This window comes from Hetaerina americana, unplaced genomic scaffold, assembly GCF_022747635.1.
Source record: "Hetaerina americana unplaced genomic scaffold, ioHetAmer1.1.p SCAF_5, whole genome shotgun sequence".
Taxonomy (NCBI): domain Eukaryota; kingdom Metazoa; phylum Arthropoda; class Insecta; order Odonata; family Calopterygidae; genus Hetaerina; species Hetaerina americana.
The window spans coordinates 69,882,182-69,993,827 of NW_027287095.1; the positions used below are offsets into that span (position 1 = coordinate 69,882,182).

A 111,646-nucleotide genomic window follows, 5' to 3' on the forward strand; every position below is an offset into this window, starting at 1 on the left:
ATGAACTCTTTAAGCCCTTACCCAAAAGCATTAAATCATTTAGGCGTGAATGCAAAAGGTATACATGATGGGATTGTTAAATGACACTATTTAATGGCGACTATTTAATGACACTGTGATATGTTTTAAGAATGACTACTGTTTGTTATATCATGTCATTGCCACCCGGCTTATCGCCTAACAACAATGTATCCCAAATAAATAAATAAATAAATAAATTCGTCGTTCATATCTTCTCGGCCCTCTGAGAACATATTGTACCAACGATAAACGGTGCTTCGGTCCAAGATAGCTTCTCCATATGCCACATTCAACAATCGGAATGCATCCGCGCACTTAATATCGTTTTTCACACAAAATTTGCTACAGATTCTTTGATCCATTTTTTGGAACAGGCGAAAAACGAAGACGAGCCAAAACAAGTCCAAGCATACAGCTGTCAACAATGAACTGAACATTCAAAATGGCCGAACTTTTCGGCATAAGCGAGAAATATAAGTACCAACATAACGCCACAAAAAATCGCAAATCAAGTTTACGCTGCCCGCGGAACTTCAAAATTCAGAATACTTTATAACAGACCTCGTATCATCTGATCAATTAAATGAAATCATTGCAAGCCTACCTGAAAAAACACTCGATAGCACTGGGAGATTTTAATGCTATGGCAGTGGTAAAGGGAGGGAGAGATGAGAGTGAGTGAGGAATGGAGAGACGCAGGTGAGAGAGGAAAGCACGAATCAGGAGAACGGAATGACCGCGAGGAGGAAGTGATGAAGATTTGCAAGTGAAATAGCTTAATCTTCACTAACCCCGTGATGAAACACCAAGAATGCTTTGAAAGCAAGCTAGAGGATGGAAAATAATTAGCATACTACCTTGAACAAAAAGTTCCCGGAATAACCACCGTGTGGCGCTCCCATCGTTCCGATTTGAGTTCTGTTTTTTTTGTTAAATTGGTACATCTGTTGTTGATATTCCCTTTAAATCTTAGTGTCATAACTTGACATTTGCAAAAGTTACGTAGCCAAGAGTACATCTATCTCTGTGTGTGTTGGCGATTTTTTACAATTGCAGAAATGGATTTAAATTTGCAACAACGAACTTGTATTAAATTTTGCGTAAAAAACGGATTTAGTGGCGCACGGACGTTGGAAATGTTGGAAAAGTGTTTCGGCAACGATTCTCTATAAAAAAACGGTCGTTTACCAGTGGCACGAGCGGTTCAGAAGTGGTCGTGAGTCAATCGAAGATGATGAACGCAGTGGCAGACCATCGACATCGAAAGTCGGTGAAAAAATTGATAAAGTAAAAGAAATGTTGGTCAATAACCGCAAATTAACCATCAGAGAAATAGCGGAGGACTTGAACATTGCCTATGGATCCGCCCAAGACATTGTGGTTAATGATTTGGGTTTCCGTCGTGTAGCAGCAAAGTTGGTGCCAAAAGACCTCAATTTCATGCAAAAAAGAGACCGTGTTGACGTCGCAAAAGACATGATTTGCGAGGCTGAATCCGATCCCACATTCATCAAAAGGATCATTACTGGAGACGAGACGTGGGTTTATGAGTACGACACGCAATCCAGACATCAGGCAAGTGAATGGCGTTCACCAAATGAGCCGAGAACAAAAAAACCACGTCGTTTTCAGTCAAAAAAGAAGGCAATGCTGACGGTTTTCATGGATTACAACGGTGTAGTGCATCATGAATTTTTGCCAGAAGGCCAGACAGTAAACAAAGAGTATTATTTGGGCGTTATGAGACGTTTGCGTGAAGCAATTCGCCGAAAGAGACCAGAAATGTGGGCAGAAAACTCGTGGATTTTGCACCATGATAACGCACCGTCGCACAGTGCTATCATTATTCGTAATTTTTTGACGAAAAATGCAACAAATACCATCCAACAGCCACCGAATTCACCTGATTTGGCTCCCTGTGACTTCTTTCTGTTCAATCGAGTTAAAAAACCATTACGGGGAACGCGTTTTAGCAGCCGAGAGGAAGTAATGGAAAAATCGCAGGAAGCACTGATGGACATACCGAAAACCGACCGTAACTTTTGCAAATGTCAAGTTATGACACTAAGATTTAAAGGGAATATCAACAACAGATGTACCAATTTAACAAAAAAAACAGAACTCAAATCGGAACGATGGGAGCGCCACACGGTGGTTATTCCGGGAACTTTTTGTTCAAGGTAGTATTAGATTGAAATAAGGGAGGTGTAACGTATGCAAAGCTAAGAAATGAGTAATTGTAATATATAGCATAGGATTTAAGAATATTTTGTTACATGTTTGCGGAGGATTAGGAGTACGGTAGCGCAATGGGCCATCGAAAATCTGCCCTTACACGGTAAGGTAATTTTAGCAATAAATTAATTTCTTAGTTTTACAGTTTTCTTTTACAATTTTTTGGCATCTTCCTTTGCATTCCACTTCTCCCCGAGTAATTGCAATGTGCTGCTTGTTGAATCTCGAGAGTAATTTTTCTAAATGGTTTTTTTTTAATTGTGCATCTATTATTTTATCACGTGGTCCATTAGGCAACTCATCAATGCTAGCGGAAGAATGCCCTGAATCACAGTGTACCCCTGCCTCCGTTCACTTCCAGGATGAAGAATACAAATTCCAAGATGCGGGAATGGCAGCTGGGTGAAACGGGAGTCGTCAAGGAGGCCCGCTCCGGGGGCGGCAACGGAGCCGGCAACCGGCGCTCCCCCTCCGGCTCGTCCTCCATCTCAGGGACCCACAGGGGTCGGTCCTCGTCCCGCAGGGAGGACTACTACCACTACCTGCCTACGTCGTTCACGGCGGACGGCGGGCCTCATGGCATCCCGGCAATCATCCTACCCAACAGCACGACCGCCCCCAAGGAGAGGCGGGGGGGCAAGGGGTCCCGTGGCCGGGGGCCAGGACCCTCCCCGTGGGTACTCTGCAGGAGCTTCCCCGGGCTGACGCGGGAGCAATTGGCACTGTGCAGGAGGGCGCCCGAGGCCACGGCCGCTGCCATACAGGTGAACGCATCATCGCTCTAGAACGATCGCACCCAGACTTCATATCTGACAAATGTTTCTCGAATCACGCCCACCATATAACCAAACACTTCCTGGACAGAATTAAAAGAAACACTATTCATTTACGAATACGAAATTTGACAAAAACCACACACGGAGTAGGCAGATGTGTGCTGCGCCAACTTAATGAACCCACCATTCGTGAAACGCATAGTTAGTGTCTATAGCATTGTAAAAGCGCAGAAAACAGAGCGATCGAAGAGACTTCCATCCCGTCTATATAATACGTAGAAATTTCTCCGAGAAAGCGAAAAGTGCCCTCAAAACCAGGGTGAACCAGTTTTAAAGAAGAGGGTAAAATTGACTCTGCTCCACGAATATTTAGAAAACGGTATACACGTATTCCACACAGGTAGTCGGGCGCTCTGCCGTGAAATCCTAACGTTTTTGGATACACAGGGGTTACGTCCCTAAATGCTTTTTTGACAGCAGTGTTAGAATCCATGTTGTAATTATTTAGCAAAAGAATGGAGCATAAAAGGTGAAAAGCTGCATTGCACCTGCCGTGAATGTACAATAAAGGTGATACGGTCACTACACAATTTGGGAATCGGAGCCTCTGCAGAATGGAAGACTTAACAGGACGAAATTCTTTTACAAAGGTATCAATTGTACGATTTCAATAGCGGCTTCAAGAAAATCATCTATTTCTTGCATTATATTTATTTGTGTGCCAGGCGACTGCGACGTAATTAGAGAGATAACCGTTCGCACAAATAGATTTAAGAATTCGTTTCCTTCGCATAATTTACGGTTACGAAAGAAAGAGAGGTGAAATACTAGTGCATCTTTACATACTTGACCATAGTATATTTTGCCACACACTCTTGGTACAGAGTATCGGGATGCTTTTTGGAGATAGGTGCAAGCATAAGTGTGCTTATCTCCATTGCTTCACAGAGGAAACGAAATCGATGATAAGCTATTAAGAAAAATTAATAATTTTAAAACATATTTCCATTATTCCAAAGAGGTCACGCCTGATGCTATTCAGTTTATTCGTCAGTAAATATTTTAAAGATAAATAGGATAGGAGCAATTATTTTTCCAGAATGATTAGCGGTGACAAATTGAAGATTTATCAGGATCAATATCAGCACAGAGCAACGGCATTTTGCATGCATTGTAAAATCTGCGTAACCAGGACTGATCAATTACCATATATTTCTATAATCCTATTTATGACATAGTCACAATTTCCGGGATTACTTCAATGAAAATAAAAAGTCGTATACAGAGGTATAAATTGGTTACGGAATTTTCTAGCTCCATAGAAAGCCAATTTTGAAAATTACCAAAGGCTGTGCAATTTCAATTCATGGAATGAGGAGGACCCGAATGTCCGTGCGTGGAAAGGCGCAGCGAACCGTCTGGACACAAATACCAATTTTAGTGCCAAGAGATTTTTAAAACGGATGGCATGAAAATAATACCGCTCACTCATATCAAGCTATCTGAAATTGCGAATATCCAATAGACAAAATAAATTATATAATTATTACTACCCTTTTGAAGAATAACGAGAGCCAATGAAAGAACCATCCTTCCAGTAAAAAAAAACCCTATCTTCCCCTGTATAACATGCCATTATTCGGAGATAGCCACAATACGTGATATGCACAACAAATGTAATACTTTACATGGATCTGTTTCTTAATTTTCAAAAGAAAAATTTTGATTAAGCGTGATCATTTTTCCATGTCATGCAAACGCACTATTAAGTGAAAAAAACAAGGATAATACATTGGCTAGAGAATAAATAGGGAAGATTACTTTTCTCTCGCTAATTTGTCACAAAGTTGGTACACTTAAGGGACAAATGATCCAAGGAGAGCATATTTCATTCTGCTCAGATATTTGTAATCCAACAAGACCAAATATTTGATGATGCTAATGACACTCTTGGCTACGTATGGAGTATGCTGTGGCTCAACGCTTCTCTCGTCGTCGTCTTCCAGAGCGACGGGTTCTTCCCTTCGCTCAGGAAAATAATAACCCCGAGATATTTCATTGGTAACCTGATCGTAGCAGAGCGAGAGAAACGTCAAGTTATAATACGTTCCGTACACAGAACATAAACAAAACAACATTGGTATTATATATTCATTGCAAAACCCGGCTTACATATTTCGGGATTTTTCACCCACTTTCGTTTCCCCCTCCATCCGGTTGTTGGAGCTCGACTGCCTGGTTTTTTTCCCCTTCTTTGCCCAACCTCAGCATCTTTCATCCTAAAGACCATCACGTTTGGGCTCATCCCGCCCCTAGTTCTTGATCTCAATTCTTGTTTAGTCCTCAACGCCCTTCATACCAAAAACCTATTCCTTGCTTTGTTAATTGCTCCACGCATTCGCATCTCATGACGGTACCGCCTCTTATCCTCCCCTATCTCTCATTTTTCAAATAACCAAATTTTAGCGGGAATTATCTCAGTAGTCACGCGCCATTTAATGGGTCCAAGCTACTAGCATTCTTTTAACCAAACGAGCATACATATTCTCAGAGTATTCTTTTAACCAAACGAGCATACATATTCTCAGAGTATTCTGACCTTATATCCTAACGTCTGGCAACTCTGGGTAAGAGTAAATACATCTGTCACTAGTACCGAAACACTTGATAGAAACAGTGCATAGAAGATATCATTTCTCAGCGTGCCTGTAATTTAAAAGTTCCCTCAGTTAATCCTGACAGCTGGTAACCATCGTACATTTTTACATAATATTTAAGTTAAGCTTTGTACATCTATTGATGGGTCATCTGACATAAATTTTCTTTTATTTATATTCATTCCAATTTCTAAATGTAAGAAAAATTCATCTTCGTCTGCTTTATGGGTATTTAATATTCCTAACTACTTTAAAAATCGTTTTTGCCATTAATTTCTTTAACTATGTCCTTTATTCCCCCAAAAGGGTCTACAGTTAGCTGTGTCCGAGTGCCAGTATCAGTTTAGGAAACACCGTTGGAACTGTTCCAGTCTAGCCACAAAAAACAAAAACCCAGCCACCAGTCCTATTCTTCAAAGAGGTAATATGAATTTCTATGCCAATGATTTTTGAGGTCTTATTTTCAGAAAGAAGCTATCCATATATAATCTTTTAAACAGATATTTATCATTACGTAGTAATAACACATATCTTTGGGTTCATTACTACGTAGACATAATAAATACTAAGTACTTGCAAATTTTTAGGAAAAACCTAATTTCATAATTTTAGTGCAGTAACTCGGTGAATGAAATTTAGTGACTGTTGTGGCTAAAGGTCCAATTGAAAAATTTTCTTTGACTCGCCATTTGAGTCGCCATTTATGTCAGTGGTTATTAAATTATAATAAATATAATTACATATGTCATTTATCTCCTCGCCCCACGCACATACTGATAGAAGGATAATTTTAACAAAAATGAGCTGACAAAGTTTAATAGACATGTTTCTCCCGTTTAAATAGATGAAGGTTTGCCTGATGACTAACACTTTTGCGTGACTAAATGTGATCCTATCAGGTATTTATAAAATATTCGAAAACTCAAATTCATTAATTGCAACTAGTAGAATTCTAAAATAACTAAATCTAACACAAATATCAACAAATGAGTATCAAACTAAAATATTAAAAATTTAAATCCCTTGCAAACGAAAGTCTGAAATTTGATATCTCAGTTAATAAGTTATTTTTCTCAATCAAACATAAGCATAATGAAGTTACAGAGAACGTGGAAATAAACTGAACAAATCCTCTTTCTTCACACTACATTTACATCGTCCCGGCAGTTTAAGACATATGAACCCGAATGATCATGGATGATAAACGGATAAGGGTTTTAGGCGATAGATGAGAGCTAATGAATTTAGTGGTTGCGATCACGATCATCTATTGTTCACAGGAAAACAAATTCTATTTGCCTTAAAGTAGCTCTTATGTAAGGCAACCGAGAGCTGGTGTCATTTGCGTAAACCTTAATCGTTGAAATTTGGCATACAATGCCAGAATTTAATATCACAGACCCGATTCTTTAATCTAAGATGATTTAAGGATACATAATTCCACTTAAGCAGTGATCCAACCTGGTTTAAGTCGTGGTACAAGCGCATAAAATTAGAAAAATTGTTGAAAGCAGATTAGGTAACCGAAATTCGGTAGCTTCACCGGTTCTAATTCCTTGCTATTAGCATTCTAATTTCAAAATACAACAATATTTCATTCATTGGGAAAACTTCTTCCGTTTTGAATTAAAATACGCAGTAAATTGATAACGCAACCTATACTATATAAAGTATATTGTATGTAGTATCGCTCATAATTATTGAAGAAATCCATTTTCAAAATTAAATAAATTATATTTTTTGCATGATTTCAGCGACTTTGGCTTTACGGGAGTGGCATCCTTGAAGTTCAAAAATCTAATTATTCCTATTTTCAAGTTAAACTTTATTCTTTCTGGAGTTGATACTAGGTCCCTCATCAGGCAAAAGATCATTTAAAATCTTGTCATTCTTTCTTCAACAGGTTTCAGGGAGTCTGCCTTCGCTCACGCGGCCTCTGCAGCCGGGGTCACGTCAGCCGTGAGTCGAGCTTGCAGCAACGGGAGACTGCTCTCCTGTAGCTGTGACCCTGGCGGGGGAAGAGGTCACAGACACGGGGGAGGACAAGAAGTGGCGGAGGGACCGCTGGGAAGGAAAGGGGGGCGAAGTCAAGGAATGCCGCATTACGAGGGCGTAAGTAGTGTGTGGTCCAGATATCAGTGGCGTACCATCGAGCAGGATATAACGTAGACTGCAGTGAGATAGAAGCCGTAGACAGGAGTATTTACCATATCATTGGCTAATTTCACAATCAAAATTACTAAGACCACAAATTTCAGCTGTTACAAACTGATTTTGAGTAAAAAGGCATAATTCAGGTAAGATTCTTCAATGATGAAAATAGTTTCAAGTCATCATGCTTTCTTACCCTAACAAAATACAGTCAAGTCTTCAGTTATGATGGAGCATATGGATTACGTCGACAAAAGTGATATATTTTTATCATTACCCTTTAATCCTAATTAGTTGAATGAAGAAATGCAAAATGATATCAGGAAGAATGCTTGAAGTTCCCAGAACTGGTCCTTGAGGAGGCGAGGAGACATGTTCACTTAGGGAGAATTCAACGCCAGAAGTGACATATCGTATGTATACTCGTAATATACAACCTCAAGCTGGGTTTAAATACTGGGCGGATTTCAGGGCTGCAAAGTCAACGAGGTGCTGGAAACGCATCACTCGAGAGATATGTTAGGAGTTCGACCAAGGGATAATAAGTCAAGTAAGGTCAAGCCACGAATGAGTCGAGCCGTGTTGGCTCCCGGTGAATCACGTGGCGGAAAATCATTTTGAAAGAAGTATTCCTTAAATATTCATTTAACAATCAATTTGCACCACATGAATAATTATTAGTATATTAGGTCATATATCCCCTGCAGAGAAATGGATTAACTTAACTGATATAACGCGAGCGCAAATTTTACTTCACAAAAATTCTAGTGCACACCAATTCACGTTTTTCCATATTCAGAAACCCACAATAGCTCCTTAACTACAGTAAGACTCTAAAAATGACGCTGCCGTTCTATTTTTGCACTATTTATTTTTAAAAATAATAGAAATGTATGCATTTTTATTTTGCTACTGGTACATGAGGAGTATAAGGTTTGTACTTTTAAAATAAAAGAGAATGTAAATGATAATATATATTGGTAAATTATAGATTTGAACGGCCATCTTGTAGGCTAATGAGTAGCAACATGAAAGGTCTACCATACTTGATCCTAGAACACATGGCACCGTTGAATGTTCATGATTTAAATGAAATTATAAAAGAGTTACTTTTATCCACACGAGTAGTAGGTGATAGGTTAGAAAAAGGAAGTACTTTCATTTGACAACACGTTTTATCTGACTAAAAATGGAAAACGAGATTTCACTGTAGGTAAATATATATTTTACTTGATATTCATTTTTCCGAAAGGAAAAAATGAATGGATATTAAAGAAAAATAGAAATAAATTTAAAGACATACGTAATTGATAAATGGCTATAAGAATAAATCTGAAGAAGGCGGGATAATTGGATACAAAAGATACGAGCGAGGTGTGAGCAAATGGATGCTAAAGACGGTAATAAAGGGGAATGCTGGGAAAGCTAGGCAGAGGGAGAAAAATCACAGGATTTTAGATAAAATTGAGAATGTCAAAATTACATGCATGCAGTATTGAAATGAGGCATTTTAATATGGTGTATGAAGTGTAAGGCAATTTTGTGTCACGTTATTGAGGCTTAAGAGTATAGTAGTATGTAGTAATAGGATCCAATGCAAACCTACCATACGCCGATTGACAACTATTCTCTTCCCGTTACTTTTTCTTCCCATTTGTCAAACATTTTATAATTGAATCCGCAAAGATTTCGGTACTCCTATTAATGGTTTTAAATATTTGAAAAATTGCAGCTATGCAGGAATAGTTAACGAATGTTGGTCCATATAATTAAATCGGTATCAAATTAACTGGTCAAGAAACGGGGACTCTTTCGTTTCCCAAACATTTTAGAACTTCATCACAAGAGTGAAGTTGAGGCAATAAAATAATTTCTCCAGTGATAGCTAATTCCAAATTATCAGGAGTGTTTCTTGTTAACTTATAACATTTACACACGGTGTAAGAGGTTAAAAAATTTGAAAATTTTAATAAGAGAAAAAAAGCTTTCCTAGTACATTTAAGTGTAATATAGAAAAGAGTTTTTAGTTGATTGAATCAAGTAGCCTTTCTAATCCTAAAGGAATCGAGATGATGGCTATCGTACTGGCTTCCCACCCAGAGGGCCCGGGTTTGAATACCGGCGGTGTCGAATATTTTTCAGTTGTATCTCGATCCCTACTTGAGGTGCTTTGTGGAGAGCACTTTGAGTGAGAGCGCCGTCCATCGGATGGGATGTTAAGCTGCGGACCCCTTGGCGCCTTTCGTTAAGAGTAGGCTAATGCCGACGCCAGGTGTCTCTCCACCCTTCATCCTTTCCTGTCCATCCCCTATGGCGCAAATGACCTCAGCTGTCGGTCGCCTCACTAAATACCACTACTCTAATCCTAAATTATCTCCAACTCTGAAGAATTAACAGAGTTTTTAAGTTATATTTATTCGAAAATCCAAATCTCGCTCCAATCCTGAATTATGGATAAATAGATCTTTAACTGATCCTCCTCCTCCAAACAGACATAAAGTTACTCCAGATCAATATCGTCAAACGATTTCTTCTAACAAAAGTCAACCATTAATTACGTATTTATGTAGAGCAGAATTCGCAGCGGTCTACAATTATCATTTCCTTCGACGACGCCAGATATCATCGGCACCTAAAGCTAACATTGCATCCCATCACTTAAAATTCGCTTGTATATCGATGAAATTCACCATATCACATTCATTTAATATTAAATTTTGAATGAATCTTATCCTGGACCTCTAGCTAAAAAAGTACTAAAAATACATGGGCTGCATCATTTATTCAAGTCTTCCGCCTAATAAAATTGGGAAACATAAATAGTACAAATTGCGTTTCAAATTCCTTTTCTACCCAAGTTTAGTAGACTGCAATAATTATTTTTATAAAATTCCTTTAGGCTATGGAAATATAATTGATACAGTACAGGGAAACTGACTGGGAAGTAAGTATCCAAGATACAATGTAAATTGGATGAGTTTTTCTAACCTCATCCTCACCTTTCTCCGAAAGGTATACACTACCAAATTTCCCATGGATTTCAAGTACCTAAATTAGTAATGGATACAATTTTATTTGGTTACGTAATGAACACACTTTCGTTCATCCAGTACCCCTCTCCCAAACACTATAACATATCACACAATTAGATTTCCATCCGCGTGGAATGATTTAGGAGAGCAATTGGCAGATTTTCCTGTAATTATAGAATACACCTAAGTCAATGTATATAAATAGGATTCAATTATCAATATTTCAGGCAATTGTTAGCAGAATAACCCAAGCAAAAAGGCAATCTCCTAAGCTAAAAGTCTACAGATAGACTGAAACACAAACCAACCTGGTGTTCCACTAAGCATAAAAAATTAACAGTAGTATATAGGAATACGATAATAAGATATAGACTATAACAGCAGCAGAAAAGAGAATATTGGAAATAGGATGCTAATAAACAACAAATGGACGATAAAACAATAAAAACCAATAGATGGCTCGAATGCATAACGGAAAAGGTCAACAAGGAGCAGAAGAGAAAACAATAGAATAAATATTGCCCAATAAAAACTGAAAAAAGGAGGGAGAACCTCATTGAAAACAATAATCATATTTTTCATGAAATGAAGATTGTCATCGAGGTAAAAGTAAAGGGAGACATCTCGGATGAGATACACGGAACGAATAATGACAAGCGTCAAAGGGAAAAATACGCCGACAATAGAACTGAATAGATCTGCGGGGAGCAGCAACAAAACATTCTCGGAATGGATAAGTAGCAATGAAAAATCGCATATTGGTAGCAATATTACAATAATCTGTGAAGAAACTATGTTTATGAAACATAATTTATCTCAGGTAAGAGATCAGTGCCTAAGCAAGCTTCAAAATTAACGGAGATACATTATCACAGTCTAAGTATTAAGTTAAAGATATATCGATTATGGAATATCTCTTAAAACCCTCTGTCCAAATGTTACGTTTTTTAAAATAAATTTCAAGCTCTCCTAGATATATAAAATATTTTTGGAGAGTCCTAAGTATTACACACGGAAAAAAATTCAAAGTAGAAGCTGACGATAGATCAATCATCTAGGCATGTATTGAATTCAGGGTGGGCACTTTTCAACGGCATTATGCGTAGTTTTTTGAAGTTGTTTCTCCATTTCTACGAAACATGCTAAAATTAATCACCTGATACTACAGAGGATCGATTTCCACCTCGAATTTTCTTCACCTAGGGCTTGGGTGCTTGTGAATGTCCTTGTTTGTTATTTCATGTTTCTAATCCAGTTTATTAAGTCAAACTTGAAGCTATTTTTGGATTATTATTTAATAGAATGAATAATTCCACAAAATCCAGAGAGATACAAACTTAGGGGACTAGACGTTGGATACACTATGCCTGCTTGCACCTATTGTAAATCTATCTGTCCGGAATGCTTTGTTAAACGAGCTGCAAAAAACAAGACATGATTTCACCTATCGTTTACCATTGAAAAATGGTTACATTCTTTCCATTAAATTATAATATAAATAGATAATTCTCTCCAGATACGATGTTCCAAACATTGCTTTTACAATTTTCATTGAAACAATGGGAATTTCGGGCCTTTAGAATCGGTTATTGGCAACGCGCGTTGAAATTTTAAAAATTGCTTGATCCAAATAAAATTTCAAAGAGAATCAATAAAACCCTCTGCGTCCTAAATGGAAATAAACGCTTTTAAACTGGGGTACATTTTTATCAATGCATAATGAACTTCCACAGAAACTGAACACAGTGTTTATTTAGTGCGGAGAGAGATTTTTCCCAAAGTATTTTGCATTTCATTTTCAATAACTTTTATTAGCACGGTTTCGAGGAAATAAAATATCTCGATTGATGCTGAATAGAAATAAAATGACAGATTATTCTCCACCAGTCATTGACTCTTCCTCAAGAAATAAAAGTAATGCTAGAACACATAAGAAATAAGATTTTTATGATAAATGTCTTTCCTCTGATAAAGATCGGAATTTTTGCCGTTGAAATATATAAATACACGTCTAGGTTACCTCCCCACCATTAATTGGTGCGGCAATTTGGCCATTTTGAGCGAGGAGGTGTACTCCTTAAAAACTTGTGGTGATTACTGTATTTACAGAATTTCAATTTCTCAACAAAAAGTGATATTTAAATGTTTTCCCTCGTTCTGTTTCTCCCGCCAAACATATTGAACAGAGTCACGGAAGAAGAGGAGGTGAGGATTACAGTACCCTTGATGCTTCGTTCTCCCACCACCAGCGGCGCCACTGGGAATGGGGCGGCTGCGGACATAACCTCGAATACGGTCTCACGTTCTCGAGGCTCTTGCTTGATGCGAGGGAGAGGCGAGGAGGAGACATCCGCTCCAAGACGAATCTACACAATAACCGAGCCGGGAGATTGGTAAGAAGCACGCCAAAACCATATTTTACTCTGCCGCTTACCTAAAGAACCGAAAAATGATATGACCTCCAAAATACTTGCAATCACTTTTCAAATCTGATCAATACCTATCATGACGATAAATAGAATTTTGCCGGAGTAAAATAATCCTGACAAGAAACCCATCTATTTTATTCCATCAATGCCTTTCAGAATAAATTTGAAATCATAAATTTAAAAAGTAATGTTAGTACTGTAACACAATTAACTAATCTTTGATAAATGGAATAATTATCGACATGTCGAAGTTGACGGATAATGCCATTGAATCACAGCCCGTTACAAACGCTCACGTAACCGTGAACATAGGCTATTTATTACACTAAGTACGAAAATATTCCAAATCATTCGTCGAATATTGCTTACTTCGACAGAGTGCCAACTGATTAATTAGACCTTGATTTCCCGTTAATTAGCAGTCAAATTTCTTTATTCTCGAAACAAAGTTAACTTTTGAGAAAAAAGATCGTTACATACAAGTTTGGGCGGTTTTCGATAATAAATTATGATTCCCCATTTCTATTTCATTGAGGGCTCCATTAGTAATCTATTTGTAAACAACACTCTGAAATAAATGCTACTACTTTTCAATAATTGAACATTGAGAACGAGTCAATCATTGAAAATGGCTAAAATGAATATGCCGGAATGGAATCGAATACGCTATCCGGGTTATCCAAGTGGGTAACGCGCCCGCCTATTAACACAATAGTGTGGGTTCGAGGCCCGTCTCGGGCATGCGTGATGTGCCGACTCTCATGTTTCAGGCCCTTGAACTAATGACGACAAGGATTATCGGAATTCCACGGGCACAAGGACTATCAATAAGTCTGAGGAGCAAAAAAATTACAATTTTCCCAAAGAGCACGAACGATGATGAGATTGAAACGACCAGTGATGAAACGCACATGACGACCAGATTGTCCTGACAGAACACTTTTATTTGTTTTTGACCGGTTAACATAAGATAAACATTGGGATAATATCATATTATTTTTTTGAGTTCCACCCACCTGATGTTTTTATCTATCACCTGGTAAAGAGGCTTTTGTATCCCTACTTACAAAAAGTAGATAACTTTAGCACCGACAGTTTCTAATGCATTTCGCCAAAAGAATCGAGTTATGAATAGATACTTAGCTATCAAGAGTTACGTATTTATAGGAAGATGGATAAGACCTCGGGCTAAATAAAAGTTTTTCCAAAATTCCATTGAAAATTACCAATTAAATATTCCCAAAAGTCCTGATGTTAAAGATAAAATAATACATGTTTATCTTTACATAGTTACGTGGAGTTTACATAGTTAAAGGAGGGACGTGGTACTTCATCAGGTAGAGCGGTGGACTATTGCCGGAGGGCCCGAGTCCGACTGCGAGTGACACCTCTGGGCAGCCCCATAGGCAGCACAGGGAAAGGAACTAACCCCTCTAACCTGATGTGCAAAGTTCCAACACCTAGGCTAGATACTATGTGAGATTTACCCTCACCTATCAAACCGACTGATGGGTTAAAACTGTGGGGTTCTTTGGCATCTTATCCACCGCCATATTTTACAAATTATGCACATATATTCAACAACATTCATGGTCAGTGGATTGCGCAGAGCTCAAGGGATACCTATTGAATAAAAATCAAATAAATATGCACGATACCATGGTATCCTAGTGGATAGAGCATTTATCTATTTAAATAATAATAATATGTGAGACAAAACTGAAATAGTTTTCCGGTCAACAGTTGACCAAATACAGTGAGAGAGGTGCTTAAGGTAAAGAGATGCGAGCTCTAAAAAGAGGCTTTTACCGAAGCAAGAATTGAACTCAGCTACATGAAATTGAGTATTCCTTCACTTACATCCGCTTAGGAATCTTCAATTAACACAAACGGAATTTCGCTGTGAGAATTATGAGGCATGGAAATGAAACAAAATATGACCATTTCTTTGATTCATATACTCTTTGAGAAAAAAATTGAGGCAGTCAATAACCTGTTCTAAGTGCTTGTAGGAAAGAAACAGCAGATAATTTCCGCCACGATTTGCTTGATACAGTCGACTTGAGTTATTTCAATCTCCAAGGATAAAGAGCGCAAAATGCTCAGCCAAACCACTGCTGCAAAAACCTCTACCCATCATCGGTGCATAGGTGTGTGAGATAATTCCATTGCTGACATGAAAAACCGCTACGCCATTAAAATTACGGGTGACACGAAAGTGTTCGTCTTTCGTAGAGATAGATCGAGCACTCCATGAGTTCATAATTCTCGGAAGGATCGATACAGGTCGAAGGAGGGGTGGGGCTGCTCCGCCTCAAGGGCTGTTTTTCTGTCCACCCCTTTCTCCCAACCCCTCATTATTAGAAGGAAGCGATGTGCGAGAGGGGATGGTTGCAAATTGAAAACTTACGACTGCCTCCACACACAGAAAAGTGTAGAACGAGATGGGTTCGCCCTGATGGAGGGAGGAGGCGGCATTAGGAGAATTTTAGCTAATTCTGTGAGTCCACAAAAATTACCCGGAAAATTTTATTATCACCCACTGCAAAGATAATGTAGACCTTTCCCCTCCATTTTGTCTCATTAATGTTCGGCAATGTAAATGTAAATTTATGAGAACCAGGTATTGAAAAGATATGAAGCCGTTTAGCTTTTGGATAGAACGTGGCCTAATGTAATCATCAGGTTACTATGGAAAAAATACAACCCCCTACGGTTCCGATAACATCATAATTTATGCGTTTCTAGGAAATAAACGACAAGCATTTACCTCTGGCTCACAACGATTTCGTCGGAGTTTTCGTCTCAAATGAAGTAAAGCAAATGTTGCAACGATGCTTCCATGGTGATTTTTAACCGACGTTCATTAACAAAAAAACCTACAAAGACTGTCAACACCAAAAGTTCCATAGTTTTCATGAGATTAACCACTAGTGATACTTGCGGTGAACAGTTGACATCGTTTACTTTAATTTGATAGTTTAATTGGAAATTGAGCTTTATTTCTTATCGTCCTGAGCTCATCCTTTCTTGAGCTTACTTTTGGTCTCTATAAGAAAAACCCAGGACTTAGGCGTTGATACCTAAATCTATTAGATTCAGACTACTGGATGAATTAATAATAATTTATGCCTACATTGTGCTTTTAAACCTAATGAGAAACTCCTGGGAAATGGTTAACTCCTGAAATGTTTTAACGTCTTAATATTTTGACCATTCAATCGCTTCGATTTCATGTAAAGCAGAGAAATTCGTGAGAATTCGAATTTCGCTGAGAAAGTAATTAATTGATTCCCCATTCCGGTCCACCCAGACAGTGTGTGCGTACTTTGATATGCAAAGTAACAATGCATGCATTGTTTTAAAATTAAAATTATCAAATTAAATTAACCAGTTAAATTAATTAATCGTTAAAATTAGATTAATATTAATTAATTCAAAATTACGTTATTGATAACCAGTATTTATTATGTAAGATTAATTCGATCACAAAAATAACAGTAACCACGGTACACAATGTTGCAACACATTCACATCTTCCTAAATGTCAAATAACTCTGGATTCAGTGCTTCACATTGCTTTCGGTGTGCACAGTAACTCGTCGAGTACTACATATTAAATAGACTGCGTAAAACGTTGTACTGTGGTTGAACTACGAGAAACGCACCTCAATGAAGGGCTACCAGGGATTTCATTTCATCTCTTCGCATGTCCTTCCTTTGTCGAACCAGGTTACCTTTCTTTTAAGAAGCAGTGAGTAGGCCCGATAGTCCTGTTGCGTATCCCTACATTTTACATATGAGTGAGTCTCGCTGAATGCGGTTAGAAGGACGAGAAAATTTTAGATGTGATTTAATTTTAACAGCAATCCATCGTGTGATGAACAGCCTAAGGTACATGACCAAACTAGCGTTGAACAATTCTTTTACATATGTCTATTAATTACGCATCAAAAGCGAAATCAGTCATTTGCCAACTCATTATGTTCTATTTATACTAAAAATACTCCTCACGCCTTTAATACTCATTGCATTAAGCCGCAATGAAAGCTTGCTCAAGAATACTCAAGTTTAACAGCCATTCAATAAACGTGGGGAGTATTATTTTATGCACTGATATTTTTTCTACCTTATAAACAAACATTATTTTCTGTAGTTTTTCACGCAATACCAAAACGTTTTCTTTCGGAATTCACCAGCGTATTTACAAGTACATATAATCTACTAGCTTTGTGAAACATTCTACCAGAATATACTCAACTCAATACACTTGTTTGGTTCTTTTTCCTTTTACACTAACTCTTCAGACATCACTCTAGTTATTTCTAATTCATTTTCTATTTTCAGAAATCCTTACATAACTTCCCTCTATTTACTCTGAAGCATGCTTTCTCCAAAATAGTATTGCACAGTAAACAATATTTTGCTGGTCTACGCGTTTCTGAGGTTCTTGTTGAAGGATAAACAGATGACCATACCACCCAAATGAGTACCAAAACCACATTTCACTATCTAGCTTCAGCCCAAAATTTCCTTCCGTACTCTTTCAATTGAAATTTCATCAAACACATTTTTTAACAATTCTTACGTCATATCCCTTGCCCTTACGTCGTTTCCCTTGCCCTTTACACGAACATGCAAAAATTTATCATACCGTAAGTCTATATAGCTTTTCATTATATGCTGTTTACTTCGCCAAACATTTCCTGATTCGCCTTTTTTCATTTCACTGATTACAAATTATGTAAGGTCATTCTTCATATTTTCATTTTAAGATTCCAAATTCTTACAGAGATAAAAAATGCTAGTTATAATCTGAAAAATGTGATAGATAGAGTTAAACATTTACTCTAACGAATAGTATCCGCTCCGAGATATGAACTGGACACTGATTTGTTGTTTTCTGGTTTCATGAGCAGGACCAGGAAAATAGCTACTTCTCAGCACAGCAATGCGTTTGTTTCTTTCCACACAAACGTACGGCCAAAAAAGCAATAGTTTTAACTTCTGTACTTAGATATGTGTTTTAGTACCTACCTCTATGATGTCTATTCTTTATTAAGAACATACAGCTCCTGTCCTCTCCTTAAAACTATGGGAAACATTCGTACTTGTAGGAGGCATTCAATCTCCAAGTCTCGTCGCTTTCTCAATGCTCCAGATCATTTGGTAGTTTTAACTTCAACAAGGATATTCTGGGTTCAACTCTTGGGTTATGCCTTTGGATTTTGATTGAAGGATTGCTGCGCTAACTATTTTTAATCTCCTTCTTCAAGTTATTTTATCATTACCTGTATTTCTATTTCAATCGCATTACAACAATCAAAAGTTTCTTGATTAATAGTTTTATCAATAGTTACAGTGTTGCTAAGTAAACAAAATGTACATGCAAACAAAACTTACTTATAGTGCATTCTATACCTGTATACCTTTGCTACTAGACAATAACCCATCTAAAAGCCAACTCAATCGAAAGTTTCTCGTCAATAGTTCTCCACGGGAAACGAAAAGGTAGCGTATGGTGAGTAACTGACCCCAAACCCTAACCGAGTGAATTTCAGCCGCCTTATGGGCCTGTTCGGTATGAGCTCTACCCTCTTATATTACATCAATCTTGGGATTGCTTACTGTGATGATGATTACGCATTCTCGTGTCACCGTTTAAGATTATTAATTCATTCAGAAGGTTCTCTAATTGTGTTCCCTTTTTTCAATTTACTTGCTTAATTAATCAGAGGTAGGAATACCATTCGAAACCCGGCGGACGCATTCAGACTTTGAAAATAGCCTCTGGAATACACAATTCGGAGGAATCGAAATGATATATAATAGAGGGAAGAACAAATCGGTAGCCTGAGAGGTTGTTGGTGTCCTGAGAAGAAAAGGGGCGCACGTCATATTCTAGGAATAAATGGCACCCAAGAGCATATAACAGCGGTCCCTTTCGGAACCGACGTCATCACCGCTGGACGCAAGAACGGGACGGGTACACGTCGATACGTCCATCGCCACGTGACACGTTGGTAAAAGGATTCTGATGGTCAGGGGATTTGGAAATCCCATAAGGTCCGCGAGGCACGGGGAAAGAGGAGAGCAGGGACGGGCAGATGTGCGGGAGCGGGGGGGGGGAAGGTTGTGAGAAGGGAGCGGGAGTCGGGGGAGGGCGCTAAAACCACAGCAAGACCCCTTCCGGACACACTTCGCCAATCTCCCCTGCCTCTCTCCCCGCCGAGCACAAGGCGAGAGGACAAGTCTCCGATCTATGGGGCGTCGATAGGCACTCGCCTTCCGACGGCCCACCCTACTCTACCACGGCGGCGGGGCGTATGACTGGTTCCACCGCGGCCGCCTTTCCGCGCGCTCTAATCACGACTAATTGGTGTCTCCTTTCAAAAGCCAATGGGCAATGCCTCCGCTGAACGAAGCATACGCCTAATGACATACATGTACGCTGATGAATTTAGGTCGGTGCGCCTCGTGGATGTTAGTTTCCGAATACGACGAGTTGTGATTAATAGTACAAATTCAAATTGCCTAATACCCGCTACATTTTTTTGTGAGTTTGCGCATGTTATCTAGATAAATGCGATTATTATTTCTCAGCAAAGAGTATTTATAGTGCCACACATTTGCATTGCGACTCCCTTCATGATGGTTTTCATCAAAACATGCTTCATTCCGAAAAGTAAAATCAATTTTTTTACTAAAACATAACTTCAAGTATCCTCTGTAAGAAGTCTCTTTAGCAATGTAGTTGAAAATGTATTGATACTGCCATCGTACTACAGTCGGCGGGATCGTTACAATACAATTAGAGAGATTAAGTGTAGAACAGATAGAGTTAAGATGTCATTTTTTCCACGAACGATAATCGATGAGAATTAAGTTGTCCGACCGCGGTAAAAGTAAAAATGTTCTCGTCATAATTATTCTGGTGTGTATTCACCCCCTGCCACACACCCTAGTGGTGGTTTTCAGGGTAATAAAACTTGTTTTATCCTCATTTAATTCTTTCAAGTGGTCGAAAATGCTTATTTTTCTCTCAGTATCATGTCTTTTCCGTTAAGGTACTTGTTCTATTTTTTTATTTTGGATACCATTTAATGGCAGGATTAGTGGAGGAAGAAGAGAGAAACTATTTTAGCACATCCTGAAGTATGGTATATTTATGAAAAACGTAGCGGAACGAACAATTAAGAAAGAATTACTACACATATAGAGGAAAAACATGGGTGAATTAAGGGAAGCGGGTGATGGAAGAAGTCAGCGCAAGGAACTATGAGGGAACGTAGACATTGGTAGATAAAAGGATAGCTCGGAGATCATCTACTAATGAATTCTTAGACAGAGTACTTATAATGATAACGAAAAATAAAAGCACTCCATTTCACTACTTTCGGAGCTGCAATGTGAGAAGGGCTTTCATGTGAAGAATACTTGCTTAATATTCATTCTGTTTTGATGAAACCTGAATTATATTCCATAAGATAGATAGCTAGCTTTCATTAGATAGATAGTAGATAACTTCCTTGTGCCAGAGAATTCCTAAACTAAATGGCTCTACCAGTGAAACTGTGCCATTTCTAGAAAAATATCTACAATAAATACGAATAACATTGGACGTATATAATTTAGCTTCAGATTTTTAATAGCAAAAATGGATGTTAAATAATTAAGTCAGAGCGAAATCTGAATTCGCATAAAAGTAGCTATGCATAACGCATTTTACTGCAACTTAATGGGCTCACTTTGTTTCTGTTTCATAGGGATATTGTCCTTCGACATACGTTAGTTTCAAAAATTCATAAATACTAATTAATAATTATGCTTTAAATTTTTATCAAAAATTGAGTCAACGTAAAATGGGATTGAATTCAATTTAAAATATAAGTTCAATTTGATCATATGCAATTTCTTTTTCAAAGGATTCTATGTCGGCCCAGTTTTTGAAGATATACTAAAAACCGTGAGCATATTTTATCTCAAAATCAACTCATAAAAGTCTATCACACAATAACATTTCCCTCATTCCAAAATTCTAATTTGAGCTCACGGCCCAAAGTTTATCTGTCAAATGCGTTATTTACTGGACAAATGATAGTTTCGGCCAATTACGTAAATAAAAAATGGTATCATGAAAGAAGGCCTCCACGATAGAAAATAATAGAGAACCAAATGAAATGTACAAGGAATCACACTAATAGTCGTTAACTGTAACGCCATTTGCCTTCATTAAATAACTCGTAGAGCATGAGCTCCCAAATAAATTACCAAAACATGATTTACTTTCTTAATACAAAAGGGTTCAAAGAAACCCTATGATCATGGAATTTTCATCCTCACCGAATGAATGGAGAAACGATTCGATGAGCTTTAACGTAGAAGGTGATTTTTTTCCTGTAGTCCTCAATTCTATCTTAGTTTCCCATCCCAAAAAAGCTAAATCCTCCCATCCGAACAAGGTCAAAACCACTTACGATACCCGTCAACTAATAGCATTGCATTCTTTTCCGCAATACTAAAACACTATTGCCTATCTCTGGCCTTGTCCGACTTAAGACCGTAGAATATTCCTAACCTGGATATTCGTTTCCGGCTGGCTGCCGAGAATACTGGCCACAGAATATACTGGCTATAGCTACACAAATAACATTCTTTTGTTTAAGTTTTTTAAAAATCTATATTCAATAATATTAATAGTTCCATTCAATAGTTGAGTTAATATTTCACCTTCCATATGGATACATATGAGAGGAAGAAATATATTTTTTTCGAAAAAGAGAAATACCGACATTATTTATTATTGACAAAAAGCAACTTCAATATTGTGGTGGGTATTTTGCCCACTTATGCGGAAAGCTCATGTCCAGTTATAGAGGAAAATGGTGAAAGAATTGTAATTGGCGCTTTGCGTTTCTCATATGTGCCGTAAGGGGGAGTGAAATCCATCATCTTTGAGGCCACAAGACCTTAAGAAGCCTTTTCATTAGCGACTCCTAAACCCTTCTGGTGTTTCGCCACCAATTTTCTATCTCACCGTAATGGCCCTTTGGTTTTAATTTTTAAAAGTGTTTTTTTAATGCAAGCATGACTGCGCGGCTCGAGTCCTCTTCTTTCTGCTGCAGTCATAATTGGCGAACAACTAAAAATAGCAGCCACAGTCTATGAAACTTCTTTCCGAAATACTATGAACGTACTATGGCGCATCAGGGTCTATTTAATTAACTAAAAGACGTGGCTTCTTTCCTCCACTCATTCATAATGAATAATGCCTTATATCTTTCATAATTTTGGTTTTTGATATGCCTGCACTACGTTGTGAATACTCCTTGGAAACTGAAGTACGACACATTGATATGATGTAGGCATTGTATTATACCTGCTAAGACAAATATTACGAGGAGATGTTACATTTTAGTCTAATTCAACCCAGCAGAAGAGACAAATGATAGAGTTTTATTCTTTTATACTTCTCATTGAGTGAAAATTCCATTTTATTAATATTTACAATTAATTTTTATTACAAATTGCTCCTGCAATATTTTTCGACGACTCTTGAAGTCCACATTTCCCATTATTTTATCATTTATGAAATATCGGCAAATTTAAATGTTTAAAAATTTTCCTCAAACTGGCTAATGATTGTGGAAGGCAGTTCTATGAAAAATGAATTTTCTACAACTTCTGCTTAGACTTTTTGTTGTCTTAGGCATAATTTTATGGAATTTGCATAACATATTGAAATGAAATGAAATAATTGACTTTGTAATTCCTCACACTTTAAAGTGTGTGGAATTACAAAATGACTATACAAAGCTATTGACTATAATCGTTGATTCAAACCTCAAGTTTGTCAATTTGCCCATTTAAGAATTTAAATAAATAAATAAATAACTTAAGCTTGAAATCTTTTGAAGGTGATCAAGTACTGGACCCACAAATATATGGATATTCTTGCAAATAATAGTAAACACTTTCCCGCAGTCAGGTCTCACGAGATTTTCCACTTGGAGAAAAATGCTTATCTTTACCCCTCCAAGTGTGAGAAATCTTACCCATTACACTTCGCCTCCGTACTAGGATTAAAAAACAAAAGCGGCCAAACATTGTCCAAAACCCCTCAGTTAGTGAGGTAATAATAAGCCATCCAAATTCCAAAAGCAATCATGGTTAGCGCCCTCTGAACCTCGCAAAGTACTACCATGGGAGAGTGTAATGTCGTCCTCGGTTTCCCAAGATTCGCCAACCGAAATTTAAACCTCTTATGGGGGTGATTTAACTGCGGACAAGTGGATAACGCACCCCGTCCCCACCGGACCTGAGAATCTTAAACGAAACCCCCGGAGTGGGCGGCAACTTCAAAAAAGTAGGGCAGGCCCCTGCGGTTAAGCGGTGTGGGAGTTCGGAGATCCGGCACTCCAAAACTATTGGGTCGTCGCGTAGAGAATCGACTGCGGTATACTATATCTCCGGAGATCAGCGACGCCTGCTTGCGGGGTAAGGGTCTGGGAAGATGAACGATGGAATGGCATTCCTATAGGGAACAAAGGAATTGGGGGGGCAGGGGCAGTAAGGGCACGCGAAGCGGTTGGCGTTAGGGGGGGGGAGTCGGAAGGTGTGAGGGGGCTCGGTCGCTCGGGCGGCGGGAGAAGGAAAGTGGAAGACATTACGTAGCAAGCAATAAGAGGGGAGGAGAGTTGGAAGAAATCGGGTAATGGAGAAGGCGAAGTTGAGGACGAGCGAGAAGGGACGAGTCGAGGGGATGAGAAGGAAATGTGTTTACCGCCGCTGAGGTTTCACGTGCCGTCATCCCCTCCTATTCACACGGTGGTCTTTGAAAATGAATTATGATGCGAGAGATATAATTTTTTTCTTTAATTTCATCTCATTTTGGTCCTCGTAATGCTCAGGTCCGAAGAAGCATTTCCCTGTAGTAGAAATACGTCTATGTTAGGCAAAATATTGACTCAGTTATATCATATTCAGCGGCAGAATAACGTTCAATAAAATGTGGTTTCTTTCTTTGATCCCTTATTCCCGAAAAGTCGTTCACAGAAACCTTATTTGGCAATATACCTCATTACTCGTAATTCGCACCCCACCGCGAAGATGGCAGAGTGAATGTTGATCGTTCTCGCCCTCTTAACTCATCAGACAAAGTATTTTACAATACTCTTTTACCCCTGTTTAGCATTGGCACAAACAAGTGTACGTATCATAAAAGCATATTTATCTTAAGTTAGAATAATCATCATAGGAAACTACCATTTGAAACTGTCGGAGGTTAACCAATCTGATTTTTTCATCATTGAATATCAATTTTCATTGAATACTCGTTCCCAGTACTTAATTCGGGGCCTTATACACTTAACTTGCTTCCTTGAAGACTCTCACTGTGCTTAAACAATTCTAGGATAAACATGGCATATGCACAATGGTATTAATAGGTGGGTCGTGGGTTAAGCATGGCATAGAGTATAAATTTATATGAGACGTCACTAAAATCCGAAGTGGACATCGCTCGGTACAACCGACGTTAAAAGCACTCATCGGAATAACTAAGCAATTATTGTCATTCGAATAATGCCGAACGGAAAGCACTTGGAAATAAAATGCAAGAAATTAAAGTTTATTTGCGCTCTGATGTGAATAACCCGAATATGTTACTTACAAAATCTCAAATAACGATAATTTACCTATCTGATGCAGAAAAACACGGTTTTAGCGTCCATGATCGGCATTCCTGGTTTCCTAGCCACATCCCCTAATAATGAATGTCTCGTAATTCCGGGCTAACATATGTGTTCTCGTCCACATGTTTTGCGCTCGTGAATAGCAGGAGGGACAACAATTCGGCACTCTTCGAATGCCTGATCAACAGCGACTTTTTCGTTCCAATATGCAATATACCTCCCGCAAGCCTCTAGCTGAGAACTAGATAACTATGAATTAAGCTTTCGTCGTGCAAAATTTTGGACGTCATGCATTTTTTTTCTCTCGGTGAAACGCCAATTAAATATTCTAATAACATGACTGAACGATCTCATTCAGCATTAGCTGATTAGTACTTGTGTCAAGAAGTGTGAACTAAAATAATTTAGAGTAGCACGGTGCGTATGTTTGGAACTGTACCAGAGCCAACAAAAATCTACAATCGACATTCTGGGAGACGGAAGTACAATCCAGGAAGACTTCTCTAGGACAATCGTGCTACAGAGTCGACAAATAATCACGCAACAATCGAAAACAAGCAGAAATCATGGTAATATGATACTAGATGGCACGCTGGTTGTTGTATTAAATAAATACCATGATTTTCAATATAGTCTTTCGGTTAATAATATCTTTTCTTAACTTTTCAAATTGATAATATGCAGCTTTATAGTTGCGTTATTTTATTGACCAAGAGAACTCATAACATGATAGCAGGTTACTGTTGAGTTGCAGTTAATTTAACCATGGCAACAAGTCGCTTACTAGCCGGTTGAAGTAGCGGACATCAGCGTGCCAAAAATGCTCTCAATATGCTTGCTTGGAATTGTATCTCTATGGTTAGCCCGCTTATCATAGTGAAGACCTTTGATCATAGCCTCAATTTCGATAGCTAACTCGTGCGATTTCAAAATACATATATTTTAGGACTTTTTCCCCGCGAATGCAGAGGTTCCCGATCCAAGATCGATAATTGAATACTTCCAAATGGAAGTTAATCCCTAGATTTAGAAAAAGAGACGTGAATAAGTTAGAATCATCAACCTTCAGTGTTGGGGCTCTAAATGATGTTCAAACATTATATTATAAACCAAGCAGTCAATTTAGCTAGAATCCCTGACGACTGTAGCCAAATTTAATGCCGAATGAACAATCAAAACTTGCAAATGTCGCCTCAAAGCCAACTTCACTTTCATTTTATCCGCTCTCAGGTTTATCCCGCCACCTGGATTTCCACCAACCACCTCTACGCTCTCCCCCATACCTTGATTGCTTCCTCGGCTCTTATTACATCGATGAATGGGCCTTTCTCTTCATCCCCCTGACATCGAGCTCTATTTAATATATGACAGGTTATTTGATTATTATCCTATTTTAAGCAGAAGAAAAAATTACATGAACGAGAGCTAATCGGAAATAGTCTTGTTGACGAAATGAAATATTTCACTTTTTCTTGCAACATTTCCTTTATAATGTTTATTGTTGTGGCTACAGAAAATATTGACAGTAATGGGAGCTGTAACTGTAATAATTGCGACAGAAGGGTTACTGAGTGTTGATCAGTTTGTAAGGGATGGGATATTATGGATTACTGGTATTCTATAGAGTGGAGGGATAATGAGAAGGTTTGGTTTTGGACAAACATCGAAAAGGTATCGGTAGCATTAAGTGAAACGCCTTCAAATGCAACCTAGAAGTGAATCAACATATAATGACTCCCCAGCCAACAAGTAGGTTTACGTACAAATAAATGGCGTAGCTTCAGAGTGATTTGATGGAACTGAATCATAGTAATGACCAAATAATTGCTATTTTCCGTGAATTGGTGAAAAATTACAGTCATCTGCTCATTTATAAGCATAGGAATAATGCGAGACAGTGAAAAAAATTGACTATCTATGTTTTGTACGCCAAAATTATTAAAGAATAATAATCTCCTGTGCTAATGCCATTTATTTCGATTATATCACACTCCCAGTTGTTTGTGTGCCAACAAGCAATTAAAATATCATTTTTTCTCTTTATTTTAAGAGCCTAAACATTATTTCTCCGTGTTTATAAAGAATTATCATAATAAAATGCAATGATCTGTATGACAATATCTTACAAATACATCTAGGTACTTTAAAAAAACATTATTGTTAGGATTCCGAAATATTGGAGTATTAAGGTTGTAATCAAACCATAGGATGCATTACTGGCAACAAAATTTGCTTGGACGTGTTTTGGCTTGCCCTCAAATTTTGCCCGTTCCAAAAAATGGATCAAAGAATCTATATCAAATTTTGTGTGAAAAACGAAATTAAGTGCGCGGACGCATTCCGAATGTTGACTGTGGCATATGGAGAAGCTACCTTGGACCGAAGCAAGGGCCGAGAAGATGTGAACGATGAAGAGCGTGCCGGACGCCCGAGTACGTCAACAACAGACGAAAACATTGATGAAGTGAAGAAAATAGTATCGGCCAATCGTCGAATCACCCTTGGAGAAGTTGCTGAGGACCTAAATTTATCGATTGGCTCGCGCCATTACCAATAATTTGGGCATGACACGGGTCGTCGCGAAATTTGTACCAATATTGCTCAATTTCGACCAAAAACAGCAACGCATTAACATTGCTAATGAGGTGTTAGACTCCGTCCGCGACGACCCAAATTTGCTCCAGGGGTCATACATCAACAAATCATGGGTTTATGGTTATGACGTGGAAACTAGGACTCAATCATCCCAATGGAAGCTGCAGCAGGAGCCAAGACCGAAAAAAGCGCACCAAGTTCGATCGAATGTGAAAGTTTTGATTACAGTTTTCTTCGATTGCAGGGATCATGAGTTCTTGCCACAGGGTAGAACGGTAAATAAGCAATATTACCTGCAAGTTATGCGCGATTTGCACCAAGCAATCCGCCAGAAACGCCTGGATATGTGGAAGAACAAAAATTGGCTTTTGCACCCTGACAACGCCCCTGCTCACACATCGTTACTTGTGCCCAAATTCTGGCCAAATCAACACACTAATGATGCCGCAGCCACCGTATTCCCCAGATCTGGCCCCAAGTGACTTTTTCCTGTTCCTGAAATTGAAGAGGCCCATGAAAGGACGATGCTACGCTATGATTGACGAGATAAAGACTGAATCAAAGGAGGAGTTTAACAAGGTCACAAAAAATGATTTTTTGAAGTGCTTCGAGGATTGGGAAAAACGTTGGCACAAGTGTGTAATATCTAATGGGGATTACTTTGAAGGGGAAAATTTAGATATTCATGAATAAATAAATAATATAAAAAAAAGTCGTGATGCTTTTTGAACATACCTCGTAAGCTATCTCTAAATCTAATTATGAAGAGTCCTCTTAAACTAAAGAATGTATTCATTATATGAATGAACACTCATTTACATATACTGCATAAGATAATATTTAATATCAATATTAATCTGAAAGTTATCCAACAAAAAAACCTGCTAATGAATGAAGAAATATATATTTAATATTTTTAGAAATGCAAATAAAAAATATATAAAATTTGCCTTTCTTATTTTTTTCTCTTCTCCTGCCGATCTATTCAAAAATTAAAGGTCGAGAATCGATCACATTTCCCTGTAGTTTTCATCTAAATATCTTCCTGAGACTGAAAAAATTTATTTTCGTAGTGCTTTTCTTGAACGAAAACCCGATACAGATCTATTTAGTAATTATAGCAGAGGACAATGCAGAGGAATCAAATAAGCTGAATAAAGATTACACCAGCATGACCATCTTTGCTGAAGCATTTTCTCACGAATTCCGAGCTTCGTCCAAACGAGATGTATTCATTCAGATGTTTATCGAGATGAAGTCCGTGGAAACTGATTGGATCGTATCCCAAAATCTGGGTCGAGGAGCAAAGGCTAATGAAAACAGCACCTACCAAATCGATTAATCGGAATAACTTCGCCACTCTTCAATCGGCCAAAGGAGGGAAGAGTATTTCTTCCACACCCTGCTCTGGTTTAATCAACCCGGATCCCTTTTTTCATCACTCGGGCGGCATCTGAGAGTGAGCCAGTAGTGATGAGGGTTCGTCCCTCTTTGTCGCGGCGGCACACGCTTGGCTGGGTCACGGAAAGAGGGTCGGCTATTCACAGATTTTGTCCACGCTCAATCAAGTGTCCTATCGCATTCTCCCCAGCCCCATCCACCACAAAGGGTCCCCAGATAATTAGTGAGGGAGAGCTTGCGATTGGAATACTACCTTGATCAAAAAGTTCCCGGAATAACCACCGTGTGGCGCTCCCATCGTTCCGATTTGAGTTCTGTTTTTTTTGTTAAATTGGTACATCTGTTGTTGATATTCCCTTTAAATCTTAGTGTCATAACTTGACATTTGCAAAAGTTACGTAGCCAAGAGTACATCTATCTCTGTGTGTGTTGGCGATTTTTTACAATTGCAGAAATGGATTTAAATTTGCAACAACGAACTTGTATTAAATTTTGCGTAAAAAACGGATTTAGTGGCGCACGGACGTTGGAAATGTTGGAAAAGTGTTTCGGCAACGATTCTCTATAAAAAAACGGTCGTTTACCAGTGGCACGAGCGGTTCAGAAGTGGTCGTGAGTCAATCGAAGATGATGAACGCAGTGGCAGACCATCGACATCGAAAGTCGGTGAAAAAATTGATAAAGTAAAAGAAATGTTGGTCAATAACCGCAAATTAACCATCAGAGAAATAGCGGAGGACTTGAACATTGCCTATGGATCCGCCCAAGACATTGTGGTTAATGATTTGGGTTTCCGTCGTGTAGCAGCAAAGTTGGTGCCAAAAGACCTCAATTTCATGCAAAAAAGAGACCGTGTTGACGTCGCAAAAGACATGATTTGCGAGGCTGAATCCGATCCCACATTCATCAAAAGGATCATTACTGGAGACGAGACGTGGGTTTATGAGTACGACACGCAATCAAGACATCAGGCAAGTGAATGGCGTTCACCAAATGAGCCGAGACCAAAAAAACCACGTCGTTTTCAGTCAAAAAAGAAGGCAATGCTGACGGTTTTCATGGATTACAACGGTGTAGTGCATCATGAATTTTTGCCAGAAGGCCAGACAGTAAACAAAGAGTATTATTTGGGCGTTATGAGACGTTTGCGTGAAGCAATTCGCCGAAAGAGACCAGAAATGTGGGCAGAAAACTCGTGGATTTTGCACCATGATAACGCACCGTCGCACAGTGCTATCATTATTCGTAATTTTTTGACGAAAAATGCAACAAATACCATCCAACAGCCACCGAATTCACCTGATTTGGCTCCCTGTGACTTCTTTCTGTTCAATCGAGTTAAAAAACCATTACGGGGAACGCGTTTTAGCAGCCGAGAGGAAGTAATGGAAAAATCGCAGGAAGCACTGATGGACATACCGAAAACCGAATATAAAAAATGTTTCGAGGATTGGATCAAGCGCTGGCATAAGTGTGTTGCAGTCGATGGGGATTACTTTGAAGGGGACAATATAGATTTAGATGAATAAACTTGTATTTTTAATTTTCTGAATAAATTCCGGGAAATTTTTGATCAAGGTAGTATTATATCCAAAAGGGATATACAACTCGTGAGAGAAATAAAAACGGTCGGGCTAAATCTTTCCTGGATGATGAATGAAATTTAATGATGTCCGTCATATAATGTTAGATAAGTACGGTTTGGTTATCAACATAATTTACCCCATAGTCTCTGAGAATGGGTATTTCTAAAAAGAGCTTGAATGTTTTAGCTCCTGTCGGCTTCCTGCCTCATGCCGCCTGAAACAGGAAACTCTCAGTGTATCCATAGCATCATGGCAGCAGCCACCGATCTCCTTTTAACCTGTGCGCGCGTCTCAAAACAGTCAAGCTAAGCCATAACGCATTCACATCCCATAAGCCCGTCTCAGACCTTCCGATCGGTGGTAATCGTTAGGTACGAATGGCGTGAGCTCTTCTTAAAATTCGAATTGTAAGGCCAATATTTGGAAATGAGGACCTCTAAAATTTTTAAGGTTATTAATCTGTCGGTATAAATAGCGTATCTTTTACGCGTTATTCAGTTTTGTCATCCTTCTTTAGTGATTGTGAATTCCTGAATTTATTACATTCATTTCTATTATCAGCGTTTGAAGTTCATATCTCCCGAAACACTGTAAGTTTGAGAATTTTCATGATGTATCAAGAATGACATTGTAAGTCAAGATTATTATATATTATATTATTATATGTATATCTTCTGCGTCATAATTGATAATAAATATTTTTTTCTAGAAAAGTGGTACCCTAGCTCAAGGATGGCTCAGTATTTAAAAAAAATAAAAGTTAAGCTTCTCGAGTGGAATTTAACTCTATTTTATCTTAAAAATAGGCTGAACATAAAAGAAACGATAAAAAGATTTTCGCGACTTTACTGATGAAGAATTGAACTTTAACTGAATTCCAAGAAAATTATGCTTAAAAAATCGAGCCATCGGCTAGCTAAGAATTTTTTTATAAATTTCTCCTGTAATTCAATCGTTGGGCATTCTAAAACATTGATTGTGTAAAAAAATGCCTCTGAAAAATGAAAAAGGGAAGGCGCAAAGCACAGGAACAAAAATAACGTATGCCTTAGCTGGAGGCCGATCTACTATTAGACTCTATCTACGTGTCCTGACAGACCAATCGCCCCTGAGCAGACTGCAGTTGTTGCTCGTTAATTTGAAACTCCCCAAATGAAATGCATTTTCTCTGATTAAAATGACTGCTCGTAATGAATTCTTTTAGGTGTTAGAGAGTTAATACGATTGAAATATTTTTATCCTCGGCTTCTGCATAAGTCCCTCCATAATCTCTCAATTAATACTTCTCGGAACTAAATTTTCAAAGTTTAGAAAAACAGAAAATATGTATTGATAACGTTGACTGTATACGCCTTAACTATGTGGAATTACATTTTTATATGAAAAGAAATAAAATAGTATGTATTTCAAAATTTAAATTATGTAGTTTTTACGAAGTATGTTCTTTTGACATTTATGTCTACTAAAATAAATCGAAACGAAATAAATTTCAGGAGAATTATCGATAGCAGAATTATGGTAAAATATCTTTGGGCGAGTTTCTCATAGGATATCGCTCAGCTATTGTCTGAAGGACCCAGTGCGCTACCTGGTAGCTTTGAAAAAACTCCCCTCAAAGCTTCGCTCAACCTACCCGATTTTGCTGACATAAAATTATCCTGGGAAACCATATGTGGCACAGGGAAAGGAACCCTCTCCAGCCCTGAAACGTTTATTTTATACATTGCATAGTTCTTAATGCCCAGTGAATTCTACCCTCATCTATCAAACCAAACTTCCAGTTGATTACGGTGGTTTTTTACAATTCCTATGCATATTTTGTCATACCCATACGGCATACTCATTTCCATTTCCCTTGTCCATCCGCAGTATTACGCATCTCATTATTCTATCTTTCCCTTCTCGACCCCTCCCAGGCAATCTCCAACAACTCCCAAGTGAGATGCAAATGCCACGGCATGTCGGGGAGCTGCGAAATGAAGACCTGCTGGCGGGCCGCACCGGAGTTCCGCCGTGTAGGAGATGCCCTCTCCCGCCGATACCGCAGCGCAGTGCTCGTCGCCGACGCCAACCAAGGTCGGGGGTCCCCGCTCCTCATGGCAGCGGCGACCGAGGCTCCAAAGGATGACGAAGACGACGAGGGAGGGCCCGAGAAGGACGACGACGACGACGACGAGGACGAGGACGATGACGAAGAGGAGGAGGAGGAGCGGCTGCGGCGGTCGCACCCCCACCCGGAGGACCTGCTCTACTTCGAGAGATCGCCCAACTTCTGCGAGGCGTCCTCCGTGTCCCCTGGGACATCGGGGAGGCGGTGCGTGGCGGGCCGGCGGAGGCCAAAGCGGGAGCAGAAGGGTTTGAAGGGCGGTGGGGTGAATAACAGCCACGACGGCGGAGGCAGGAGACCGGGAGGCGCGGCGGGAAGAAGCGAAGGGGGCGGGGAGGAGGACGCGGATGGCCCGGACTCCTGCTCCTCCTTGTGCTGTGGCCGGGGCTACAATGTGGTGCGGCAGAAGAGGACGGAGAGGTGCGGGTGTCGGTTCCAGTGGTGCTGCAACGTGGTGTGCTCGAACTGCACCAGGGAGGAGTGGGTGACCGTGTGCAAGTGAGGTTACGGGGGAGAGGAGTGCATCAAGACTTTGGTCCGAGGGGAAAGTGCCCAGACCACATACATACTTGCACTCTGAGCGTACTAGGGAGGCTGATAAGATCCTTCTTTTGCTGCACGCTATCGCCACTGCTATTTATCTCGCTGTTCCTCTGAAGTAAGTTCAGTTTGCGATCACGGACCTCGCGACCTTGCCCCAATGATTCGCGGTGGTTATACTGGGTTCTGTTCTTAGAAAAAGGTCGAATGGCGTCACTATTACCCATCACGTCAATAACGATAATACGCCTGCAACCCTGGTCAAGAATACGATATGGTGAGTGTGTTTGTTCGAGCAGATGGGATTATGCAACCCTGGCACCAACAACGGCAATCAGCTTTTCATCACCAATTATTCCATTTTAATATCGTCCCGACATCGAAAATCAGCAATGATTCCAGTTCAGAAGTAATTAGAGGTAGGAAGAAGACGTGTGTGTGATCAGAGTTTAACGAAAGGTTTCTGAAAACGAGCCCAAATGTGGTGTAATAACAATTAATGTTTCCTCGATTCCGAGAGGGTACAACGATGAATAAGATATTGATCGAGGCACTAGTGATCTTAGAGCCAAGAGTTCTAAAGTTCCGGAAACACTTACTGAGCAGCCAAAATTGGAGGCGACATTCCATTTATGATACCTTCCAAAGACCTCTCTGCAACACCTATTCGGAGTTTTACGAATGGTTGTATTCTAACATCAAGGTCTCTCTGAAACGCAAAAATAAATATGTGCCCTATTTAAACTGACGCCTATCCCAACGAAAGGTCATTCGAAGTTCATATTGATACCAAAATCTGCCAAGAGAAAAGCACGACAACTCTGAAACTGCTTTTTCTCTGGAATTTTGTAGAGTTCAGTGTGTTATCGACAATTACCTAATTTCGTGAGGAATCAAGTGTTTGATTTAAGGAGAAAGCATACACTTCCATCCGAGTTTTAAACTCTCCGTTATCATTAATTCGTACGTCAAGTTGATCATCACTATAGGCCTTTGAAAAGTTAATGTGGCTATATGAAAACTCAGGCGTCACAACAGAGACTAGGTGCGCACAGACTATCTGTCTACAGCGCCCATAAAAAATCATTTTGAAACAATTCCAAGGAAAAAGAGGGGTTCTGTTCGTTAATGCTGTTAATGAGGTCGAGCGTTGATGAGAAAACTTTCAAAATAAGATGAATTACCATCCGACATCGACCATGTAAATGCATTCCATTTCCATTGGAAGATATGTCATTATTTCGAAAGTTGTGATGTGTTCCCATTATTTTGTGGTTGTTCAAAGTATGTTGTTATACTTGAAAGCATAGAAGATAACTTCTGGATTGAATGTCAATAAAATATTGATTACCATAAAAACTTGTTGATGGCAGCATTTTGAATTCCGCCATACTTGCAAGAGATTTTATTTCTTTTCGCTATGACACTATGATTTGCTGGAATCCCAAATTCTTGGACATGAACTCCTTTTTTATGTCGATTCTTACGAAACGATTATCAAATATAAAAACGAAATTCGTACCATTTATTGATCCAATGATGTTTTCCCTCAAATATTAGGTTTAGATGGATCCAGCTATAAATAAACAAGGGCTAGCTAATCATTGGTTAGCAGTAAGTAAGAATATTTCAAATTTTGAAAATAAAAAATTCTTACCATTAGATAATACATTTATTCAGGAAATAAGGTCGCATTTTGCCCAATGGTATTTTATCCTCACGACGCCAAGAATATTAATCCTGATATCCTAAACAAATAAATTAAACTTCCCACTCGAATTAAAAGTTACGCGGACCCATTAGTTATTTTTCTTTCATCACCAGAATTAAAATATATATCTATATCAACTTTATTTCTATATAAGCGGAAAGAGTTTTCCCTGAAAAGCTATGTATATTCTATGGTTTAATGACTGATTGTTGACAGGAAAAAATGACCCTGATGAAAATGTACGAAATTTAAAATTTTAATCGCTCAATTTTTAACCTTTAAAAAGTAAACATTTTTTTAAATTTTATTTGTATATTAAACAATCTAATTTCTGAAAAAAACTTAATTAGGAATGGAGTTATTACAGGGCTTTTTATCTCAATTATCCCCAGAGATATAAAAAAGAAATACAGATAAATTCAGATAAATGGTAAGGAAAATTCCATGCTCGTAGAAATTGTCGTTTTTAAAAATAGCTTGCTCATCTGTTATTTCTATAATTAGCGAAAGCTCGAAAGTATCTTCCTTCGCTTATATTTCTACCTATTTTAATCAACATTTGACAGGTCAAGTACCAATAATTGTGTGACTCAGAATGATAAGTATTAACTACAAATGAGTACATGGAATTTAAAATAATGGAATGAAATTCACTCCCAAAGAAATCATTTTTCAAGATTGTACTAAAATAGAAGAAAAATTATCAATGGAACTTAACGGCACCAATTCCAGATTCATAAACTTTACCAGTGGATCTAACTGTTTCACGAGGAAGAGAGTTTTTAGAAGGGAGGAAGAAATGCAAGGTCCACAGAGAAAGAGAGAAAGTGGGGCGGAGTGCAGGAATATGAAAGCACTGTCAAGAGGTAAGAAGAGAAAATCGTCGCAAACTATCAGAGATAAGTCGGAAAAATGTCTGTGAACCAGGAAAGATTCAAGAGAGATGGAAGGAATATATAGTTAAACTATAAGTATGGTAAATACATTATGCCAGCAACATTATAACATAGAAGAGCAACAAAACGTAGATGAGGATAGCTTAGGTACACCCTTACTCGATGTCGAGATAGAAAGGGTAGTACCCTTGGGGAATTGAAATAAAATAAGACAAGTTGGGGGTAGACAATATTCCTCCAGAGCTACTTAAAATTTAAGGAAAGTTGGGTAAGAGTTTTTATCAACTAATTCGTAGCATTTATGAGGGAGTAATTTGACCAGAAGACTTTGTCAGATCATTTTTAGTTCATATCCTCAAAAATTGCCGAGCAAAATCCCAACAATGAGCTTGATTTTGCACGCGACTAAATTGGTTCCCAGGATCATCAATAAGAGCGCATGGTAAATGAATACTTAGGAGATTATCAGTTTGGGTTCAGGAAGGGGAGATGCGCGCGTGATGCCATAGCAGTAATGAGGTCACTTATAGGGAGGAAAATAGAATACAATCAAGATGTACGTATTTGTCTTTTTTGCAGATTCCGAGAAAGTATTTTGCAGAGTGAATTGGGTAGAATGAATGAATATATTGCAGAAAATGGGAGCAGATTGAAATTATAGGACTGCTTTTTTAATATCGAAAGTCATAAATGATTCAAAATCACGTACATTTTCTATTTGGTCCTTATAGAGTATATAACATGTCAGAATACGCGTTCTTTTCCAGAAAATAACAAATAACCCGAGGGAATTCACATTTTCTTCGTCGAAAGCAAATTTTTCCATGTCAACCTGATCGATTTAGCCTGAATTATATTCAACTAACTTCAAATGATTACATCCAAGTATCTCAAGTTTTTATAAGACGATACTTCAATTTACAGGCACTCACGGAATCCTTCAAATCATTTTGTATATATCGAATTCTTTATGTTCAGCATGAGTGTAATTAGGATATTCCCTGCAAAACCAACCAATCCAAGTAAGAGCACCATATAAAGCTATAAAGTAATTGATTAACACGTAAAAAGCATAATAGGGCCTGGAATAATACATCGAAGAGAATGCGGTTGACTAAGTAATGTATTCATTAATTAACTTCCCATTTTAATTTAGGAGACAAAAAAGAATCCTCTAAAATGTTTATAATTACCATTTTCTCACAAATATGATAGCTAGTAGATGAAGGAACTTTCAGGATTCCCTCTCTTCTCCAATATCTTGATTAGAAATAATTTTCAGTCCCTTTATCAAGATGTCTACCTTAAATTTGACCGGGAGACCGGAACCACTTATTTTCACAGCGAAAAACCCTGAATATACAGCTATTATTTTACAAAAATTATTATGATGCTCTCATTTAATCAATTAAAATTAATTAAATTAGATTGCAGTGTGACTTTGAACCAATTTAGGTGTTACTTACAATCGAAACAACATTATAGCATTAAGTTGCTCAGAAAGGCTTCACACATAAATTTCCCCAAATATTCATAACGCATTTTCGATTAAAACAATCCATATGATAATACAGGGTAACATGGATATCATAGTACAAACAATGGTCCAAAAAAATGATCGACATCTTAAGCCCGGGATCTAGTAAGAGAGGCATAGTTAACCTTCTAGAGCAAAGCATTCTTTTATAGATCGGAATTTCACCAGGAAATAAAATTTATTTTCCTTTCCTTGTCTCTCATAAAAGGTTCGGTAAATTAAAATGCAATAAATGGCTCTTCAGATAAAAATAAAATGAATAATTACTAGTATGGTAGCCGCTTTGCTTATCCTTAGCAAAGCGGCCATCATACTCATGCTCACTTTGCTAAGATTGTCTAATACCAAGACAACACACCAATAATTTACAAGCCAAGTTTCAAATCACCAGCTATACATCAATTTAGGTTTTATTGATTAAAAAAGAAAATAATTACCTTACAAATCATTAGTGGGTCACAGCTATATTAATTTAAATATTTGCATAGAATTATTCAACTATTATACTACAAAACATAAACCATGGGATCAATATTATGAAAACTAGACTAAATATTCGATTGCGAATTCTTCCTATAGTCGTAGTTAACTTCACGTTCGATGAATCATACTGTTTATGCCAGAATGATTATAACTAAGTTCAGCCGCAAGAAACAGAAATCGCCCTGTCGTCAGCATTTCTCGTACATCGAGAGTTATCGAGCTCCAGTTTCTGAGAAACCAGAGGACCTTAATGCACTGTCTGCCTTTCTGCCAAGACAGAAAAGTTCACACCCGAGCTTAGATCTAATTTTCCAGGAAAATAGAAACCAAGTATTCACCAGTAAAAATTCAACACAAAATGGCAAAAATATAAGGAAATAAATTATTTCTTACAGCGGAAGAAGACCATACCAAAAAAATTTAACGCTGATAAGGCAAATGATCATGTCACCAAGGTAGTTTGTTGCCGCGTGCGCAAGGAGAGAACTCAAAAAACTTCCCCAGCTAGGTTCGAACGTTTTTTTCCTGCTCCAATAACCACATTTTGAAAGCCTCTCAGCTTTCAAATGACCCAGGCGATAATCGCAACGTCACCGATAACTGCCAGCAAAGCGTGAAAAAAGAGCCACGTGCCATTAAACCTCGACACGCACGAGGGTGGAGAAGGCCCTGGGTGCCCCGATGAACGGAAGGTGAGACAATAGCCGGCGCAGAGGCGAAAGAGAGAGAGAAGCCGAGATAGGTCGAGAGGAGTGCTAGAGAAATCTCCTGAAGGGCGGGGAATGAATGAGAAAGAACTAGCAAGGGCGGGCTTGAAAATAACGAGGAAAAAGGGTTGCCTATTGGAGAAGAGAGAGAAAGAAAGAGTGGGAGGAAAGAGAGAGGAGGTGAAAGCTGAGGCTGGCTTTGCATGGGTTTCACCTCGTCCTTCTCCCCTCCCCCAGCCCACCCCACCCCTCTGTCGCTCATTTCTTCGTCGCGGGGGCGTGGGAGGGCGCGCACCGAGTGGAGTAACATGTTGAAAGAATCCCCCCGAGCGGGCGCCAGAAAGGCTTCCCTCACCGTTGGGTAACCCATCGCCCTAGCCACCCACCCACCCGAGCCCTCCCACAATATTCTCGCCTTTTGAGGGCCGCGACCCACTAGCGAGACCACCTACCTCTCCCTCCCTCCCCCCCTCTCTCTCTCTCCTGTCTGTCTATCTCCTCATCTCTCTTTTCTCTCAATCTCTCTTATTTCGCTCTACTGGGGCACGTCCAGCCGTTGAGCGGCGACGTGGGTCGCCTACTATCTCTCTCTCTCTCTCTCTCCGAAGGAAAAATAAGAAAAAAAGACTACAACTAGGACTCTCATTCATGACTAGGATCGCCAACTCATAGAAGAACCAACAGAATTGGATCTCGGAGTCAACGAGAAGCGGAAAATATTCGCGTCAGGTCGAAATTAAGAGAGTAGCCATTTTCATTGGTTAAGGAATCACTCCAGCCACAAAAGTCGGACTTGTTTTCCCATTTTAAAAGGGTCTACCGACGTCAGTCATCCGCAAGGAATAAGGTTAGATTCATTTTTAGAGCAGCGAATCAAATAATTAAAATTAATATTGGAGCAGAACCAAAGGATGGTTAATAAGACAACTGATACATACAAGTACTTGTGCTTTCCTGGGAGTCAACCCGTCAATTCTCAAACGTTGGATGACTTTCGTTATAATTAGGTCAATCCAGCAAATTTTATGTTAGCTATTTTAAAATGAGCCCGCATTTAATTCCATTACATATTTATTCGTACATCAAATTTCCAAATTTTAACTACTCTAAACAATATTGCTGATTCAGTATCCTTAGTCGCTTTCTAAACTATGTTTCCCCGTTACAATGTAACCTAGTTTGATACATTTACTTCCCAGCCTAACCGAGTTGTATGCCAGCCTTACCTATTGCAAATTAGCTAAGTATTTGCAGAACCTTACTGCACAACAGTATCTGTATTGTGACGCCCAATTAGACATAATTCTCTCAAATTGATTGGCATCATTACTTCACATGAACCTGGTATGATATATGGTTAATTAGGAGAGACTATATGGTCAATTAGGAGAGATATATTTTTAACAGAGGAAGTAACTTGTTATTCTTGCGGGGGAGAAAACGCTATCCACCCAGTTTCGTTACCCAAACTCAGGGTCCTCTTAATCAATGAACGATTAGACAACATTTATTTGTATCTAGTATCATACCTGTCGGAAAAGATGCTGAATTCTCGAAAAACATCAGTGATGGCAGCATTTCCACTGTTAGTTTCACATATTAGGTGGGTCTCACTCGGTGGCAATCAATTTTTAATACAGGAAATTCAAATTCACAGTTTGCCTATATATTTTTCGTCACATGATGATTAGGCGTCACTAATCAATTTATGAAGGCACATAAGTTTTTTCTAAGAAGTTATATAAGGGAGTAGATCACACGTCAAGTTCTGGAAAAATGAAATTCATCGATTGTCACGACCATTGAAACTCCTTGACGGGTCTGCACGGTGGAAAGAGAATAAAATAGCGTGGCACCCTTAGCTACAAACCTAGAAGTCTTTGGAATGGAACCCGAAGAAGTGGCGACCGTGCACACTGCTGGTGAAGTAATCTAATCCTTTTTCCACCCCCTTCACCCTCTTCACCCCCCCCCCCCCGCGGCTCCGTGCATCCGCGGACCCTAACTTTCTCCCACTGACACTCCGCTGCTTGAACACCCGCTCTAATTTCAAATTAAGGTTTGGCAGTCTTCCTCACCCCCTTCGCCCACTCTCCCCCTTCCCCATCCTTCTATCCCCATCCATCTCCTACCTTTAACGATGCGCCTGGCTTCCGCCGCTAGTCCGCCATGCACACGGATGTGACATTAGGTCGGCGCTCATTCTTCGACATTTGAATGGGAATACATATATATATATGTATATATATATATATATATACACACAGGGTTCGTCCGGAAAATAAGTGTACTGAGCTCAGGAAAAAAATTTATTACACTTTTACATATCTTAAGCTAATATTCCTCAAAATAGGACCCTTGTGAGTCGATACACTTGTTCCAGCGGCGTTCCCATTCCTGGAACGCTCCCGCGAAGGCATCATCGGGAACCTCTCGAAGACACGTCGTCACGGCCTCTTTGACGGCGTCCAAAGTCCCGTATCGCGTTCCTTTCAAACTCCTCTTTATCTTCGGGAACAGAAAGAAGTCCGGTGGTGCCAAGTCCGGGCTGTAGGGCGGGTGCGGCAGCGTTGCCACGCCGTGCTTGGCCAAGAAGTCCGACACGACAAGCGCGGTGTGAGACGGCGCATTGTCGTGATGCAGCCGCCAGATGTTTTTGATCGCTGGCCGGACGCGGGCGACTCGTGCACTATTGTTTTTGGCACATTACACTGCTCTGCTATCATCCGAACACTTAGACGACGATCAGAGTTCAGTACATCGCGAACTTTTCGCACATTTTCGTCGGTGAGTGTCGTTGATGGGCGTCCAGGCCGTGGTTCGTCGTCGACCTCTTCTCTGCCCTCCACGAACATCTTGTGCCACCGAAAGATCATGTTTCTGGACATGGCTGACTCCCCGTAAGCCTGGCCTATCGTCTACCGACAGTTTCGGTAGACGATTTCCCAAGCTTTACCGCAAATTTGATGGAATAACGCTGCTCCAAAAACTTCGGCATCGCGTTCCGTGACGTGGGTCGAGCGTGGAGGTTCGCGTTAACAGAGCTCCTCACTACACCACAGCTCAGAGCCGACTGCCTTTTTCAGCGTCGCTTGCCAACATACCCCACTCCAATCGCAGCCCGTCAGAGCGGTGCTGGGCGCGCCTGGAGCGGCGGGAAAAATCAGTACACATATATTCCGGACGAATCCTGTATATATATATATATATATTATATATATTTATACATATATATATATATATATATATATATATATATATATATATATAGAAAAACATATTTGTTTCAGTGTTACTCCAGTACGACCAGTAATAGTCGTGGCACGTGGGTTCAAAGTGCGGCTGGTACAAGATTTGCGTTTAGCTGGCTGAATAAACCGTCTAAAGGGTTATTACATTCAATTTTATAACCCGTTTCAAGAGGGAATTTCATTCATTTTGGCGTATGCTGAGGGCTCCATTTAGATACTGGATCGTGCCTGGCTTCATAATTGCATTGGCCGGTTCGTAGCGGGTTGCGTCCTGGCCCTTAATCGCCTTCCCCCCCCCCTTCCTCCCCTCTTCCCCGGGCACTACACCCCCACCTCCGGGACACTGCATACCAATGCCATATGGAACTAAACTATAGAACTAAGGCTTTGGAATATGGCAAGCATCTCAAATAAAAGAAGTTTGAGCGATTAAAACTGGACTGATTTTACAGTACACGAACTGAGTGAGTATACTTAAATACGAGTATTTTGCGCACATCAAAAGTTCCTAAGTCTAAATAGCGAAATAAATTGACGACATTGCCTTTCACACCACATTCGAGACACTTCACTGTAATAATGTTAGGGTCGTGAGATATGGACGTCGATTTTATTTTCACTCATTCAATATGTAATTAATTCTCCCTTTCTGAGACATTTGATATTCCTAGTCTCAGCGATCGCATTCACCCACGACTTTCAACTTTAACCCCCAACCCCTTCCTCTCCGACCATTTATATGTACGCCCTAGTTAGAGGAGAAGAGAGAAAATAATTTGAAATTATGACGTAGATCGAGTAAGTTATCGGTGAATATTGCCAAAGTGACCCTTAAGACAAGGGATTTTGGAACTCCAGGAACAGAAGGTATATATGAGAAATGTATGGATGTGAAAGAGGCCTTGCATACATTTACGCAGGGATAAGGCAGCCAGAAACATTTTCTGTAAATCCTAAAATCTGGATTTTTATAATTTTCCCTACTCCACAATGGAACGGCTAGAATAATATTTATATTTCATTATAAAATTTAATCCAGAAAGAGCTAAGCTGATCTTGACATTGAATTTTTAAATATATGTGTAATATACGACAAATATGCTTGGATGACTCAACCTCCGCACATTTGCCGAGTTCCAGTATTTAGACCAATTAGTTCGGAGTACATTAATAGCGCATTTTTTATTTCTTGCTTTCTTCTATAATTAATTCCATCATCAATTCATTTATTTTTCATAGATTTTTGGCTTTCTTTTATCGTTACTGCCAAGGCTACTGACGATATTTTTGAACACAGACACAATTCGTCTTAAATATAAAATCAATTCCATTTGTTATATAAAAAGCTTTCAGTTGTAAGTCAATCTTTGGTGTGCATGAGAATTCAGGGTTTGTATTTAATCGTAATATACTCCATGGACTCATTTAGATTTGCAACATAACAGCGCTCGTCCCAAAGCGGATGAAAAAGACTCTAAGACTATTGGCTAAACATGGACATGTCCATATTACTCAGACATGTTTTACGGTATCGGAAATGAAATATCGCACGGCTCAAGTCGAGAACTGTTCCTCGCATCGGAAAGTTTCAGCAACCCGTTATCCCAAGTTTCTAAACTGCAATGAGATTTTCCGTGAAAATCACACAATGCATTCAAAACATAAAATTTTCAAAGCCTTACTCATCCATTTATGAGTTTTCGTATTCCTCTATATTATATTTCATTTTTTTAAGGCTGCTTATTCGCGCCATACTTTCTTTTCTCTCTATCATCCCATCAACAAACTTGATCTCTTGATATACTGAAGTGTCATCTTACTGAACCATTTTAATGTCCGCATGCAAAAACCAGACGCATCGTTCTCGCATATCACAACAATAACTTTATGAAAGGCCATTTTAATGGAGGACTGCCACTTTAATACGTAGAACAAGAAGTAAACTTTCAATCATTATGTTGTGGTCCTCAAAAGTAATTCAATAGGATTTTGCTCATTCGGGATTGAAAATTGAAGGAACGTATTTCCTGGGGGGGATGGGTTCAATTCACATCGAAACCATGGCGATCCCCCGTTCGGTTTCCGAGAAATAAGACTCATTTCGCCGCATAAAATTACAGTTTTAATTTTTCGTATGATAAACGGTAACAGGTAGTCGTTTTACGCTTCGCGTTAATTCATTACAAATAACTGAACGCTTCTTACGTACTTTCTTCTTCGTATTTTCCAGAATTGGAATATGAGTTGGGTTTCGCCTAATCTAGGTAGTTGGTTTGTCATTTCCCTCACCTAACTGAATAAGAGACGTGATTTTTCTGCTTCTGAAATAGCAACAGAGCATTCAGGTGCAATTTAGGAAGCAACTTGCTCAGGTTATCTCAGAAATTAGAAGAAAAACGAGTCTCAAAAGCGCAGTCTCTATTTAGAATTCAACTTTATCAATATTAACTAACATCGATTTAACGAAGGCACTACTTAAATATTATGAATGACCAATTACCCTTACAAAAACGTCATTCGATTGTTAGTTTAGAACATTAACCTACAACGCGAATGCAATGTTGAATTTTGAATTAAATCGCAACAGTTAATCCTTCTTACAAATGAATGGCACATCCTTGGTGTTTACTTTCCTGGTGCATATGGAGTGTAACCTACATGTGGCCTATCAATCCGACAGGCTGTCCACTAAAGAATAATCAGTACATTGTATTGGCATTACTTGCTGTATAGAAATTGAATATTATATGTTATTGTTAGCTTAATGTCTTTGTGCTTCACTGTTTTACTGTCATCTGCATTAGCAGTTTGCCAACATCAATTATGGAGATAGCACAACCCGCTGAATTTAATATTTGCTTTGGCCTGATTAAATCGACATCCGAGGTCTAAGTAATTCTACATGATGCGTACGGAGAGTCTGGTCTCCCCTAGAGGACAGTAAGAAGATAATTTAAAATGTTTGCAGAGAGAAGATAAAAAATGTGGACCCGGAGCTCCAACCATTGCTCTTACGGAAGTATATACTGACACAGCTGCTTCCAATGTTGGAGAAGATCATCGAATACCGTTAAGAGAAGATCAGAAATATTGAAAATTTCATCATTTGCGACACCAACACAGGGAACTGAAAATTTTACAAATCGTGGATTCCGTGAAATAGCAATAATCTCGCGAAGGTAAAAGTAGGTATTTTTCCTGGTCCCCAATGTAAAGAAACACCTTCGTGCAAATCACTTTCACTATCAGAAGCAGATGTACTCGTACAGGAGCACTGAGGAGAACTGAACATGTTTCAACTAGCAATGGCTGTCCATGACTTAATGCTGGAGTGCAAAAAATTACACGCTTCCCACAATTACATAACAAATCAAACTAACAGTAAGAATGACATGAAATGAATATTCTCAATTGATCATTAGATTAAAAGAGATTATGAACATTCTTTTTCGAACAGAACTTGAACTTAAGTGTGGCTAAAGACTTTTTTTTCATATTTCTGATCATCAAGAGCGATAGAAAGTGAGTGAAATATTACCATATGAGAATTGTCAAACAAAAAAAAATGAAGTTAAAGTTTTTCACTCCGCTTTCCACATTTTCGCTGAAATAATAACTTCATTATCTCTAATTATTTATAATATCTATTACTAGGTTTTTCAATACTTCAAGTAGTAGTTTTGAGGGGAGGCGACCGACAGCTAAGGTCATTTGCGCCATAGGGGATGGACAGGAAAGGATGAAGGGTGGAGAGAAACCCGGCGTCGGCATTAGCCTACTCTTTACGAAAGGCGCCAAGAGGTCCGCAGTTTAACGTCCCATCCGACGGACGGCGTACTCACTCAAAGTACCCTCCACAAAGCACCTCAAGTAGGGATCGAGATACCTCTGAAAAATATTCAACACCGCCGGGATTTGAACCCGCGCCCTCAGGGTGGGAAGCCAGTACGTTAGCCCCCGCACCATCTCGATCCCCTCAATACTTCAATCACCCGTTTATACGACTATAAGTATCACTGATCAATCGGCCACAACATTTTGAAACCTTCTCAGGAAACAGCAACCACAGGCATTCCGTAGGTTAAATTTTTCCTCAAATGTTCTCTATTAATATTTTAGGCGAAAGGCATACATAAGAACTTGTATACTACCAAAGAGCAAGGAAACCTTTTCTTAGTAAAATACTCATTTGAGAACCTTTCCGACAATCGCAAATGGTACGTTATTGATAGCGTGGTAGTAATTTCTACTTTCAAGGCTTATAAACAGTGTTTTTATCCTTTCGGAAATAACTTTACGTGGCATTATTACCTAAAGTGATGAGCTAAGAGTTCTTGTGTACGATCAGTAATCATTGTAAAGCACTGTTTATCGATCTCAGTACATGTAAAATCGTAAAACTAGGCTACCATCATTTGTTTTACAATCTCCGTTGCAAGCAATACTTCACACTTGTCAATGGTAAAGAAAGAGCATCACAGTAATTATGAAAAAAGAACCGTCGGCCGACTCTCCCCGGCCTTTCTCCCTTCACCTATTAACTAATTTCATCATTGATCAATAAGGTTTATAACACATACTTTTATAGAAATCTTATTTATTTAGTATTTATTTATCAAAATCATAGCTTTATACTGCATCCAAAATAGGTTTAAATCACAGATGGATACCAAAGGCAGATTTAATGAAGATGGCTTCCTTGGCACATGTAAATAAAACGATCGTATTTTTTTGTTCATAAAAATTTTCAACTCACATTCTTTCCTGTCATCAAACTCCTACCTACTCGTTGAACTTCATATAGTATTTTGTCTAAGTTCGCACCAATTAAGATACACTAGCATTTACATCATACAAAATACATTAAAAAATTTCACGATCCAACATGCATACGATAAAACAAATTAAACTCTGAGGTCATCATTAGGATGGCTTGGAAGCAATTGTTGTGAATTGATCACTCAAATCATTAATCAAATGGGTATAATCACTGGAGAAATACTGCAATTAAATCGCCTACATCACAACATTCAAAAATCTCTAAGCCCTGTATTAAAGATCAAGTTATTTTCCAGAACGTTGGTTCATACGTTCCGACCCATCATCCTATAGAGGATGTAAAAATATCGTGAGTAGATCGCATGCTTGAAATTTTTTCAAGACCAAGCACAAGAGAAGCATTGAATTTAAAAATAGTACAGAAAAGAGAGAAAAGTTTTCAAGTGTCACCGCATAAAGCTTAGAAATACTTGTCATAAAGAGTAAATAATACCTATGTGGATCACCTGCCATCAACTTAGATATTTTTACAGATTTCTCATGCCTTACAAGGGTGGTCTCATAAGTACCCGGCCTGACCTAGAGATGGCGGCCAGTGTTGTTGATTCAATTGAGTGTTTAGTAAAATTTCAGAGCAGCAAAGCAGAATTTTCGCGCCGTTTTATAACCATAGATGAACCATGGGTACATTACGTCAAACCCGAAACAAAAGAATAATCAAAGCAATAGATTCAAAAGGGAGAACCGACTCCAAAGAAGGCGAACACCGTTTCATCTCCAAGCAAGGTCATGGCGTCGGTGTTTTGGGATGCGCGTGGGATAACTTTCATTGACTATCTTAAAAAACGAAAAACTATCAACGGCGAGTATTATGCGAAATTATTGCGACTTTCAAGCGAAGAAATCAAGCAAAACCGGCCGCATTTTGCGAAGAAGAAACTGTTGTTTCATCAAGACAATGCACCAGCTCACAAATCCGTTATTGCAATGGCCAAAATTCATGAATTTAAGTTTAAATTGCTACCTTATGCGCCCTATCCGCCAGATGTAGCCCCCTCGGGAGTATTTTCTGCTCGTAAACTTGAAAGAATGGTGGTCAAAGATTTTCCAACCATGAAGATGTGATGTCGTCAGTGAATGGCTATTTTGAGGAGCTAGACAGTTGTTATTATAAAAAGGGCACCGAAAATTTTGAACATCATTGGGAAAAGTGTATCGAGCTGAAACGAGATTAAGTTGAAAATAAATACATTTTTTTCTACCGTGTTTTTGTTTTCTTTGTTGGGTCGGGCACTTCTGGGACCACCCTCGTACATGGCCGTAAAATACTCAGTAATATTTTCCCTAAAAAATAACTTTCCTCCATTCTTTTTTGAGTTTTATACTTGCGGAAAACTAAACATTTGTGAATTCCAGTAAATTATTTTCATCGTATTCCATTATTTTAGCTAATATATGAAAGGTAAAATGCAAAATACACCCAGTAAAACATGATAGGTGATTCACTATCTCGTAAATAATATTCAGTCTTGAATTCCTTCCAAAAAATTCGAAGATCTTTTCAAATGTCACCATTAGTGTTACGAGCATTATAAACATCCCTATTTTGTATTCGTACCGTTAATATACGTGTATGAGTGAATGAGTACATCAAGAAGAACTAAATAAATGTATTCATTTTATTTTTTTCCATCCAACTTCTGAAATAAGCCTATCCCCAAAAAAGTAAGCCATCGTGTCCGGCTTCAGTTCTTTTGCCAAAATACACGGTCTCGTTTGCAAATCAGATAAACTACCATCATCCACTTCGTACCATACTACTTCACAGCCCACACTCCTTTTCCTCCATCCCCCTACAGCCTCCACCTCCTTACTTTGCTTCCCTTTCGCTCAACCCCTCCAGAGCCCCACCAGCCTGCCCCTCCACCGTCTCCGAACCCCTTAATCCCCCCCGCCAGCCGTCCCCTCGCGCCCCTCACGAAGGGATACCGAAGGCGTTTCGAAGGCTCCCTCGCACAGTCTGTGGTCATCGGTTAGCAGGAGTGGCGGCTACTTAGGGAACACAGCAGGAGGACCGGCCGCACGAGGTCACCGAAGAGAGGGAGGCATTAAGTTTGCTGTGTGAGTGAAATGATTACGTTCTCTTTTCCCTTGCTAGAGAGGCTAGCCTTGACGTCTGCTTCTTCATTGACTGCGATGTTGATGCGAGACGTTCTTTCCGACGTTGCACACGGAAAAGGAATACGTTCAATTCAGCGTAGTGATGAAGAATTATTAGAAGAATTTTACGCAAATCCAGGCCACCACGTTAACCTCATCAACAAAGAGATTTCGAGTGGTTTTTGAACATATTTTCGAAGCGCCTTTGTATGTTTATAGTTTAGCTCAGAGAAGAGTTTCTGCACGCGGAGTCATTATCTTTTTTTTACAATTATCTGGCCAGACGAAGTAACTTCTTTTAAAAAGGGAAATGCCTTAAACTTCCAGAATATTCTGGTATTTTCCAAAGCAAAAATTTTGACTCATGGGAGTTCTGGAGTGCTGGCAGCTCATAGTGCGTCATTTGTCTCGAGTATATATTTTCCGGGTTCTTGTGAAGTTACTCTGTCATGGATCATAATAAATCGTAAGCGAGTGACGACTTCGGAACAACTTTAGCACTGGCTTCATGATTCGGTTTTATTAATTCAAATAATTGGTTTTTTATTCCTTTTTTCATGGCAGAGTTTACAGATTTCAATTTGTAAAAGAAGATTTTCTGTTCACAATTCTTGTTTTCACAAAGAGCCCGTTATTCAGCAAACTGGTAAAACGTTTTTGTACGCAAGAGTTATTTTTAATTTTTTCTGTTTCCTATTCCCTGTTTCTCGCCAATGATATCAACATATCTCATCTAGTTCTCCAGGAAATATCCCTTATATTGCGTCAAACGTTTTTGCACTATATCTCTTCTGATTGGGATATTGCAAATAAGGTATTTTGATTAGGACTACATTCTGGATAGTAAGAATTTCATATTTTATCATTAAATATCATAAAAATTTAATAGAATGATAAAAAAATACTTTGCTGCTGTAATATTTTGAAAATGACTAGTTATAATGTTTCACTTACTCCCATACGCAGAAATCCGATTTCGTTTTTCTCTTTAAGTATGCTTAAAAAATTCCCGAAAATTTATTTTTTCCCAACTGTACTAAACCTTTTGCTGTTATTCATCGCAGGTATACTTCTGGAGAATCGATTTTTTGTAAACGTGCAAATGTTATATAAACGCATTTCGAATTCATTTCGTTTCTTATCGGGAAAATTACGACCCTACGCTAAGTTGCACGTCTTTTCTCCTCACATAGGCATTTGGGAATCATGTCTACAGATACTGAATGCATATTGTAGTAATTTTTCCATGTTACTCATTTTTGCATTGCATCCAACTACGGCTGACATTTTTCCACATGAAAAATGGAGGCTAAAATAGCAATTAAACAGCTTACTCTAACTTATGCCTCTTATTAGTCCATCGGGTACACTTACAAAATTAGTCTTCGCGACCATGCGTAACATTGACGTTCCTCTATCCCAAAAAGTTTCTGATTCCCAATGACGTGCTTTGCAATATCCATACACGATATTTCTCATTTGCTCTAATCTAATTCCGTAACTTTCCATCGATAGGAACAACGTTTCCCCCAGAATATTCATTCATTCATTGCAATATGCCATTCCAGAACCTCGATAAGTTTCGTTAGATAAGTTTCGAGAGAAAAACCTTGGACACGGATTGCCGAAAATTTGCAAAGATTCACAAATGGCACATTGGACCAGTCTCGCAAGGTCTTCCTTTTTACAGCCGACTTCGCACGGGTAACGTTCTCAGTCACGAGCTCTTATTTGATTTGCGATGCTCCTATGGGGCCACGCTCACTTCTCCGGAAACCACTTATGGACAGAAAGTTACTGCTGGAGGCCGCATAAGCTCGCGGAGGAAGATTATGACGTAACCGGTCTCGCCCACCGCCCCCTTTACCACTTCGCTATCACTCCCACTTTCTTTTATTTGTTCTCTTATATCTCCTTCCTTTCCATTTCTCCCATCATCACAGGTCGCTTATCCCTATACTCTACCTTTGGGCTCTTCCCAGTCGTTACTTTTCTTTTTTTTACCTCTCCTCCCGGAAAATCAAATGCGTTAAAATCCAATCGCCAGACCGCAAGCCACCGCCGCCTCCTGCCTATAAGCTCGTATGAGCATTGAAGCGAGACACGCGATGTCAGCCCTGGTAAAGACCAAGAAGCTTTAAGCTCACTGAAAAACACGCTGTTCACCCAACGCGTAGTATGCCAACTGCGGGTGAGAGTTACTCGCTCTACTCTGAGCAAAATGTAGCACTATTGGCGTATCTACTAATATGTAAGTAGTTGATAAAAATTATTAACATAATAAAATCAAAGTGAAGTCTAATAAAGAGATCTCACATCATTAAAATCAAAGTGTTTTCACGTGGAATAGGGAGTGTCTTAAGCCCCAATATAATCGCGTCTAATCACTTGCATGTTGTCGATCTCCAATCGAAGGTCAAATATGAAACACCTATTTTTATTTTCGTTCCTATTTAATCAAGAATTAAGACAGGTACAGGCTAACGAAAACGAACTTATTTGTAGAAAATGGCAGCTTTCACTGAAAGTCATGCAAATTTATTTCATGTTTTCTTTACTTAGTTTTCGGCTGCAGAGCAAAAAGTAAATAATTACATAATATTATCCCTTTTATAAGCTAAATAAGTCATTAAATTATAAAAGTAAAGTATACGCTGCTGGTTGGTTGTCATCTAGCATAGACTATAAGTGTCCTTCATCCTAAAAGCCCTCACATAGGTGTGTGGGACGGGATGATAAAATAATTTATAAGTGTAAATACTCGTATAACTACAATAATAAGACCATAGATCATTTTAAATTAGAATTTTCGGGTGCCTTTGCCGGATTATTGACTTAAGTCGATGCTTTCAAGGCCAGCTCCATTATCGCCTTCATCCCTGAATACCACGGTTGAGTTGTCCCGTGAAACACCAGTATCCGACTACTTAATCCGGGATAATCCGAATTATGCGTCTCTTTTATAAAAATTTTTGAAGTCAGAAATTCCATTCTTGCGTGTTATCATTGACGCCCTTCGATAAAATGTCTTTTTTCACGAAAGTAGAATTGTAATAAAATATAGTTAATTTAGACACGGGATTTTATGAGTAACGACCAAATGCCCCTTTTGAACTGGTAGATTTACTAAATTTCCGGTAGATGACTCTATCGCCAGGAGGTTTTATGAATTGCTTTGAATATTGAAGCGCAAATATTTTACTGAAAAAAAGTAAATGTTGCCTTCATAAATCAAAGGAACCATTTTGCAAACAGTCAAGAGAAACTATTGACATTCTAATTTAGACAATTTTACCCTCACATCATCATATCGTGTGGCGATTGGGCGCCTGTTTGAGGTGTCGGCATAGAAAAATTAATCGAAAGAATCACGCATTTTAATTGAAAACATGAAATTATATCAAATTAAAAAATTAAAATCATCCGTGAGCACTAAGGTATCAGCTACTATTCATTGTGACTTTCTGGCGTTCATCGTTGTTAGCAAAAAAACATAACTTTTTAAATGTAAAAAAAATTCAAACGGTTGAATAATTAAGGAAGGTAGATTTATGAGGAAATATTCTTACAACAGATAAATTTAAACTTACCTAAAGATGAATATAGTTTCAAAACAGGAATCACTAATCTTTTCAACTTTACGATAAAAAAAGACTTTCACGAAAGTTTTAAAGAGCTACAAGAGTTGCCAAGCATGAGGTTGAGAAGCACTCGCGCTATTAACTACTCGTGCGAGTGGTGGCAAAATTTATAACCTAATCCGTTAAATTCCACCTTAAATGATCGACTAATACGTGACAGAAACCGTGCGTTTTAGCATGCATATACATTTTTCTTTATCGGGATAATATTTGCTTGAAATACTCACCCATCTCATTTGAAAACACAATAAATTTTATTTTCATTAGCAATAACATTTACTAATGAGCAATACAAATCCGCTAATCGCTATAAATTACATTAAATTGCTACACTGAACCGTATTAAATCGGCAACTTGGTATGCTCTTAAATTCTGCCACGAAAGATAGTCGCTATCATCTCTTCCCACTGGTAAATGGTAATCGTTATATCCTACACATAATTTTATCCTCTCAAAATGATATCCGGTAAAATGAAGCAAAACCCTCCATGCAATTCACTCTATTATGGTAAAATTTGTATATTTTTATTTAAAATCTATGTTAATCTCCTCACTTCAAATATAGCAACGTTTATATAAGTACCATCGCTTAAAATCATTTTATCAAGATTTCTATTGATCTTGTTACTTACAACGATAATAACAATATTTCGGCCAAATTTCAAGAGTTCAAATCTCAATTTAAGTTTCAAATCATCAGAATTCTCAATATGTCCAGTTATGATCGCAAATGTATCTAATGCGATTTCCAACAACTGCTCGAAAAGAGAGAGGGGGCCGGAAACAAAAATTTTTAAATGACACCTTTTAAAAATAATCCTAAAAAGCGCGAACCCTTATTCTGAAGTCAAATAAGGCAGTAATTACTTTCTAAAAGACTAATATTCACGAACGTGATTCGCTTTTATTTTCATAGTGACACTTTATCAAAATGAATATATCAAAATGTCCATAAAAATTTATTTTTGAAGAAATGACAATGCTGGCAAAATTTGCATGAAAACATTCTTAACACAAATTTTCAAGTCAAAAACATATACTAATTTAACTGAAAATTTGTTGAAAATCTTATGTTGCTTCCCAAAATCTTATGAGTTATTACTTCCCAATTGCTAGTTTGTTCATGCCTTTAATTAATGCGCTATATTAACGTCAAAACTTAAATTAAGTTCAATCAAATCCGTTTGATAAAGTGCATATAGTCTCAGTTATGTACAATGAAAGGTATCAACGGGACTTTGGTTCAAGGACTGTCGAAACCTGCATTTCCGTGGAGATTTCGACGCTCAACTTTCAAGTGTTTGTCTTTCATGGAGATGTTTCCTTTACAATACGTATCTATAAAATACAATACAAATTAGCCGATTTACAACAATAATAATTTAACTCTAGAATAATCAGACTTAAATGTGCGCATTTAAATAAATGTACATGAAAAACGTTTGTAAACTAAAATAATCGAGGGGATATTTTTACTGCATTAAGTAATCGTTCCTTAAGTGATCCCTGTATTAAGAGTTCAATGATCTTATCAATTTAAAAACATGGCATGAACATTGGTCTTTAATTATAGAACTTCGTAACCTAAAAAAATGTAATTTTTCCTCATCTTATTCAGATATTCAAGTGTTATGGTAAATTATTTTTTGTATTTGTATCACATCACATTCCTGTAGTCTCTATTACCTTTATTCCGTATTTATTATATTGTCAACAAATAAACAATGAAAATCATACATATAACCATATATATATATGTATATATATACATATATATATATATTTATATACTAATTTATATAGAAACAGATATAAGGAAAATGGATAGGAACACACACTAAGGACGAACACAGGAGAGGTGGGGAAGGCAGAATCCAGCAGATCACGAATGTAAAAATATTTCCTAGACCGGGATGTATATATATATATATATATATATATATATATATATATATATATATATATGTATGTATATATAAGGCAAGGCACTCTGGAGACGGCTACTCCACCCAAGCTATGTGATTTTTCGGGTACCAGATCTTCCTGGGAAACCATAACTGACATAGGAACTGGAGCTGGCCGCCCTACCCTGATGTGTCACAAGACGTTGGGCTTAGTACTAGGTGAACACATCATCATCAACTACCAAACCAACCTAAGGGTTGAATACTGTGTTCATGGTTTTTTGTATAAAAAACCATAAACACAGTTATCAACCCAAATGTCGGTTTAGTAGGTGATGGTAGAGTTCACCCAGTACTACTATATGCCCGACGGCGTGTGAAATTCACACATCAGGGTAGGGGGGCCAGTTCCTTTTCCTTGCCGGTTATGGATTCCCAGGAAGGCCTGGTACCCGAAAAATAGCATAGCTTGGGTGGAGCTGCAGGTGCCCAGAGTGCCTTGCCTGGGAATTGAACCCGGGCCCCTATGGTTTTTTGTATATATAATGAATATTTTTTTCGCCATATGGCGTGTTTTTTGTGTTTGAATGTGTCTGTGGGTGTATATATATATGAGGTCTGATCACAAAGTATCACGACTTTTGTGTTTTTTCACAAATAATTTATTTATTCCTGAATATCTATTTTGTCCCCTTCAAAGTAATTCCCATTAGATATTATACCCTTGTGCCAACGTTTTCTTTAATTCTCGAATCACTTCAAAAAATCACTTTTTGTGATCTTGTTCAGCTCCTCCATCGATGGGGTCTTTATCTCGTCAATCGTAGCGTAGCGTCGTCCTTTCATGGGCCTCTTCAGTTTCGGGAACGAGAAAAAGTCACTGGGGCCAGATCTGGGGAACACGGAGGCCACGGCATCATAAGTGTGTTGTTTTTGGCCGAATATTCGCGCACAAGTAACGATGTGTGAGCAGGGGCATTTTCATGGTGCAAAAGCCAATTTTTGTTCTTCCATAAATCCGAGCGTTTTTGGTGGATTGCTTGGCGCAAATTGCGCATAACTAGCAGGTAATATTGCTTATTTATCGTTTTACCCTGTGGAAAGAACTCATGACGCACCACGCACCTGCAATCGAAGATAATTTTAACCAACCTTCACATTCGACCGAACTTAGCGCGCTTTTTTCGGTCTTGGCTCGTCTGCAGCTTTCATTGGGATGAATGGGAGTTTGGGAGTTTCCACGTCTTAACCATAAACCCATGATTCGTCACCAGTTATGACCCTCTGGAGCAAATTTTGGTTGTCGCGTAGAGCGTTCAACACCTCATTAGCAATGTTATGCGTGGCTGTTTTTGGTCGAAATTGAGCAATTTTGGTACGAATTTCGCGGCGACCCGTGTTATACCCAAATCATTGGTAATGGATGAGCCAATCAATATGTTTAGGTCCTCAGCAACTTCTCTAACGGTGATTCGACGATTGACAATACTATTTTCTTCACTTCATCAATCTGTTGTTTACGTGCTCGGGCATCCGGCACGCTCTTTGTCCTTCACATCTTCTCGGTCCTCTGAGAACCTATTGTGACACCGATAAACGTTGCTTCGGTCCAAGGTAGCTTTTACATATGCCACTGTCAACAATCGGAAAACGTCCGCGCACTTAATTTCGTTTTTCACACAAAATTTGAAACAGATTCTTTGATCCATTTTTGGAACAGGCAAAAATCGAAAACAAGCCAAAACACGTCCAAGCAAAACAGCTGTCAAAAATTAACTGAAAATTCAAAAAGGCCAAATTTTTCGGCATAAGTGAGAAACATAAGTTTAAAAACGCCACAAAAAATCGAAACTCAAATACACGCAACCCGAGGATATTCAAAATTCGCGATACTTTTTGGACATACCTCGTATACTTACACATATATACATCCAAGCACGAAGATTCCGGCATATAGCGAAAATATATTCATTCACAAGGGCAAAGACATATGAAAATGGATAGGAACATATCTCACCTGTGCTTGTCTTTTATATGTGCTCCTATACATTTTCCTATGTCTGCCTCCTTGTGCATGAATATTTGGAGGAATATAAGTTATATATATATATATATATATATATATATATATATATATATATATATATATATATAATATAACACACTTGGACAGCAAAAAACAATATAAGAACACATAAAAAGATCACTCACACGTTATTTCTTGATCATTTCGACGGAATTCAGCTCCGTCTTCATCGAAAGAAAGAGAAATCCGATGAAGACGGAGCTGAATTCCGTCGAAATGATCAAAAAATAACGTGTGAGTGATCTTTTTATGTGTTTTTATATTATTTGTTGCTGTCCAAGTTTGTTATTCAACACTTCCGTGTTATTTCGACGAAATCATATACGAGGGTCATCCGGAAAGTAGTACCCGTTCGTGAAATAAAGACACAAAAGTAAATATTAACAAACATAAAAAATTTTATTTGAAAGAGGATACTTTAAACTACTTCTCAACATAATCTCCAAGCAAATTAAGGCATTTGTCATAACGTGTGACAAGTTTCTGTATTCCTGCTGCATAGTCCTTCGCCGCCAGCTCATTGAGATACGCGAGGGACCCATCTTGCACAAATTTTTGCATAATGCAGATGGTGTTTAACAATTTCATGAACAATTGTTCGAGAAACATTGGGAAAATGCTCACAGATGTCATCAATTGTGACGCGCCGATCGTTCCTCACGAATTCGTCAACTGAGCTCACCAGTTGGTCTGTAATGACAGACGGTCTCTCCGAACGCTCATCGTCGTGTGTGTTCCCCCTCCCCATGTTGAAGTTGCGACACCACCGCCGAACAGACGACTCGTCCATTACATTGTCTCCATACACCTCCTTTAATTGGCGATGAATATCACATGGGCGAACGTTTCTTGCATTGAGGAATTTAATCACTGCCCTCACTTCACAACTGGCGGCGTTCTCAATTTTTTTAAACATTGTAAACAATCACAGAAACAACACAGGCAATGCTAGCGTCACGCAACTTGGCTCAGAGAAGGCATACAAGCCACTGAAGCTATCTGACCTCGTCCAGCGGCTACTCGCGTCGTCAGCACTTCATGCGGCACGAACGGGTACTACTTTCCGGATGACCCTCGTATATAGATTCTGATGATGACGGCCGTGCCGCAGAAACGTCAAAACTGCATATGTGAGTGTCCTTTCTTGTGTTGCTATGTTTTAAAAATCATAATTAGTGTTTTTATACATTTGTACGTTGCCTAAGAGCGTTCTCTTTCGAATATATATATATATATATATATATATATATATATATATATATATATATATATATATATATATATATATATATATATATGTATATGTGCGTGTGTGTGAAGGTGTGCACATGCATACTTATATTTTATATGCACCTTTATATGCATACACAAACATAGATATATGTATGTGTGTGTGGATTGATTTTTTCTACGAAAGTCTCACGGATAACTGTGGACAGAGGGAACTCCTTCCTTCTGTCCTCAGTTTTGCCCCCGAAAATGTCTAAAATACGCGTGAGTGTATTTTTTATGTATACTATATAGGTCAATAAATTCAGTCAGATAAGATCAATCGCTTTGTAGGAGAGCCTAATACATTGCCCTGGCATAATTTCGCACTTTTCTCAGTGCTAGGGTTGATTCCTGTCTTTTAGAATTTGGTTCTACCTTTTTCAATGGAATTAATTCCATTACCATATGCATCAGTGTACATCGAGCAAATTTATCTCCAATAATTCTATGTAAACAATGAGCTTCGCGTAATACATTATTCATGGAGTCACTCGTCTTTTTCTCTTAATGCCAGGCCAGTAAACAAATACAAAAATGGTTCGCTTATTTTTGGCCAAATGCAGCTTAACTATCGGAAAGTTTTTTCTCGAAAAATGAAAAAAATTGAACTGTCACATGCTTCACACTATCCTGACTTTCGTTTACAAACAAAACGTCACTACATTAGCGAATACTGTTATCCGGAATCATTTAATATCTTGTGCAATTGACTATTACCACAAAAGGCGCTGCTATCCGTGGCATCAAACTATGCACTATTCAAATAAGCGTCACGAAGCAGTCGATGCATCGATGATACGCCGATGACATAAAAATAGTTCGGTGAGCTTATTTTGTAACCTGGAAGGGGGACGGAGGATTTACGTCGCTACTCCTTCCTTAAAAGGCAAAAAACGTCATGAGTCTTACAATAGCCCCTGTGGCTCTCTGTACCGCAGCCCCGTGCTGTAGCAGGTCGCTTGCTTCGAGAGGGCATTTTGATTACAATATGTACGGAGCATTGAGAGACTGATGAGGTTTTAAGAAGGCGTTTTGAACAATTAACTCACGAAATACATTGATTTTCCCGAAAAAAAACGTCCATTTTCTTCCCAAATACACTGTTTGTTTAGAAATTCCATGCTTTTGGGCTCCTTTCGATTTTCCCTAATTCTCCATGCTTTTTCCGGTTGTCGGGGTGCTAGACACAATTGGACTGGTCAATACATATCTATTCTTCCACACCTAAGAAATTTCTTTCGCTCGCATATGCATTAAAAGGTACGCGCTAAGTGACACTATCTGTAAGTGATGTTGACAACAGCAAGTGCATTGTTTTGGCATCGGGACCTGGAAGAAAACTGTCGTCGTTACAATTTTGGCATACATATAAGTACGTTCTTTGACCTTGAGAGGACCTTGCTTATGGGCAATGAGGACTGTCATCTGGCGGACGAGCCCTTAAAAACTGTTAGCTTTTTAAGGTGTAAAGCCTTTCCTACGGCTGTAATAGGGTATCTTTTGTGCATACTTCCGCAACTGACTTGCCAACTAAGCCCACCCCAAAGGTCAGCCTGATCACGTGCACAACGCAAGCTACGAGGGAGCTGGGAGAAGGGAAAGGGGCAGGGGATCGGAGATTTAGGGAAGTTGAATGAGAGCACTCCCTTGTAATAGGCTGAGATCTCATAGTACCATTTCCCACAATTTACAAAAGGGAACATCTCAGGGAAAAAGCATCCAGCAATGATATAGTATTTTTCGGGCAGACATTAAGGAAGAGAGCCTATTCAGAAAAGGGCAGATGCGCACGTTTTTCAAACTTTCAGACGTCCATGTTCCAATATATGCTTCAAGGCGACTCAAACAAAGTAGCCAATGATACTAAGTTGGCATTCCAAACAATTAATGCGTTTTATGTCCGCACATTAAATATCCAATATGATCTCCTCATTGCTTTTCCCACTTATTTGAAAAAATCTGGGATCAGCACATAGGATCCTGTCATTAAAAATGCATTCAGTCTTTCGAGATTAAGATACAAGAGAAAACCCCTAGGAGTTGATTGGGGTAATCCGCAGTTCGTAGGTTCACGAAAGGTCTCGAGTTCAAAAATCTCTGAAGGTATGAATGAAGCGTTATAAATTCAATATCTATTTTGGGTTAACTACGAAAACATGCCATAGGAGAACCGGAAACGCTGCCTCAAAACTTGTAGGTCACAATGTAAATTGATATACTCATAATCCTAATAAATTCAATATTCGCCTTTGCTACAAATCAGTTCAAATTGAAATGTCACGGTGTATAATGCAACCGCATATACAACATTAGTCAGTGAAATCATTAACTTACATTATGCACACCAAAAATGAAGCTCTTTGGTATTATGCCTCAAAATTGTAGAGAGAGGGAGTACTATTTAAAGGACACATTCGTTATCACTAATGACTATGAACTCATGAACATTTCTTTGAGTTTTTATGGACAACCTATACTCCGGGGAAGAATACTTGAAGAATGCCCCTTCTGAGTAAAGACAGAGCGTATTATTTATATATCCAAATAGTTCATTAGAAGCAGTTCACGATGATACAAAGAGTCGCAACCTGCATAATTTTTGTAGAGATAATTACCCTAAATGTCTGCATAACCGACTTACGAGTTCCTTCCACCAACTCTCACTTTGCATATCTAAAAATAAAGCAGTACAATATGACAATGGCAGTAATAGTGCAGATTTGAATCGCTCATTTTTCTCTCGCACACGATTGGCTTCCGTCAACTGAATAGCACTCATACTTCACCTTTTGCTTGAAAGTCTTTATTTTTCTTTTCTGAAAAAATAAAATACATGTAAGGCTTCGTGACTATCATAACTTGAAAATAACTCGTGAAAATGGCTTTCGCAACTAAATGTCAGAGGTCGCAGAAACATTTTGGTTAATTCTTTGGGTCTGGTTTTATAAAGACCGGCCGGACTTAGAGTCTAAACTATACCAAATTGGATTCAAAATTATTTACGTAGTTTGAACTCATAATTTTTTTTCTATCTAACTTGAGAAAAAACGACGAATAGAAGGTTATTCTTATAAAATTTAGAACAGAATACAATGTCTGCAAGTTCATGAAACGCAAGGTTAACAGTTCACTCTCCCTTTCTTCAATCACATCAGGTGATATTACACATTATTTTTTTAGTTCTTCTTATATTTTAATGTCTGTCTTACTTAAACAAAATATTTACTCGATTAATTTATTGAAATTACCAGAAAATCAAAAGAGTCTGGAGATCTCTAAAACTTGCAATTAATGATCAAATTCCGGTTAAATTTCCCCGGCAATGAAGCACTGGCAGTGGTAGGGGTACCGGGGTACGTGCACACAAGGAAGCTAGCGAGGATAATTCGAAGAACTGAAAAGGTTTCTTAATTCGTCAAATCGAATTTAGGAGTAGCGAAGAGTGTCGCCCTACTTCGAGTCCTAGCTCGCTTCCCTTCGTCCTCGAGTTGTTTTTCTTTATCCACAGAGAGCAAACCTAAATACGGCCATTTTGGCAACTTTCTCATGTCTCAATGCCATTAAAAAATTAGAGACCCAGCTCACCGCTAAAAGCCAGTCGCAATGAGTGCACGAAACGTATGTACGGGCTAGCATAATTTCTCAAGAAAAAGACCACACCGTTCTGCATATTAATGCATTCGTGTTTTGAACGAAGAGGGTAATTATGCTCCAAAGGGTAACTCTATTTAAATTTAAATGGCTGTCAAACAATTGTGTAACCTATTAATCATATTACTGTTCACTTTTTCCGCAGAACCTCAATCTATATACCAATTACTTACTTATCAAACGTCTACACTTATTTTTATCATTATTTCTTTTTCGTTGCAACTATAACATTAAGACGCGATTTTTTTTAACAAGAGCCTAGCCAAATTGAAAAAACGGTTCTCGTTAGATGGCCGCAATTTAGAAATATTGGGCACAGAAGGGTGAACTCTATAACTTTACCGTGATGCTCATTTCCCCTACTTGCATTTATCATGGTTTAGAACAATGAAGCAATATGTACCTTAGTATCTATGGTTCCTATTTAAGCCCCACCACACCAACATCAAGAAGATATTTTGAAGATAGGAACTACCACAATACAATCAAAAAATGCCTTATCTCTTTTACTTTTATCTGCGAAGTCCACTTGTAAACAACTATTCCCTGCATAATTTCATTCCAACGGGAAAAGAGAATATTGTTTTAAAATTATAAGAACTTATAAGTTTCACGGTTTTAATGATATATAACTGAATAAAATAAAGAGTTCAAAATACATTTTATGGAGGTAGACTAGTAGACTATTGGAAGAGTTATGGTCCCGGTTCTTTAATAGCTAGCTTCTCTAAGTACAGGGTTCGTCCGGAAAATAAAAGTACTGAGCTCAGGAAAAAAAATTTATTGCACTTTTACATATCTTAAGCTAATATTCCTCAAAATAGGACCCTTTTGAGTCGATACACTTGTTCCAGCGGCGTTCCCATTCCTGGAACGCTCCCGCGAAGGCATCATCAGGAACCTCTCGAAGACTCGTCGTCGACCTCTTCTCTACCCTCCACGAACATCTTGTGCCACCGAAAGATCATGTTTCTGGACATGGCTGACTCCCCGTAAGCCTGGTTAATCATACCAACAGTTTCGGTAGACGATTTCCCAAGCTTTACCGCAAATTTGATGGAATAACGCTGCTCCAAAAACTTCGGCATCGCGTTCCGTGACGTGGGTCGAGCGTGGAGGTTCGCGTTAACAGAGCTCCTCACTACACCACAGCTCAGAGCCGACTGCCTTTTTCAGCGTCGCTTGCCAACATACCCCACTCCAATCGCAGCCCGTCAGAGCGGTGCTGGGCGCGCCTGGAGCGGCGCGCCCAGCCCAGGAGTCAGTACACTTATTTTCCGGACGAACCCTGTATATAGACTAAAAAAAGATTGCAGAGGCTTTACGTCCAATGTTTGAATTAATAGGCACAAAATGAGAAATTAAATGGCACTCTGAGTGTCAATAGTTAATCCTAATTTCGTTCAGACTAATAGCGAATGAGGACGAATAAGACTATATGTGATGGAGTTGTTATTCTTGTGGCCCAATATCGCAATAGCGTTAGAGTATTATCATTTGTTTGAGCATAAATACCGCACGCATATATTCACCATTACTTCATTATGTTATTCTGAAGAAGTTATAGGCAATTGTTGCCGGCTTAGTTGTTTTTTTCAACTCGGGTTCAAAAATAATCCAATCTATGCTCATAAAAGGATTGATAGCCATAGATTAACGAGAGATGCTCCTGTACATCCAAAATATAAATGCTAATAGTGATCAGCATTTGGTAGTAACTCCCGTATGCCCGACTAAATCATCTACTAAAGCATAAAGTGCTCATATTATGAAATGAAGGAGACCATAGAGGCCCATGTGCCCCAGAGAACAAGCCATTTCGTGGCTTGTCATCAGGTATCCCAGGGGTCGAACCACGAGAGTTGGCAATACACTCGCCCAAGATGGGACTCGAGCCATCGACCTCAGAGTCAACAGGAGGGCACATTACCCGCTTTACTCGGCCGGCTTAACTGCAATCATTTAATAAGGCCTTACCTAATCATTTAAGTATACCGTTAGTAATTTGAAAATGGTCTTGAAAATAGGACAAAAAGTCGATATCTCGAACTTCCTTGCAAAAAAACGAATCACAAATGAAATTTCAAGTAATATTTTTACCGCAGATGACATCAGCTGCCGGTCGCCTCCCCTAAATACGAGTACTACCCGTTTTACTCGAATACACAATTAATCTTTATGCTAATTTGACTCTGTCTCTTTGTTCTCAATTCTAGGAAACTGGAATAGCCGAAGCAGTTCCGTTTCCTCGCCATCAAGGCTTACCACCAAGCCTTAAAAACCCCCATTCAAGATGGGTGACCGGGGAGGAATCAACCTGGACTCCTTGCCAGAGCCAGGAAACAGATTCTCGTTGGGTGATCGACTAGGCTCCGGAGTCTCAGGAGATGTATTTGAAGCTACCGACTCCAACTCCGGTGAGTAAGAAAAGAAAAAACTGCGGGTTTCATGGAAGAGAATTCATACGAAAGTAATAGTTTTATACAGTTTTTTGCGTTTTCCTGGGGCTCAATCTTACCACCATCAAAATGGGCATGAAAGGAAGATTATCCGAATCTCTCGGAGCTTCCATGGAGAATAATTATTGAAGCCCTAATTGCTTTTCCCCTTATAAAAGAAGCGTAATGTTACATATTGTCATTCCCCAAGAATTCATACTCAACAAATGTAACCGAAAATCAGATCCTTTTGGAACCGAAAATCAGATTCTGTGTAGGTAATGATATTTGGCCATAATTTTGGGCTCAGCTGCGTACAAACCCAGAAATAAGTATGCATATATCATTTCATTGTCATATTCAGATGCTATTTCATATCCGAACACTTTTCTCGAACGTATAACAGTGATAAAATAATCAACTGTAGTTGATAAGGATATTGGCATCGTCTGCAATGAGACCTCCGCTATATATAAGATGTTGTATCGATAACCGATACCTATTCAACTTTACATTATCACTTAAAGGGTTAGTGCCGGAATTAAAATAAATCACAAACATATCGTATTACGTTGTGGGAAATCATTGTAACGCTTTCGACGACCAGACCACTACGCATTCTTTTCTAGTACAAGGGGAAAAATTAAGCAGGGACTTGCTACCAAAGCAAGTTTGTGAAACAACTCCAAGTATCAAATCTCACGTGAAGTGCTTATTTCATTGCGCAAAGCTTGTATTATTTTACTTACTCGATTCCTGTGCGTCTTTTCCGCAGGTGGCATGAAGGTTGCAATCAAGATCCAAAGGGTATCACCCACAGCTGCCCGTGAAGACGCCATCCACGAAGTGCAAATCTTACAGGAACTTTCTTCTCATCCAAACTTCCCCGACTTCCTCGGAGTTTACATGAAGAGGGGCGCGAGATCTGAAGAGGACAGGTTATGGATTGTCATGGAGGTGCGGCGGTTGTCACTCTGAAAAGAGATGGCATTTAAGAAGTAGAAAATTAATTAAGCTCATTCTTTGAAAAACATTCTACTATTTGTTTATATTTGACGCCACTAGTGAAGAAACGCCTCCCCGATTCGCATATTTAATTTATATTATTATGTTACATATTTTTGTTAAAATCATAAATTTCATAAGGAATAGGTGGCATGTCCCCTACTTGGCCTATAATTTGATTAACTTCACTCCTATGAGCAGTTTCAATAAAAAAAGTGAACAAGAACGTGTTTTTCAAAAAAAGGGAAAAATATTTTTTCAGGCTTAACCGAGAAAAAGAGCCATAATTACAGAAAATGACTATGAAAAACAATATGGCCCTCTGAACTTAACTTGTAATAACTTTCTACTCCTGGTCCTGAAGTGACAGTCATATACTGTATACTTAAAATCAATACATATAGTATTCATCATTGAAATAGTCGACAGTGTATTTAATAGCTTTCCCCAAAACCATTTTAAATTTAAATTGTAGAAGGAAATAGAAAAGAGAATTTCTTTTTTTTAGTGCATTTTCCCAGGGTTTCACTGGAGCAATAAAACATTCAAGCAGTTTCGATTTAACTGAAATAAGGATAACTCTGAACAGGAATAAAAAATAATATTAACTTTAAAGTGATTTGTGAGTACATATTGCCGTAAAAATGACTTCCAACAAGAAAAAACAATGAGAAAATGTATTTCCGTACAAAAACAATTGGCATGAAGCTTTGAAAATCTCAATTGTAAACTAAACGACGTAATGGACTGGATGGACTGTCCACAGTTTTTGACCATATCACTCGATTTAAATTTGACTCATCAATTCACAAAAGAGGCTTCAGAACTTTTAAAAATCCTTTTTTAATTTTTCTTAGCTACTCATGCTACTCGAATAATGCGCCTGTAAAAACTTGCAAAAAGGTTTGTATAAAATAACTCGGTTTTCTTAACCTTCTTCTAAATTCAATGTTTACTTATGGTATATAATAATCCTCAAACATGAAAGTGATCATGGGGTTTATGGAAATAACTTATGCAAACAAAAACAATGGTTTACTAGCACACCTATATTTTTAATATTATTATTTATTTCTGAAATGTATCTCTTAAAATAAGTGAAATAAACTTATGAGTAAGAAAATAAAATAATTCAGAGAAAACTTAAATCTATACGCATATTCTTTGCTGATTGGCAGGTTAACAAATTTAAACGTTCAGAGTCAATATGTTCCACTAGATAGTAAAAATAAAATTAAAAAATTTCCACGTATGAGATTAATTGTCTTACTTACATTTGAGACAACAACTGAGATTAATTAAGCAAATATTATTTTGATTAGTAAGCCACATTAACTGAATGACATTCCGTACAATATAATGCTGTGCTTTTCCATTTCAGTTTTGTGAAGGAGGACCAGTAGTAGATCTCGTTAGAGGTCTCCACAGCCAAAACAAGAAGATGTCGGAAGTTCACATTGCTTACATATTAAGAGAAACCGTAAAGGTAATATTCAAGGCGAATTTATTAGTAAACTAAAGTGATTACTGATTAAAATGTGTACAGTCATATATCTTTTCCTATTATTTATAACTCTTATCCTAAATCAATCTTTACGAAAATTTCTAAAATACTTCTCTTCTACCTACTACTTTCCTCCGTACTAGTTGATGCACATCTATATATTGTATGTAACCACTGGATGACGCAGATGTGATGAAGTAAAAAAACAAATGGGACAAAAAAAGGAGAAACTCACACGGTTATTCAACTTTCGATGGCATAACCACCTTCTGCGGAAGGAACATGAGGACTGCTATCTCCTTCTTTCCACTGAATAAGGAGGTTGTGCCACCGAAATTTTAATTCCCGCGTGAGTTTCCCCATTTTTGTATCCTCTTTTACCTGCGTCACGCCTGGGTCAGCCAATGGCTCCACCAGCTCTTCTATACATGAGCTCCACCCTCACCGATCAAATCAACCCTACTGTTTTCTTTAAAACTGGTCTACATAATGTCCACTGTGCCAATGAGGTACATGGAAATGAAAAAAAATCACCAATGATAATGATTTTAAGTCTATTTTGTTTGTCCTCATAGCCGATAATCCATTCAGAGAAAAAAATGTCCATAAATATATAGTTATTTCCATTCTGCAGGTGAATTAATTCCACAGTAAATATTGTAGAATTCATTCAAGTGATTTTGTGCCAACAATTTATTTTAGAAACTATATGAAGTGAAATATTACTACAACTTGAATTAAATTTTTTTTCGCAGCAAAATGTTATTAGTAATTCTATAATTTCATAAGGGTACTAATCAGATGAATAGATTCCAAGTAATTGCCGAGAAAGTCATTTTAGAAGCCAATTGATATCATTTCAGGGCTTAGTGCATTTGCACGAGAATAATATCATTCATCGAGACATCCGTGGAAGCAACATTATGATCACCAAAGGTGGAGAAGTGAAGCTTTGCGATTTCGGCCTTTCGAGGTAATATATCTCTTTTCAGAAATTGCTCAGTTGGTTGCTACCTCCATTCCTTCTCTTTATTTCCAAAATGCCTTTTATGTCAACCAGGAATTGCTTTCTTAGACTTCCTCTTCCTTTTTGCCCAAAGATTTTTCCTTTTATTGATTTTATAGAAAGTTTTCATGCCTAAGAATGCACACACCAAATTTAATTTTCCTATTCTCCAACTAATTTATCAAATTTCCTCCCTCTTAAAATACGAACAGAACTTCAGTGTAGCTTTCTTTATCTGTATAACTTGGTATTATAAAGTTAGACAGATAAAGAAAGCTATATATACACACACATATATATATATATATATATATATATATATATATATATATATATATATATATATATACATACATATATTTATATATATCAATGAAATATACTACTATCTATAAAATATACTATATATATAAATTAAAAGATCGAATTTTGAAATATTTTCATTATTATTGCTTGCTTTTCAAATAGCAATGAATATGCATTCAACTAATCTCGCTTTCATTCTCCAGGCGTGTCAAGGGAGAGATGGGCAAACGTCAAACTGTTCTCGGGTCTCCATGCTGGATCGCTCCAGAGGTGGTGACCTCTGACAGAGCTGGCTCAGAAGGTTACGATATACGCTCCGACATTTGGTCAATTGGTAAGTGTACATAGTAAAAAGGCATATTACCATTCCCGTCGAAAGTGGCACAGAGATCAAACGCTTCCCATTTCCATTTCCTCGTCATATCACATCAATCTTGAAATACATTACAAGGATCAATGTCTTTGAGAAAATGGTTGTCATGGATCAGACATTTCCATTTTACAGTGAAACAATAGCCTTTAATTCTTAAAATCAGGTTTTTTCACATTTTGTGGTAGACGAGAAGTTTTTTCGCAATTGTTCTACCATAACATTCGTACATTCAACGCGTGGTAATAAATCTGTAACTTCCTCGTTTCCTTAGTAATAGTAGATTTTATTATCTTTCACAGGAATAACAGCGATTGAACTTGGCGATGGAAATCCACCATTTATGAACATCCATCCGACAAGAGCACTTTTCCAGATTGTACGAAATCCACCACCGACCCTATATCGCCCCGCTAATTGGACACAGAACTACAATGACTTCATTTCCGAGTATGTTAATTTATTTGTCGTTTTAAGGGTTCCATTGAATTGAAAACGCTTTCTTAGAAACGTCCAGTGCATAGCAGCTGTTAAATTATGTATGAGATGCATGATATACTGTAGGCACTAGTCTATTTAACAATATCAGTCCATAGAAAACACAAATAACCGCATAAAGTCATGTGTTCTGTGGGATCAACTATAATTCTTCTTCCCTTCAAATGAAGTAAAACCCTATTTCTCAGCGGCAACAAGCGCCTTCAGAATTCATTGATCGATACATCCGCCCCCTTGGAATGTAGTTCTACATATTGGGGGTCGCTCGATTTACGTGAGTAACGGCCACCAAATCTTTTTTATTTCAGATGTCTCGTGAAAAATCCAGATCACAGACCCTTTAGCGTTGAAGTTATGGAGCATCCATTTCTTACATCCCTACCAGAAAATGAATTCCTTGTAAGTACCTACATTTCTACATTGTCAAAAATCGAATGAATGAATATTTTTACGTTTGGTAAAATAATCAAATGGTTATAATGAGTTATAAGAATATAATATAAATAGCAATAATAATGAATATTAAATAGTTATATATGAGATTTAATTGAAAATATCAGTAGATAGTCGAAAGATGTACATAGAAACAGGTAAAAAATTACATATTTTGAGCCTAATTTTCAGCAAAATAAATCTAAAATATTTTATGTACCCCCAGGACATAAACAAAGTACAGTGGTCTATACCAATGCATATGGAATATTTAAACTGAAGGAATGACAACAAATGGATTCAAAAGTTTATGAGAAATCCAAATTCCTGCTCTTCTAGCCTTGATCACTTTGAGGCCTACAAGAGCGATCTGTTTTTTTATGAAAAGATAAGACTCAAACGTTTTTTCCGATTACTCAGGGTTTTGGAAATTTGTTAAAGATCTCTATTCAAAAATAAACAGAACGCTTCCTTTAAAATCTGTGGTAAACGCCCAAGGAGTATTCCACTCAAATAGACAAAAAGTACTGATTAGCACCGAGTAATATTTAAAGAAATTCGTATAGCTAAAGAAGGTAATCAAAACTCAAACTCTAAGGGTTTTATATACATATACGAACATATCTCAGTTTTCGTGGAAGCTTATACATAAATAGCCCAATCCTATTTTTCCAATTTCAAGTTCTTCTTAAGTTTGTTTTGCTATCTTAACTAATGTTATTACTTTCATCCACTTTCAAGTTACAACAAGATCTCAAGACCCTAGTAGCTGATCTCAAGGGAGTCGGAAAGCCTTTCAGAAAGCCTGAAGTTGCCGTGAGACGAGGCTGCTTGCAGGTAAAATCATAAAAGGATTTTAATGTAAATTAATACAACATAATTAATTCGCCAACTATACGCTTTTTCATGAACCAAACCTAAATGATATAGTTGATCTAAGCACAGATAAGCAGATCGAACACAGCAATTATGGTATGTTATGGACGTGGAAGGAAATAATATCGAAATTCCTTGTGTTCTGTCGAGAACGGTATCGTTCTTCTAGCGTGGCAAAGAAATTATTTTTTTTCATTTTCCGTTATCTTATACCGAAAATCTCACGCTATATCAGAAAGTAATTTGATAATTCCAGGTAAAAGAGGTGATAGCATATGCAAGTACAGAGTGTGATGAATTTTAAAAGATATTTTCAAAATAATTGCAATCAACACTTGACCGTCACAAATGCGACTCTCAAAGCATAATTCCGATCTTGTTTAATATTTCCTATTGTTTACGTGACGTAAATGTTCTCGAAAGGGGTCCTTCAGAAAAACATTAATGTTCACAATAGGAAAAAGTGATTCGACGATCGGCAACAGACAACCAAAAAAATTGAGAGCTATAGGTATCGTTATCCCACATGAAAAAAAGAACCTTTGGTCCTTGTGAAAATAATAGCGATCCATCACGAATTTTCAGACTGAGTTTGTCAACCAGGATATGATACGGGGTTGGAACAAAACTAGCCGAAAAATCGCTTGACATAATTCATGAACATCATAAAAATTTAAAAATATGTCTTTGTGCTGTATTTGTAGAGTACACTAGCTTATTTCGCAGCAAACCTATGTATCTGGAGGGTGGTCCACCATCCACTACCAAGCACCAATAATGGATGCACTGGATGGCTTAAAACCCAGTTAAGAGAACGGTTATCACGTTTTACGTAATACCTACAACGAATTTGACGACGTCATTAAGCAAAATAAATTGGTTCCAATATTTTTGAATATTGTTTTAAATTTTGTCAATTATAGTCATTAAGTGCTACAAAAACAATAACTGAATAAACCATGGTGGCTTTCAACTACGAATGGCTTAAGCTGATAAAAAGTTTATATCTATATATATAAAGGAGAGTGTTTGTTTGTATGTATGTAATTTGTTTACTTTTTTGCTGTCATAGAAACAGCATTTTTCCAACTATGCCAGCAGGATACTTTTGCAAGAACACTATTGTATTCAGAATTGCCGAGATATTATACGTGGAATACATCAAGGAAAGTCTTTTGTAGAAGAAAAATGGGCAACTTTGATCCTGAGAATAATATTTATTCATGTGACGCATTCGGCCGAGTCTACACAGTCCATCCTAACAACGCCGAATGTTATTTTTTAAGAATGCTTCTACATACCATTGGAGGACCTCGCTCATTTGCAGAATTAAGAACGGTAAACGGAGAAATATGTGAGAGATTCAGAGAAGCTTGCCAGAATTTAGGGTTGCTAGAAGGAGATCAACACTGGGATGACTCATTGCGAGAGGCCAGTTTGATTTCTCTTCCAGGACAAATCCGAATTTTGTTTGCCATCATAATAACCTCCTGTAATCCATCTAACCAAAAACAATATGGGAAAAATATAAATAATCAATGAGTGAGGATATACTGGCTAAAGTTCGAAGTGAAAATCCTACATTGGATATTACGTTTAACTCCGACATTTTTAATAAAACTTTGATTATTTTGGAGGAAAAGTGTATCACCATGGTTAACAAGACTTTAGTGGAACTCGGTCTTTTTGCACCTGTACAAGATCAACAGGGTGTATTTTATCCAGATTATATACGTGAAACTAGCTACAATGTCTTAGACTTAGAAGCATACATCGCGGATAAAAAGCAACCCCTTAATGAAGATCAGAAATTCGCGTACGAAACAATAATGGATCAAGTAGATAAACAAGAAGGAGGTATCATTTTTCTTGATGCTGCTGGTGGCACGGGAAAAACATTTTTAATTAATTTAGTTCTCGCTGAAATCAGGGTTCATGGAGAAATCGCTCTAGCCGTTGCATCTTCAGGTATTGCAGCGACATTAATGGAAGGAGGAAGAACAGCCCACTCTGCCCTTAAGTTGCCACTTAATATTTCCCGACAAGAAAATCCCACATGTCATGTAAATAAAACAAGCGGCCAGGCACAAGTTCTTGTAGAATGTAAATTGATAGTATGGGATGAGTGTACGATGGCTCATTAAAAATCTCTTGAGGCCCTCAACGCAACACTTCAAGATCTTAGATGAAACTGCAGTTTAATGGGAGGAGCTCTGATACTCCTGTGTGGAGACTTCCGTCAAACTCTGCCTGTCATTCCAAAATCGACTCCAGCCGATGAAATTTATGCCTGTTTAAAACATTCTGTTCTATGGAATCATGTCCAAGAAATTAGCCTTAAACAAAACATGCGAATCCTCTTAAGAGATGGGAATGCTCAAAATTTTGCAAATAAACTTTTGGAGATTGGAGAAGATAGATTAGTTATTGAAGCATCTGGTATGATAAAATTGTCATCAGATTTATGTGTATCGGTGAAAACTGTTCGCGATATGATACAAGCAGTCTATCCTAACGTTAATCAAAATTATAAAAAATTAGAATTGTGGCGAGAAAGAGCCATTCTTGCTCCTAAGAACGATTATGTTAATGAAATTAACAAGGAGATACTAGCCATGCTGCCAGGAGACGTGATTGAATATAAATCGGTTGATACCGTAGTGGATGCTGACGAAGCCGTAAATTATCCAACGGAATTCCTAAATTCACTTGATCCAGCTGGATTGCCACAACATCGCCTTGTACTTAAAGTAGGATCTCCAATCATTTTATTACGAAATTTAGATCCACCAAAACTCTGCAACGGGACACGATTGTGTGTGACAAAATTGATGAAAAATAATCCAGGCAGTCATTTTAACGCGAAAAGGAAAAGGTGAAATAATTTTTATTCCACGGATACCTCTAATCCCAACTGATCTTCCCTTCAACTTTAAAAGATTACAGTTTCCAGTCCGGGTAGCTTTTTCAATTACCATTAATAAATCACAGGGACAGTCTTTAAAGTTTTGTGGTGTTGATCTAAGATCGCCAAGTTTTAGCCACGGGCAACTTTATGTTGCTTGCTCCAGAGTAGGTTCGCCTAAAAATTTATATGTTATTTCTCCTGGATATGAAACAAAAAATGTAGTTTATAAACAGGTGTTAAATAAAAAAGATTCTTAAATTTGTATGAAGTAGTGTATTATTGTACTTTATAATTTGTTTTATTTATTTATGTAGTATATTTATATTACTATTTCTCCCTAACCCGTGCAAAGCCGGGTATTCAGCTAGTATATATATTTATTTATTTATTAATTGACGAATCAGTCAGAATGATGATATTTATTGTGGAAAAAGAAGCCTTTGAAAAATCTCGGATTTAATTCTCCGCATTTCATCCAGAGCGAGCAAGGAACTAGCCCAGAACCCATGTTTACTGAGGATCTAGCAGCCCTGGATGTAATCTCAGAAGACCTTGTCCTAGACCAGCTACATCAGCGACTCCGACGAGGACTGTGTCATACTTTCATTGGAGATGTTCTTCTTTTCCTCAACCCGAATGAGCAGCAAAATATCTACGGAGAACAGGTTGGTACTCCTCCATTTTATTACATAAATCTGATTAATTCCTGGTTTATTCGGCATGAGGAGTTAGAAAAGACAAAAAATACTTCGTCAGCGTAAAATTGATGTAGCAGGAATATAAAAAATCGTATACAAAAAAAGTATCAATATGATCCACTTTTCAAAAATCTTATACGACTAATTGCTTAAGCCATGCGTCTTCAATTTGGGGTACGGAAATATAAGTAGACATTTAATAATTCCCATTACACACATTCAAGTAACAAATAAAATAATTAACTCGCTTTGGTGAAAATCTCTACCCATAATCATTATTAGTTTTGAGATCCCTAAGTAATAACACCAAGTATCTCTGCTCTGTTATCCTTCATATAACTCTCAATACATACATACAATTGTGCACATCGATTTTATTTATTTTAGTTGCTAAAACATCTAGTGCTCAACACGGATCGATCTTGATCTTCTCTCACATGCTTCTCTCAAATCACAAATGTGGCTCAATTGGATTGTTTGATAAATGAATAGGATTGGCCCCTGCCAATTTAAAAATGCGGCAAACTGCATGTCATTTCAGCACCAGACCAAGTATAGCTTCAAGGCGCTCTCGGACAACGCTCCGCACGTCTTCGCCATGGCCGATCGAGCCTACCAGGACATGCTGCACCACGAAGAGCCCCAGCACATCCTCCTGGCCGGGGAATCCCTCTCGGGGAAGACGACCAACTTCGGGCACATCGTCAACCACCTCATTCACCTTGGGGAGGTAATCGAGCGGTGCATTTCAGCGGGAAAATTTGAATTGCCCGTCCTCATGAACGCCTCCGCGGCCGCACGAATGCCTCATTAATTCGTGGTGTTAAATGTGCATTCCTTCCACTGAATGAAAATTCATACCAACCTGTTTATTTTCATCATCTGATCCATCCTAAATATTCGCACATAATTGATATTCGCCCCTTGGGTAGGAAACAAATCATGTCAATACTTGCAAAAGTAAAATTGTATCATTAATCAGGGCACCTATCTACACTTTATATCAAGCGCGCAAACAATTGTTTAATATGTAAATGCTCAAAGGAATTTTTATCAAAATATTTGAGTACAACATATGTTAACATACCGAAAGAGTTTGAGCATTTAAGGATTAGAGAAATCATCCCAGCACTAGTTACCACGACCAATATGTCTCCTGTTGCCTACGTATCAGTCACCCGTAAAGTCACTTTCCTCTCCTGCACAGAGTACATGAAGCAGACTTGTTTTCTATACAGGTTGGAGTGTGCATTGGCGTCAACATGTCGATTGTCGTTCACACAATAATCGAAGCACTGAAGTTCTGAGCTTTTATGAGGAGCACTCAAATGGAAACCGACTACCCGCCACAATTTGACCGTGGAATGGTTTTATTCCAAAGTAATGACCAAAATCGTTGGCACATGTATCCCACTAAGAGACGAGAGGATCAATTCTAGTTTTGTAGAAAGAAGTAGGTCGCTGACGGATGTACAACCACACCCACTCTTGCACTTCCTCTTACGAATGATAGCGACGTCCACAAATGTCTTTTTTTAGGTCGCTAAAGATGAGAAAATTACAAGGTGAAAGATCCGGGCTGTACGGAAGACGTTAAAGTGCTTCCAAACCATATACCCGAAACGTAGCCTTTGTTAAAGCGGTTTTCCCAACTAAGGCTATCAATTCGCCCTATCGTATCAGGGGTAATGGCTCGATGGGCCTGTCCTGAGTGCGCACCGTCTTGCGGTGATGTGCGCCCTTCTCGGAGTCTCCTATGCCAATCGTGCACACACGTCAGGGACATACAGTGTTCACCATGCAGAGCAGACATGCGACGATGAGTTTTGCGGACTTCAACAGCCTCAGCCACCAAGAAAACGTACCAGACCCCTCTACTCTTCTTTGCTTGCCTCCATTTCTACGGCTGGACGATCACACTAGACCAGTCCTCGCACAAACAAGGGCATAACCCAACAACTGCGACCGCCTGTGAGTTGCCACTCACCACGCAATTCTCCAAACCACAGCTATGGCAGTATCGATAGGAAACAACAGTGTTGCCACCTTTCGAGCGGACAATAAGTAATAGCATGTATTCGGTTTTCGTTTGATTCCTTTTCATAATTCAATAAAATTCTAATGTTCATTCGACGTAATGAAAAGTTACGCAATCAGAAATAATAAAAAACATTAAATTACAGGTTGATGAATTGAAATCAAAAATTGATCTTGGGTGGAATCATAAAATCCTCCGATGTTCTTCAGGGTGATTCATGGGCATCGAAAAAGAAAGGCCTGAATAACTGGAAGCCTAACTGATACTTAGGGCTACTACTATCCGGGTAATGAGATGCATGAATAATATGCGCGTGACGTCATCGGATACATGCAGCATACGGCGAATAGTGGAAGCAGCCCAATCGAACAGAATCCTGCAGTCTATTTTCGAAGTTTCGCGATGTAAAACTCCAGAAATGAATAAAATGCACCGTTCATGATAATTTCGTTTTTTATGAAAACCTTCGGCAATTTATTTTTAAAATTTGCTCGCACGGACGCTCAGTTTTCAGAATGTTACTGAAATGAGCTCGGAAGTACTTTTTGCAGTAATTGACTTAATATCAACAAATAGTTATATATATATATATATATATATATATATATATATATATATATATATATATATATATATATATACTATATATATATATATATATATATCATTCACATGGGAATGGTTATGAGGCAAAAGGAATAGAAACACATAAAAAGACGAACATACGAGAGATAGGAAAGGCGGAATAGAGTAGATCACAAGTGTAAAAGTATTTCCTTGACCGGGACTCGACCCACGGATCTTTCGATCTGCCGGGCCAAGCATCATAACAACTCCTATAGTAACGCCAATTCCAGCTGTTATCTTACATGGCAAACTAATGAGTCGAAGAGAACGAATGAGTTAAGCCTGACATATTTAAAATTGGAAATCTAGTGAGTCACCAAAGAATTTAGAATACCCCACGAACTTGGCGTAACATTCCCTGATATTATATCGATCATTTTAGCAATTCCTGCGGCTGTCCTCTGTTTGCAGTGCGCCAGCAACGCGGGCAACCGAATAAAGAAGTCGCTTGAAATAGTTCACGCCATGGGCAACGCAGCTACGCCAATCAACCGCAACTCCACGCGTCATGTTCTCCACCTTGAAGTCACCTTCGGCGGCACTGGAAAGTGCAGTGGAGCCATCTTCTGGGTGTTCCAGCTGGAAAGATGGAGGGTCACCTCCAATGATAGGTGGGGAAACCTATTTGCAAGCACCACCTAAAACACATCAGCGACGAACTTCCTGTTTTATCGCTTGTCCATTCGAAAATGTAGCCATTATAATTGTTTACGTTAATTTTTTCATATAAAAGACATCATCAAAATAAAATGTTGCCAATTTTAACAATTCTACATTTACCAAAAATGTGAAAATAAGATAAATCACCATGAAAGCGCAGTAGTACCATGGGGATTTTTCGAAAATCTCGTATCGTACTTTCGGCTCATTATGTTAAGATTACAGATTTGTCAATTTTCTAATCCCCAAAAGAAAAATGAACCGCAGATATATATAGCAAATAATTTTTAAAATATATTACTTAAGAAAAACTTGTCAATATCACTAATTATAGAAATAAACCAAAATGAATGTCTTCTAAATGAATTTTCCTCGTTGAAGTCCATGATATGTGGCTTCATTTCTTATAATGATGTGTTACTTCAGTTCGCTGATTTTATAAAATCTTACTATCGTTTTTAAATAGTTTAAAAGGTACTTTTATTACACGTCAGTTACAGAAAAAATAGATATTTGTAGATTAAAAGTTATGTGGGTGTCACTCTTTTTAATACATTGCTCTCGGATTACCCCGCGGTGTTTTCGCTAAACGTTATACTTCTCCATATAAATATGAAATGAACGAACCTACGGTCGTGAAGCAATAAAAAACGAAACAGCCGAGACCTTAGACTTAATTGGCACTAAGTTTGTAAAGGGGGGCAGATAAGAACAAAGTGACAAGTAAGGAGAAAAATAGGGAAAACACACTAGGTCACTTGGGTGTGTTAGGGTAACAGTGGCCCACGTATACTCCAATCACATACAAAAAATTAATATATAATAAAACAACTTACAACCACTCGATCACTAGGGTATGTTAAGGAATAACAGTCACTCTCGTGAATCGTACTAAGTCACTAATTCAGGGCTTACAAGGATTTCTCCTAAGCCAATGTGAATCTTATGACCAGAAATTAGTCTGACCGGAGAAATCAATATTTGTCTGAATAAGCCATGTTTTTCGAACAAATGTCGCTCTGAACTGAATTTTCCCCATAAAATTAGCTTTAAATAACCAACGCTATCATCAATTTTAGTATCGCCGTATTCTAACTTATGGCCATTCAAAGAAATTAAATGGCTTTGCAAACTCACTAAAATAACGTTTTCGTAAAACAAAGTCGAACCGAATATTAATTATTACAGACAAATGATAATAACTTGTTTTCTTTCAGGGACCAAGCTAACTTCCACTTCTTCTACTACTTTTTCGCTGGAATGGAAGAGAGTGGTAAAATTTACAAATACGGTCTGGAACCCGGTGGAGGTGGAATTTCAAGATACAGATATCTACGTTCAATACCAAAGTCAACCAATGCAGGATCTCTGGTTGGCGAATTTGACCTCGGTAATTTTTCAGCGAGCTGCCATAATAAGGTTCATTCTTGAACATAAAGTAAATAAAATAGCAAATTAATATACTCGCAAACAAATTTTATGCAGCCGATATTGATATGCCTCTTCTACGACAATTCATTGTTTAGTGAATGAAATTGTTTTTCCTGGTCGTTTTATTCGGAAGACCTTTAGTATTTTACTTGAAATATTCTATCAATCTAAATATTCTTAGATATCATGTGAAAATTATTACAACTTCCTCACAATCTGACCATGTAGGTCACCCAGTAACTTTTAAAGAACTATTTGAAATCTACAATGCATTCTCCTTTTGAATTTACTTGACTGAATATTAAGAGGATCGCACTCCTGGCGCGAAATGCAAACCTTCCCCACTCCGCCTAATGGGCCTCTATATTTCTGAAAGCATACTTAAGCTTACTCTCATGCAAACTAACCGCTGTTCATGGTCACTTATGCAGGCACATCCAACGAAGGGGTTGGCACATCAGTGGAAGTGAACGCCCAGAGATGGCGGCGCATAGTATCCATCTTGAAAGACGACCTTGATTTTGAACCAGCTGAAATGCAGACACTGTTTAACGTGACCGCAGCCATCATCCTAATGGGAGAAATCCGCTTCCGAGAAGTGACGTCAGACGAAGAGGGAGCGAAGCCCCACGCGGAGATCGAAAACCCTGAAACAGCTATCAAAGGTAAGCAACCTCAGTAATAATGGAGAGAGGTAAAATCTATCTCAACAGATATACTAACTCCTTCCAAATTATGTTTAAGGGAATTTCACTGGTGTGGAAAATTTAGTCCTTCAAAAATGAAAAAGTATTTAGAGAGACAGAGAGAAGTATAGACTTTTCTTACTCGTGACTCACTGATAACGATAGAGTTCTAACGTTGGGCTTGTCTATACCGCATGATTCTCAAGTCTCTGTCATGATCTAAGATATGAACATCCTCACAGGTGTTGTTTTACAAAGCGTTTGGTGGATTTGAGATACGTTCACAGTTCCATTTATTTTCCAGAATCTGTACTATATGGTATTTATCCATATTTCTTGATTGTTTTTGCAGTAAGGAAGTGAGAAACAAAAAAATTAAGAGATTGAGAATTACACAAAATGTACATTTATGAACTTAGACTTTGGGCTCTCCCGAACAGATTCACCTCAAGCCCACAATGTAAATTAACAATTTACGACCAGTTTCTAGAACTCCCCAAATGCCAATCATGGTATAATTTTAAACGAGGTACGGTGCATAAGCTAAAAATTCTGAAATATCATATGCTATGGTGTGTATTTCAATGCAATGAAAAACATTAAGTGCAGTACGCCTTTGGTTGGGTGAGACTTGAAATTGTGAACCCTTTATTGTCTTCATCAAATTCAAATCATGCTAATTCCGGCGCCGGACATCTTTACACCGGACCTGAGGCGGAAATTTGCTTTAAAAAGGAGTACCCAGGGTATATGAGTAATTTTTATTACAAAAATTTAATCTTACCTTGAACTTTGATAGTTAAAAGCTATATCTAAATATCTGTCTTGTTTACCATGCACGTAAAAGCAGTGGTTACAATACAAGAAAATGACATCGAGGGATGAGGGATAACCCTGTTGTAAATTTTTATTAGAAAAACAATAAAGAGTCACTCATTCTCTAATTACGTCTATTTTTCACCAAATCCACGGAAATAACTGGTGAATTTAGTCATGTTTTACGCAGAAAAAGGCCGTCTGGGTCAGGAGTGAAAGAGAGATTCGATCCACGGGTAAATGCTCATTTCACTAAGTGTACATTCAACAGTCAAGCGAAAGTTCAGTTGCTCATTTCCTGTTAAAGCTTAGTCTAACGACATTCATATCTAGTAGGTATATTTAGATACATACCTGAAGTTTCAAAACAAGCATGATTTATAAAGTAAATATTCAAATCGTTATTGAGCGAATGTAAGTATTAATAAATTCAAATGAAATCTATCTGGAAGAGAAATTAACCTCGCAATCTAACGCCCTTTCACTGCCCCCTCCAGTGGCCGGGCTCCTTGGAGTGGACGAGAAGAAGTTCACGTGGGCCCTGGTAAACTACTGCTTTATCGAGGGTGGGAACGCCCAGCGGCGGCGGCACTCCAAGAGCGAGGCGGAGGAGGCGAGGGACGCCCTGGCGCGAGCCACCTACGCCCGCCTCTTCGACTGGGTCATCAACACCATCAATCACCGTCTGTCGCTCACCCGGGCTGTCTTGTGAGTGTGCCATTGAACCCTTCCCAATGAGACAGCTGACCTTATCTCATGCTGTAAGACCTCCCTCTGTGCACAATTGAATAAGAAATTCTATTCGCTATTACTGCTTGAGAATTTTGAAAATCTAATGGCTAGTTGAAGGAACCCGCAAAAATGTTTCATTGACTCCTCCCTTATCGCTTTAATCATTTTCATTTGAATCCCCCTATCAACATTTTAAGGAATTAAGTGGCTACATCTAAGGAATAATCACAATATACGGATGAAAATATCCCAATTCTCGAAATCCCTCGGCACTGAAACCTCTAAGAATTATATGTCTTTCTTGTTTAGTTCATTTTTTTAAATTTCAAATTATAAACTAGTGGCTTCTCAGTGGGAAATCATTCCTCATTTATATAAAAGTTACGTGTCCACAATAAATAATACTGATCATTCAAAGCTTCTACCGTAAAAAAACACTGTGTCATTCCAATCAGGTTTCTCTCAAGAATTTCAGTAAAAGAACAGGGGGATTTCATGGCTCCCGTCTAATTTCATTATAACAAAAAATTAACGCAAATTTCCATTGATAAGATTGAGGAAATATCTCATTTAAAATTTCTTACTCATTTCTTCCCAAACGTTTCAGCCGACAATAAATAGTAGAGTTTATTAGTATTTTGATTAATACATACCCTACCACTTTTTATACATTTCTTCTCTTTTGACAGCGGAGACAAGCATTGCGTCACGGTATTGGACCTTTTCGGCTTCGAGTGCTTCCAAAGGAATAGCCTCGAACAGCTATTTGTCAATGCACTCAACGAGCAGCTTCAATACCACTACAATCAAAGGGTCTTCGTCTGGGAAATGGTGAGTTCCAATTATTCTATAAAAGTCCCAAAGAACATCTGCATACTTTATCCAGAAGAAATATCGATAGTGGCCATGGACAGAGATCGACATTTTATCCCGTGCAAAGCCCGCCCAAATTTTGAAACCAGCCGCACTAATTTTACAAGATTTCTTTTTCACAATTTTTGAAATTTACTTGTTTTAATTTGCATTAAAATGGCTGGGCCCGGTTAGGTCTGAAACAGTAGTGCAGTAGTCTGACAAGCATTTAATTTGAAAAAACTTCACTCTAAAGCTCAAAAAAAAATATTAAGTAGCAATAGAATTAAATTAATCTCCTGCAAAAATGTCCGTAAGTTATTGATTCGATAAAATTTATTTCATTTTCTAAGAGCCTATGGTCACTAATATTACAGTTGAAATTCTTTCACGCAGTAAAGGTGTAAATAAATATAACGAGATATTAGTCAAAATAAAGCAATGCATGAAATTCCAAAGCGGATTCACATTTATTTTTCTTCGCACCAAATGCAGCAAGAGTGCGAGGAGGAAGAATTGAAGACTGCATCCCTTGCATATTATGATAACAAGCCAGCCCTAGATTCTCTGATGGGAAAACCAGAAGGCGTCCTCCACTGCATCGACGAAGCTACGCGAACTGGTCAAGGAAACGACTTCATACTCGGTAAATTCCTTCAAGTAACCTTATCATAAGCACATGATCAAGTCTTTACTATCGTAAACATAAATTTCCCCTAGCTCTTCCGTATTTTTCCTTCCCGGAGAAGTGACAGTTAATGCCCGCCTTGAAACATAAATGGAGATTATACCTAACTCTCGAAATGAAAGTAGGTTTTTTAACTGATTTCACTGTATTTTACGTAATATGTAGCAGAATGAGGTATATTACAAATATTCCTGAACATTTCACACAATAACTTACTGACTTTATAGTTTAAGGGTTCATTTCATTATATCAATATATTTTCATTAAGTCTCAATGCTCTTTCATACTGCGCAAAACGTTTGCTCTAATTCGTGCAAATTTTCAATTCCGAGCTCGCTTAGCCCACCACGACCATTTTGACAACAGAAAGTTAAAAAAAAAATAAGGGCATCTTCATTCACGCCTTATCTATACTCACATACAAATGTATTGTACAGATAGCACTTTTATGGCGTTCATTAATTTTTTATGTACACTTGCATTAATTATGGTAAATAAATAAATAAGCAAAAACAAAAACGCCAGCCACTTTCGTCGGGGCACATGGAATCACTGCCCTAAAATCCTTAACAGTAAACATATCGCAGAGAGAAAAATCTGAGAGATTTTTCCTGCCTATCTATCTATAGTTGAACACTACTTATAAACATTCTAAAATCCTAATAATATATTTATAAAGTAGTACCAAGATGGTAGGTAGTTAGGGTTTTTATTATATTTACGTTTGATTTTATTATAATTAAAGCGTGAATAAATGCGTATTTTATTAATAAAGGCTGTCACATTAATTACCTGAATATTGGTATAGTCCGCGAGTTGTCTCATATTCGTTAAGCAAAACCACACCTGAAGGACTGTAGAGAATCCTGGAAGGAGAAATACAGTGATAAATATGCCAAATTAATACCTCAATTTATAAAATAGGATTATCCGTTAAAGAAAAGCCATGGCACATATCTCAAGGACCTTGAAATACACCAATAGGCGACAGAGTAGGTCATAACATAAAAATAAAATTGACTGAGGGCATATCGCAGAAATCATGCAACGAATAGAACACACACACACAACAGGAAAAATAGGAAGTAGGTGACGAATGACTTGACCGTTTATATTACCGAAGACAAACCAATAGTGGCTGTGATGGACTCCAAGATGGCCTCCGCTGCATGGCTCTCCCTAGTCGTTGCCATGGCGACGCAAACTTGTGTCGTAACCACGGTCGGCCGGTAAATAAAACGTGTTGCTAAGGGCGCGTTGCTGTTGACACGTTAAGGCGCGACATGGCCCTGCAACAAGCTAACAAGCTTGATACCTTCGTATCAATCGCACCAGTGCTCTAGCTCAAAAGTCGAAGCGGTTGATGAGCGCCCGAAGAGATTATATGTACATGAACGGAACGGGAAACATGCGCTGGCACTTGAAGCGAGAATAAGAACGCACCCTAATAATACTGTGACTGAATTCTATGGTCTCGGGCTCAACTTTGTGGAGGTTCATGTTCGTTTAAATGAAAATACTTTGTAACTTCCACACAATTTTTATTCGTACTACCGGTTTCAACGCTTCGGCGTCATCATCAGGTACCTCAGGTACCTGGTACTGATTTTAGGTACCTGATACTGATTTTAGGTACCTGATGATGACGCCGAAGCGTTGAAACCGGTTGTACGAATAAAAATTGTGTGGAAGTTACAAAGTATTTTCATTTAAACGAATGCTGTGACTCCCACAAAAACTACTTTATGACTTCACAATGTGGAGATAGAATGCAAAAAAATTTCAAACAATTTTTCTTTTCGAATAAATGAAAAACTCCTATAGCCGTACACAGTTTAGAAACTGTTTACGGCAATTGGAGTTTTTCATTTATTCAATACTATTAGCCATAAGAGCTCAGTTCAATCAATTTTGCATAGTTTTTCCAAGTCACGACTGATTATAAATCAATATATACTGATTTACTTGGCGTCATTTTACACAGATTTTATTCAAGATTATGGATATGAAAAAAATAAACAAATAAGAGAGAATATCTCAAACATTGTGTCTTTGTGATTACAGTCTTTCAGAGCGCTGAAAAGTATCACCTCGTGGCTAAAATACGTGTATTTGCTCCACGGCATTCGTTATTACTTCTCTTTCATCTTTTAATGCCGACTTTCTCGAATTTATCACCATTATCACATGTTATCCCCTACTCTTGACGCGCTAATTCTATATGGCCCAAGATAGAAACAAAATTTCTATTCTGAACCATTTCGATTTGACGGATAATTCTCTTTTTATAGCGAGATTTTGATCCAAAAATGTCTATGCAGTGAAATAATGCATGCCTATGCGTGCGCGTGTAAATACTTATGCTGATAAGGATGCCTCTTTAGATGACTAAGTTCCTCCTTTACCCATGTATTACAATCACCTTAAGTCTACCTATGCCTCAAAACATCTTGTAGTCAATGCATGGGCGAATTCTTAGAGGCCCTACTTTTGTTAAGACCCAACACGGCTTGAGTTTCCTCCACCCCAACCATTTTGTACTCAACATACGCTCCGGGCCAACCTCGTCTCTATCCCCGCAGCCGCCCTTCGCAACGCTGCCTCCAAGGGTCAGCACGTCCGCGTCGCCACCGGCGGCGAGTTCAGCGTGGCCCATTACACGGGCAAGGTGTCGTACGAGATGACGGACATGGCGGAGAAGAACAGGGACTTCGTGCCGCCGGAGACGATCGACACGATGCGCCAGTCAACCGACCCCATCATCAAGTCCATGTTTACCAACCAGCTGTCCCGCACAGGCAACCTGACGGTGGCCAGTGGCAAGGACTCCGCCGAGGAGAAGAAGAAGGAGGAGGCGGCCGGGGCCAAGAAGAAGGGTGGCAAGTGGGGAGCCGCGCTCATGGCCGAGAACACCAAATCCAGGGTGAGACACTCCCCCTTTCTTTCCATAAATGCCGGTTCACGCTGAATGTAAGGACTTAACGAGCCTCAACTTAAATTTGGGATTTGGATATTAGTGGGAAATGGTCCCGACCTGGTTGCGCCCTAAGAACTTGTCGTGACAGGAGAGATGAGTCGTGTCCATCCTTTAATTCGAAATCGCAAAGTTGCCCGATCACGTGCTGAACGAGATCTTTAGTTCTCCAATTACGCATGATCGTTACTCATATTTCAGCCTCAGAAGTGGACGAAAATTCCTTATATATATTAACTAAAGCCGCATAAATGGGACCTCAACTGATAATAGAATGACGATAATTATGGAGTCCAAAGCCTATCCGGAATACCAGTATCCCTCTCGTAAAACAAGGGGTTTCAAATCAAGCAAGCGTTTGGTGGAGGGTTTCAATTGGTCAAAGTAAGAGAAGAGAAACGTTTACTGATTGGCTGAACTTGGTATATACATATAAGTCCTTGTGAATCATGCGAGAATTCAAATTTAAGTCAAGTTTAAATTGAGTTGTTGGATTAAAAATGTTCTACTTTTTCCCTAAATAAAAATAAGTATTACGGCAAGCATTTCGGCTCAATGAGTCTTCACAAAGTGTTGCAGGAGATGCCGCAACATTTCAATGAGCCTTCATCAGGTAAAGACTTATGTGAGTCTTGTACCTGATTGGCTCTTGTATAACAACTTCATACTTACAATGTAAACATGTACCAGACCATCCATATTTGTACCTGATAAAGATCAGTGAACTGAAACACGCGTTGTACCAACCACTTCACTTAGTGGAATATTGCAAAATTTTTAATACTTCATTAGGGATTCTTTCCGCCACATCAGGCCCTAAACTGATATTTACTAATTTGAGTTCCCGATTTAAGTTCTTACTCTAGATTTGATTAGGTTTTAAGGCTTCATTCAGGATTGAACCATTCATTTGGTGGTGCTGATATTACAATATTTCAATATTAATTGCATTCATAACCCTCGCTACTAGTTTTATTCCGTGAAATATGAAGTAATAACAGAAGAGAAGTCTCCTTAAACAAAATACAGCAAGCAAACCAAAATACATCTAGCTATCCGGATGAACTACTCCTCTCTGAAAACATATTCTTTATTGTTGCAATTAAACCATTTTTTATGAAAAGTGTATTTCTTCCTCAGTTAAATGAGAATTTTACAAAATATTAAAAGTATTTTTTTATTCATGATCGTATACAACCAATCATACCCAACTCAGATGACACCTGGGACCCACCACGGTAGATAAATCGAAATAAAAAAATTATGAAGTTAACAACTTTTTTAAGAAAAAAAGGGAGACTTGATTCCATAGGGGCCCCTGCCCCATTCATTCAAATACCGATTTAAACTCAATCAAATCCCCCAAATGATGTTTTCAAGTTAACTTTTTCTTTGAGTTGGCAGGCGCAATTGTAAAATGCATGGAATCTGCGTCACTTAGAAAAATAAAATTTATTCGATCATTATTTAGGCAGAAGTTCAAAAAATATCTTCTGCGTGTATTCAGTTTGTTATCTGCGAACAATCTCCTTGCAAATATCTGGCGGAGACAATGGTAGCCGTGGATATCTCAAATTCTGAACGTTGTGCAAGGCAGAAGATCACACCCGTAAAATATAGTAATTTCGTGAAAAATTATATTGTATTCAAGAGTGATAAAATAATGATGGGAATGAAAAGAGACATGAGAGAAATTTAAAGAGGGCATGAACAATGGATAGAGGATATTAAGGTAGATAATGGTGGTTTGACGGCATTGATAGATAGAAGAATACTGGGTTATAGGTGTTTTGAATAGTCTACCGGCCATAGGAGGCTTGTGATGGTTCCAGTATCATGACGATATTAAAATATTCATACTATTAAATACTTAAAAGTGAAAAGTTTCTTTCTACATACGATGGATTGAGGCCACGGCACTGTATAAATTTCCAGGGGCGGACAAAAACCTATCTCAAACTAGGAGACCACTACTAATAATATTCATCCTCCTCCGCTAGACCTACAACACGGAGATCCGTGGGCAGTACTCGCAGACACGCAAGATGCGCACGGCGGCTGCCATCTACCGGGCGACCTGCCTCGAGCTTCTACGAGGCTTCTCATCAAGCCCATCGCAGTCCCTGCCCACCACCAACGGCGATAGCTTGGCGCCCTCCACCAGCGGGTCCACGCTGTTCATCCGTTGCATCCGACCCTCCCTTTCGGATGCGCCCAGGAGTTTCCAGATAGACGTGGTGCGCCAGCAGCTGAGGGCCCTGGCCATTTTGGACACCGCGCGGGCCAGGCAGCAGGGATACTCCCACCGAGTGTCGTTCCACGAATTCCTTCGCAGGTTAGCCGAGGTGAAATCGTCGCCTCCCACATGCGAAGGGCATGGGAGGGGGGGAGCGGAATTACCAGTGTGACACTAATTTATTGATAATCGGTTTGAAACTGCCGTCGAAAAAATCAATAATTTCCAAAAACAACCTATTTCGACGGAAAAACGAGTTTTTTGAACGGGCATTGAATTATTCCGAAAATATATTTTTATGGAATTCATTTTTTTCTCTTTCCACTTGACTTTGGAATTAAACAAAGTGAGCATTTCGTCGAAGGAGTATTTTAGAATAAAGAGCATTCTAATCCATAAAACATAATGCAAACGATTCTCAGGCATCATAGTCGTTAGTTCATCAGGATGAAACAAAAAGCGAAAAATATAATAGACAGTTATACTTTATATTACTCACGACGAAATTTAGCACATATATCTTTAACTATCCATTTGATAAAATATAAGCAGAACAGAAGTCCGTGAGGAAAAACCAATTGAATGTAACCATTTACAAAGAAATGACGTTTTATGGTATGAATTGCACATAAAGTGAGGATATCCCATTACAAAACTAGCATTAGAAGACAAAGACGTAAATGAGAGTACAAGTGAAGTACTTCTTGTCGCTATGTGTCTTAGAATGTACCATAAGGAATAAATGAAATTTAAAAAATACTACTGAGCTACGAATTCACGCATAAAAAAGTTCCGCTTTGCGGATGCCATTAATGTTTTGGCAGAAAAATAAGGTCTGAGGAGAAAGCGTGTCTCTCAGAGAAGGCGATTGAAAGATATCAATTGAAGATTAGCAACAACAACACAAAGTGTTAGTAGTAGTATTTAGGGGAGGCGACCGACAGCTAAGGTCTTTTGCGTCATAGGGATGGACAGGAAAGGATGAAGGGTGGAGAGAAACCCGGCTTCGGCATTAGCCTACTCTTTACGAAAGGCGCCAAGGGCTCCAGTGCTTAACGTCCCATCCGACGGACGGCGCACTCACTCAAAGTGCCCTCCACAAAGCACCTCAAGTAGGGATCGAGATACCACTGAAAAATATTCAACACCGCCGGGTTTTAACCCGGGCCCTTTGGGTGGAAAGCCAGTACGTTAGCCCCCGCACCATCTCGATCCCCCACAACATAAATATTATAGTTTCTGACAGAAGTGGTTTTGTCAACACACACATTGACCAGAGAAGTCCAAGAAAGCAAATAGGATAAAGAGAAGAAGTGGAAAAGTATTGTTATCAGGAAGCGGAATCAGTAAAGACAGAAGAGCCAGGACAAAAACAATAAGTTCAATATCCTAGGAAAATAAAGCGATCTACCAAAAGAAAATTATGCTTGAAGCCAGAAACAAAGTCCTGGAATTAAGGCAGCAATATGGTAGTAAATTTTAAGCATGCAGCCTCTAAGGTATTGAGGGATGGAAAAAACCGCATTAGAAAATAAAATATCGGAAGTATTAGATGTATGAAGGTACATGATAATAATGAGGATCAAATGGTCGGTTATAATAGCTATTGGAGAGATAAGATTGAAGTAGTCTCATGAAAACTCTAGCATAAAGTATGGATGACCTTACCAGACATACTGAGATACGAGTACATAATGAGACTAATGGAGGCATTGGCCGAAAGGAAAATGAGAGATAAGAACTACAGAGGAAGGCCCAGAATGAGATACGTGGGACAAATAATAACAGACTTCATAGAGAAAAGATATATAGACATGAAGAGTCTCGCCGAAAAAAGGGATGAGTGGAGGGCTGGGTCAAATCAATCTTTGGATTGATGGCCAGTTTTGATGATGCAGGAAATGTGCCTGCAAAAATATAGTACTGAATGCATTGATGAGTTTAAGTAAGGATAAGTTGGTGCAGCGATTAACTTGCATAACGACGACTTGACTGGATGGACTAAGCGTTATGAACAAATCCGCGATGAACTGAGAGGATTCTGTTAGCGCACAACCCAAAAGGTTGATATCAGTAAACAACCATCTCAGTTCACAACGAAAGTAAGTAGGATATAAAAGAAACAATTGTTACCGACTCCTAGTCCCGTTGTCAACTTTGATGCACTAATAATATAACTGTACTTGTTCAACCAAATCAGTAAATTTTCACCACACCTTTGAACGTCAAGCGATATCAAATCAGACCGGCAATGAAAGATGTCGATTGAGATCTCGCTCAAATACAGTGATATTCCGTGTAGAATGTCCGCTCACATAGTCATTTGTGAGTTAGTAGAAGATGTAATGACTCCTGCAGATGTTACAAATAGGGCATTGAAGTTAAGTGAAAGCTAGATTTTTTTATAATTGATCAGATAAAATTACAATGGCAATTGATAGAATAATCTTATAATATCACGCTTACTCTGAACTTCCACGTTTATTCTGAACAGGAAGAAAATTTTACAGACGCAGAAACAAACTTTTATAATTAGCAGTTCTTCTGTTAAGAAAAAACTAAACTTTTTAGAATAAAGTACTTGACAAGTGTATAAACTCATTAATATGTTCACCAATTGATCACCTGCTCTGACTTGCGCTCAGAATAATATTATTCCACGTGCAAGGTACAATACACTTCACTAATCTGCATTTCAGGAATGTTTTGAGCTTATAATAAAATATTTCAATACCTTAACCAAATTTGCAGTTTATCGCGGGTTGATACTAGGGCTGAAATTCGATACCTATAGTCAAGGAAGCAAATTTACGTATGTATCTTAGCAAAGGAGATTTCTCTCTCATCACATGAGCGTTTCACCCAAGGACACTCCAAGGCTTAGTGTACATAAGGTGCTCCTTATTCGCAAAGATACTCCCTTCCAAATCTAAATGGAACGCAAAAAATAATTCACTAACGCATCTACTAATAATTAACATAAAGGCATGTAAATGGTCTTTATGTAGTTCTCTTGCCCCATAAAATGCCTACCTAATATTAGAAATCACAAAAAGAAAAAGAAAAGACAAATTCCATCTTAAAATGAAACGCACATTAAGAGGTGCATCGTAAATAAACTATGATGTCTCGCAATTACTTTTTGTAATTTGAGATGTAATATTGGTTTCTTTAGGTACAAGTTCCTTGCATTCGACTTCGATGAGACGGTGGAAATGAACATGGATAACTGCCGGCTATTAATGGTCCGCCTCAAAATGGAGGGATTTGCCATAGGAAAATCAAAGGTCTTCCTCAAGTACTACAACGAAGAATACCTCTCAAGGTTGGTATGGCAACAAGTACATTTTAAGTACATTGTGATAAGGGATACGTAAATGCCCCTATAAGACTTATCCCCATATGGCTTATGAAGGGATGAGTAAGTAATCCATCCGAGCCTCCAGCTTGGAGTCTAAGGATGTCCAATTTGTCCGTTTGATGAAAAAAGAAAGCGTAATAAGGGTGTCTAAATCCGGGGAGATGTCTCCCACCCTTCTGGCTAATAAGCTTCTCAGATGACGCATGCATTCAGAAAATATTCGTAACATTTTAGTCACCCTAATATAATCAACTTGCTACCCACTATTTTCATCCCTTCCGCTCAACCGACCATGTTTTACAGAAAGGAAATTCCCTCCTTATTTTAAAAACTGACGACACCGTTTCAGATGTTACTGAATGTCAACTTGTTTTCACTCGGTGGAACGTCGCCACAAATACTCCTCGAAACTAATCCCTTCACCAATCTTCTGATCGGAGAAATCTGACCTTCCCCGCAGGCTCTACGAGATCCAGGTGAAGAAAATCGTCAAGGTTCAGTCGATGATGCGCGCCTTCCTCGCCAAGCGGAACGTGAAAGTGAAGAAGCAGGCTTCGGTGTCGCAGGAGGAACCAGAGGCCGGTAACGGAGGCGATGATAGCACGGAACCTCCACCACCCCCACACCCATCCTCGATCGAGGAGGAGCCCAAACCCACCCCCACCCCGCCCACCACGCCCTCGCCCGCACCACCGGGCGAGGAGGAGGTGGAGCAGGGCGAGGAGACGGAGGGCAAAGAGGAGGAGACGGAGGCGGACGCGGAGGAGGGTGCCGCGGACGAGAACTAGGGAACTCTAGCAAGAAGTGACGAGACATGTGGCTTCTATTTTGATAAGGGGGGGGCGCGAGGAGGAGAGCGATTCTAGCGCGTAAGGGGCTTTGGGTGGACACCACATGTACTGCGAGCAGGGAGAGAGCAGGGAAAATTCAAAAAGAGGGTGGGGAAGAAAAAAAAAGTTGGTGCGTTTCGATTCTCCCCGCGAAGCCAGATATTTTGACTCCCTGCCCCTGAGGGATATTATATTGTTCAGTTTGTCAAAATTCCCTGGGTCCCATTGGCTTTTCCTTTGGCACGTGGATAAAAAATATAACCCTGTTTTAAAAAAATAGCTGTGCTAACTTCCCTCTACAGATATTTTAATGTTATTTTGACCCTATCGATGTAATCCGAAGGAATAACGCGCCACTGTCAGGCTACGCATGGCGCGCTACTCTAGATGGCGCACTTGGCTTTTAAGAAACTAGATCAAATGATAAAATTTAATTCCCGGTAGCATTGTGATTGTATTCACTTCACTTATAAGGTGAAAGCAGAGCGAGTAACATCCGAATACCTTAGTCTTTTTTAGCGATGTTATCCTTAGTTTATGTTATTTTTATCTCCCATGCAACTTAATGTTAGTTATGTATTCGATAATTCAGCTATTCAAGTGTCCTCTTTGTATTTAAGAGCCATGTCCACACCCATTTCACAGGAAATATTGCCCCTCACTTCCAAATCAACGTCTTAGTTCTCAAGTTTCAAATAGCTTCAAATGGCTCCAGGGATAAATCCCCATAGGTTGGGGATAACTGAACACATGCAACAAGATAAAGCGATTAAAACAGCCCCACATTGTGAGTTGTGCCGAATGGGGATTGCTAGAAAGAATGAGTAAACTGCTCTTCAGGCGGCTTTTCCAAGGGAGTTTTTCAAGAGTACTTGAGGAATTTTCAGTCCTCGAAAGATGCCCTTTCTTTTATTAATTATCCACGATAAATCTTCAATAAATCAAAATAAATATAGAAATGTATCACGATTTAAAAATTCCCCAAGCTTGAAAGTTTTACACTTCGCTTTCCCGGGAGAGAAACGGCTTTTGGCTCCCGCATAATAATATTTTCTCTCCGTCTTCCAATTTCTTTCATGTGCAATACGGTATTTTTAAGTTAATCATGGCCATTGTGAGGTTCATTTCTTTTCGCGGGAATGATATTTACTCGAACTAAATAGCAAGACAAATTTGTGCGTCCTACTGCTTATGAGTTCATTGAAATGTTTTTTTTTTCGTTCCTTAAGCATCTTGGCCAGTTAGGCTAATATGTCATGAAAATGCATTCTACGGCATTAGAAGTATTAACACATTGCCACCTCCAAGATCTCTTATAATTTGCAAAAGGAAATACGCCTTATGGTATAGAACATCCTTAAAATTAATGCCCTCATACAATTCTACTTTTACCAATTAATTTGTTTTTACTATAAATAAGTCCTATGTTCAGTGGCGTAGCTTGAGTTGTGCAGGTTTCTGAAAATATTCCACAGATTGAAATTTGCAAATATTCAACGTCAATTAAAAAGTTGTCCTGGCATATACGATATATGACCTTCGGCTCAAAGAAATTTTGAGCAGATAAAAAGTGAGATGATAAAATTTGGCGCATACAGTTATTGCTTTTCGCGAAGAAAAATGTTAAAAAAATATGAAAAGCGCTATTGCTTAAAGAAGAAGGATAATGATGATCCACCAACCTGCCCAATAAATAGCTATGCTACTTTGGTTTATTACGTCCTTTGTCTTATCGTATTAAGTTAAGATCAATGTCATTACTTGTTAAATGTAAGTGTGTAAACTTAAGATAGCCACAATAAGTAAGCTTGGTTTAATTTTAAATGAGCTATTCTTTCAACGTAAATATTAAATTATTTGTTCTTTCCACTCTAATTTTAATATCAATGCAGAATCATGTGACTCTCTTTAATATAATTCAAATTGAAATTGACCCTGAATGCTTATAAATATTATTAAATCGAGTGACCAAAACTTTATCCACTTCTCTTAATAATGTTAAAATATTTAATAAACCTTAAATTAACATCATAATCACTAATAACCCTCAACTTAGAAGATAGAGCAATGTTAAATAAAGTTGAATGTTAACCTAATAGAATGTGTCACTGCTATTTAATGTGCCATTTATAAATTTTAGAGTTTATTGTATTTGGCATGGTGATGCTAATGGAGACGAATTATTGATTTATTGAGGATAGCTGAGGAAAATTACTCATTTATTTACGTTCATATTTTGGTGACACATTTTGGTAAATACCATTTAAGCGTATTAGCACCACCAGCCATCGCAAGAGGCACTAAACAATAAAATGGGTTTTGTGAGTGATACTGCCAAACTTACATTGTCATCATACAAATGTGTATATAATGCAATTGGCCTATAGATTAATTCTTCATTTATTTGGAGTTTAGTGGCAGCTTACGGTGATATTACAATAGTCAATATTAATATGCTTGTTTGTGTAATTAATGATCTTTAAGTATTTTGATGTTTATAGTCAATAATAACATTTACGCGTGGAACGTGGTACAACTCTCCTTGAATTGGGGAAAATATCACGCTACCACGGTAAATTTCCATCTCTTCCAAAGTAAAAATAATCCAAAAACACAGTTTTATTAATAATAACAATAATGTTAAATATGCCACTAAATGGATCTGAATGGGAAACAAAACTCCTACTTAATAATTGTCCTTTTTATCTAGTCGTTTATTTGTAAATGTACAGCTGTTTTTAGAAATTTCTGGTAAGAGATGAAAATGAGATATAGTATATCAACTGGTGTTTGTGAGATAACCTCTCAGAAAAATCTCGCAAACTTCTATGTAAACAAGGCCTTATAATATTAAATGTCTTTGTTTAAACTGTCACAAATGTAAAAAGACATAAATCATATTCTAAATAACTGTCCATGATGATACTGAATTCGATTGTTGTTAACCAAAACCACTGTCTAAAACGTCGATATGTATCGAAAAATTGTTGCACTTTGTCTGTTTTGAAATTGAATAAATTACCTTCCAAAGAAATTAATAAGTGGGGTTTTGTTTTCAATTCAATAATCCCTTTCTGTGACGTATACTTTTCTAGAATTACCTAATGGCATATAAAACTAAAACAAAGCGTATTTCTGAGTGTAATAGAACCACGGATGAGAACACATTTCGCCCTGAAAACAATAAAATCTAAATTAAAACTGGGCGCATTTAAAAAACATGTAATTTAAAAACAATAATTAACTGAAATGGTTGCGTTATTATTATTATAATTTACAATTTGCGCCACAGGTTAATATTGGAAACTTAACTTTAGATTCGCCATAAAGATTTTTTTTAAAGAGCGTATTTAAATACGAGTTTAAAGAAAGCAATAACTATTCAAATGGAATAATATAATTATTGAACTTTGTTTAAATATATTCAGCTATAGACTACCCGTCGTCCATTAAATGGCTTCTCTAATTTCTATAAAAGGAGACCATAACTTGGAATGAAACTAAACAGAGATTTTAAACCGTAATAACACACACGGCTGAGCGAGCGGATCGCATTTTATAATCCTCCTGGAAGAATACAAAATATTAGACTACGTTACTCTTCCAATTAAATAAATTTCCTTTAATCCGAAGCAGATTGCAGCTAAACAATTTCATAAAGGTCCACTTCCTTCCGCCATAGCTGTCTTTCTTAGACTGCCAGTTAATTTTTCACTTTTCAAGAAAGTTGAATATTAAATTTGAAAATTTGGCCGCAGAGCAATAACAATTGCCTTTGAAAAAAAATTAATTAAAAATTTTCAAGCTAGAGCAACATCTCCGAATCATTTTTGTTTTTGAGATGGGATGAACTTTGCAGGGAAAAAAAAGGCGGAGAAAGAATCCGAAGAGATGAAGAAGCCGATTAAAGAGATGTCAAAGGAGGAAGCCGCGCTCAAAATCCAGTCGAGTAAGACGGACATACTATTTCAAAAGCTCAAGTTTTCTCCCAATTGGTATCAGTAAACTAATCCGTAGATGCCCTTCTAACTAATGCCCCTGAATTCTTTTTTCATCAAATATTTTCTTGTCAATATGTCGTTAATACAATCCCTCTCAACGGTGAAATATCTCACAACTGGCCACTTAAATAGAATGAATAGAATCCAATGTAATGCATTTGCTGTTATGTTTGTTGTGATGTTTTTCTGAAGTGTATTCACGTCAAAGTAGGTGAAAAAACATGGACGCGTTAAAGTAAAGATAATCTATGGTTTTACAGTTTTTGCCTGAGTAAAACAGACAGCAATTATAAAAAAATAACTGGAGTAATAACTGAAGCAGTTGTTTGATACAACCATCCTTAAATGAAGTAATACCTGAATGCAATTAAAGTAAAAATTACAATCAAAGATACATGATGAATTTCGCTTGAAGTGTACCGATAGCATCATCTAACTTAAAACACAGTCATCTTTATTACGGAGAAGTAGTTGGTCTTTATTACGGAGTATTAAGCATCCAATTAAATCCCTACGGGGGGCTCAATATAGTGGCCTCGAATGAAAGCCACCGTTTCACTGAAAATTGCGATTCAAAGTACTGGTTCCGACGTCTGTGAAGCACATTTTATTAAAAGAGCCAATAATTTGAGTTTTCTTTTCACATTTTATTGGATTGATATTTTTTGCATATTTAACATTAATCTAGCGAATAAATCAAAATTTTATTGAAGCACTAACCCTTTCACACTTCGCGCGAGTAGAAATCTAGGTTCAATTGCTTCTGTGGTTGTTTTTAAGTCTGGTGGTCATGAGACATTTCACCGAATCCTTAATTTACATAGGAAACATTTTTTCATTTTCAGATTTTCCTACTGATACCCCGAGTAAAATTTTTCTAGTGAATTAAATAAGTTACTACCATTTCATTAGAAATTAGGTAGAACCAACGCTGCTAGATAAGTTTTTAAAAATGTAGTTATTAGTTATCCCTTGAATCCATTTCCTTTTTTTTACATCTTGACCTCCTCCATAGAATAAACTACGATATTAAGTACACCTCGAGCATAAAGACAACCAAAAAATCTTCCATCTTACTCACAAAACTTAAATACCTATTTCGTCGGCTATGCGTAGGGCCAAAACTAGGTCTATCTTATAGTGCCAGGATAATAGGAGAGTTATTTGGTTGAATTTATCTAATAACGAGAAACATCAAGGAAAAATGACGATAAGGACCTTCACTGAAATCGCACAAATCGTTGACATCCACAGTCATTTGTTCCTATAATTCTATCATTATTTGGTCAGAAGCTTGGCATTGAGAAGCAAGAAAACCCACCACTAAAAGAACCTTTCACAGTTACCAATTCAGTCAGCCAGAGTATCAGCATATATGTGTGTGTGTGTATATATATATATATATATATATATATATATATATATATATATACACACATATACAAGGCTGTCCTTAATATTAGGACCGAGTCGATACTACCAGGATTGATACATTCACTCAAAAGTCTTAGCAGTAGCACCCTTGTGCGTCCACACACCTCTGTCAGAGGGTTTTCTGCGCCTCGTGCGCTTTTTGGAAGGCGGCGTCCGAAATGCTGATAAACTCCCTCGTCACGACCTGTTGTAACGCTTCCAACGAGCCATGGTGACGTCCTTTCAGCATGGATTCACCAATTCACATTTGATTGAGAAAATTAGCAAAAACTCGATTTGTTAAAATTCCTTTCCCAGAGTCTCTGCATATAAACTAGTTTCCACGAAAGTATAGCAAAAGTAACGCAGAGGGTATAGAATTAAATATGGTATAAAATCATAAAAACAACAAATAGAAGAGTATACTCCGAAACCAGAGTCGTATAACCCCAACTTAGACGAAAGATTATTTACATCTTCAGCATGAAGCAGAATTTCACTCGTCGGACAGCAAAACACTCACTAATTTGAATGGCATTATACTATTTTTTTGCAGGCAGCCCCACTTCCTTTTGTCGTTGCCGAATTCGGAAAACCTACCTAAGCAGCCATTCGATTTATTTTCTTTGGATTTAGTGTATATTACTCTTTCCCTACTCGGCTTTAAACATGTAAAAGGGGAAACAGAAACAAAAACACACGATTACGGACAGAATGTACAACCGCCACATGGAAGTGACAGCTTTCAGCGTAATAGCAATGTAAACGCAAATCACAACGCCATTACTGATACTTGCAAATCATGCATCACGTATGTTGAGCAAAACACTTTCGCCTGGTAAATTTTCGTAAACTTAATCTCCTATCTGTTTAGCTTCTCCTGAAAAAGAGCATCCGATATAATTAGATTATAATTCATTGAAATTACTGGTCTAAAATGTAGTGCTTTCATAACGTTTAATAGTTGAATGACGAAATATTTAGACCTACTGCCTGTTGGATTTTATATTCTTCGTTAGCTTCCTCGTAAGTTCTTCATCTGCGAATAAAAGGTCATGTTTTATCGTTTATTCACGCTCCACCCGAAGAGTTCCGGGGTGATCAATGCCGGAAGAAATACAAAGTGGGAGGAGCGGGGGCGAAAGACTTGGACGAAGTGACGGCTAATTTCATACGAGAATACTGCCATCGGTGGAAGGCCAAGTCAATCTTCCAGGTGCTCCTTCACTACAGAGCAGCGAGGAGGCAAGATTTAGTGTACTTCTCACAACAGGTACGACAGATTGGAGTGTTCAGCCTATTTTAACTCGCATTATATCCACCCAAGATAAATCCAGACGACATTCTCCCTCTACCTGATGTCATATTATTTGGTTCGTTATTTAAGCTCGATCAATTAAAAACCTTTCCAGTCAATAAACCCTTGCATTGAGACTTCACTGTAAAATTCCTTAGCTCCCAAAATAATAATGGTCATCCAGTAATGGTTCCCTGGGATATCAAAAGAATTGATCTTATAGTGAGGTACTCCAAATCAATTTCCATTTATCTCGCTGAATCTATTTTCATATTTTTGCTCCAAAATCTCTGGAACACAGGGAAAAACATAACTGAAAAACAGATCAAGCTTGGAAATTAGCTTATCTTTCCACTCGAAATTGTATTCAAATGGAATTCATGGATTACATAAAAAGAACACACACACACAGAAAAGGAACACACCCAAAAGAAAAAATAGACGTTTTAAATAATTCGGTAGGTTCATCAGTGTGAAAGGAATTACTCTCTCGCACTGATGTCATATTAATATGGACTTGTTCCGTGTCTTAGTCGCTTATCTAAATTTTTAAAAACCTTAAGTAGGTATATGGCATATACATACATGTGTAATTTGCTTTGAAACACCAAGATTAATAGTATTATTATTGATTCCATTAACACCTATATGTAGGAGGAAAAACTCTAACAATACTTTTATTACTGCTAAGACCCAGATCCACCAATAACAGTTCTCAATTTCAGATCATAATCTGATTTGACTTCTGCCTGCATTCCGCCAAAGTAACTCGATAGCAATAGGTAAGAAAATTCGAAATATAATAATTTTTAAAGATCCAAGAATCAAAGAAGTTAGGCTAATAAAACGCCAAATAATAGTAATTGTTAATTGAAGATAAACAATAACAGCCGATGAAGTAAATGATTGTGGATCAAAGAAAGTTTGGTGAAACCAGGCCTAAGTTATTCAAATCATTTTGTGCTACCGCTCATTTTTTTAATTTCCGTTTTAAATTCTGTTCATCTGAAATAAAAATTGTTTTTCCTCTTCGTCATCTGAATAAGGTGCACTTATTTCCCAATCTACTATAACTAAAAAATACAGATGCATTCCAATATTAACCAAAATAAACTCATCCGCAAGGGCTCACTTTAAGCCTACTCACATTGTTTCACCCCTTTTACAGGTGCACCTTTACAATCAAAGCAGCATCAGCAGGCTGCAGCATTGCCGATACGAAGTCCCGCTCTCCAACGTCGACACTGGGCGCACACGGTTGGACTTCTTGCCCAAACCCTCGGTCACCAAACTACCCTTCCGCATGATTGACGTACCTCAATTCTGGGACACTTCAGCGCTCTGCGACCCCGCAAAGGCTGGGTAAGCTGTCACGGTTAAGTCATAATGAAATACTCCATCTCATGCCGCCCGCCCTACTCTCTCTTTCGCCTTCCATTTCTATCTCATGGAAAAAGTGGTCCAGATGTTTTAATTGGTGCGCACAAACGTAGCATGCTGTTATAATACATTATCGCCCAAGCCGAGATGAATACCCGCAAGATCAGCATTTTGATTCGTACGCATAGCCTTGACGGTACGAAAATATCACGACAGCACTACGAAGTGCTAAATATTAATACAGTTCTGATCCTGTTCAAAAGGCGTTTAACCTAATTTTATATTTCTGGCACACTAATAAATTCTTATCTTACGAATCATTAATTAATAAATTAAGGAATCATTGATAAAACAAACGCTAAATCAGGATAAATGTCACTGAGCTAATTATTTTCCTGAACCTTCAAATTAAGCTATAGCATGCTCAGATGCGGCGATAAATTCATGAGAAGGGCTTACTCGACACTATGGAAATATGTCAAGAATATAAGTTCTACATTTACACATACACACCGCGATCCGCCAAACAGGTGCGTGGCAGAGGGTGCAACCATCAGGTGGAATGGGTAAAGGATAAGAAAGAGGGGAAGTGTTTAAGTGATGAAGGAAAGAGAAAAAAATCCACTCAAAATTCGTGAAGAGGACGAAATGAACATCAACCATTTACATGATAGACCGCCACCATAAAAAATTGGGTAATGCAGAACTGGGTGTTGATGATAAACTGAGAGTCTACAATATTAATTTTCATGTGATGGATAGGCACCCATACTTATCATTTTTTAAAGGATTAATTTTTAACATTCACGGACCCATATACACGTGAGGGAGGGAGTCGCGTGAACATTTTCAGAAGAACGATGGATGATGCTATTATAATTAACGGAGTTTGATTTTTATATAATTAAGTACAAGATAGGGAGTGAAATAATTCCTTTACCGGAAACGTTGATATCATATTGATCAAGTAAAGGAGGGAAGGAATTATTTCAATTATTTTATAGTTCATTAAGACTGGAGCGCGAGCTGAAATAAATCAAACATTAAATGTAATCAACAAAATGTTTATTCTTTCTTGCCTGTGACCACCAAAATAGGGAAATGATTGACGACCAATTCGACTGGGACGCACCATTAAGGAGAAGAGATAAGGGTGGAAGGAAGAAAAACACACGTGGTAAGCCATTTTATCATCTTCATATGACCCATATCATTTACGCTGGCATTCTGCTTTGTACATAAATTTACTTTAAATCAATAAGAATTCAGGTCAAAATAATACTGACGGGGGTATTGACTTGCCACTTGCTTCTGCAAGTGAGTTTTGATATTGAGGTCAACAAAAACTTACTAAATTGAAAAATAAACGTGGGGGAATGAATATGGGACACTACACTATAAATAAAAATTCTAGCGACGGATTTTCGGAGAATTCCCGAATTTTGCAGGGTAAGCATTGAATGCCCACAAGAAAAGTTACGTTTTACAGGATTTACTCCAGCACGTATGAAAAATGAGAGCCAACATTTCAAAACTACCAGAGGGATTGAGGTACGAGTAAGTAGCGATCATTAGAGCGATTGTACAATTGTGACATAAAGTAACGATGAGGAAAGATATATAAGGACCAAAACATATAAAATGACGTAAGGCTATCCCCTTAGAAAAGCAACAAAGAAATAAAGTAACTTAATTCTTGAGTGCCGTAAAGTATATTTATTTATTTAGGGTATATTTATTATTATTAGGGCGCTTTATTAATCACACTTGTCCAATTACTATAAAAATTACGGAGATATTCTGAAAAGCAAATGTCAAATAAACTTTACTGGTCTACGTATTGCATTAGATGTACAATACTTATTGCTAGTGTTATCAATTTAAAATAAATTTTTTTAAAGTTTTCCTGGTGTCATCATGTGAAAAATACGCTTAAATTACGGTTTTGGCGTTAATTATAAAAAGAAACGAATGGTAAAATTCATCGTATTCGCTTCGCCATTATACTTTCAATAATTACACATACTCATCATCAACATCTGAATCATATAAAATTATCAAATTTAGTTTACTTCGCGTTTATTTATTAATTCCGCAATGAAAAATATTCCACACTTTGTCAAATATATCTCCAATTGCGATCATAGTTTAATAGTCCTCGATCATCTCACAACGAAACATGCCAAAAAATACGCCGTTTGTATACGTTCGGGCAAGTCTGCCAGCCTCTTCCAAACCCACGTCTCAATCGTTCCACTCTCCAACCATATAATCACCGCCACTAACTTGAAACCCGCAACCCACGCATGACCCTCCGAACGAAGACCAAGAAGTCCAGACCGGCGAGCGCGGGGAAGCTGACTGTCGCCGCGTTTCCATCGGCCACACGCAAGCGCCATTCTGCCGCTACCCCAACTCTGGCACTGCGGTGGGCTACGCTCCGTCCGCACAGGGTCACCGGGGCCCCATGAGGAACATTGGAAGGCCGTCGGCACCGGATAATCCGGCACCGCCACCTCCAGTCAACCGGAACCGATTCGAGCCATCATCCTCCTCGATGGACATGGACCGAGGAGAGTCGGTCAGCGTCTCGGAGAGGAGGAGTCTGTTCTCGAACGACGCGAGAAGCAACAGCTACAGCCCTGGACCCTCGCCCGGATTCAGGGAGCAGCCAAGGAAGTTTAACGGAGGCGTGTCTGGGAACAGCAGGTAAGGTGGATCCACACTCACGCGAGACAAATGTGCTCGTGCTGAGTCTTTTTGGATCTTTTTAACTTTAATTCAAATTGCTATCGATTCCAGACTGTTAGCATCTAGGCACATCAAAATCATGGGATGCTATTTTTTTTAAAGGTTAAATCCAATAGTAATACCCCTGTAAGCATTGCTTTTTCATCTCCCTGAAAAATTGAAGCAATAGGATGTATTTTTTCATTACCACCACTCAAGCTACAGTTCTCTAAAACATAAATATGATATCCCTTATACCAAATCCTATGAAAAGTAGATATTGTTGGCATGATAACAAATACTGTCATTGCAAGACTGTGAGTCAACTGTATTGCCTAGTAAACCAACTTTGCATGACAACAACGAGGTCTTTTTCCGCGAAAAATCATTTTTTGTTAAATTGATGCAATGATAGGTGATGTTTAAAGTATGGCTATTAATGAGTTCACTGTCATAAAAAAATTAGCCCAAGTAAGAGCTTGATATCTTTCAAAATTTTTCCAACAGAACATTGTATTGTGCCAGGCTAAAATCGTCCAATTAGTGCCCACTGAGTTTTGATATTAATCAACTACTCTCAAATTAAAATTTTTCCCATGACTTGCATACATAAAGATCGTCATTGAAATTTCCTGTCCATTTGTTTTTCTTTTACCAAGCGCCCACGTTATAACTTGGGAGATTTGAACTTGACTTTCTTATAAATAATAATTGACATTTTATGTTACATCATATAGCAACCAGACCACACATTACAAGATATATTCTATTTCCCTTATCTTGAATTACTACAGAGAAACCATTTAAGATGGAAAGAATATGCCAAAAAATATTTCTTAAATAGCTCAAATGAGTCTTAACCTCTCCACAAGCCTGCGCATGTTCTTTGATATGTACTTGATATATGCTGTGCTTAGTACTTACTGGTTTTATGTTGTTTGGAGCAGATAGCATTTTAATTCTGGAATGATTCTGATTATGGATATAAACTCATAGTAAATACTTTGTTATGTATCATAATTGCACTAAATTTCATTAGACTGGGATGCCCATCCAATCTCCCCTAGCTACTCCCAACACTATCAACCATCTCCCAAAAAACTCAGATCCACTTATTTTACCATTTTTTACTATCACATGTTATATTTTGAAATCAATATAAACAGCATGCTTAAATACCACTTACATTATAAAGTATTACATCAGAAGCTGAAATAACCACTGAGATTTTTAATGTGTTCCACTAAAATAAAATATGATATTTCTACACAACCACTACACTTCAACAAGTATAATTGTCCTTAATCTTAAAAATGTTATGCTGGTTAGGTTTACCTTAACATATTTTTCAACACATCCGCCCTTGACAATTTTAATGACGCAGTTAATACCATAAGCCTACCCTATAGAGGGCATCCCTGCAAAGGGGCTAGAACCTTCTCTGAGAAGTGGAATTACTGCATGTTTATTAATAATGTCCCAATGAAATAAACCTTATATGTATGTAGCTCTGCTACTCCATTTTATGAATATGAGTATATATTCATTTTGCAAAAATTATGGCACCCATAAAGAATCCAGCTTAGATGGTTTCCAATGCCTAATTACTAATGCTTTTCTGGCTCATGATTTAGACACCTATGATATAAATGATGCATATACATGTAAATATATACATATATATAAATATATATATATATATATATATATATATATATATATATATATATATATATATATATATATATATATATATATATATATTGCTACCTAGCCTGCTCAGTGCTAAAAAATTATATGAGGTATTACATTCCATTTAGAAGTATGTTAATCATTATGTTTTCTCTAATTTGTAGCTAAAAGGATATTAATAGATATATCACTATCTACTGAAGTTAATGTCACTGATGAATATGATATTAAATCATTGACCATCAGTTCAATAAAGTAATTCATATGGAAACTATTTCATATCCTCTTATTCGCTCTGTTAGCTAATAATCATTTTTATATTACAGTTCATTGGGTAGATATCATTTAACGTTGTTAATATTTACTCTGCAGCCCTAGCTGGTCATTCAGTAATCATCATTGAACATTTTTCACCATCCTTACATATTCTAGGTGCCTACATAGTTATCTAATTAAAACAGAGACTTTAGTAACAATGTAGTATGTAAAATAAAGTTTAAATATAAGGTTTCCCACAACCTTCTTTGACAATTTATTTTTTACTATAACATTTCATATAACTGCTCTGCAGCTAGTCTCACTAGACTGCTGAGCTAGAATTCATACTTGCTTGCTACTTAAATGGTCACAAGGTTAATCCAGCATTGGGGTTGATTTTTATCTGTTGCTTTTAGAATACTCATAACATAAGTTATTGTAAAATATGACCTCACAGTCAGGGCACATAACACTAACTCCAATGTTCAGAATATATTACAAGACATTGTCATAATACTCAAATACTTCTTGGATTCATGTATGAGCACACAGTCCTTTAAGCTTATCTGAAATGAACACTGGCATAAGAATTTCCTTTACTATACCTTATGTTACTAATGTCTAATGAACATATTGGGGAAGGAATCAATGAGCTAACAATTTACACTGACTACCTTAAACCATGAATATTCTCAAATGAAAGACATGTTGCTATTCTACCCCATTTATATCTGACCTCAATAGTACAAAACTTAAAACCAGCTTGTATATTAATTGTGCCAATACAACTTTAAAAGAGACAAGCCTTATGGGATTTCACATAGTGACAGCATTGGAGACCTAAACACTTCTTCAAGGGCTTCTCTTGAGGATGAGTTCAGTACTAAGATGAAGAACAATGACTACACCAAGGACACAGACAACAATTTATCATCGGAGACTGATGAGGACAACAACAACTTGGCAAAAAGAATCGACGCCTTGTTTGGAGATGTGGAAGGAATTGCAGAAGCCACTGGGCCAAAGAAGGTGCCCTATAACCGGTTAGTTCGAGAGAGTCTCTCTCACTTCACAAAAGACAATGCATAATGATAAAGAATAATGCCTATTGAGAGCCGTAGAAGCCAATATAAAATACAGCCAGAGATAAGTAATCAGAAAACTTGGCTTCAGAGTTGAACATACTTTTAAATGACTAAAAATAATGACAGCAAAGTCACTTAAGATTAAATTTCCCTCAGAAATCAAAATTTTGTGCCCGTTTATGGGCCTCATTATCAAGCATATATGCTCAAGTCTATTTCAGAACTAATCCAAATACTTAAAGCAGTGCCCTTGCTTAAAACCCAAGAAAATATGGACACATGATTCATTATAGCATCAGTGTGTCAACGGACATTATTAGAAACTTATTTTTTCTTAAGTTCTATAATAGGTACAGCATTAAATGTAAGTACTCATCTATATTTGAATGCTCAAGGATAATCAGAATCCATCCAGACTAAAATCAAAAGTACTGAACAAATTATGAAAAAGTGCAAAAGTCAGATATGCTATTATTGCACTAAAATAATGTACAAATATGATATGAATTTGGATTTGTGCACCACCAACTTCCTTACAAATGCCCTTTGCAATGGCATTCGCTTAACTATCTATCATTAAAATAAATAAGTTTTTAAAGCAATTGTACAATAAGAAATTCGACTAACCTCCAGTCATAACAGGACAATTCACCCAAATACATCCCATTCAAATCTTAACTTAAACTTTTTTCCCAACTTAAGCAACTCTGAAAACAAAACTCTCACTGGCCTATATGCTATCATTAATTTAATTAGGAAGATGTTCCACACCAAAATAATGCTTTTTGCCCTACAAAATGAGAGATCAATTTTAACGAAATATGGAAAAGCTGAACAAGGTATCTATTAACTGTAATTTCATATATAGTTTTGGTTGGTTCCTACTTTTAAACATGCATCTCCAAGCCTTAAATGTTCCCTTTAATTAATTTGAATATTTTTAAACATGCCCACACCTAATATTGACCAGAACTTGACTTTCGGATGGTTCCCGCCTACATTTAAACATGCATTTCCAAGCCTTAAATGTTCCCTTTAATTAATTTTAATATTTTTAAATATGCCCACTCCTAATATTGACCAGAACTTGACATCCAATTTATTATCATTAATATCCAGACTTTAATTATATTTTAACATATTTGATTACTGTAGATGCTTATTAGATGGGATGTAAATAGTAATATGCATCATATTAGAGTATCTAAATGAATTTGTAACATGAATACTATTTAGTATTTAAACATTTCCTATAATATAATTCCCATTTAGAATATTAGATTTCATTTTTTTAATACAAATATATTTAGCATTCCCATTTGATGTAGCAATGATGTACCTCAGGTTGTACCTGAATTTTTATTGTCACTTCATCAACATACACTAGAGCATTAATTATCCAACTTCAGAATACCTAATGGGCAGATTATTCATTGTTCTCAGTAAACATTTCCTCTCCCCACATCCACTCGTGTTTCTTCCCCTCTCACCTCAAGGTTGGTGGCTAATGGTATTTACTCTATTACAAAAATGTTTCCTGTCGCTCTAAAGTCATTTAATTACATAACTTTAGAGTGTATATTATCACAATTATAAGTCTTCTGAAACCCTACTCCACAATAATATTACCTAATGACTCATCATTTTCAATTATCTTCAGGTGCCTTCCCCTCATTTACTTCAGATAATTGGTGCTCTACTGTACATTCAAATGCATCTGAAAATAAGCCATTAATGCAACAACAATAAATTCATAATACTACATATCCTATACAGGTTAGCCAATAATTTCCACAGTGAATGAAAATAAACCTTACAATGCCCCCTTCATGAATTATAAGTCTAACTTTCATGTACGAAATAAAGTCCTGTAAAGCTTTATAATCACAGTTCAATGAATTATAATAACCACTCTTTCCATTCCTCACCTTTTACAAAATTAAATTATTAACAATTATTTTGTCTTTCAGCCCTAACCTAAGGTAAGTTTTTCACCATATTAAATAACTCCAGGCAAAACCAAAGTGCATACACACTTTAATACAGATCATCTTTTCCATAATTTAGGCCAGTTAATCCAGTCTACGAAATGGAAATGAAAGCCTCCAGAGGAAACCCATCCCAGGATGGAGCACCATTTAACTTTCAGGTTTGACTCCACTAAACATATTTTTCTTTCAATTAGTACACTTATACATTTAAATTTACTACTAAGATGGCTGGTCTGTGTAGGCAGATAAGGTTAATGATAAGATATAAATAAGAAAATGGCTTATAGGTTGAATAATGGAGTCTGCACTGAAAAAATGGGATGATTGCTTGAATTTCATTTCTCATTGAATATGATAAAAAATATCAAAATGGAAACGATATTACACAAGGGTGATCTAGCAAAGCCAAAGTTTGTCAACTCTTACATCAAGGTGATTGAGAAAAAATAAAGATCATTTCACCATTTATTCAATTTTTCTTTTTTAACTTTAAAATTCAGTGATATTTTTGCATGGGATTTTCCATGGCTAATATTTTTTTTATTTCCCATCACAAACCATACCACTCTAAAATTTTATCTACTTTCACAATATATTTGGAGTTATTTATTTATTTATTTATTTATCGACTTAATTGGGCAAGGTTAAGACTTATGGGCTAGCAGGGAGTTATATGGGAAAACTAGAAGCAATGTTTTCAACAGCAATTGTTCATTTACATACCTTTCCATGAGCATGAAGTTTCAAATAAATGGTTGAACGGGCAAAACCTTTTGCACAGTAAAGTTAATTGTAGACTTTCAGTTGAAGAGTCGAACACCTTTAAAATTTTCCTTCACCAGTGAAAGGGAGATTTTTCTGTAAAAAGGAAGTCCTGGTTCAAAACCAATTACAAGACATCACAAACAAAGAGAGTAGTTTTGATTTCAGACATTCTATTTGTATAGTTAAATGGTCTTTTAATATACACCTAAATAAAAATTATTAGATCCCATATCTGACACTGTATCTCTAGCAGACACCGAAAATAACACCTAAAATTTAGTCCATAAATAATATTTCACTGTTAGAGAGAGGGGGTATGGTCCATCATAATGATCCATATTAAAATATGCACTTTGCGTGGAGAGAATTCACTACCTTTAAGTGTTGAAGTAAGTAAATTCATACATCATAAATAAATCATCAGTATTGTCATGCCTAAGCAGACAACATGCAAATGCCATTAATTTAGCCACCATAACACTCACAAGAGGCATCAAGCATGCATCAACAATCATTGCAAAATTAGGGAGAAACATCAATGAGCGTAGCATTAAATCATTCAAGAATGTGGGAATCCATCCTTTCATGAGTGTAAAGCTCATAGGTTGAATGCCATCAAAACAGATTGGCATCATTCTTGGCTCTTGCACTTGTCACAAAGATAGGACAAAGCAAGCAAGGAACCTTGTGACACAAATTCATTTTTTAATACCAAGTGGTAAAATGATGCATAGCCAAATTCATGAACATTTTAAATATTTTCTTTCAGTTTTTTGAGAAAAATCAGTGGTACATTTTTCATTAACACTTTGCAATGGTTATGGAAGGAAGTAATTAAAACCATATACTTCAATGAATGCCCGACTTTGATAGCAATGATACAATGTAGATAGCTTAATTAATATTTAGCGATCAGTGCTTATTGCATTTTCATCTAGTACTAATTTTCACTAATATAGACACAAGAAGGGCTAAAAAGCATATGTCAATTTCTTAACTCTTGAAAATCTTGAGGAAAATTTGATTAAATAAAATTTAATGAAATAATTTTTTCATAATAAGGAAACTCCATTTCTTCAATTATACTATTGAAGGGATTATCATTTCATATAAACTCATATGTGAAATGGTAAATGTATCACAACATATTTCCTAATTTTAATAGCCATATGTCATTTTGACAATTTTCTTAACTACTGTATGTATGTCCATTCATAAGATAAAAGACAAGTGAAAGACAGAAACAGCAATTTCATTTTTGTTTTGCTATAGGATCAGCCTTAATAGCATTATGGCCTTTATTATATTAATATATAGAATGGAATGACTACAATAACTTCATTCTTCATTTGGTTTATTTAATATAGGCCAGGGGGTCTTTTCCCACCATTATTAAAATCAATATAAAAAATTAATTATTTAACACAACATTAAAAAATAAACTTAGTGTGATTTAGTTTACATCCTCTGGACCAACTGAATAATGAGTAACTTCACCTGTCTTTTTCTATTTCCCTCTGACTGCTCTCATCTATAATAAATAACATCAAGGGTATGCTGCGCAAGACAAATTACAGTCGAGCATCACTCAAGCGAGGACAGTTGGATGACTTCGGTCAATCTAATGCTTCCTTTGGTGGTGTTAGCAGCTATGGAGCCAGGGGTGGTGACAATAGAAGTTATTCCAATCACACTCCAGACTCGGGCAGAAACATGAATGGCCCTACTTTTAACTCATTCACACCTTCAAGACCAAGAAGGAATTCAGATAAGTGGAGAGAGCAAGATGACAACAAAGTGCATCAACTGGCACCAGGGATAGTTTTGGAGGGAGAAGAGGAAGAATTATGAGGAACTAAAAGTTGCATTTTAATCTTGTGCATAATGGAGCAAGACAGTTGTGCTACGCAATTTACATTTTTCATACAGTATCATCATTTATAAAGGTATTTTCGCAAGTTGGAATCATTTTTTTTAGCATAATGTGTAGGAATGTGTTTTACATGGAAACATGCTGATATTTGGCTCTAACAATTCCGCAGAAGAAATTTGAATTAGTCCTCTTGGTTTTCATTAGGCATTTAATGATATCAAAAAATCTTCAGTGAATCTTTTTAGAGTTTATACAATTTGTATTTATGTTGATTAAAATGGAAGAAAAATACCTACTGATCAAAATAAGCATAAGAACATATTTACCCTGTCGCACCTACCTCTTTAAAACATGCCATTCAGGGAAACAAACTGTGCATGATAACTGGAGGAATAAATAAAATTCCAAAGTCAAACATCTTTCATGTATCAATAGGTTATTTTTCTACTTTAACTTTACATTTTTTTAGAATATATCCACTCATCCAGATTACTTAATAGCAGCAATGGCAATACTTAATTTAACCTACAAGCAAATTCCAAAATAAAATTGGTTTCAAAATAAAAAGCAAAAGGAAAGTATGAAAGTATTTCAAAATTCCTTTAAATTACTCGATAGCTTTCTGTAAAATTAATTATTTTTTCTGTCTACCCTGATATCCACCAGATCAAATGATGGGTAATTTTAAAACATTATTGGTATGTTTTAATCTGCCATACTCTTATGAAGTCAAAGATTTGCAGTCACCATTAAATGGGTTAATTCATGACTGATCAAAAATAATTAGGACCTTATAGCCTTCTCGGTTATAAATTCAACTGGGCAGGTTTTTTTGAATTTATTCTTATAGCTCAAAAGTGACAATCTACCATCTAAGGTTATCCATATTTTTTTCTTTTTTTATAATCCATGTATATGAAATGGAACAAGGGAATAATACATTTGTTTTCCTTCACAGAATTATAATATCTGCTGACAAGTCTGGGTTATTACTAAGATATAATAAATTTAAGTCATTGGAATGACTTTTGCCCTTTTATGATTGGCATGAGACAAACAATCCTTCAAGTAATTTCCACGATACAACTTCCAACACCTTATTGTCATAAACAATGAGAAACATAAATGTACATTTTTATAAAATTGTAACTCTTCGCATTTGTTATCTAAACTTTATATAGCAAATTTACCTAATCCCTCAATACAAGGCCTTTTTATAGAATTACATGAAAATTTACTGTTTAAGATTTTATATGGTATATCAATGTAAGCTAAGAGCAATTATGTAATTTCTTTATGTCACTAAATAAATCCTGACACTAACACAAAAATGGTAACATTTTGAAAGCAATGAAAATACCACTTAAAATATAATTAAATTCGTACATCTCTATACTAATTAACTTTTATCTTTTTCATTTAATTTGGTTCAGCTGTGAGTGGAAAGAATTACAAAGAATATTTCACTTTTTGTGACCAATGTTTAAAGTCATATTTTTCAATTTATTTTGATCTGTTCTGACCACACATTACACCTTTTTTGCAAAAAAATTATCTGAGTTAACGAACCAAAATTTCACAGTAAGTAAGAGTACAGCTCACATCTTACCAAGTCCTAAGATGTGTGAAATTTGCATATTTATTTCTTTAATTAGCCTTAATCCGAAATCAGCACTTTTTGGCCTTTACATCGCCCTACTATAAACAGTGAAAACAATGGAGTAGATTACAAATACCAAAGCTCAAGGTGGAGGAAAACCCACCCAGGCAAGAATCGAACCCGTGACCCATGGATTGGCAGACGAGGACGTTACCCCACCACCACCGAGGCCAGCAATATCAGGGTAAAGGAACCAGTTCATTTCCTTACACCAAAAGCTGCTATCC

At 37.7% G+C, this 111,646-nt stretch overlaps 2 protein-coding genes across 4 annotated transcripts; both read left to right on the forward strand.

The window, feature by feature from the left end:
- The first annotated feature begins 2,639 nt into the window (after nt 1-2,639).
- On the forward strand, nt 2,640-33,185 carry Wnt10 (Wnt oncogene analog 10). Its single transcript, XM_071592523.1, has 5 exons — nt 2,640-3,020; nt 5,996-6,110; nt 7,593-7,801; nt 13,059-13,265; nt 32,493-33,185. The coding sequence occupies exons 1-5, from the start codon at nt 2,640-2,642 to the stop codon at nt 33,183-33,185; spliced, it is 1,605 nt and encodes a 534-aa protein (XP_071448624.1).
- A 15,422-nt stretch (nt 33,186-48,607) lies between these two features.
- On the forward strand, nt 48,608-110,178 carry ninaC (STKc_myosinIII_N_like and MYSc_Myo21 domain-containing protein ninaC). Of its 3 annotated transcripts, none has more exons than XM_071592719.1 (29): nt 48,608-48,708; nt 63,519-63,719; nt 64,516-64,697; nt 66,127-66,231; nt 67,113-67,222; nt 67,765-67,895; nt 68,234-68,381; nt 68,738-68,828; nt 69,603-69,698; nt 73,125-73,310; nt 73,885-74,073; nt 76,420-76,619; nt 77,886-78,058; nt 78,531-78,764; nt 80,099-80,309; nt 81,023-81,164; nt 81,681-81,831; nt 84,456-84,796; nt 86,848-87,182; nt 90,259-90,408; nt 90,905-91,026; nt 95,134-95,223; nt 97,777-97,961; nt 99,154-99,347; nt 100,463-100,542; nt 101,690-102,074; nt 104,870-105,088; nt 107,198-107,279; nt 109,438-110,178. In XM_071592719.1, exons 2-29 carry the CDS (start codon nt 63,596-63,598, stop codon nt 109,735-109,737), a joined length of 4,956 nt encoding a protein of 1,651 aa, XP_071448820.1. In that variant the 5' UTR covers nt 48,608-48,708; nt 63,519-63,595; the 3' UTR covers nt 109,738-110,178. The 3 variants fall into 3 exon arrangements, with proteins under 3 accessions (XP_071448820.1, XP_071448821.1, XP_071448822.1); XM_071592720.1 differs by lacking the exon at nt 104,870-105,088 and adding an exon at nt 107,101-107,112; XM_071592721.1 differs by lacking the exon at nt 104,870-105,088.
- Nucleotides 110,179-111,646: the final 1,468 nt, after the last annotated feature.

Bases quoted from the DNA above. Each gene is read 5' to 3' on its own strand.
- Wnt10 (XM_071592523.1), top strand. From the start codon at position 2,640: ATGCGGGAATGGCAGCTGGGTGAAACGGGAGTCGTCAAGGAGGCCCGC. The intron at 3,021-5,995 runs GTGAACGCATCA...TTCCCCCAAAAG, and splicing joins CCACGGCCGCTGCCATACAG to GGTCTACAGTTAGCTGTGTC. The intron at 13,266-32,492 runs GTAAGAAGCACG...GACCCCTCCCAG, and splicing joins ATAACCGAGCCGGGAGATTG to GCAATCTCCAACAACTCCCA.
- ninaC (XM_071592719.1), top strand. From the start codon at position 63,596: ATGGGTGACCGGGGAGGAATCAACCTGGACTCCTTGCCAGAGCCAGGA. The intron at 91,027-95,133 runs GTAACGGAGGCG...TGAACTTTGCAG, and splicing joins GCAGGAGGAACCAGAGGCCG to GGAAAAAAAAGGCGGAGAAA. The intron at 100,543-101,689 runs GTAAGCCATTTT...CTCCGAACGAAG, and splicing joins AAGGAAGAAAAACACACGTG to ACCAAGAAGTCCAGACCGGC.